The following is a 137,335-nucleotide window of genomic DNA, read 5'->3' as shown; positions in this document are numbered from 1 at the left end:
TCATTCCTTAAAGACAGGGTTTCAATTTCCACACATGATCTCTGCCAACAGGCACTGGGTTTTCAGTGTCCTTTTTGAAGGGTCATATAAAAATAAGGTAACACCCACAGTGCCACTACACCTTCTGGGGCTGGACTTGTTTCAGCAGCTTTGGTTGCACTGAATTTGGGGGAGCTGCATGGTACCAGGGGTTTATTGGGTTGCAGATATATAAATGCCCTAAACTTAAAAAAAAAAAAAAAGCTATAAAGCTAAGTCTTCATCTTGTGTTTGGAAAATTGGTTCAAGCTGGGTATGAGACATAAGCGTAGTCAGCTCTGGGAGAAGGTTGCTCTTAAGGAGAAGCAGGGACCTGTGGTTTAGCAGCAGGAAGTGCAAATGGGACTGGCTTGTGCTCTACCTGGCAGACCTGGATTGGCTTCAGGCAGCCAGTGCCTGGAAAAGCCTGGAGAATTGGGCCGTACTTGACCCTGATTCTCATCAGGCACAGATGAATCACAGGCACCTAAGAATCGGCACAGAACTTCCATGAGGCCTCAGTCAGCATTTTTTCACAAAATGAGCTGAGGCCATTCAAGGAGGCTAGAAAGAGGGAATTGAATCCAGAGAGGAAGAGTCTATAGTCATCAAGTTGTATCCATGCCAGCCTCCCTCCAGAGAGGTGGCAGCAGCGTGGCTCAATCTGATCCACCTCCATGGCACCCGCTGGGTAGGTGCTTCATAAAGCTTTACCAAGTTAGATGTGAACAAGGCCTACCACTTTGCCTTGGGCAGCTGCACCAAATTAGAGTTTCCAGATGTGACTCATTCCAACATCTGGAGTGGGTCATCCTTTACCCCTGTGGCTCTTTCCTGCAGCTCTCCTGATCTCAGCACAAGCAGGGGAGCAGCTGGAGAACACAGCTTTATGTAATTACCTCTGTTCAATATTTAGCAAGTTGCATTGTAACATTGTAACTTTGTTTCTCCTTGGATGGTGAGCTACCCCCAAGAAGGGGTCATATCAGATTGGGTCTCATTAAAATGTCTGATGAATGAGTTCTCTTCCTTGTGGAATTACTTTTTACAAGATATCAATCTGGTTCCTTGACTCTGTAGCAATTTTTGCTATTCTGATGGGAGAGCCAGACTTTCAGACCAGGAGACCTGCCCTGCCCAGCAGAGCCCTATTACCAGGTCTGCCCAGCCCCCTGGTAGAGCCGGCTCTTTCCCCTACCCTTTGTCACCAGAATGCAAGGATTTCCTCAGTTAGGAATTGTATAACTTTCTTTGGGACTGGATTGTAATTCATAAAACTTGGGAGCCACTGATGGCTAAATTCCATTATGTGGTCTGTGGAGAGCAGAAATGGGAGACAACTTCCTAGGTTCCCTGAAGCACTTCAATCCACCCGAGCTGGGATCCTGGTTCCTCATTCAGTGAGAGATCCTAGCATCCTTCCAATAACTTCCCCTTTCCGCTTAAGGTGGTTTGAGTTTCTGTTATTTGCAGTCAAAAGAATGAACTAATACACAGCCTCCGTCTGGGTTAATTTCCCATCTGCCTCCATGCCTAGATATGAGCTGTGAAGAAAAACACTGCATTGCTGCTGAGAGGGACCACGATACCTTTCCTGACCTTCATCCTCAGTAGAACCTTCAATATTATGTCTTATGGGCTGGGTGCAGTGGCTCATACCTGTAATCTCAGCACTTTGGGAGGCCAAGGCGGGAGGATTGTTTGAACTGGGAGTTTGAGACCAGCCCGGGCAACATAGCAAGACTTAAAAAGCAACAACAGTAATAATATTATGTCTTCCATATATATATATATATATATAAAGTTAGATATAAACTAATAGTTTATATACAAATGTATAAATATAAATATAAATAAATATATAAATACTCTGGTAGTCCAGAGCAGGACCACACTATAGGCAGTGTGCCCAGAGTAGCATTCCATATATTCTTTTTTTTTTTTTTGAGACGGAGTCTTGCTTTGTCACCCAGGCTGGAATGCAGTGGCGTGATCTCGGCTCACTGCAACCTCTGCCTCCTGGGTTCAAGTGATTCTCCTGCCTCAGCCTCCCTGGTAGCTGAGACTATAGGTGCCTGCCACCACACCTGGCTAATCGTTTGTATTTTTAGTAGAGACAGGATTTCACCATGTTAGCCAGGATGGTCTCGATCTCCTGACTTCATGATCCGCCTGCCTCGGCCTCCCAGTGCTGGGAATTCAGGCGTGAGCCACCGCTCCCTGCCCACTCCATATATTTTTAACCAGTAAATACCTCCTCTTTCACTAGGAAAATACAAGGGGTCAAATAGGAGCTTCTTTAACATTCCACTCCCTGCCATTACTCCAAATTGACCAGCGTGCCCACTCATATTTACTTCTGATCCATCTCGGCAAGTCCTGGACATACAATGTTCAGCAACACAGCTGGGCCTGGGTTTCATCCCCTTCTGCCCCTCAGGGACTTTGCTCTATTATTCCTACTTTCTAGTCTCCTAGTTTTATGGTTTCAGATTTCCTTTCTTATCCCAAAGACACTCCAGCCTATAAGCATGCTAAGATCTGCCTTTAAAACAATAAAAAAGAACTTTTCTCTCGATCCCTATTATTTTCAGCTAAATGCCTTGAAGCAGTAGCCTACATTCACTGAATCCACTTTTTTCTTTTCTTTCTTTTTTTGAGCCAGAGCCTCACACTGTCACCCAGGCTGGAGTGCAGTGGCACGATCTCTGCTCACTGCAGCCTCCTCCTCCTCCCAGGTTCAAGTGATTCTGTGCCTCAGCCTCCTCAGTAGCTGAGACTGCAGGTGTATGCTACCACACCCAGCTAATTTTTGTATTTTTGGTAGAGACGGGGTTTCACCATGTTGGCCAGGCTGGTCTCAAACTCCTGACCTCAAGTGATCTGCCCGCCTCAGCTTCCCAAACTGCTGGGATTACACGTGTGAGCCACTGCACCTGGCCTGAATCCACTTCTGTTTATTCTTTGGCCTACTGCAATGTTAATAGCCACTTGACTGAGCTTTTATGATGTTCCATGTACTGTGTTAAGCACTTTATATACATTCCAATCTAATGTTCACAAGAACTCTATAAAGTAGGTGTTAGCAGACACTCCTCCATGAGTCTCCTGATGTGACTCCAAACTGACCAGCGTGCCCACTCATATTTACTTCCAATCCATCTCGGCAAGTCCTGCCTTCACATCTTGCTGAGTTGGCAAAAATCGCAAGTCCCTGCCTTCAACAAATTCTCAGACTTGAGCCTATTCACAGACCTAGAGTCTCCTGAATGAAGGGTAGGCTGGGTTCCCTTGATGAAGGACTTGATGTCAGTTCTACACTGACAAAAACATGCTATAGACCTTCTAGCCTTTTCCAAGTATACTTGCAGCCATTTAGCAAGCACATTAGATTGGAATGTATATAAAGTGCTTAACTCAGTACATGGCACATCATGAAAGCTCAGTCAAGTGTCTATTAATACTGCAGTGGGCCAAAGAATAAACAAGTGGGTTCAGTGAATGTAGACTGCTGCTACTGTGAGCATCAGGGAAGGGGAAGTAACTAGAGTTTCCAGAGATTTGTTGACATTGGACCTAAACTAATTTTAATTCTAGGAGATACAAAATTTAGTTTACCAGGTGCAGTGGACTCATGGTAATGAGTCAGGTGTGTGTAGGAATGGGTTAACTCAGGAGGTGTAGGTTGTTCAAACCCTGCACATTCCAAAGAAAGCTCATCTTCAGAACTGGCATTTGGTCTGCTCCTGGGAAATAACTTCTGAGCCCGTGGAATATTTTATTTGATTAGTGTTTTTGTATGCCAGAGGTCTTGGGCCATGCCATCATGCTGTACCAGTCTGAACAAATAAGTTTATCCTAAGTGTGATTTATAGTGAACATTGTTTTTTGCTCTGGGGTCTGAGTAGCAGAGATCAGTAGTGTGGACACTCCAAGCCTATGTGACTGACCCCCATTAAAAACCCCACACATGGCCAGGCGCGGTGGCTCACATCTATAATCCCAGCACTTTGGGAGCGCAAGGTGGGTGGATCACCTGTGGTCAGGAGTTTGAGACCAGCCTGGCCAACGTGGTGAAACCCTGTCTCTACTAAAAATACAAAATTAGCCAGGTGGTGGTACACATCTGTAATCCCAGCTACTCGGGAGGCTGAGGCAGGAGAATCGCTTGAACCTGGGAGGCAGAGGTTGCAGTAAGCTGAGATTGCGCCATTGCTCTCCAGCCTGGGCAACAAAAGTAAGACTATCTAAACAAACAAACAAAAAACCAAAACAAACAAACAAAAAAACCTGCACCCTAATTCTTGGGTGAACTTCTCTGTTTGGGAACAATCAGCACCTGTTGTCAAAAATCACTGCAGGGAGAAAAAAGCATATCCCTGTGATACCCCACTGGGAGTAGACACCTGAAAGTTTGTGCCTGGTTGCATCTGGATTTTGTTCCATGTACCTTATCCCTTTGATGATTTTAATCTGTATCCTTTTGCTTTAATAAACCATAAATGTAAGTATAACCAATAAATAAAAATAAATAAGCAAAGCCCTTGCCACTCATTACCCAGCACATTTCTCAGGACAGTGTTTGCAGCAAGCAAACCTTGAGGGAGAGGTAATGTCTGCATCCAGGACAAAGAGCAGCTTCCTTACTGCTTACTATAAAACAGCAGATGGCTGGGCATGGTGGCTCACAACTGTAATCCCAGAACTTTGGGTGGCCAAGGCAGGAGGATTGCTTGAGGCCAGGAGTTTGAGACTACCCTGGCCAACATAGCAAGACCCCATCTTATTTATTTATTTATTTAGAGAAGGAGTCTCACTCTTGTCACCCAGGCTGGAGTGCAGTGGTATGATCTTGGCTCACTGCAACCTCCACCTCCTGGGTTCAAGCAACTTTCCTGCCTCAGCCTCCCAAGTAGCTGAGATTACACTCACCTGCCACCATGCCCAGCTAATTTTTGTAGAGACAGGGTTTCACCATGTTGGTCAGGCTGGTCTCGAACTCCTGACCTTAGGTGATCTGCCTGCCTTGGCCTCCCAAAGTGCTGGGATTACAGGTGTGAGCTACCGCTCCAGCCCAACCCCATCTTTAAAAAGGAAAAAAACAGCAGGAGCTTCTTTTTCCTCCCCTATGATGCAACTCACTGTGTGTCTAGCATCCATCTGGGCACATCCCACGTTGCCCCTGCAGGGGGCAGAAGGGAACCAATGCAGGCATGCTCATGCTGCTTGTTGTGCCCTGAACAGTAAGGTCTTTTGTCTCTGTTTTCTGACAGCATCCATGAAACAATAACAGATCCATTTATTAACCCATAAGTAGGGCAGCCTCAAATTCCAGATCTGACAGTAAGTATTGTTTTTCTTGACCAGATGAGGAAACAGAGGCACAGTGACATTAAATAGCTTGTCGACTGGGCACAGGGCTGCACAGCTATAATCCCAGCACTTTGGGAGGCCGAAGCGGGTGGATCACCTGAGGTCAGGAGTTCGAGACCGGTCTGACCAACATGGTGAAATCCCGTCTCTACTAAATGCAAAAAATTAGCCAGGCATGGTGGCACATGCCTGTAATCTCAACTACTTGGGAGGCTGAGGCAGGAGAATCACTTGAACCCGGGAGGCAGAGGTTGCAATGAGCCGAGATTGCGCCATTGCACTCCAGCCTGGGCAACAAGAGCGAAACTCCATCTCAAAAAATTAAAAAATAAATAAATAAATAACTTGTCCAGGATCACATATCTGGGTGACTGTAAAGTCAGCCGCTATGCAATGTATTATTCTAAGACTGTCCTTTAAGATAACTGATGACCTAGTTAACAAATCAGTGCTTCAGTTTTTATCTTACACCCCTTAGTTTTCCTACTTAAACTCTCTTGTAACTTAGCTTTCATGCCCCGCATTCTTCTAGTCTTCCTGGTGCCGCTTGTGGCTTCTGCTAGTGTGTACATGTGAGAATTCCTTCCTAGCAAGAAAGAGTCTTGCTCTGTGGCCCAGGCTGGAGTGCAGTTGTGCGATCATGGCTCACTGCAGTCTCTACTTTCCTGAGCTCAAGTGATCCTCTCACTTCAGCCTCCTGAGTAGATGGGACCACAGGCATGCGCCACCACACCCAACTAATTTTTTTGTATTCTTTGTAGAGATGAGGTTTCTCCATGTTGCCCAGGCTGGTCTCGAACTCCTGGGCTCAAGCAGTCCTCCTGCCTTGGCTTCCTAGAGTGCTGGGATTACAGATGTGGGCCACCTCGCCCGGCCTTATGTTTTTTCCAAATCCCAAAAATAATCAGTAAAGAAATTGGGAAAATGCAAAAAAGTGATAATTATTTGTTATTTGTTTGTTTGTGTGTTTATTCATTTATTTATTTTTGAGATAGAGTCTTACTCTGTTGCCCAGGCTGGAGTGCAACGACAAGATCTTGGCTCACTGCAACCTCTGTCTCCTGGGTTCAAGCAATTCTCCTGCCTCAGCCTCCCAAGTAGCTAGGATTACAGGCATGCACCACCACGCCCGGCTAATTTTTTTTAATTTTTTAATTTTTTATTTTTAGTAGAGATGGGGTTTTGCCACGTTGGCCAGGCTGGTCTTGAACTCCTGGTCCTGGTCTCAGGTGATTCACCTGCCTCAGCCCCCCAGAGTGCTGGGATTACAGGCGTGAGTCACTACACCCAGCTCATCTGTATATCTTCTTTGGAGAAATGTCTATATAAATCCTTTGCCTGCTTTTATCTTTTTTTTTTTTAATTCTTTTTTTGAGTGGTGTCTTGCTCTGTTGCCCAGGCTGGAATGCTGTGGTACCGTTTCGGCTCACTGCAACCTCCACCTCACAGGCTCAAGTGATTTTCTTGCCTCAGCCTCCTGAGTAGCTGGGATTACAGGTCTGTGCCACAATGCCGGCTAATTTTTGTATTTTTAGCAGAAATGGAGTCTCGCCATCTCTGTTGGCTAGGCTGGTCTCGAATTTCTGGCCTCAAGTGATCTGCCTGTCTTGGCCTCCCAAAGTGCTGGGATTACAGTGTGAGCCACCGCGCCCAGCCTCTTTGTCTGCTTTTAAATTGGGATTTTTATTTTTTAGTGGTTGTTGAGTTACTGGAGTTCTTTATAAATTCTGAATATTAATCCCTTATTAGACACATGATTTACAAATATTTTCTCCCATTCTGTGGGGTGTCTTTTCATTCCCAATAGTGATTTTGCTTTTTTTTTCTTTTGAGATGGAGTCACTCTGTTGCCCAGGCTGGAGTGCAATGGTGCAATCTTGGCTCACTACAACCTTCACTTCCCAGGTTCAAGCGATTCTCAGGCCTCAGCCTCCAGAGTAGCTGGGATTACAGGCATAAGCTACCATGCCCAGCTAATTTTTGTATTTTTAGTAGAGACGGGGTTTCACCATGTTGACCAGGCTGGTCTCAAACTCCTGACCTTAGGCGATCCGCCTGCCTCAGCCTCCCAAAGTGCTAGGAGTTACAGGCGTGAGCCACTGCGCCCAGCCACAATTCATTTTAAAAGTTTTGAAAGACACAGTAAAGTTGAAGGACTTTTACAAAGAATACCCATATACTCACCACCTAGATGCTACCACTAACATTTAGTGTATCTGCTTTATCATGTAACTATCAGTTTCTCTACCAGTACACTTTGTTTTTGGGTGCATGTAAAAAAATTGCTGTAATCAGTACACTTCACCCGTAAACATTTCAACATGCATATCATTAACTAGAGCTCCACATTTGTTTTACATATTTTTTGAGTTAAAAGTACATAAAATGCACAAACTTTAAGTGTATATTTGCTGAGTGTTGACAAAGACATATATATCTGTAACTGAAACCCCTATCCAAATACCTAACATTACCATCATCCTAGAAAGTTGTCTCATGTGGCTGGGTGCAGTGGCTCATGCCTGTAATCCCAGTAGTTTGGGAGGCCGAGGTGGGCGGATCACGAGGTCAGGAGTTCGAGACCATCCTGGCCAATATGGTGAAACCCCATCTCTACTAAAAATACAAAAATTAGCTGGGCATGGTGGCATGTGCCCGTAATCCCAGCTACTCGGGAGGCTCAGGCAGGAGAAGCGCTTGAACCAGGGAGTCAGAGATTGCAGTGAGCTGAGATTGTGCCGCTGTACTCCAGCCCGGCGACAGAGTGAGATTCTGTCTCAAAAAAAAAAAAAAAAAAAGAAAAGAAAGAAAGTTGCCTTATGCCCCTTCCTAGTCAATTCCCATTCCCACCCCACCAGAGACAACTACTATTCTAATTAGTGTTCCGTGTTATAAAACTTCATATAATTGGAATCATACAGTGTGTGTTTTTTTTTTTTTTTTTTGGTCTAAAGCTTCTTTTATTCAGCATAATGTCTCTGAGTCCTGCTTCTTTTTAGACTTTCTTGAGTTCAGAGCTGGGAGAGTGCTCCCACATCAACAGAGTAGTTGACAAACTCAGAAATGCTCCTCAACAATGTTACCTGTGTTCATTTGTTACTGTAAGAAATTACTAGAAACTGGTGGCTGAAAAAAACACAAATTTATCATCTTATAGTTCTTCAGGTCTAAAGTTTGAAAATAGGTCTTATGGGACAATCAAGGTGTTGGCAGGGCTGCATTCCTTCTTTAGAGGCTCTAGGGAGAATCTGTTTCTTGCCTTTTCCAGCTTCTAGAGGCTGCCTGCATTCCTTGGCTAGTGGCCCCTCTCCAGCAACTGCATCACTCCACCTCTGCTTTTGTTGTCACATCTCCTTCTCAGACTTTGACCCTCTTGCCTCCCTTTTATAAGGACCATTGTGATTACATTAGACTCAACAGGTTAGTGTTCCTAACTCAAAATCCTTAGTTTAATCACATCTGCGAAGTCCTATTTGCCAATATAAGGTAACACAGTCACAAGTTTTGCAGATTAGGATGTGAAATCTTTGGGGTCCATTATTCTTCTTAATTCATACATAATAACTATACACAAATATGGAGTATGCGGTGATGTTTCTATACATATAATGTGTAGTGATCAAATCAGGGCAATTAACATACCCATCATTTAAAACATTTATTATTTCTTTGTGTTAGGAACATTCAATATCTTCTCTTCTAGCTATTTGAAAATATACAGTATATTATTGTTATCTATAGTCATCCTACAGTGCTATAAAACACTGGAACTTATTCCTCCAATATAGCTAATAATTTAGTGTCCAGTGTCCATTAACAAATTTTTCCCTATCCCACCCTTGCCCCTACCCTTCCCTTTCTAGCCTCTAGTAACATCTATTCTGCTTTTTTTTTTTTTTTTTTTTTTTTGAGATGGAGTTTTGCTGTTTGGCCCTGGCTGGAGTGAAGTGGCACAATCTCGGCTGACTGCAATCTCTGACACCTGCGTTCAGGCAATTCCTGTGCCTCAGCCTGCCGAGTAGCTGGGATTACAGGCATGTGCCACCACGCCTGGCTAATTTTTGTATTTTTAATAGAGACAGGGTTTCACCATATCGGCCAGGCTGGTCTCGAACTCCTGACCTCAGGTGATCCACCCACCTCGGCCTCCCAAAGTGCTAGGATTACAGGCATTAGTCACCACACCCAGCCTCCACTAACTTTTATCTCCCCAGAACTTAACTACTGTTGACTGGAAGCCTTACCAATAACATAAATAGTCAATTAAAACATGTTTTGGGGTTGGGTGCCATGGTGCATGCCTGTAATCCCAGCTGAGACTGAGCCAGGAGGATTGCTTGAGCTTGGGAGGCGGAGGTTGCAGTGAGCCGAGATCTCCCCACTGCACTCCAGCCTGGGTGACAGAGCCAGACCTTTTCCTAAAAAAAAAAAAAAAAAAATCAGATAGCAAATATTTAAATATATATATACTCTTTTGGGCTCACGCCTGTAATCCCAGCACTTTGGGAGGCTGAGGCGAGAGGATTGCTTGAGCTCAGGAGTTCGAGACCAGCCTGGACAACAAGGTGAAACCCCGCTTCTACAAAAAATTAAAAAATTAGCCAAGCATTTTTTTAATTGCTTGTGGCATGTACCTGTATTCGCAGCTACCTGGGGGGCTAATGTAGGAGGATGGCTTGAGCTCAGGAGGCGGAGGTTGCCAGGATGGTAGCCACTGCACTCCAGCCTGGGCGACTGAGCCAGACCCTGTCTCAAAAAGAAAAAAACAAAAACATATTTTGTATGTCATATATATCATATACTGTACTCTCCCCCCGCCTTTTTTTTTTTAATTTAGAGATGGGTCTTGCTCTGTCACGAAGGTTGGAGTGCAGTGACGTGATCATAGCTCAACTGCAGCCTGAAACTCCTCAGCTCAAGGGATCTTCCTGCCCCAGCCTCCTGAGTAGCCGGGACTACAGGTGCATGCCACCACGCCTGGCTTATATAGTGTATTCTTATCATAAAGTAAGCTAGAGAAAAGAAAATGTTATTAAGAAAATCATAAGGAAGAGAAAATATATTTACTATTCATTAAGTGGAAGTGGATCATCATAAAACTCTTCATAATCATCATCTTCATGTTCAGCAGGCTGAGGAAGAGGAGGAAGAGTTAGTCTTGCTGTTTCAAGGGTGGCAGAGGCAGAAGAGGTGGAGAAGGGGGAAGGAGGAGCAGAAGAGGCAGGCACACTGGTGCAACTTTATGGAAATACATCATAATTTCTGGAAATACATCATAATTTCATAATACATCATAAGTACATCAAAAAATAATGACTTTTTTTGCTTTTTCATTTCTCTAGACACATTTCTATACAGTACCAATCCTTCTTCTACTGTTTGCTTTAGTTTCAGTGCCCATATCATAGACGGGTCTAAGTCATAAAAGAAGTCAAAAGCAGTCTTAAATGATGGAAACCCTCCTGCCAGATTGTCTAATGTCAATTTGTTTTCTGGCACTGCCCCTTTTCCATCTTCCTTATCATCTGGCACTGGTTCAGAAGCACTCATCTCTACCAAGTTGTATTCTAATTCCTCTGGTATGGTGTCTATTAGCTCTTCAATTTCTCCAAAATCCGTGTCTTGAAATCGTTCACCCCCTACCTTTTTTTTTTTTTTTTTTTTGCCATATTCACAGTCTCTTTCGTGATTTCCTTGATTGGCTCTTGTCATAATTTCCTATGAAGTAACGCCTAATATCTGGGCATAGTTTTCTCTAGTAGTCGCACTATTGGATACAGTTTTCTCCTGTAGGAATTTGTTTCAGGTTTGATGGCTTTCACAGCTTTTTCTATAACAAAGATGGTGTCTTCAATGGTGTAATCCTTCCAGACTTTCATGACGGGGTTCTCTTCCATAGGGTTGACCATCCTTTCTATAGAGTACCATGTGTAATGAGCCTTAAAGATCTTTATGACAACCTGATCTATAGGCTGAATTGGAAGTGTTGTGTTTGGGGGTAAGTAGGCCACTTCACCACCAAAGGTGTTGAACTCATGGGGTTCTGGGTGGCCAGGGGCATTGTCCAATATCAAAATAACTTTAAAAGGCAGTCCTGGCTGGGCGCGGTGGCTCACGCCTGTAATCCCAGCACTTTGGGAGGCCAAGGAGGGTGGATCACCTGAGGTCAGAAGTTCAAGACCAGCCTGGCCAACATGGTGAAACCCTGTCTCTACTAAAAGTACAAAAATTAGCTGGGCATGGTGGCATGCGCCTGTAATCCTAGCTACACAGGAGGCTGAGGCAGAAGAATTGCTTGAACCCAGGAGGTGGGGGTTGCAGTGAGCCGAGATCATGCCATTGCACTCTGGCCTCGCAACAAGAGCAAAACTCCGTCTCAAAAAAAAAAAAAGCTTCCAGATAGGTAAACATGTGGAGGTTCCTGGAGGGGTAGCATGCATACTCAGGGAGGGCATGGAATCTTTGCTCCCCTTCCCCCATATCTCACCCACTACATCTCTTCATCTGTATCCTTTGTAATGTCCTTATAATGAACCAGCAAATGAAACACAGAGTTTGATAAAATTTGTCCAAATTGGGCAGAGTCTAAGTGACGTGCCAGTGGCTTGTGCATCTCACCATCTGAGGGACCCCACCTGATAATGGTGTTGTGAGGAACACAGACTAGACTCTCTAGCTGCAGGCAGTGGATGCCCAGGAAGGAAGATCTGTGGCTGCGGACAGAAATCTAGTGGCTCTAACCTGTCAGTCATGGTCTGTATTTCCTTGTGCTTTAATTTCCCTTTAATAAAATGAGATGGTGGGCCAGGTACAGTGGTTCACACCTGTAATCCCAGCACTTTGGGAGGCCGAAGCGGGCGGATCACGAGGTCAGGAGTTGGAGACCAGCCTGGCCAATATGGTGAAACCTCGTCTCGAATAAAAATACAAAAATTAGCTAGGCATGGTGGTGTGTGCTTGTAGTCCCAGCTACTTGGGAGACTGAGGCAGGAGAATTGCTTGAACCCCCGGAGGCAGAGGTTGCAGTGAGCTGAGATTGCGCCACTGAACTCCAGCCTGGGCAACAGAGCAAGACTCCGTCTCAAATAAATAAATAAATAAATAAGGCCGAGTGCGGTAGCTCATGCCTGTAATCTCAGCACTTTGGGAGGCTGAGGCAGGTGTATCACGAGGTCAAGAGATCGAGACTATCGTGACCAACATGGTGAAACTCTGTCTCTACTAAAAGCACAAAAATTAGCTGGGCGTGGTGGTGCATGTCTCTAGTCCTAGCTACTCGGGAGGCTGAGGCAGGAGAATCACTTGAACCCGGGAGGTGGAGGTTGCAGTGAGCTGAGATTACACCACTGCACTCCAGCCTGGTGACAGAGTGATACTCCGTCTCAAAAATAAATAAATAAATAAACAAACAAAATAAATAAAAATAAAATAAGATGGTAAAAGGGGATGGAGAAAGGCAGGCCTTTACTGGCCAGGTACTTCCTGACTTCAGGGATAAAGCACAGATGTACCCCATCCAGAAAAACGTTATTGTTGTTCAGGCCTTTTTTGTTGTACACCCAGAAGACTGCAAGCTAGTATTTCTCTTTTCCCTTCAAGGCTCAAGGATAAGCACCTCTATAGATAAGGGAAGTACTGATCATAAACCTGACTGCATCTGCACAAAACAGTGGAGTTAGCTTATCCCTTCCTGTTGTAAGTCCTGGTGCTTGCTTCTCTTCCTTACTACTAAATGTCCTTTGTGCCTTTTTTTTTTTTTTAGATGGAGTTTCACTTTTGTTGCCCAGTCCCATGGCGCAATCTCGGCTCACCGCAGCCTCTGCCTCCTGGGTTCAAGCGATTCTCCTGCCTCACCCTCTCTAGTAGCTGGAATTACAGGGGATCTATGGAACCAATGAACCATACTGGAAAACCTCAGGAGATCCACCAGCCTTGGCCTCCCAAAGTGCTGGGATTACAGGCGTGAGCCACCGCGCCCAGCTACAGTGGTTTTATTTTTTTATTTTTATTTTTTGAGACAGAGTCTTGCTCTGTCGCCCAGGCTGGAGTGCAGTGGCGCGATCTTGGCTCACTGCAAGCTCCGCCTCCCGGGTTCACACCATTCTCCTGCCTCAGCCTCCTGAGTAGCTGGGACTACAGGCCGCTACAGTGGTTCTTGTACTGGATCAATTTATCTGGAAATGGTGGGCAACTGCAGCTGCAGACCTCAGTCTATGGTACATACCAAGCAATTCAACTTTTTCTTGAAATGTCATGACTTTGCTTCTTGGGAGCACTTCCCAGCATCACTAGTGGCACTTTGTATGGGTCCTATGGTGTTATTTAAGGTTTATGGTACTGTGCTAAACACAATGAAAAATGAGACCCAAGAGATTACTTTTTACTCTGATATGCAAATTACTGGGGTGTGAACTTTTTTTTTTTGAGACAGAGTCTCACTCTGTTACCCAGGCTGGAGTGCAGTGGCACGATCTTGGCTCACTGCAACCTCTGCCTCCCAGGCTCAAGCAATTCTCATGCCTGTAATCCCAGAATTTTGGGAAGCTGAGGCCAGTGGATCACAGGAGGCCAGGAGTTTGAGACCAGCCTGGGCAACATGTGAGACCCCGTCTCTACCAAAAATACAAAAAACTTAGCCAGGCATGGTGGCACCTGCCTGTAATCCCAGGTACTCCAGAGGCTGAGGCACGAGAATCCCCTGAACCCGGGAGGGGGAGGTTGCAGTGACCTGAGATTGCACTGCTGCACTCCAGTTTGGGTGACACAGGGAGATTTCATCTAAAAAAAAAAGAAAAAAAGAGAATATTATCAGCATCCTAGAAGCATCTATTATTGTACCTGGCTCTGATTTTTAATAGCATGGATTAAGTTTGCTGTTTTTTTTTGTTGTTGTTGTTGTTTTGTTTTGTTTTTGAGATGGAGTCTTGCTCAGGCTGGAGTGCAGTGGCGCGATCTCGGCTCACTGCAACCTCCACCTCCTGGGTTCGAGCAATTCTCTGCCTCAGCTGCCTGAGTAGCTGGGATTACAGGTGCCCGCCATCACACCCTGCTAATTTTTTGTATTTTTACTAGAGATGGGGTTTCACCATCTTGGCCAGGCTGGTCTTGAATCCCTGACTTCATGATCCACTCGCCTTGGCCTCCCAAAGTTCTGGGATTACAGGCATAAGCCACCGTGCCCGGCCATAGTTTGTCTGTTTTTATACATATGTTTTCTATTTTAGAGACAGGGTCTTGCTCTGTTGCTCAGGCTGGAGTGCAGTGGCATGATGATCATGGCTTACTGCACCCTTGACCTCTGGGTCTCAAGCAGTTCTCCCATCTCAGCCTCCTGAGTAGCTGGGACCACAAGTGCACACCACTATGCCTGGCTTATTAAAAAAAATTGTTTTTGTAGAGATGGTGTCTCACTATATTGCCCAGGCTGGTCTCAAATTCTTAAGCTCAAGTGATCATCCAGCCTCAGCCTCCCAAAGTGCTGATATTACAGGCCTCAGCCACCAGCCTAGCCTACTTGCAGTCTTTTAAAAAGAAAAACTATAGAAATGGAATCTTTTTTTTTGAGATGGAGTCTTGCTCTGTCACCCAGGCTAGAGTGCAGTGGTGTGATCTCGGCTCATTGCAACCTCCACCTCCTGGGTTCAAGTGATTCTCCTGTCTCAGCCTCCCGAGTAGCCGGGCCTATAGGCGCCTGCCACCTCGCCCAAATAATTTTTGTATTTTTCGATGGGGTTTTGCCATGTTGGCCAGGCTGGTTTCAAATTCCTGACCTCAGGTGATCTGCTGACCTCGGCCTCCCAAAGTACTGGGATTACAGGCATGAGCCACCGCATCCGGCCTAGTTTTTACCTATTATAAGAAGTGTTGAGAACATTTGAGTAAATGCCTTTGAGTAAACATACGTATGCATATCTGTTGGGTATACACCTACAAGTGGAATCACTGGGTCATAGGGTATGACATCTATTCAGCTTTAGTAGATACTGCCAGTTTTCAAAAGCGGCTGCACCAATTCACACTCCACCAGTAGTGTAAAAGAGGATAACACTTGAGAAACTTGCTTTTGACTATATATTCTTTTGAATTTGGTTATATATATTCAGCTAAGACAGCAGAAGAGGTGATTTATTATATGGTTGTTACACTTGGCCACCAGTGAACACAGAAATGGTCCAGAATATCACAGGTCCGGAGCAAAGGACCAACATGCAGTTTTGGTTATGAGCAAGGTGAGTTTCAGAGGTGGTCTTGGCGACCAGATGGAGATGAAGTTCTAGATGCATTGAAACAAGCTCTGGACAGTAGCATGCAGCCCAATAACTGTACCAGCATCCCCAGCCTCTGGATTCCACGTTTCTGCTCCTCTAGCCTCCATGGGTGCATAAGCTTGTGATTTACTTGGACCTCTGCCTCATCTTTCTTCTTTTGCGCTTCAGCCTGCGCATTCGCTTCCTCCACTCGGCTCTCATGGTGCAGAGGTTTCCAAGAAGATGGTGTGAAGGCTGAGATCATTTGGTTATATTATAAAATAGAATGCAAATTCACACGAGTTTTTATTTTTTATTCATTTATTTTTTTAGAGACGAGGTCTTGCTATGTTGTTCAGTCTGGTCTCGAACTCCTGGCCTCGTGATCCTCTCACCTTCGGCCTCCCAAAGTGCTGGGATTACAGGCCTGAGGCCTGAGACACTACACCCAACTGAATTCACATTTTTTTTTTTCCTGAGATGGAGTCTCACTCTGTCACTCAGTATGGAGTGCAGTGGCGCGACTATGGCTCACTGCAAGCTCCGTCTCCTGGGTTCAAGTGATTCTCATGCCTCAGCCCCCCAAGTAGCTGGAATTACAGGGGTGCACTACCACACCTGGCTAATTTTTCTGTTTTAGTAGAGATGGCGTTTCACCATGTTGCCTGGTTTCGAACTGCTGACTTTAAGTGATCCACACACCTCAGCCTCCCAAAGTGCTGGGATTACAGGCATGAGCCTCCACACTCGGCCGAATTCACATGAATTTTAAAGTGATGTCTTCGAAGTGGTTTCACTGTGGGGATGGGCAGCTTTTTGTTATACATCTAGAACATTCCTCTTCTGTTTCTATGAATACTTGGTTGGAAAGGGCTGAAAAACGGTCTTAAGAGATTATCTGATTCGTTTCCCAGTTTTATTACTCACGTATCAGCTGTAATTTGAACATAGGTTTTCTGATTGAGACAGGACTCAGATGGTATTAAACATTACTACAACACATCCAGGCGCGGTGGCTCACGCCTGTAATCCCAGCACTTTGGGAGGACGAGGCGGGTGGATCATGAGGTCAGGAGATCGAGACCATCCTGGCTAACACAGTGAAGCCCTGTCTCTACTAAAAATACAAAAAGTTAGCCGGGCGTGGTGGCGGGCGCCTGTAGTCCCAGCTACTCGGGAGGCTGAGGCAGCAGAATGGTGTGAACCTGGGAGGTGGAGCTTGCAGTGAGCCAAGATCACACCACTGCATTCCAGCCTGGGCGACAGAGCAAGACTCCATCTCAAAAAAAAAAAAAAAAAAAATTACCATAACACTATAAATTCATATCTATTATAATAGTACTTTGTGCAGGGCCCTACCCTAAGCCCTTAACCGAACCCGGAAGCGAGAAGATGACTTTTGTTTGTTTTTAGAGATGGGCGCCCAGCTCTGTCGCCAACCTGGAGTGCGGGGGCGCGATCTCGACTCACAGCAGCCTCCACCTCCCAAGTTCAGGCGATCTTCCTGCCTCAGCCCCCCCGAGGAGCTGGGACCACCGGCACGCTCCGTCGCGCCCGGCCAGGAGCTGACTTTGAATCCGGGCTCTGCGCCTGGCCTTCTGCATCTCTAAAAGGAAAGACATCTGTGACCTCGGGGCAAAGGTCAAATTAGATCCTGGGTAGGATCCTGTTCCCGCAGCCCCTCGGGCTGGCCCTGCCAGGAGTACTCGGAGCTCAGAGCTGGGATCCGCAGTCCCTCACCCACCCAGTGCAACGCCACCTAAGGCTTTGCGCTTCACCTTTATTCACCTCGAAGCCCTGGACATCCGCATCTGCCCTAAGGCTTCTCACCTCAGTAGCAGAAGGAAGTCGCGTCAGCTGGCCACAGCCTCTCTCCTAAGAGGCCGTCCGGGAAAAGCGAGTCAGGGTGGACCCTGAGGCCCCCTCAGCTCCGGCTATTTTCAGATCTGTCGCTCCTTCACCCTCAGCCTTTCAAACAGGCCGCTCCAGAAAGCCCAATCACAGCCTTCCTTCTTCTCCTGGCCTCCCGGCACTGTCCAATCAACGTACGCCATCTATCGGTTGGTGGTGTTGCGGGGCCTCCCTTCCCGCTGGTTTCCCTCGTGGTGTGTAAAGGCGAGAGGAAAGGCGAGGGGTGTTGAAGCCAGGAAGGTTCCATCTTGGTTAAGGGCAGGAGTCCCTTACGGATTTGTCTGAGGAAAGACAGGAAAGCGCCAGCATCTCCACCTTCCCCGGAAGCCTCCCTTTGCCAGGCAGAAAGGGTTTCCCATGGGGCCGCCCCTGGCGCCGCGCCCGGCCCACGTACCCGGGGAGGCCGGGCCCCGGAGGACGAGGGAAAGCAGGCCGGGCGCCGTGAGCTTCGCGGACGTGGCCGTGTACTTCTCTCCCGAGGAGTGGGGCTGCCTGCGGCCAGCGCAGAGGGCCCTGTACCGAGACGTGATGCGGGAGACCTTCGGCCACCTGGGCGCGCTGGGTGAGGCCGGGCGCTCCGGCCGGGATACCCAGTCCGTCGGTGGGAAGCGGTGATCGGTGTCCCCAGAGGCTAGTGGGCTGGAAGCGGGGCGCCGAGGGAGCAGCCTCATCATCCCCTCCCGTGCGCTCAGCCGAGCCCATTGTTTCTCCTTCGCAGGATTTTCAGGTCCCAAACCCGCTTTTATCTCGTGGGTGGAAGGAGAAGTGGAGGCGTGGAGCCCGGAGGCCCAGGATCCCGACGGTGAGAGCTCTGCAGCTTTCAGCAGGGGCCAAGGCCAGGAAACAGGTACTTCATTTGAAACCCCAGTAGGTTGCCGTGAAGAAGCCCCAACCCCCGCCGCCAACTCACATCCTCAGCGCAGGCTGCCCCCTCCAAAGTCCCATCCTGTCTCACTGCACCTTACCCCAGAAACGTCCTCATCTCACTGCAAAATGGCCCGATGGAACAGCGAAATTGGGATCTATGGAACCGATTAACCATACTGGAAAAACTCAGTTTAATGCAAAATAGAGCTTGAGCTTCCTAGGAGGTCAAGGGAAAGGGGAAACCTGTAATTTGATTTTTGTTGTGGGATAAAATGAAGACAGATGTTCCTCTTGGATATTAATGATGTGAACCAAGTGTAGTAAATAACACCATTAATTAGATTTTTAAATGAAGACGAACTGTTTTTCCTGCAGCCCTGATACCAGAATAAATGCTTGTTCCCAGAAGGTCTTCCTGTGGAACCTAGTGAGGCAGTCCAAATGTAGACTTATTTTTTGAGACAGAGTCTCACTCTGTTGCCCAGACTGGAGTACAGTGGCATGGTCTAGGCTCACTGCAACCTCCGCCTCCCGGGCTCAAGCAATTCTCCTGCCTCAGCCTCCTGAGTAGCTGGGATTACAGGTGTCCGCCATCATGCCCGGCTAATTTTTGTATTTTTAGTAGAGACGGGCTTTCACCATCTTGGCCAGGCTGGTCTTGAACTCCTGATCTCGTGATCCACCTGCCTCGGCCTCCCAAAGTGCTGGGATTACAGGTGTGAGCCACCGTGCCCCGCCAGCAAGTGTAGACTTTTTGGTGATGGTAAGAGCAGAGAGGAAAGGTGCCAAAAGAATTTGAGTTGGTACCAAAGGTCATTGAATGTCTGTTTTGTAAAGGGATCATAAACAGGTTCAGGATGGTAAGTGCCATGAGGACTGGGACCATCACTGTGTCCTCAAAGCCTGACACAGAGTTAAGTGTTCAATATTGTTCACTCCTCTTTTTTTATTTTTTTGAGACTGAGTCTTGCTGTGTCGCCCATGCTGGAGTGCAGTGGCACGATGTTGGCTCACAGCAACCTCCACCTCCCCAGTTCCAGGGATTCTCCTGCCTCAGCCTCCCAAGTAGCTGGGAATACAGGCGCCTGCCACCTCGCCTGGCTAATTTTTGTAATTTAGTACAGACGGGGTTTCCCCATGTTGGCCAGGCAGGTCTCGAACTCCTGACCTCAGGTGATCTGCCCACCCCAGCCTCCCAGAGTGGTGCTGGGATTACAGGCGTGGGCCACCACGCCCAGCATTTTTTTTTTTTTTTATTAGAGAGTTGCCCAGGCTGGAGTGCAGTGGCCCGATCACAGCTCACTGTCCCTTGAATTTCTGGCCTCAAGCGATCCTCCCACCTCAGCCTCCTGAAGTGCTTGGATTACAGGTGTGAGCCATGGCACCCGGCCTGACTCCTCTTTCATTATCTCCAGTGCTCAAGGCCTTCCTGTGTTAACCTGCAGCCCATGGCATTTGCTTTTACTCCAGGCTGGCTTTCAGGGCTTCATGAGGCCCTTATCATTAAGCCGTGCTCCCTGGGGGCCATATTCTGAACCATTCCTGCTGCCTTCCAAGGCAGGACATGGCCCCGGAATACGCTGGTTTTGATTTTATCATCTTCCCTGTCTCAGGATCCAGGGATGAGTTTCTGATTTTATCATCTTCCCTGTTTCAGGATCCAGGGATGGGAATGAGGAGAAGGAAAGGCTGAAGAAGTGTCCAAAACAAAAAGAGGTGGCGCATGAAGTGGCTGTCAAGGAGTGGTGGCCCAGCGCCGCCTGCCCAGAGCTCTGCAACCCTAGGCAGAGCCCCATGAATCCCTGGCTCAAGGACACTCTGACCCGAAGACCGCCCCACTCTTGCCCAGACTGTGGCCGCAACTTCAGCTACCCTTCCCTCCTGGCCAGCCACCAGCGGGTCCATTCCGGGGAGCGGCCCTTCTCCTGCGGCCAGTGTCAGGCGCGTTTCTCCCAGCGCAGGTACCTGCTCCAGCATCAGTTCATCCACACCGGCGAGAAGCCCTACCCCTGCCCCGACTGCGGGCGCCGCTTCCGCCAGAGGGGTTCCCTGGCTATCCACAGGCGGGCTCACACCGGGGAGAAGCCTTACGCGTGCTCAGACTGCAAGAGTCGCTTCACTTACCCCTACCTGCTGGCCATCCACCAGCGCAAGCACACGGGCGAGAAGCCCTACAGCTGCCCTGATTGCAGCCTCCGTTTCGCCTACACCTCCCTGCTGGCCATCCACAGGCGCACACACACCGGCGAGAAGCCCTACCCCTGTTCTGACTGCGGCCGCCGCTTCACCTACTCTTCCCTCCTCCTCAGTCACCGGCGCATTCACTCCGACAGCCGGCCCTTCCCCTGCGCGGAGTGTGGGAAAGGCTTCAAGCGCAAGACCGCCCTGGAAGCCCATCGGTGGATCCACCGCTCCTGCAGCGAGAGGCGCGCGTGGCAGCAGGCCGTGGTGGGGTGTTCAGAGCCCGTCCCTATTTTGGGAGGCAAGGATCCTCCAGTTCACTTCCGGCACTTTCCAGATATATTTCAAGAGTGTGGGTGATGGCGTTCACACAAACTGGTCAGCGTTCCCCTGGAGAGGAAGAGGCAAGGTTTGTGCATTTGGGGGATAAGGAAAGGAAGCGGGCGTTTGAGGAAAACAAAGTTCTGCCTTAGGAAAAAAGCAGAGGTAGGGGCACAGAGGGCTGTGGGGAGGAGGCAGGAATCTGAAAAGGTGCCTGGGGGTTGACCCCATTTTCTGAAGCTCCAGCACACAGGGCCCCGTGTTCCACGTCCCATCCTTCACTGAAAACCATTCACCTAACTGGCTTTTCCTTCATGATTGTTCTCTCCCTTGTAGCTCTCTACTTTTCTCTCTACCTGTATCTCTCCTACTCCTCTGAGATGGGGTCCCCTACATTTCAGTGCCTATTAAAGGAGCCTGCACCCACTCTGGACCCCCCAGAATAGAGGGGATACCTCAGGCCTGTCCCTCGGCGGGTGGCGGGGGGCAGCTCATCCCAGGATTCTTTTTTTTTTTTTCTGAGATGGAGTCATGCTCTGTCGCCGAGGCTGGAGTGCATTGGCATGATCTCGGCTCACTGCAACCTCTGCCTCCTGGGTTCAAGCAATTCTCTGCCTCAGCCTTCCGAGTAGGTGGGATTAAAGGCATGCGCCACCAGGCCCAGCTAATTTTTGTGCTGTTAGTAGAGAAGGGGTTCCACCATCTTGGCCAGGCTGGTCTTGAATTCCTGACCTCATGATCCACCCGCCTCGGCCTCCCAAAGTGCTGGGATTACAAGCGTGAGCCACCGACCCCTGCTGAGGATTCTGCCTTTTACCAATGCAGGTGAAACATCTGGCAAGGAGACACCTGGAGTGTAGGTGTTCCTTGGTCTTGAAGACCTAGAGGTGGCCGTAGAGAGGACAGTGGCCTCAGGTGGGGAACTCTCCCGCCCCACTCTCATTCTGCAAGTGCACAAACTATCAAACATAATGGACTCTGGAACTGGGCCAACTCTTCACTATATGCATTAGTGATTGCAGTGTTTTTTTCTTCTTCAGATATTTGCATGTTCCCTGGATTTTGTATTTTTTGATAAAGATATATTCTTGGGCCACAGTAACTGGAGATATAATGTAATGCTGGAGGATTCTTTTTTTTTTTTTTTTTTTTGAGACAGAGTCTCTGTCTGTCGCCCAGTCTGGAGGGCAGTAGCCCAAGCTACGCTCACCGCAAGCTCCACCTCCCAGGTTCACGTCATTCTCCTGCTTCAGCCTCCTGAGTAGCTGGAATTACAAGCACCCGCCACCACGCCCAACTAATTTTTTGTATTTTTAGTAGAGACAGGGGTTTCACCGTGTTAGCCAGGATGTTCTCGATCTCCTGACCTCGTGATCCTCCTGCCTCGGGCCTCCCAAAGTGCTGGGATTACAGGCGTGAGCCACCGCACCCGGCCTCTTTTTTTTTTGAGATGGAGTTTCACTCTTGTTGCCCAGGCTGGAGTGCAATGGCATGATCTTGGCTCACTGCAACCTCCGCCTCCCAGGTTCAAGCGATTCTCCTGCCCCAGCCTCTTGAGTAGCTGGGATTACAGGTACCCACCACCATGCCTGGCTAATTGTATTTTTACTAGAGACAGGTTTCACCATGTTGGCCAGGCTGGTCTCCAATTCCTGACCTCAGGTGATCCACCTGACTCGGCCTCCCAAAGTGCTGGGATTACATTTTTTTTTTTAAAGAAAGAATAAATTAATTGTGATTAAAGTTGAAATCAAGGCATAGTCTTTCCAGTCTAATTTTTACTGTAATGCTTGTATGTCAACAGTTAAGAAGGCCGGGCGCGTTGGCTCACGCCTGTAATCCTAGCAGTTTGGGAGGCTGAGGAGGGTGGATCACTTAAGGTCAAGAGTTCAAGACCAGCCTGGCCAATATGGTGAAACCCCATCTCTACTAAAAATACCAAAAAAAAAAAAAAAAAAAAAAAAAAAAACAACGGCCAGGCATGGTGGCTCATGCCTGTAATCCCAGCACTTTGGGAAGCCGAGGCGGGTGGATCACGAGGTCAGAAGATCGAGACCATCCTGGCTAACACGGTGAAACCCCGTCTGTACTAAAAATACAAAAAAATTAGCAGGGCATGGTGGCGGGCGCCTGTAGTCTCAGCTACTTGGGAGGCTGAGGCAGAAGAACGGTGTGAACCCAGGAGGCGGAGCTTGCAGTGAGCTGAGATGGTGCCACTGCACTCCAGCCTGGGCGACAGAGTGAGACTCTGTCTCAAAAAAAAAAAAAAAAAAAAAAAATTAGCCAGGCGTGGTGGCATGCACCTGTAATCCCAGCTTCTTGGGAGGCTGAGGCAGAAGAATGGCTTGAACCTAGGAGGTGGAGGTTGCAGTGAGCCAACATAGCGCCACTGCACTCCAGCCTAGGCAACAGAGCAAGACTCTATCTCAAAAAAAAATAAATAAATAAGGCCTGGTGTGCCACTGCGCTCCAGCCTGGGGAACAGAGTGAGACTCCAGTCTCAAAAAACAAAACAAAACAAAAAACAACAGTTAAGAGAGTTCTTTCTGGCCCATTTAGATCTGCTAGCCCTACTTTTGAAGAGGAAACTTTTGAAGGAATGAACAAAAGAGGTAGGTGGGACTAAGCATTTCTGCATTCCAGAACTGGTGGTCAGTGACTCAAATATCTCTTTGAAAAGACTGCTTCTTTGAATCCTTGGGTTCCAAGACAATTATTAATGGGAACTGGGGCCAGGCACAGTGGCTCACACCTGTGATCCCAGCACTTTGGGAGGCTGAGGCTGGTTAATCACTTGAGGTCAGGAGTTTGAGACCAGCTGGGCAATATAGTGAAACCCCATCTCTACCAAAAAATTAGCCAGGCGTGGTGGCACATGCCTGTAGTCCCAGCTACTCAGGAGGCTGAGGCAAGAGGATCACTTGAGCCTGGGAGACAGAGGTTGCAGTAAGCCGAGATCACTCCATTGCACTCCAGCCTGGGCTACAAAGCAGGACTCTGTCTCAAAACAAAAACAGAAACAAAAACTGGGAACTGGGTGTTATCTTTACTTCACCACATAGCCTCTCCTGAATTGGTAGACCTGGATTCCTAGCCTGGCTCAGTCCCCACTGGCTGTGTGGCCTTTAGCATCACCTAGATTCTACAAATAACATTTTTCTCTATTTGTTTTACACATGTCAATCTGCCTATCCATCCCTCTATCCATTCATTTATCCATTTTATTAATGTATTTCAAAGTAAGTTGCAGACATCATTACATTTCACTTCTAAACACTTCAGCATACAGCTGAGTTTTATGCAAGAAACTTCAGCTCTCAGCTGGGTACAGTGGCTCACACCTGTAATCCCAGCACTTTGGGAGGCTGAGGCAGGAGGATTGCATGAGCTTGGGAGTTTGAGACAAGCCTGGAAAACAGCAAGACCTCATTTCTACTAAAAATTTTAAAAATTAGCCGAGCATGGTGGGGGAGGCTGAAGAAGGAGGATAGCTTGAGCCCAGGAGTTTGAGGCTATAGTGAGCTATGATGGCGCCACTTCAGTCTGAGTAACAGAGCAAGACACTATTAAAAAAAAAAAAAAAAAAGAGCCAGGTGCGGTGGCTCACGCCTGTAATCCCAGCACTTTGGTAGGTCAAGGTAGGCAGATCACCTGAGGTCAGGAGTTCAAGACCAGCCTGACCAACACGGAAAAACCCTGTCTCTACTAAAAAAAAGAAATACAAAATTAGCCAGGCATGGTGGCACATGCCTGTAATCCCAGCTACTCAGGAGGCTGAGGCAGGAGAATCGTTTGACCCCAGGAGGTGGAGGTTGCAGTGAGGCAAGATCGTGCCATTACACTCCAGCCTGGGCAACAAGAGCGGAACTCTGTTTCAAAAAAGAAAGAAACTTCAGCTCCCACTTAAAGTTCAGTTGTACTCTGTTATTGACAAGTAAAGTCGATTGAAGCCCAGTCATCTCCTGTATGTTTTGTGACTTCTCATAATTATCTGATCAAGAGTCTTGAAGAAACATTTACAATTTGATGGCAATAAACTAATTTGAAAGCAAGAGCATTTTGTTGTTCTTGTTATTTCTTGAGACAGGGTCTCACTATAGCCTAGGCTGGAATGCAGTGGCACAGTCACGGCTCACTGCAGCCTCCACCTCCTGGGCTCAGGTGTTTCTCTTTCTCATCTCAGCTTCTTGAGTAACTGGGACTACAGGCACATGCCACTGTGCCTGGCTAATTTTTGTATTTTTTGTACAGATGGTGTTTTGCCCAGGCTGGTCTTGAACTCATGGGCTCAAGTGATCTGTCTATCTGAGCCTCCCAAAGTGGTAGGATTACAGGTGTTAGCCACTGTGCCCGGCCAATTTTTGTATTTTTATAATGAGTGGCAGGAAAAACAACTCATCAGCTACTTGGGATGGAACAGTTTTAGTCTTACTTCAAAGTTTGTTTCAGGCCTGGTGCTATGGCTCATACCTGTAATCCCAGCACTTTGGGAGGCTGAGGACGGTGGATCACTTGAAGCCAGGAGTTTGAGACCAGCCTGGCCAACATGGCAAAACCCCATCTCTACTAAAAATACAAAAATTATCAGGTTGTGGTGTTCTCAGCTACTTGGGAGGCTGAGGCACGAGAATTGCTTGAACTCGGGAGGCAGAGGTTGCAGTGAGCTGAGATTGTACCACTGCACTCCAGCCTTGGCCACAGAGTGAGACTATGTCTAAAAAAAAAAAAAAAAATGTCTGTAATCCCAGCACTTTGGGAGGCCAAGGCAGGCGGATCATGAGGTCAGGAGATCAAGAGCATCTTGGCCAACATGGTGAAACCCTGTCTGTGCTAAAAATACAAAAACTAGCTGGGTGTGGTGATGCATGCCTGTAATCTCAGCTACTCAGGAGGCTGAGGCAAGAGAATCGCTTGAACCAGGGAGTTGGAGGTTGCAGTGAGTCGAGATCGTGCTACTGCACTCCAGCCTGGCAACAGAGCGAGACTCCATCTTAAAAAAAAAAAAAAAAAAAAAGTTTCTTTCAATCTGTTTAGTTAATATTTTTATTGTTCAGCTTCATCTTCTTAAGTCTTCTGCATACTTAGTTCAAAAAGAAGTGATTTACAACATAGGATCTGAAGAAACAAAAGTATTTTTGGTTCAAGTTGCTACTGTGTTTAAAAGGAGAATCCAAATAGCCACTCATCTGTAGTCTTAGCTACTCAGGAGGTGGAAGTGGGAGTATAGATCACTTGAGCCCAAGAGTTTCAGGCTGCAGTGAGCTTTGATCTTGCCACTGCACCCCAACCTGGGTGACAGAGTGAGACTCTGTTTCAAAATGACAATAATAGGCTGGGCATGGTGGCCCACACCTGTAATCCTAGCACTTTGGGAGGCTGAGGTGGGAGGATCACTTGAGCCCAGGAGTTCCAGACCAGCCTGGGCATCATGGAGAGACCCCATCTCTACAAAAACGAAAATTAGCCAGGCATGGTGTTGCACACTTCTAGTTCCAACGACTTGAAGGCTGAGGTGGGAGGATCACCTGAACCCAGGGAGGTTGAGGCTGCAGAGAGCTGTGATCATACCACTGTACTCCAGCCTGTGTGACAGAGTGAGAACCTGTCTCAATAATAATGATAATTAATAATAATAATCAAAATAGGAGAATCAAAATAAAACATGCAAATGGTCAACAGGTACATGAAAAAATGCTCAACACCACTAATCATCAGGGAAATGCAAATCAGAACTACAATGAAGCCGGCCTGGTGGCTCACCCCTATAATCCCAGCAGTTTAGGAGGCTGAGGTGGGCGGATCACCTGAGGTCAGGAGTTTGAGACCAGCCTTCCCAACATAGCGAAACTCCATCTCTACTAAAAATACAAAAATTAGCTGGGCGGCCGGGCGCGGTGGCTCATGCCTGTAATCCCAGCACTTTGGGAGGCCGAGGTGGGTGGATCACGAGGTCAGGAGATCAAGATCATCCTGGCTAACACGGTGAAACCCCATCTCTACTAAAAATACAAAAAATTAGCTGGCGTGGTGGCAGGCGCCTGTAGTGCCAGCTACTCTGGAGGCTGAGGCGGGAGAATGGCGTGAACCCGGGAGGCGGAGCTTGCGGTGAGCCGAGATCGCGCCACTGCACTCCAGCCTGGGCAACAGAGTGAGACTCCGTCTCAACAGCAACAACAAAAAAAATTAGCTGGGCATGGTGATGCACGTATGTAATCCCAGCTACTCAGGAGGCTGAGGCAGGAGAATCGCTTGAACCCAGGAAGGGGAGGTTGCAGTGAGCTGAGGTTGCGCCAGTGCACTCTAGCCTAGGCTGCAGAGCGAGACTCTGACTCAAAAACAAAAAAGCACAAGAGATATTATCGTACCTTAGTTAGAATGGCTGTTATTAAGAAGACAAAACATGATGGGTATTGGCAAGGATGCTAAGAGAAGGCAACTCTTGACCGGGCGCAGTGGCTCACGCCTGTAATCCCAGCATTTTGGGAGGCTGAGGTGGGCAGATCACCTGAGGTCGGGAGTTCAAGACCAGCCTGACCAACATGGAGAAACCTCATCTCTACTAAAAATACAAAATTAGCCAGGAGTGGTGGCACGCGCCTGTAATCCCAGCTACTCGGGAGGCTGAGGCAGGAGAATTGCTTGAACCCTGGTGGCGGAGGTTGCGGTGAGCCAAGATTGCGCCATTGCACTCCAGCCTGGGCAACAAGAGTGAAACTCCTTCTCCGAAAAAAAAAGAGAAGGGAACTCCTACACACTGTTGGTGGGAACGTAAGTTAGTACAGCCACTATTGAAAACAGTATGGCGATGTCTCAATAAAACAAAAACAGAACTACCATGTGGGCTGGGCGTGGTGGCTCACACCTGTAATCCCAGCACTTTGGGAGGCCGAGGCTGGTTGATCACCAGAGGTCAGAAGTTCACAATAGCCTAGCCAACATGGTGAAACCCCTTCTCTACTAAAAATACAAAATTTAGCTGGGCGTGATGGAGAGTGCCTGTAATCCCAGCTACTTGTGAGGCTGAGGCAGGAAAATCACTTGAACCTGGGAGGCAGAGGCTGCAATGAGCCGAGACCACGGCATTACACTCCAACCTAGACAACAAAAGCAAAACTCCGTCTCAAAAAAAAAAAAAAAAGAACTACCATGTGATCCAGCAATCCCACTACCTGGAATTTATCCAAAGGAAAAGAAATCAGTATATAAAAAAGATAACCTGCATCTCTGTGTTTACTGTAGAGCCGTGTTTGCAATAGCAAAGATATGGAATCAACCTAAGTGTTGATCAGTGGACAAATGAATAAAGAAAATATGATATATATACACAGTGGACTTCAGCCATAAAAAATGAAATCATATTTACAGCATGGATGGAACTGGAGATCATTATGTTAAGTGAATAAGCCAGACACAGAAAGGCAAATATCACATGTCCTCACTTACATGTGGGAGCTAGAAAAGTTGATCTCACGGAGGTAGAGAGTAGAATGATACCAGAGATTGGAAGGGTGTATGTGGGTGGGAGAGGTGGATGAAGAGAAGTTGGGTAATGGGTACAAACATACACTTAGGAAGAAGGGATAACTTGTAATGTTCAATAGCAAAGTAGGGTGGCTGTAGTTAACAAAGTACTGTTCCATAGCTAGAAGAGAGGACTTGAAATTTTCCCAACACACAGAAATGTTAAATACTCAAAGTGATTGATACCTTAAATATCCTGACTTGATTATTGTACATTCTATGTATGAAGCAAAGCAAAATATCACATGAGCTCCATAAATATGTAAAAATTTTGTGTATCAATATATTTTTTGTTTTGTTTGCTTTTCTTTTTTTTTTTTTTTTTTTAGATGGAGTCTTGCTCTGTTGCCCAGGCTGGAGTGCAATCGTGTGATCTCGGCTCACTGCAACCTCCGCCTCCCGAGTTCAAGCCATTCTTGTGCCTCAGCCTCCTGAGTAGCTGGGACTACAGGCGTCCGACTCCATATCCAGCTAATTTTTGTATTTTTAGTACAGACGGGGTTTTGCCATGTTGGCCAGTCTGGTCTCGAACTCCTGACCTCAGGTGATCCTCCCGCCTTGGCCTCCCAAAGTGTTGGGATTACAGGCACGAGCCACTGTGCCCAGCCCAATTTTTTTTTCTTTTTGAGACAGGGTCTCACTCTGTCGCCCAGGTTGGAGTGCAGTGGCATGATCTTGCTCACTGCAACCTCTGCTTCCTGGGTTCAAGAAATTCTTGTGCCTCAGCCTCCTGAGTAGCTGGGACTACAGCTGTGCACTACCAGACCTGGCCAATTTTTGTATTTTTAGTAGAGATGGAGTTTCACCATGTTGCCCACGCTGGTTTCTAACTTCTGGCCTAAAGCAATCTGCCCACCTCAGCCTCCCAAAGTGCTGAGATTACAGGTGTGAGCAACTGGGCCAGGCCTAAATTAAATATTTTCAAAATTTAAAAAATACTCATTTCTAAGGATATATTTTTCCTTATATAATTTCTACAGTATTCACCACGTGGAGTGCAGTGAGGCAGTTCTAGAACTCAAGGTAATAATGTAAGCATATTAATAATATTTAATTATTAACAATTAATAAGTAATCAATTAATAATATATGCATATGAGATCAGCAGGAGTCACACTAAAAGCCAAAAAGTATTTCAGGTGAAAAACAGCAAGGGTAGGCCAGAAAATACAAAGAAATCTTAACTGAAAAGTCAGCAATAAAAAACACTATTGAATAAAAAGGAAGGCTCGATATACTAGGGCTGGCAGGGGAGCCAAGCAAGTAGATCCAGAGCCAGAATGACAGAAGGGACCTGGTAGGCCTTGCTTGTTATCTCCAGCAACCAGACCCACGCTTAGCAAACAGTATTCTGCATCCTGTGTGATTGCAGGTATATTCCAAATGTGGAGATGAAGGCAACTAATATTTACAGTCCAATGCCGCCAGCCATGACGATGACCCATCTTGGCCGAAAAATAAAGACCTTAAATCTAGGAAGCGGAGGATACAACCCAGGACAGCAGGAAGGGGAGACCCCGTATGAGAAGAACTGAGGCCCAACCCAGTTTAGAGAGGAGACTGAAGGCTAAAGGAGGAAGTTTCCCAGGAAAAAAAAATCAGGATTTAAAAGTTGATGCTATCTTTGGTAATTTGGAACAACGTAAATAAGTAGAAATGGCAGGGCCGGGCGCGGTGGCTCACGCCTGTAATCCCAGCATTTTGGGAGGCTGAGGCGGGAGGATCACCTGAGGTCGGGAGTTTGAGACCAGCCTGACTTAATGTGGAGAAACCCTGTCTCTACTAAAAATACAAAATTAGACGGGCATGGTGGCTCATGCCTGTAATCCCAGCTACTTGGGAGGCTGAGGCAGGAGAATCGCTTGAACCTGGGAGGAGAAGGTTGCAGTGAGCTGAGATAGCGCCATTGCACTCCAGCCTGGGCAACAAGAGTAAAACTCCTTCTCAAAGAAAAAGTAGAAATGGCCGGGAACCGTGGCGCATGCCTGTAATCACAGCACTTTGGGAGGCCGAGGCAGGAGAATTGCTTGAGGCCAGGAGTTCCAGACCAGCCTGGGCAACATAGCAAGACCCTGTCTCTGTTTTAAAATTTAAAAATTAGCCAAGCATGGAGTGTGCGCCTGTGGTCCAAGCTACTTGGGAGGCTGAAGCGAGAAGATCGCTTCAGCCCGGGAGGTCGAGTCTGCAGTGAGCTAGGATCGCACTGCTGGGCCACAGAGCAAGACCCTGTCTCAAAACAAATAAAAAATAAATTCGTGTATGTTAGCAACAATTACAATTTAATTTAAAACTTCCCCATTCCGATTCCATCCTCACCAAGCACGTTCCTTCGCCTGCAGCTTCCGTCTAGAGCCTGAGAGAGCCGAGCTGCGGATGCCAGGGACTGGGTGGACTCCGCAGCTAAGCTACTGTAAAACACGCACCTGCTTCTACCGCGGGTGTACACATGGTTTGCCAGGGTGTGCGCGTCTTCCCAAGGGGTCTGGGGACCAAATTCCAGCTCCCGCCATCGGGAGGCACGGTAAGAGACCGTAGGGGACACAATCCCGAGCACCGCAGATGCCGAGGTCCCCGCTGCACTCCGGTCTGTCAACAGAGGCTTCGGGACCGCGGGGTTCCTTCACATGCCCCGCCAGTCCCAGGCCAATCACCGCGCAGCTTCTTCCGGGATCGTCGCCAATCATCGGCCGTTGCGTATTGCGGGTACAGAGGGGTAAGTGAAGCTTCGGTCCCGTACATCTTTCTTGAAGGCAAGAAGCCTCTCCTCTACTTCCCAGACACCCCGCCTCTCCCACTAGAAAAAGCAGCCGAAGCGGCTTTAAGGGCAAGTGGGCCGATGAGGCCAGAGAAGTCAGAAAGGCTCCATATTTGATATGGTCAAAGAATGGCGCCCTTAAGAGCAGCCTGTGACAATTGAAGCTAGGTGGTCGCCATATTTTCTGAAGGCACCTTCCGGGTCCCTTAACCCGGGTGTCTATGTCCAAGCGGCCATGAAGTGAATAAACACTGAGGAATTATATTTGTCCCTATCAGAATCCTCGAATCCCTAGCAGCCAGTCCCTGCTACTTCGGTTACCTCGGCTGCGTTCGGACGCCACGGCTGGGCGGGGCCGCCCTTCCTGTGGACGACAGCTGAAGCCGGGAGCGGGGAGGCGGCGGCTCCAGGGACCTGGCGGCCGCCGATCGGGGCTGCGAGGCCCCATGGCGCCGCCCCCAGCCCCGCTCCTGGCGCCGAGGCCCGGGGAGACCCGGCCTGGTTGCAGGAAGCCCGGGGCTGTGAGCTTCGCGGACGTGGCCGTGTACTTCTCCCCGGAGGAGTGGGGCTGTCTGCGGCCCGCGCAGAGGGCTCTGTACCGGGACGTGATGCGGGAGACCTACGGCCACCTGGGCGCGCTCGGTGAGAGCCCCGGGTCCGAGCCCCCTCCTCCTTCACCGGGTTCACAGGGGAGATGATGTAGAAGGGCCGAGAGGACTGTGAGCCCTAATCCCGCACTCTTGCACCAACACCAGCAGCCACCTCCCGTTCCCAGGGCTTCAGGTACCCCCTCGGGAGTGTTTTCACCCGCATCCACTTCATTCAGGCAGCAGCACTGCAGCCCCGTCCAGGTTGAGTATAAGCTCCGAGGGGGTGCCCTCAGCCTGGAGGGGAATGCCATCTTCCCACGATGGCCTCTCAGGCCCACGCTGTGATCCCTGTTCTCTCCCAGGATTCCCAGGCCCCAAACCAGCCCTCATCTCTTGGATGGAACAGGAGAGTGAGGCTTGGAGCCCCGCCGCCCAGGATCCTGAGAAGAGGGAAAGACTGGGAGGAGCTCGGAGAGGTGAGGGATAGTCCCGGGTCCCCCGACTTGGTTTTCCAGGGCTTCCTGTCTAGCAGAGTTTCTTTTCAGGCCCCCACTTCCAGCATCCCTAAAGAAATTCAACTGTGTTGGGTACTAGAGGAGTAAAGAAGGCAGACCTGGTACAAAGTTTTCAGAACATAGGACAGCGGTCCTGTGAGGACTGGGAGTCCAGTCCAACATGCTTGGGCTTCCAGGTTTCTCTCATTTTCTCTCTCTCTCTCTTTTTTTTTTTTTTTTTTTTTTTTTGAGAGGGAGTCTCACTCTGTAGCCCAGGCTGGAGTGCAGTGGTGCGATCTCGGCTCACGGCAACCTCCGCCTCCTGGGTGCAAACGATTCTCCCACCTCAGCCTCCCGAGTACCTGGAATTACAAGCACAAGCCACCACGCGCGGCTAATTTTTGTATTTTTAGTAGAGACGGGGTTTCACCATGTTGGCCAGGTTGGTCCTGATCTCATGTGACCTGCCCACCTCGGCCTCCCAAAGTGCTGGGATTAAAGGCGTGAGCCACTGTGCCCAGCCAGCTCATTCTCCCTCTTTCAGGAATAACTAAAACTCCCCAAGAATGGAAGTACCTTTAGGTCTGCCTTTCACATTCCTCAAGTGAAGCAAAGTGGCACAAGAAAAAATGCCCAGTCATTGACAACTTGGCTTTTCTCCCTTCCCCCATCCCCCAGTGCAGTGACCTTGAGCAAATGTTTCCTCGTCTGTAAGAGTCTTACCTTACAAAATATGGAGAAACCACACTAATAATAGCCCCTGCTTGGCCGGGTGCGGTGGCTCATGCCTGTAATCCCAGCACTTTGGGAGGCTGAGGCGGGAGTTCAAGTGCAGTTCACCTGAGGTCAGGAGTTCAAGTGCAGCTTGGTCAACATGGCGAAACCCCGTCTTTACTAAAAATACAAAAATTAGCCGGGCGTGGTGGTGGGCTTCTGTAATCCCAGCTACTCGGGAGGCTGAGGCAGGAGAATCACTTGAACCTGGGAAGCGGAGGTTGCAGTGAGCTGAGATTATGCCACTGCACTCCAGCCTGGGTGACAGAGTGAGACTCCATCTCAAAAATCAATCAATCAATCAATCAATCAATCAATCAATAAAAGCCCCTGCTTCCTGAGCACTTCCTAAGTGCTTAACATGCATCTACTCAGCTAAACCAGCAAGGCTGTGAAGTCAAAAGCCATTATTATTCCCATTTGATGCATAAGGAACCAAGGCTCAGATAAGTCACTTTTAGGATATCTGAATCCTGTTTACCTTGTTCTAAAGCCTGTGTGTTAATCACTGGACAGAACTTCCCTCACTGCCTTAAGTGAAAAGCATTCTATAACCTGAGACAGTCTGTGCAAAAGTGTTTGTAAGTGTAACTTAATTCCGGTTTCCCAGGAGATGTCCCAAACAGGAAGGAAGAGGAACCCGAGGAAGTCCCAAGAGCCAAAGGGCCTAGAAAGGCTCCTGTGAAGGAGAGTCCTGAAGTGCTGGTGGAACGCAACCCTGACCCAGCTATTAGCGTGGCCCCGGCACGGGCACAGCCACCCAAAAATGCTGCCTGGGACCCGACCACAGGAGCACAGCCCCCGGCACCCATACCCAGCGTGGATGCTCAGGCCGGCCAGCGGCGCCACGTGTGCACGGACTGCGGCCGCCGCTTCACCTACCCCTCGCTGCTGGTCAGCCACAGGCGCATGCACTCGGGGGAGCGGCCCTTCCCCTGCCCCGAGTGTGGCATGCGCTTCAAGAGGAAGTTCGCAGTGGAAGCGCACCAGTGGATCCACCGCTCCTGCTCCGGGGGGCGGCGGGGCCGGAGGCCTGGGATCCGGGCTGTGCCTCGGGCCCCCGTTCGAGGTGACCGGGACCCGCCTGTGCTCTTCCGGCACTACCCAGACATCTTCGAGGAGTGCGGCTGAGCGGCACCGCAGGCTGGAGTTGAGCCTGACCTTGGCACGAAGGACTGACGGAGCCCTGACGTGGGCCACTGAGTCGGGGACTCCGGAACTGAAATTCATGCCCTGGGCTTTCCTCAAGGATCCCTCAAGTTTCCAACTTGTAAAAAGAAAAGTGCCTGTAAAGATTCGAATAGATTAGACTTGCCACCCCTCTCCCCAGTCTTTTGTTAAAAAAAAAAAAAAAAAAAAAAAGAAGAGAGTGAGATCCTGGACTCATTTCAAAGTGTTATCTGAAGATCAGGTGCAACAGAGACCTTTGTATCATCTCAGGAACTAGCCACTCCTTATCTATTTCAGATGCAGATGCTGAGGGGGACCAAGGCCTGGGGAGGGGACCTACGTGGAGGGCGTGGTCAAACCCTGCCTAATTGTCATCAGCAGGGGACCCAGACGCTGGAGTGGATGGGAGTAGAATAGATGCAGGTGGCAGAAATCCAGCCTCTGTTGGGAGGCCAAGGAGGGAGGATCGTCTGAGTCCAGGAGTTCAGACCAGCCTGAGCAACAGGCTATCTAGCGATATCTAGATATCTAGGATATCACTATCTAGAGATAGTGAAATCCTATCTCTACAAAAAAAAAAAAAAATGAACCAGGCATAGTGGCACATCGTGCCTGTGGTCCCTGCTACTTGGGAGGCTGAGGCAGGAGGACTGCTTGAGCCCAGGAGTTCAAGGCTACAGTGAGCTATGATTGTGCCACTGTACTACAGTCTGGGCAACAGAGCAAGACTTCATTTCTTTCTTTTTTTTTTTTTGAGACAGGGTCTCACTCTGTCACCAAGGGTGGAGTACAGTGGTGCCATCTCAGCTCACTGCAACCTCTGCCTCCCGGGTTCAAGCAGTTCTCCTGCCTCAGCCTCCTGAGTAGCTGGGATTACAGGTGCATGCCACCATGCCCAACTAATTTTTGTATTTTCAGTAGAGACAGGGTTTCACATGTTAGCCAGGCTGGTCTCAAACTCCTGACCTCAGGTGATCCACCCACCTTGGCCTTCCAAAGTGCTGGGGTTATAGGCATGTGCCACTGTGCCTGGCCAAGACTCCATTTCTTAAAAGAAAAAAAAAAAAAAAAGCTGGCGCAGTGGCTCATGCCTGTAATCCCAGCACTTTGGGAGGCCGAGGTGGGCAGATCACCTGAGGTCAGGAGTTTAAGACCAGCGGCCAACATGGTGAAACCCCGTCTCTACTAAAATACAAAAATTAGCTGGGCATGATGGTGGGTGCCTGTAATCCTAGCTACTCAGGAGGCTGAGATGGGAGAATTGCTTGAACCCAGGAGACGGTGGTTGCTGTGAGCCAAGATTGCGCCACTGCACTCCAGCCTGGGCGGCTGAGTAAGACTCCGTCTCAAAAAAACAAAACAAAATAAAAACTAGTCTCTGCAACTTACCCCAGGCACAGCTGGTAAGTCACGTGAACTTCCTGAGTCTCAGTGCCTCCTCTGTAAAATGAAGATGAATAATATCTACCTCAGGGTTACCGTGGAGACTGACATTTTAACAAGATGTATGACATAGTAATTGTGCAATATACATTTGTTGAAAGAGTGAATTACTGTGGATGGTCTACACTTTAGATAGTGTAAAGAAGCCTGCCAGGGAGCCAGGGCATGGATATCAATAACCATGTTTGCAGATAAGTAAACTGAGACTCAGAGAGATAACGTGATGCTCTCAAGTTTTCACACCCATATGGCAGCGTGGCTGGAAATGAACACAGAGCCCAGATGTCTCTACCACTTCCTCTGAGAAGTCAGATCTGGACAGAAAACACGGGCTGGGAACTCAGGATGCAGGTCCCAGCCCAGCCTGGTCGGGCAGTGTGAGCAGAAAACTGAGAGTCCCAGCAAGTGCCCCTTTTCTTGTCCTTTCCTTTTCTCTTTTCTTTTTTTGAGATAGAGTATCACTCTCTTACCCAGGCTGGAGTGCAGTGGTGTTAACATGGCTCTCTATAGCCTTGACCTCCTGGGCTCAAGCAATCCTCCCACCTTTGCCTCCTAAAGTGCTGGGATTACAGGTGTGAGGCACCTCGCCTGGCCAGTTTTTACTTAGAAGGCACAGTCATGCTGGGCGTGGTGGCTCACGCCTGTAATCCCAACACTTTGGGAGGCCGAGATGGAAGGATCTCTTGAGCTCAGGCGTTTGAGACCAGCCTGGGCAACATAGTGAGGCCCCCATCTCTACAAAAACAAAAATCAGCCAGGTGTGGTGGCACGTGCCTGTAGTCTCAGCCACTTGAGAGGCTATGGTGGGAGGATCACTTGAGCCAGGAAGACTGAGGCTGCAGTGACCCATGATTGCGCCACTGGACTCCAACTTGGGTGACAAAGTGAGACTCTGTCTCAAAAAGAAAAACAAAAAAGAAGGTACAATTAGCAGTCAGTGACTGTGTGTTGAGTGCCTTCTGTTGAAGGGACTGTGCTAGGTAATAAGGGAATTCCACGATGAGGAAAGCTGACCCTATTCATTCATTCATTCATTCATTCAGCAAACACCCTCTTGAAGCCTCTGTGGGTTTTTGTGCTGGGCTCCAGTGATACAGCTGAGTCAGGGCCCACGTTCGACGTGGGAAGAGAGTAATTGGCGCTATGACAGAGGAAGCCCAGAGACACCACCTCACCTAGGCTGGTTGGTGATATGCCGGGAAATGCTCCCGGAAGGAGATGGCTGTGCTTCCCATAGCCTATGAATTGGTGTTGGGGGAGATTTTCAGGCAGAGGAAACAGCAAAGGAGTCTTGCTTCATAGAAAGAATAAAAGACACTTTGGGAGGCTGAGGCGGGCGGATCACTTGAGGTCAGGAGTTCAAGACCAGCCCAGCCAACATGGTGAAACCCTGTCTCTACTAAAAATACAAAAATTAGTTGGGCATGGTGGTGGGCACCTGTAATCCCAGCTACTCGGGAGATTGAGGCAAGAGAATTGCTTGAACCCGGGAGGCAGAGGTTGCAGTGAGCCGAGATCGTGCCACTGCACTGCAGCCTGGGCGACAGAGTGAGACATTCTGTCTCAAAAACGAGAACAAAACAAAACAAAAAAACTAGATAAGGGGCCGGGCACGGTGGCTCACGCCTGTAATCCCAGCACTTTGGGAGGCCGAGACGGGCGGATCACGAGGTCAGGAGATCGAGACCATCCTGGCTAACACGGTGAAACCCCGTCTCTACTAAAAATACAAAAAAAAAAATTAGCCGGGCGTGGTGGTGGGCGCCTGTAGTCCCAGCTACTCGGGAGGCTGAGGCAGGAGAATGGCGTGAACCCGGGAGGCGGAGCTTGCAGTGAGCCGAGATTGCGCCACTGCACTCCAGCCTGGGCAACAGTGTGAGACTCCGTCTCAAAAAAAAAAAAAAAAAAAAAAAAAAACTAGATAAGGAAGAATGGGAGACAGATGCAGCCGAGAAGGGGGTCAAATCTGGGAGGGCCACAGATGCCACCAGAGGAGCTTGAGATCCATTCTGTAGCACTGAGGAGCCACAGAAAGTTCTTGAGCAAGTGCAGTGCTGTTTGCCAGGTGCTATCAGAAGATATCTTTGCAAAGCAGTGTGGGTGTGACCTGGTTGGGGGACAGAGCTAGACACTAGAGATCTGTTGGGCATTTTTTCCTAAGTGAGGGTCATTGAGAGCTGGGACCAAGGTGGTGACCTTGGAATTAGGAAGAAAGACACAAGAGGCTTCTGACAGAATCTGCAGCTCGGTGACTGCCAATATGAGCCAGTAAGACCCAGAGGTTCCAGTATGGAGAGCCGGAGCCAGGCGACCCGGTGCCCATCAAGGGGCGATCAGGAGTAGGAGGGTGTGAAGGCCAAGGGTGATCCGTTCTGGGGAGCAGTGAAGCCAAGGAGAAGGTGCAGCTGGAGAGAGAAGGCCCTGCCAGTGAGGGAGGAGCAGAACCAGGTGAAGTGTGTCAAGCATAGAGCTGCTCTGGGCAGACCCAGCGCTGGTGCTGGACACAGGGCAAGTGCTGTCTGCTATTTCTCTTTCTCATTGGCGCATTTAACAAATAGCTGCTAAGTGTTTACCATGCACTAGCTGTTATTCTCCATGCCAGAACATAGCAGGGGAAACAGACACAGGAACCCTCTTGGAGCTTCCTTTCTATGAGGGAGAGACAGGTGATAAACTAGAACACGAACGAAGCAAGGGACTGCGAATGCAAATACTAAGGATTATAAAGGAGCTTGAACAGTGATGTGCAGAAAGAGCCTGCTGGGGACGGACACTAAGGCTGCGCCATGTTGAGAAAGAGCCACAGGGAACAGGGTTAGGGGACGGGGAGTGGGGAAGGGCAGGGTTCAAAGGCTTGGGGCTGGGGTCGGGGAGAATAGGGGGTAGAGACGTTTCCAAAGAAAGGGAACAGCAAGTGGGATGCTCCAAGCTAGGGATGAGTTCCCACAAGGTGCACAAAGGACATCTGTAGCTGTGCTGAGGTACCAAGTGGAGAAGATTGACAGATGGGCTTAGGGAGGGGGAGGCGCTCCCACAAGGCTCTCGCTTCCCATGATGCTAAGTATCTTTTCTTCCTTCTCTTTCTAACCCCCGCCCCGACACCACGTCTTCTTTCTTTGTGACAGGGTCTAGCTCTCTCTCCTGGGCTGGAGTGCAATGGTGCAATCATGGTTCACTGCAGGCTTGATCTCCCAGGCTCAAGTCATCCTCCCACTCCAGCCTCCCAAGTAGCTGGGATCACAGGTGCACACCACCGCACTCAGCTAATTTTTTTTCCAGACAGGGACTCACTATGTTGCCCAGGTTGGTTTCAAACTCCTGGGCTCAAGATGTCCCCCTGCCTCGGCCTTGCAAAGTGCTGGGATTACAGGTGTGAGCCACCACACCCAGCTCCATGATTCTCAGTATGTTGGGACATCACTGGGTTGTCTTTGTTTTTGTTTTGTGGTAAATATACATAATACAAAATTTATCATTTAGACTATTTTTGAGTGTACAGCACAGTTCAGTGGCAAAATGTGTAATAGTACTGTTGTAGAACCATCACAGCCCTCCATCTCCAATTTTTTTTTTCTTTTTTGAGACAGAGGAGTCTCACTGTGTCATCTAGGCTGGAATGCAGTGTTGGGATCTCAGGTCACCACAGCCTCTGCCTCCTGGGTTCAAGCAATTCTCCTGCTTCAGCCTCCGGAGTAGCTGGGATTACAGGTGGGCGCCACTACGCCCAGCTAATTTTTGCATTTCTAGTAGAGACAGGGTTTCACTACGTTTGCCAGGCCGGTCTCGAACTCCTGACCTGGTGATCCACCTGCCTCGGCCTCCTAAAGTGCTGGGATTACAGGCATGAGGCACACCGTCTGGCCGGAAAGTTTTTTTTAATGTGAAAAAATATTTTTAGAGATGGGGTCTCATTGTCGCCCAGGCTGGAGTGCAGTGGCATGATCGTAGCTCACTGCAGCCTCAAACACCTGGGCTCAGGCAATCCTCCTGCCTCAGCCTCCCAAAGCACTGAGACTACAGACATGTGCTACCGTGCCCCCGGGGCAGACTACATTTCTTTATTGAAGGCTGCCCTGAACCTTAAATTTGCCAAAGAGGACCGTCAAGGGGAATGGAGAAGGCTGTTTTTTTTTCTCCATAGAGCTTCTCATGGGAGTACTGTTCTGCACAATACACTCTGAGAATGCTGAAGCCAGAGAGATGAGGGGACATAATTTTTTTTTTTTTTTCCAAGACAGAGTCTTGCTCTGTCGCCCATGCCGGAGTGCAGTGGTGTGATCTTGGCTCACTGCAACCTCCACCTCCTGGGTTTAAGCGATTCTCCTGCCTCAGCCTCCAGAGTAGCTGGGATTACAAACGCACACCACCACACCCAGCTAATTTTTGTATTTTTAGTAGAGACGAGGTCTCACCATGTTGGCCATGCTGGTCTTGAACTTCTGACCTCGTGATCCACCTGCCTCAGCCTCCCAAAGTGCTGGGATTACAGGCACGAGCCACAGCACCTGACCCAAGGAGGGGACATAATTAAGATCATGAAGCTGAGTCAGTGGCAGAAGTAGGCCTGGAACCCAAATCTCCTATTTCCCAGGCACTGCCCTTCCTGTTTTCACTACACTAGGCTACAGTGACAGATGGACAGCAAAGGCAAAAGGCTGGAGGCCCAGAGGCCAGCTAGGAGGCCCCCGGCCTAACTCAGCAAGGGCCTGAGCAAGAGGGGACAGCGGTGAGAGATGCTACAGGGGACCCTTTGTGAAGCGTTTGTCACCCATCCTGGGCAATTTCACACACTTCCTAGATATCTGAACAACCCCCCATTACATGACCCCTAAACAACCCTCTTACTTATTTTTAGTACTTATCATAGTCTGTGATTTATATTTTTCTTCTTTACATTTATTTATTTATTTATTTTGAGATGGAGTTTCGCTCTTATTTCCCAGGCTGGAGTGCAATGGCACGATCTCGGCTCACAGCAACCTCCGCCTCCCAGATTCAAGTGATTCTCCTGTCTCAGCCTCCTGGGTGGCTAGGATTACAAGTGCATGCCACCATGCCCCGCTAATTTTTGTATTTTTCGTAGAGATGGGGTTTCATCATATTCCTCAAGGTGGTCTCAAACTCCTGACCTCAGGTGATCCACCAGCCTCGGCCTCCCAAAGTGCTGGGATTACAGGCATGACCTACCGTGCCTGGCCTTATTTATTATTATTGTTTTTTGAGATGGAGTTTCTCTCTGTGGCCCAGGCTGGAGTGCAGTGTGCAATCTCTGGTCACTGCAACCTCTACCTTCAAGCGATTCTCCTGCCTCAGTGTTCTGAGTAGCTGGTGCTACAGGCACGTGCCACCATGCCCATCTAATTTTTGTATTTTTAGTAGAGACAGGGTTTCATCATGTTGGCCAGGCTGGTCTCGAACTCCTGACCTCAAGTTATCTGCCTGCCTCAGCCTCTCAAAGTATATATTTTTTCTCTTTACATTTATATGGCAGTGTAGTAACCTAGCCTAAAATCCCACCTCTCTCTAGTTGCTAAGGTTTTGCCTTCAATAATTTGAGGCATTCCAGCCTGGCTTCTGGGGTCAGTGAGCCAAGATCACGCCATTGCACTCCGGCCTGGGGCACAAGAGCAAAACTCCCTCTCAAGAGTAGAGAGTAGAGGCCGGGTGCAGTGGCTCACGCCTGTAATCCCAGCACTCTGGGAGACCCAGGCGGGTGGATCCCCTGAGGTCAGGAGTTCGAGACCAGCTTCGCCAACATGGTGAAACCCCCCCTCTCTACTAAAGATACAAAAAATAAGCCGGGCGTGGTGGCAGGCGCCTGTATTCCCAGCTACTCAGGAGGCTGAGGCAGGAGAATCGCTTGAACCCGGGAGGCAGAGGTTGCAGTGAGCCGAGATTGCACCATTGTATTCCAGCCTGGGCAACAAGGGCGAAACTCCGTCTCAAAAAAAAAAAAAAAAAAAGAGAGAGTGTGTAGAGTGGAATAGAATAGAATAGAAAAAAATTAAAAAAGAACTAAAATAAAATAAAATAAAGACTCGGTGCCGGGCACGGTGGCTCACGCCTGTAATCCCAGCACTTTGGGAAGCCAAGGCGGGGGGATCACGAGGTCAGGAGATCGCGACCATCCTGGCCAACATGGTGAAACCCCGTCTCTACTAAAAATACAAAAATTAGCTGGGCGTGGTGGTGCGTGCCCGTAATCCCAGCTACTCGGGAGGCTGAAGCAGGAGAATCGCTTGAACCAGGGAGGCAGAAGTTGCAGTGAACGGAGATCGCTGCACTCTAACCTGGCGACAAAGTGAGACTCTGTCCCCCCCAAAAAAAAGACTCGGTCACTGAGTGGGCCTCCTCGAAGGGCCTCCTCTAAGGGACCGGGAAGGGGACGTCAGGCCCTCGGTCGAGAATCTTGGACCGGTTTCCCCTTCCCTGCAGTCTTTGCTGCCACCTGCCTGAACCCAGGTCAAAGCGGCCGCACCCATCTTAACTACGGGCAAGAGGCGCTGCCAAGGCCGCCTGGGAGGAACAGCAAGAGAAGACTTTTCCAGCAGGAACAAACCAGGTCAGCAACACCGGATCGATATTCAAGCTGTTCAATGCCTTTCTCTAAAATGAAGAGAAGCTGGACTGTCGCCAGCCATCTTTTCTTCTTCTTCTTTTTTTTTTTTTGAGACAAGAGTCTCACTCTGTCACCCAGGCTGGAGTGCAGTGGCACGACTTCAGCTCACTTCAACCTCTGGCTCCCGGGTTCAAGCGCGTCTCCTGCCTCAGCCTCCCAAGTAGCTGGAATTACAGGCGTGTGCCACCAAGCCCGGCTAGTTTTTGTATTTTTAGTAGAGGCGGGGTTTCACCATGTTGGTCAGGCTGGTCTTGAATTCCTCACCTCAAGTGATCCACCCGCCTCGGCCTCCCAAAGTGCTGGGATTACAGGCGTGAGCCACCGCACCCAGCCGCCAGCCACCTTTTCTAAGAGCGCTTTCATTTTTCTGGACTCCGGAACCACAGAGTTGCTCGCCGTCCTCTCTAGGCCCCACCCGAAGCTACTACCGGTCGTCGAGGCGTCCGTGGAACCTCCTGCACCCTACTCCCAGGGCAAATCCCCAGCGTCCCTCCAGGACCCGCGGAGCCACTGGCCACGCTCATGGCTCCAAGCCAATTAACCCGGGAAGGCGGAAGGGGAGGAGACTGGGAAAGAGTCTGCGGACCTAGAGCTCCGCGGAAACGGCCGACTGCCGCTTCCTGGCGCAGTGGGGGTGTCTGCGGTATGGGGATGTTCGCGTCCTGATCCAGGACGCGATGCCGCGACCTGCGGCCACCTAGACGCGCTCAGCGGCGCCCGCCCCACTCGGATCCCCGAAAAGGGAAAGAAGTGACTCTCCTCACTTATGCGGCAGGTTGACCCGTTTCCTGAGATTCCGACCAGATCACCCTCCCTGAAGTTCCCTCCAGGCTCCTCCACAGGGGCTCCCCCGGACCTCCTGTAAAACGTTCACAGCCTGGTATACTGATATATTCTGAGTTAAAAACAGAGAAATTGTAGTTTCAGAAGGAGCAATCCGACCTGTTTCTTCTGCATGGAGCATGCCAGAAACCTTACTCTGGGGGAGTATCCTTCTGTACCAGGGCAAGAAAACAGCCCTGAGAAGCCACAAGGGACCAGAATAAACATACGTAACAAAGTAATCTGTATCTTGCACCTGTCTGACAACCCCCCCCCATACATATTCTAGTTACTCACTGCCCTAACCAAATTTTCTTTGTCCTGTCATTTCTTTTATTCTTTTTTATTATTTTTATTTTTATTTATTTATTTTTTTTGAGACCGAGTCTTGCTCTGTTGCTCAGGCTGGAGTGCAGTGGCGTGATCTCGGCTCACTACAACCGATGCCTCCCGGGTTCAAGCTATTCTCCTGCCTCAGCCTCCCAAGTAGTTGGGATTACAGGCACGTGCCACCATGCCTGGCTCATTTTTGTATTTCAGTAGAGATGGGGTTTCACCATGTTGGCCAGGATGGTCTCGACCTCTTGACCTCGTGATCCGCCTACCTCGGCCTCCCAAAGTGCTGGGATTACAGGCATGAGCCACCGGGCCGGCCCTCTGTTTTTTTTTAAAAAACGAAGTCTCTCTCCCGCCCAGGCTGGAGTGTAGTGGTGCAATCTCGGCTCACTGCCACCTCTGCCTCCCAGGTTCAAGTGAGTCTCCTGCCTCAGCCTCCTGAGTAGCTGAGATTACAGGAACTCACCACCACCCCCAGCTAACTTTTTTAAAAAATTTTTAGTAAGGACGGGGTTTCCTGACCTCAAGTGATCTGCCCACCTCGGCCTCCCACAGTGCTGGGATTACAGGTGTGAGCCACCGCATCTGCCCACTGAAATTTTATTGTTCTTTGTCTAAAAAATATAAAAGCGCCTGGCTTTGGGCACTTTTTCTGACTTCCCTCTCTTGCGAAGATCCCCATGTAAATGTAAAACTAATACAATTGGTATAATTTTCTCGTTTGTCCACTGTCAATTCATTTGTTCTTATTTTACTTTAGTTTTTATTTATTTTTTATTTTTGAAGATAGGGTTAACTAACTTGCCCAGGCTGATCTCATATTCTTGGGCTCAAGGGATCCTCCTGCCTTTGCCTCCCAGTAGTTAGCATTACAGGCGATTCTCAATCTGGGCCTAGATTCAACTAAAGAGCCCACTAAGAGCTAAAAGGCGGTTGGTGGCAACTCTGACTCCCATACACAGTAAGGGAGGAGACCACCCCTCATATTGTCTGATGCCCAATTTCTGCCTCCAAAGAAAGAAGAAGTAAAAACTCAAAGGCAGAAATGGAATCCACAGGCAGACAGCCTGGCGCCACACCCTGGGCCTGGTAAAGATCGACCCCTGACCTAATCAGTTGTTATCTATAGATTACAGACATTGTATAGAAAAGCACTGTGAAAATCCCTGTCCTGTTCTGTTCTGTTCTAATTACCAGTGTATGCAGCTCCCAGTCACGTACCCCCTGCTTGCTCAATGGATCACGACCCTCTCACGGGGACCCCCTTAGAGTTGTGAGCCCTTAAAAGGGACAGGGATTGTTCACTCAGGGAGCTTGGTTTTTGAGACGTGAGTCTTGCCAATGCTCCCGGCCAAATAAAGCCCTTCCTTCTTTAACTTGATGTCTGAGGGGTTTTGTCTGCGGCTCGTCCTGCTACATTTCTTGGTTCCCTGACCCCCCTTCGAGTTGTGAGCCCTTAAAAGGAACAGGAATTGCTCACTCGGGGAGTCGGTTTTTGAGATGTGAGTCTTGCTGATGTTCCCGGCCGAATAAAGCCCTTCCTTCTTTAACTCGGTGTCTGAGGGGTTTTGTCTGCGGCTCGTCCTGCTACAACAGGACATGTATGAAGTCACGTGGAGCACAGACTAGGCCATCAGAAAGTGAGAGGGAGGTCTGGGGGAGAGTTGGTGACATTTACTGAGATGAAGACCCTAGGGGAAGCAGATTGGGGCAAGAAAGGGATGAGTTGGGTTTGAGCAGAGGAGCCTTGGGCCATCCGTCCAGGGGCAGGATGTGAGGGGAGCTGAGTGCCCGGCTGTAGCTAGAGGGAGACTGGCAATTGGGAGACGTCCTGTGCAGCACATGGGAGAGGCTCCTAGAAGAGAGGACCCTCTGACTTTCTCAACCTTACCCTACTCTCCCCACTGCCTCCACCATCCAGAAACTTCCAGAATTTCAGGCTCCAACAAGCCTATGATGGAGGAGGTTCTCCTGTATCCACTCCTTTTTCTTTCTTTCTTTCTTTTTTATTTGTGAGACGGAGTTTCACTCTGTCGCCCAGGCTGGAGTGCGGTGGGGCGATCTCGGCTCACTGCAAACTCCGCCTCCCGCGTTCAAGCGATACACCTGCCTCAGCCTCCCCAGTAGCTGGGATTACAGGTACATGCTACCACACCTGGCTGGGTTTTTTTTTTGTTTGTTTTTAGTGGAGACGGGGGTTTCACCATGTTGGTGAGGCTGGTCTCGAACTTCTGACCTCAGTTGTTCCGCCGGCCTCGGCCTCTCAAACTGCTGATTACAAGCGTGAGCCATTGCGCCACGCCCACTCCATTGGTTTTTTACACTCAACATTGGGAAGAGACTGCTGTTGCCCTGTTTCTGAGATAACAAGGACAAAACGAGAGAGTGATGAGCTGGAGCTCGATTATAAAACGGTTCAGAGACGAAAACTAACGCCTGAGTTCAGTAAGGCCGAGAGGCCAGCTCACTCCCGCCAGGCGCTCTTTTGTTCGTGCAAACCGGGGCGGGGCTCTCTGCTGCACCGCCTCTCCCGGCCGGGGCGGAGCTCTCTGCTGCACCGCCTTGCCGGGCCGGGGACTAAACATGCGCAGCTAGTTTTCAAGGCCGGCCTCTGTATTAGTCACCACGGCCATTTTGGATGAGGGTACGGAGAGAACGCGGACTGGAGATACCGGGGGCGTTGTCTTGGGCACCATTGCGTAGGGGCAAAGGTCGAGTACCCGCGCCGCCGCCATTTTTTATGAGGGCATATTCCATTTCTGATTATACACTCGCTGCCATAGGCACCGTTAGTTTCCATGCCCTCTTGTGCGCCCTCGGGGGCCCTAGTGACCTCCCTCCTTCCCTTGGGCCCAGGCCGGGGAGGCTTTCTCGGGCGCAGGAGGTTCCGCAGGCCCAGGCCAGGCCAGGGGAGGCAGCCGATCCGTCGTCGGGGTTGACAGTCCCCATGGCGCCGCCTCTGGCCCCGCTCCCTCCCCGGGACCCAAACGGGGCCGGACCCGAGTGGGGGGAGCCGGGGGCTGTGAGCTTCGCGGACGTGGCCGTGTACTTCTGCCGGGAGGAGTGGGGCTGCTTGCGGCCCGCGCAGAGGGCCCTGTACCGGGACGTGATGCGGGAGACCTACGGCCACCTGAGCGCGCTCGGTGAGAGCCCCACCTGCTGGCCTGAGCCCTGCGCCCCCACAGGCCCTGCCGCGCCTCTGGGAGCTGCGCGTGAAGTTGGGGGCCCCGGGGTCGGGCAGGCGGCCTCCCCGCAGCGTGGGGTTTGCGTTCTTCTCCCCTAGGAATCGGAGGCAACAAGCCAGCTCTCATCTCCTGGGTGGAGGAGGAGGCCGAACTGTGGGATCCGGCTGCCCAGGATCCGGAGGTGGCGAAATGTCAGACAGAAGCGGACCCAGGTGGAGTATCGGGTGCTCAGTCCCATGGGGACTTCTCTGTTCCTGTCCCATCCCGGTACCCTCTGCCACCTCCAGCTACCTGCTTAGCAGTTTCCTCTCTGAACTGCCTTCTCAACTGTGGCCCGGAGGCTGAGCCCCTGCGTGGCTCCCGGATGCAGCCTAGAAAGGAGCTGTGATGGGGGCTCTGGCCTTGCCATACCCGCCTCTGAGTCCTCACCTCTGCGTGGTCACTACACTCTGGGGGCTTTTTTTGGTGTTTTTGTTTTAGAGACAGGGTCTCGCTTTGTTGCCTAGGCTGAGTGCAGTGGCGGCATCATAGCTCACTGTAGCCTGGAACTCCCGGGCTTAAGCAGTCCTCCCGCCTGGGCCTCCAGAGTAGCTAAGACTGTACAGATGCTCGCCACGAAGCCTGGGTAATTTTTTTTTTTTTAGACAGAGTTTTACTCCGTTGTCCATGCTGGAGTGCAGTGGCGCCATCTCAGTTCACTGCAACCTCCCACTCCCAGGTTCAAGTAATTCTCCTGCCTCAACCTCCCAAGTAGCTGGGATTACAGGCGCCTGCCACCACGCCTGCTTAATTTTTTTTTTTTTTTTGTGACAGAGTCTCGCTCTGTCGCGCAGGCTGGAGTGCAGTGGCGCCATCTCAGTTCACTGCAACCTCCCACTCCCAGGTTCAAGTAATTCTCCTGCCTCAACCTCCCAAGTAGCTGGGATTACAGGCGCCTGCCACCACGCCTGCTTAATTTTTTTCTTTTTTGAGACAGAGTCTCGCTCTGTCGCGCAGGCTGGAGTGCAGTGGCGCCATCTCGGCTCAGTGCAAGCTCCGCCTCCTTGGTTCACGCCATTCTTCCGCCTCACCCTCCCCAGTAGCTGGGACTTACAGGCGCCAGCCACCACGCCCGGCTAATTTTGTTTTTGTATTTTTAGTAGAGACGGGGTTTCACCATGTTAGCCAGGCTGGTCTCGATCTCCTGACTTTGTGATCCGCCCGCCTCGGCCTCCCAAAGTACTGGCATTACAGGCGTGAGCCACCGCGCCCAGCCAATTTTTTGTATTTTTAGTAGAGACAGGGTTTTACTATGTCGCCCAGGCTGGTCTTTAACTCCTGGGGCTAAGTGATCCGCCTGCCTCGGCCTTCCAAAGTGACCCACTGCGTCTGGCCTAATTGTTTTAAATTGTTTTAAGTTGTTATGGACTGTTCCCTCCCTCCCGGCTCTGTCTGGCTCTGCAGCCGAGGAACAGGTGTCACTCCTCCATCTCCCAGGAGCAGCCGGGGATCCAGCAGGCCTGTCCCTGTCCACGCGGGCTGTGGGATTCAATGACCAGGATGAGCCGAGCCTCAGTTCTCCCCTCTTTATCTCTCAGCAGATTCCAGAAACAAGGAAGAGGAAAGACAAAGGGAAGGGACGGGAGCCCTGGAGAAGCCCGACCCTATGGCCGCCGGGTCTCCTGGGCTGAAGGCTCCCCAAGCCCCCTCGGCCGGGCCCCCTTATGGTTGGAAGCAGCCGTCCAAGGCACCGCACCGGGGACGCCCCTCCCTCTGTGCCCACCCCCCTGTCCCCCGAGCAGACCAGCGTCACGGCTGCTACGTGTGCGGGAAGAGCTTCGCCTGGCGCTCCACACTGGTGGAGCACGTCTACAGCCACACTGGCGAGAAGCCCTTCCACTGCACTGACTGCGGCAAGGGCTTCGGCCACGCTTCCTCCCTGAGCAAACACCGGGCCATCCATCGTGGGGAGCGGCCCCACCGCTGTCCGGAGTGTGGCCGGGCCTTCACGCAGCGTTCGGCGCTGACTTCGCACCTGCGCGTCCACACCGGCGAGAAACCCTATGGCTGTGCCGACTGTGGCCGCCGCTTCAGCCAGAGCTCTGCCCTCTACCAGCACCGGCGCGTGCACAGCGGCGAGACCCCCTTCCCCTGCCCGGACTGCGGCCGCGCCTTCGCGTACCCCTCGGACCTGCGGCGCCACGTGCGCACCCACACCGGCGAGAAGCCCTACCCGTGCCCGGACTGCGGGCGCTGCTTCCGGCAGAGCTCGGAGATGGCAGCCCACAGGCGCACCCACAGCGGCGAGAAGCCCTACCCCTGCCCGCAGTGCGGCCGCCGCTTCGGCCAGAAGTCAGCCGTGGCCAAACACCAATGGGTTCATCGGCCCGGGGCCGGGGGCCACAGGGGCCGGGTCGCCGGGCGTCTGTCTGTGACCCTGACCCCTGGCCGCGGAGACCTGGACCCGCCCGTGGGCTTCCAGCTGTACCCGGAGATATTCCAGGAGTGTGGGTGACGGCCTTAAAAGTGACCATCTAGACATTACGGGAGGCCCGAGATGGGCTCAGGGGCCCGAACCTCTGCGGCGGCCTGCAGGGAGGTCCCAGAATCTACGGCAAGAACTGGCCCTGGGGTGCGGACAGTCTGATCTTGGGCCCTCAGCAGCCTCCTATGCCAGCACCTTGCTCCCCACTGCCCAGGGCTCTCCAAGGCCCCCTTTACTGAGGCAGGGCTGAGTTGAGAACTCGCAGACCTACATAAGGGGAACCAAAAGCTGTTTCTCAGCCCAGAGGTGCTAAGAGGACTGAGGTAGAGGAGAACCTTGTTTTACCCATTGTCTTTTTAAATTTTTTATCATTATTTTTTATTCTTGTGACCCTCCCAGAACACAATACTCATTGTCTTTTTATTTATTTATTTACTTTTGAGACAGCTTGCTGCCCTGTCACCCAGGCTGGAGTGCAGTGGTGTGAACAGGGCTAACTGCAGCCTCAACCTGCTGTGCTCAAGGAATCCTCTCCCCTCAGCCTTCCAAATATCTGAGACTACAGGCAGGCAACACTACGCCCAGCTAATTTTTAAATTTTACGTAGAGATGAGGTTCTTACTGTTGGCCAGGCTGGTCTCAAAATCCTTGGCTGAAGCGATCCTGTCGTCTCGGCTTCCGCAAGTGCTGGGATTACAGGCGTGAGCCACCACCATGCCTGGCTTCCATTGTCTTTTTTGTGTGTGTGTGATGGGGTTTTGCTCTTGTTGCCCAGGCTGGAGTGCAATAGCGCAATCTCAGCTCACTGCAACTTCTGCCTCCAGAGTTCAAGCAATTCTGCCTCAGCCGCCCAAGTAGCTGGGACTACAGGCACCCACCACCTCCATTGTCTTTTTACTGCCCAAGTTAAAATCCTGTGACTCTACTGGATCTGGCCTGCAGTTGCCATATTTATTCATCTGAGCCCAGGCAGTATTTTTAAGTGATATGAGTTAGTGAAGATTGAAAAGGATATTTTGCAACCAAATACAGGTTTTCTGGTGTCTTTTGAAAAATCCAAAGATTTGGCAACTCGACCTAGGCTCCCACAAAACCACAGTTGTTGGGAGCTGAGCCGGAGCCAGAACTCACCGTTCACTGTGGCCCGGCCACCCATCCCCACCACTCCCATTGGCTCCTGACCAAGCACCACGTGCCATTCATCATGGCTTGCTTTTAGTGTTTTTGGTGTTTATCTTAAAGTACAGCGAAGAAGAAAGGGAAGTATTTCTTAGACCCATGTCTCTGTCCAAACAGGCCTTTCCATCTGGCATTTCCCGCTCATTTATATGACTTGCTGAGTTCCTATGGTCATTTGAGTTTGCAAACAGTGCTCTGTAGCACTCAGGTTTTCTGGAGTTGGAGAGAAAGGATGGCAGGAGAGAAGTAAAAGTTGACTTTATTTTAGATCTTTGCTTGTATTGCATTTTATGGTTTACAAAGTACTGTCTCTTCCATTGACTCATTTCACCTTCATAAGTGCTGAGAGAAACCCCTTGGTTGAAGAGGACAGCCTGGTCAGGAAGAGGCAGTCAGGACTGCCTTTCATCCCAAACCAAGGGGTGTGTCCGCCATCAGCCAACAGGCAATTCCTGTTTTTGAATGGGAAGGTTTTGAGAGCTCCCTCCAGTCTTTAGGCCTCCCTGAGACAGCCACATGCCTCAGGCCTTCTTAGCCCTCCTAGACCCTGCCAGGAGGACCTCATCACAGTTTTGAACTGGAAGAGATCTTCACTTTCCTAGGCTTTTACAGTTGGAGACACTGAGGCCAAGGAGGGCTAAGCAGCCTGTCCAGGGTCACACAGAGACCCCAGGGTTCTTAGCTGACTGCTGACTTTACCCATCACTCCTGAGGCCTTCACTGGTATCTCAGCCAGGGTTCTGCAGGCATCTGCCCCTCCCTGTGATAACACCCAGCCCTGACCTGGACGGGGTCAGACTAGCCCAGCATCAGTGAAGCCCACGTACCAGATGAGTTCTGACAAAGTGGCCATGTGACAGACCAGGTCAACTCAGAATCCAGGCAACGAGAAGAGTCCCAAGGCACACAGACCTTGCATTTTTCCTCTGTACCATCATGGGCTGAGTGGGGTAGGCCAGAAACACCTGGTGTTAGATTTGTAGCCAGGGGCGACTACCCATCTGTATCCCCAAGCTCTGCACAGAATCCCCATCCCCATTATCCATCTACCACTAATTCCTTTGTGGGCAGAGTCTAGCCATGGGCAGCCCCTGCCCTGCTCCTGGTTAGAACAACATCTCCCTGAGGAGAGCAAGGGCCTGTGACCTCTGCTGGCCTATGCGGCCTCGCCTGTCATCCAGCTCAGCCCTGTGTCTGGCCTACCCAGGAAGGAAGAAACCAGATTTATCAACCTGGAAGGAGGTAGAAGTTTTGGAGAAAAGACACTTCCGGTGTCAAGTGAAGTAATGAACTGACTTTATTCCAACCTCATCTCCAATCCGACCCCACCAAAGTCTCTCTCTCCTTCAGCTTTTCTGGGGCGGGTTGACTCGTGTGCCACCTTATCACAGGGGCATATTGGGGTCAGAAGAGGAACCCTGGCAGTAGAAGATACCTTTGTACCAGGTTTTTTTTTTTAATTTTTTGTTTTTGAGATGGAGTCTCTCTCTGATGCCCAGGCTGGAGTGCAGTGGCACGATCTCGGCTCACTGCAACCTCTGCCTCCTGGGTTCAAGTGATTCTCCTGTCTTAGCCTCCCGAGTAGCTGGGGTTACAGGCGTGCGCCACCACACCTGACTAATTTTTGTATTTTTAGTAGAGACTGGGTTTCATCATGTTGGCCAGGCTGGTCTTGAACTCCTGACCCCAAGTGATCTGCCCGCCTTGACCTCCCAAAGTGCTAGGATTACAGGCATGAGCCACTGCACCCGGCTGTTTTTTGTATTTTTAGTAGAGATGGGGTTTCACCATGTTGGTCAGGCTGGTCTCCATTTCCTGACCTCACGTGATCCGCCCACCTCAACCTTCCAAAGTGCTGGCATTACAGGCATAAGCCACTGCGCCCGGCTTTTGTACCAGGTTTTAATTCCCAGTGTACAACCCAGTTCCCTCCCCTAACCCTCAGCACAGCCTCCGGGAGGCCCAGCTTCCAACACCAGTTCTCAGCCCAGACTGACAGCCAGATCTTGGCCCTCAGCTTGCCACTTAAAGGTGCTATGATTATTATCTAGAGATCTCTGAGTGCTTTGAAGTTTGTAAACCTTATTTAGGGCCTAGAAACCAGACCTGACTCCTCTGCTTCCTGCCCTCATGACCCAACTTTCCAGCATCTCATCAATTTTTTTTAGTGTCATGAAACCCTTCAGCCTCAGCCCCACCTCATTCTCAGCTCCTCATTTCTTTTTTTCTTTTTTTTTTTTGAGAAGGAGTTTCGCTCTTGTTGCCCAGGCTGGAGTGCAATGGCACGATCTTGGCTCACTGCATCCTCTGCCTGCTGGGTTCAAGCAATTCTCCTGCTTCAGCCTCCTGAGTAACTGGGATTACAGGCATGTGCCACCACGCCCGGCTAATTTTGTATTTTTTAGTAGAGACGGGATTTCTCCATGTTGGTCAGGCTGGTCTCGAACTCCCAACCTCAGGTGATCCGCCCTGAGCCTCAGCCTACCAAAGTGCTGGGATTACAGGCATTAGCCACTGCACCCAGCCAGCTCCTTGTTTCTTGGCACAGATATTTCTACCAGAGGTAGGGCTTCCTTTTCTCTCTGCTACCACAGGTCTTTGAGGGTCAGCCCCAGAAGCAATTGAAGCCAGGAAGGGGCTTTCCCAGGCTTCACTGTGCATTGAGGATATGCTTGTCTGCATCAACAGAATAAGCCACATCCAAGTGGCCAGCCAGAGTGAGAAATAAAGGCCATGGCCACATGCCCATCCCTCGTCTGTCCAGGCCATTTAAGGGTGGGAGACCGGGTGCAGTGGCTCATGCCTGTAATCCCAGCACTTTGGGAGGCCGAGGTGGGTGGATCACCTGAGGTCAGGAGTTCAAGACCAGCCTAGCCAACATGGTGAAATCCCGTCTCTATTGAAAATACAAAAATTAGCTGGGTGCGGTGGCGGGTGCCTATAATCCCAGCTACTCAGGAGGCTGAGGCATGAGAATTGCTTGAACCAGGGAGGTGGAGGTTGCAGTGAGCCAAGATTGAGCCATTGCACTCCAGCCTGGGTGACCAGAGTGAAACTCCGTCTTGGGCCAGGCACGTGGCTCACACCTGTAATTCCAGCACTTTGGGAGGCCAAGGCGGGCGGATCATGAGGTCAGGAGATCGAGACCATCCTGGCTAACATGGTGAAACCCCATTTCTACTAAAAATACAAAAAAATTAGCCGGGCGTGGTGGCAGGCACCTGTAGTCCCAGCTACTTGGGAGGCTGAGGCAGGAGAATGGCGTGAACCCAGGAAGCAGAGGTTGCAGTGAGCCGAGATTGCACCACTGCACTCCAGCCTGGATGACAGAGCAAGACTCTGTCTCAAAAAAAAAGAGTGAAACTCCATCTCAAAAAATAATAATAATAAAATAAGGCTAGGTGTTGATCTGAGCTTCAAGACCCCTAAAACTCCTTGGAATGTTTGTGTATGTGTGTATCTCTAGGAATAGGACATGCAAAGATGTATATGACCCAAAGAAGCTAATACTAGGCTAGTATTTTCAAATAAGGCCTCCCTGATGCAGAATCACTAGGTTATCTTTTATTATTGTTATCATTATTATTATTTTGAGACAGTCTGTCTGTGTCACCCAGGTTAGAATGCAGTGGTGTGATCTTAGCTCACTGCAGCCTTGAATTCCTGGGCTCAAGCCATCCTCCTGCCTCAGTCCTGCGTAGCTGGGACTACAAGTGTGCAACATTACACCTGGCTAATTAAAAAAAAATTTTTTTTAGAGAAAAGGTCTCACTATGTCACCCAGGCTGGTCTTTCTGTTGTTGTTATGGGTTTTTATTTTTGGAACTTGTCTCAGGAGCCCAGGCTGGTCTCAAATTCCTGACCTTGAGTGATCCTCCCATCTCAGCCTCCCAAAGTGCTGGGATTACAGGTGTGAACCACTGTGCCTGGCTGAGTGTCTTTTAAAAATGTAGGTTGCCAGGCGCAGTGGCTCATGCCTATAATCCCAGCACTTTGGGAGCCCAACGGGAGCAGATCACTTGAGCCCCAGAAGTTTAAGACCAGTCTGGGCAACATGGCGAAAACCCATCTTTACAACAATTAGCTAGGCGCGGTGGCTCACACATGTAATCTCAGCACATTGGGAGGCCGAGGTGGGTGGATCACGAGGTCAAGAGATCGAGACCAGCCTGGCCAACATAGTGAAACACCATTTCTACTAAAAACACAAAAATTAGCTGGGTGTGATTGCAGGCGCCTGTAGTCTCAGCTACTCGGGAGGCTGAGGCAGGAGAATCACTTGAACCCAGGAGGTGGAGGTTGCAGTGAGCCGAGATCACGCCACTGCACTCCAGCCTGGACGAGAGTGAGACTCCATCTCCAAAAAAAAAAAAAAAAAAAAAAGAGATAAAGGCATGCCAGGCAGTGACTCATGCCTGTAATCTCAGCACTTTGCTGAGTGACAGAAGAAGATTGACTGTCTCCAGAAAAAAACAGGCATGTTCAGAGAACAAAGATTCCATCCATTTAGCTGGAGCTAAGTGGGATCGTTTGCCTGCAGGGAAAGATGGGGGTTTCACTTTGAGAAGGTTGGTTTGCCATGGGCCTGGAAGGCCATGGGGGTACTGGCTATGAACACTTTTTTGAGACAGGGTCTCGCTCTGTCGCCCAGGCTGGAGTGTAGTGGCATGATCTGGGCTCACTGCAGCCTCAACCTCCTGGACTCAAGTGATCCTCCCACCTCAGCCTCCCAAGTACCTGGGACCACACGCACTTGCCACCATGCCCAGCTAATAGAGCCCATGCTTCTATCTTAATGAGCCTTTGTTCTAGCTATTCTGTTCTATATAGGCTACACTTGCAAATCAAATTCCTCTGTCAATGACCTTCAATGCTATCTCCAAGAAATTCCTCCAGGAGCCTGTCTGTCCCATGCTGGAAGGCTCAGAACTGCGCCTCTGTGTTTTTATCCTGGACAGAATCTGCCTAGAAGGTCTTCCCCAAACTCGTGTCAGCTGAATTCATACCTGGTATTTCTCTCCCCTAGCTTAGTGTAAACTTAGTGCAGGGACTTTATCTTGCCTCACCAATGTCTTCGCCACCCAAGAATAATGCTTGGCACACGAGAGGGGGCCAATATATTTTCATGAAATGAATGTAGACTTAGGATATGTGTCTATTTTTTGTATGTTTCCTGAGTGGTCAGTGTTCTTCCCCAGGATTCCCTGACTCCAAACCAGCCCTCCGTTAGGGACAAACTGCCCAAGAAACCTTCTTGGTGCTGTCCACCCATCCCCCAAGCCTCTTAACATTTCTAAGCCCTTACCTAGGCATCACGGTGAAGCCAGCAGACTTCACTTATCAGACCTTGCTGCAATAAGCAAACCCCAATTACAAACCACCCACACCGCACAGGGGGAGGTCGTGGGAAACATAAACAACCTTTATCTACACCATCCTGTAATAAACGTCACAAGGTAATATGTAGCAAAATTAACCAGCAAACAACCCCAGGATGCGGCCATACGAAAGAACTCCCCTCCCCAATATAAACTCCTCATTCTGTAAGCTTGGGACTGCTTCCTCTCTGACTGTTAAGGGAGCAGCCAGCAGGTTAATAAAAACTTGCCTGCCTAACTTTGGGTCTATTTTTGCTTTCTCTTGGCTGACCTTACATTCTGATGCCGAAACCCGGGAAGGGGATAGACTCTGGCCAGGACTCACTCTCTCTCTCTCTCTCTCTCTCTCTGTCTCCCTCCCTACTCCCTACCCTATCACCCCTCTTCTGGCCAATCTCCCCTTCCCTGAACCTGCCAAAGACCCAGAGAATCTCCTAGACTCTCCCATTGCTGGCGACTTCATCCACCACCTCCGCCAGGGTGAGTAAAAAGAGACTGTTGCCGTTCCCCGGAACCCTTGACCATCCATCTCTCCATTTCCAAAAGACCCAGTGCTGGGCCAAGGGCTTCCTCTGGCCTGTGAGCCTCTGGTTCCTCCATTTCAGGGACGCCTGACACGGCAGTTACCTCCTCTGTTCCGGACAAGTTCTGCAAGAAAAGGGACGCCCTCTCCCACCGTCCTTGTCACCAGCAGTCTCTTCTTCCTCTACTCCCACATTCTCCATTCTGCAATCTCAGTGCTCTCAGGCTCCATTCAGAGGTCCGTTCTTTTTTTTTTTTTTTTTTTTTGAGACAGAGTCTCGCTCTGTTGCCCATGCTGGAGTGCAGTGGTGTGATCTCGGCTCACTGCAAGCTCCGCTTCCTGGGTTCATGCCATTCTCCTGCCTCAGCCTCCCGAGTAGCTGGGACTACAGGTGCCCGCCACCACGCTTGGCTAATTTTTTGTATTTTTAGTAGAGACGGGGTTTCACCGTGTTAGCCAGGATGGTCTCGTTCTCCTGACCTCATGATCCGCCAGCCTCGGCCTCCCAAAGTGCTGAGATTACAGGCATGAGCCACCGCACCCAGCCCAGAGGTCCGTTCTAACAGGCTTATCTTTTACTGCAATATCACATGGCCTCAATACCAACTGGACAGTGGCTCCCAATGGCCCAAAAATAGCATTTTACAACTTTTGCCATCACAATGGGAAACGGTCTGAGATTCCTTATGTTCAGGTTTTCTTTAAGGGAGGAGACCACCCCTCATATTGTCTTATGCCCAATTTCTGCCTCCAAAGAAAGAAGAAGTAAAAGGCAGAAATGAAATCCACAAGCAGACAGCCCGGCGCCACACCCTGGGCCTGGTAGTTAAAGATCGACCCCTGACCTAATCTGTTATCTTATCTATAGATTACAGACATTGTATAGAAAAGCACTGTGAAAATCCCTGTCCTGTTCTGTTCCAATCTAATTACTGGTGCACGCAGCCCCCAGTCACGTACCCCCTGCTTGTTCAATCGATCACGACCCTCTCACGGGACCCTCTTAGAGTTGTGAGCCCTTAAAAGGGACAGGAATTGCTCACTTGGGGAGCTTGGTTGTTGGAGACATGAGTCTTGCTGAAGCTCCTGGCCGAATAAAGCCCTTCCTTCTTTAACTTGGTGTCTGAAGGGTTTTGTTTGCGGCTTGTCCTGCTACATCTTCACTCTCTGTAACTGCCCTTCCTTCTGTCAGTCTTGTTCTACTTTCCAAATCCTCCTCGTCCGCTCCAAACCTGACTTGCCTCCTATCCCCCTCCCCATAGCCCCAGCCGACGATTCCTCTTCCTTTGACCCCGCCAATTTTCCCCCTCCCCGACAGCATCATGATGCTCTACAGGAGCATCCTAATCCTCCACTGTATGTCCCCGTTCCGGCTCTACCCCTCTCACCCCGTCTCTCAAACCACCCCGCTTCTGACTCTGGGTCCTCTCCATCTCTGCCCCTCACCCGCTCTTGGGCCCAACATGTTCAGCAACCAGCTCCCTTACTTCCCCTTCAGGAAGTAGCAGGAGCTGAAAGTACTGTTAGAGTTCATGTTCCCTTCTCCCTCACTGATCTCTCTCTAATTAACAAAAGACTTGGTTCATTTCCAGAAGACCCTACCTCTTATATTAGGAAGTTTCAGTACCTTACCCAATCTTATGAACTAACCTAGCATAACCCCTACATTATCCTTTCTTCCACCCTCACCCCAGGAGACAGAGACCGTAACTGGACCCTAGCTCAGGCACTTGCTGATACCATTCATCACCAGGCTCCTGTCCAGCCTACTGGTGCAAAGGCAGTCTCCAACCAGGACCCCCCTAGGATTATCAAGACAGGGCCTCTGGACGCCACCATCGAGACCACATGATTGCATGTCTCCCTGCAGGACTCAAAAAGGATGCCTATAAAGCAGTAAACTATAAAAAACTTTCAGAAATCACCCAAGGTCCTAACGAAAACCCAGCGCTTTTTCTCTCTGATTTAACTGAAGCCATGAGAAAATATACCAACCCAGACCCAGCCAGCCCAAAAAGAACCACTATTTTAAACCTTCAGTTCATCTCCCAATATTTTAAACCTTCAGTTCATCTCCCAATCCACTCCCAATATTTGATGCAAGTTTCAGAAGCTTGACAACAGCCCTCAAACCCCACAATGAGACCTTCTTAATTTAGCTTTCAAAATCTTTAACAATCATAATGAGGAAAATAAAAGGCAAAAACAGGCAAAGTTTCAAATGCTTGCCTCTGCCATTAGAGGCCCTGCAGGCCCACGGGGCCGCAGCTCCACACAGAAGCCTCCTAACAATTCACCTCCACCTGGCACCTGTTCCAAGTATGGCAATAAAGGCCACTGGTCCAGACAATGCCCAAACCCAGAAAAGCCCACCAGGCTGTGCCCCCTCTATGGAGGACCCCACTGGAAGTCAGACTGTGAGTGGCCCCAGCAAGGACCAACCCCAACCCCTCCTGAGCCAGCCAAAACCTCCTACTCGGATTTCATTGGCCTTGCCACTGAAGACTTGACGGTGCCCTGGAATGAACGCCCCCAGCAACTACCATCTCTTCATTCAAGCCAAAAGTAACCCTAATGGTGGCAAGTAGGCCAGTATATATATATTTTTAATTAATACCGGGACAAACTACTCTGCTTTACCTAATTTTTCAGGACCCAACCAGTCCTCCCAGGTCTCTGTTGTAGGAATTGACGGACAAGTCGCCAAACCCCCAGCCACCCCTCCACTCTTCTGCTCCCTGCACGGCTTTTCCTTCACTCACTCTTCCTTAGTCCTGCCCTCATGTCCAACTCCACTCCTGGGCAGAGATATCCTTTTCAAACTCCACACTATTCTCCACCTCCATGGTAACCTACTTAGAAATTCAACTTTCCCCTGGGGCCTGGGCTATGACCCCAGCCCCAGCAGCATTAATAATCTACCCCCGCCCTCCTCCAAAAGAGAAATCCTTTTCTTCCTAGGGTTAGCAGGCTTCTTTAGAATATGGATTCCCAACTTTACCCTCCTAGCTCGCCCCCTCTGTAAAGTGGCCAAACGCCCTCTCAATGAACCCCTAAAACCCTCATATAACACACTCCCCAGCTTCCACAAACTCAAAACCGCTCTTGTCACTCCGCCAACTCTGTCCTTACCTAATATCTCCCAACCTTTCACTTTCTGTACTTCCAAAAACCGAGGAATAACCCTCAATGTCTTAGGACAACAGGAAAAAAATCCTCCTTCTTTTGCCCCTGTAACTTACCTCTCTAAACAACTAGATAACACAGTCCGGTGGCCAACCTGCCTTAAAGCACTAGCAGTGGTGGCCATTTTAGCTCTAAAAAGCAGGAAACTAACTTTCAGCCAGAATACCACCGTCCGCAGTCCTCACAATCTACAAGATCTCCTCTCCTCCTGAGCATTAGGCTCCCTTTCTCCTTCATGGATTCAATTACTCCATGCCCTCTTTTTTTTTTTTTTTTTTGAGATGGAGTTTCGCTCTTGCCTCAGTGTCTTGCGTAGCTGGGATTACAGGCGTGTGCCACCATGCCCAGCTAATTTTTGTATTTTTAGTAGAGACAGGGTTTCACTATGTTGGCCAGGCTGGTCCCAAACTCTAGACCTCAGGTGATCCACCCGCCTCAGCCTCCCAAAGTGCTAGGATTACAGGCGTCAACCACCGCGCCCAGCTTACTCCATGCCTTTTTTTATCGAAAATCCCAAATTCAGTCTTGTCAAAAGTGTTCCCCTCAACCCAGCATCCTTACTCCCTGTATCTTCTTCCCCTCCTACTCATTCTTGTACTAACATCCTAGATCACCTGCAGCCACACTTTCTAAACATTTCCTCCCAGCCTCTCACCAACCCCAATGACCAGCTATTTATAGATGGCTCCTCTTCCGTACCCACTGGCTCCCCCAAAATTGCTAGGTATGCGGTTGTTTCCCTTGACCGAGTAATTGAAGCTAAGCCCCTACCTCCAGGAACCTCCTCTGTCCCTCCTCTCCACAATATACAGTGCAATCCCTGCCTCAGCCTGTAACTGGACTTCCACCCAAGTAACCTGCCATCCCGAAATCCTCATTAACAGCCCCCTCGAACTCGACATGCAGGCATTAACAGAAATCTCCCCTCAGTTAGCTAACGAGTTGGGTCCAGCTGTTACAACCTTACATCCCTATTTATGCAACCTATCCCCCTACTGCAGCCATGATAAACCCATATTAGGAGCCATAACAACCCACAAAATCTTATCCTATCCAGCACCGCTGTGCATCCAACGACATCTACCCTCTGGCATTCCCCTCAGCCACCTGAATTCCAAACTGCAACTTTACCCTACAACTCAAACCTCCCACCAAACATACTACTCTCAAAGCCGCCAACAATAAAGACAGGCTTTGTTTCTCTAGCCTCCACCTCCTTAACAAAAATTAAGGGTACTGTAATGGCCAACACCTCCCCTGTTTATCCCTCTTCCCTTGACTCCCCTCTCCATGCACCATCCTTACCCTACACCCACCGCCCGGGACTGTCTCCTTATCCCAACATTCAACAACACTCCCACATGAATCTTAGTGGACACAAAACGCTTTCACTTACACTGGGAAAAAAAGAACCCAAAAGCCTCCCAGCCTAAACCAAAAATCCCTTTATAACCACTTACAGCAGCAGCCCTAGCCGGGACCCTAGGAGTATAAATGCATGAAAATAACAAAATGTATATCTTTTTAGCATACACAACCAGTTATGTCTACCAAACCAAGGCATACTTTTCCTATGCAGTACCTCAACTTATATTTGCCTCCCCTCTAACTGGACGGGCACCTGCACACTCTGGTTTTCCTCAGTCCAAAAATCAACATTGCCCCAGGAGACCAACCCCTACCAATCGCCGTTAATACCCCTATCTGACACCGCCGTGCTATACAACTCATACCTCTATTAGTAGACCTCGGAATAACTACAGGAGTTGGAACTGGGATTGCGGGATTAACCACCTCTGTTTCCTATTACCAATCCCTCTCCAAAGACCTCACAAATAGCTTGGAAAAAATAGCCAAATCCATTACAACTCTCCAATCACAAATAAATTATTTAGCAGCAATGGTTCTTCAAAACCACAGAGACTTAGACATACTCACAGCCGAAAAAGGAAGACTCTGCTTTTTTCTAGATGAAGTGTTGCTTTTATCTTAACCAATCTGGCTTAGTACAACATGCTGTAAAAAGACTAAAGGACCGAGCACAAAAAATTAAAGAAAACATCCCTTGATGGCCAGCATGGCCCTCCTGGTCTTTTTTTTTTTCTCCTTTATTATTATTATTATTATTATTATACTTTAAGTTTTAGGTACATGTGCACAATGTGCAGGTTAGTTACATATGTATACATGTGCCATGCTGGTGTGCTGCACCCATTAACTCGTCATTTAGCATTAGGTATATCTCCTAATGCTATCCCTCCCCCCTCCCCTCCTGGTCTTTTAATACCTAGTTTCCATAGTTAATGCCCCTCCTAGGCCCGGCCATAACCATTTTTCTTTTCCTAGCATTCGGCCCTTGTCTCCTACACCTTCTCACCCAGTTTTTACAGGACCGTATCAGAGCCTTCACCTATGCGACAATACAAGATATAATGCTGCTCCAGGAATACCAATGGCTCCAAAAACTGCAGTCCCTACCGTCCAGCCTTCCCCCACAACTGTTGCCCCTTCCCAGCAAGAAGCAGCCAGACAATGGCACCCCTCTTCTATTACCTATTAAAAGGCTGGAATGTTAGGGACAAACTGCCCAAGAAAGCTTCTTGGTGCTGCCCACCCTTCCCCCAAGCCTCTTTACATTTCTAAGCCCTTATCTAGATGCCGCGGTGAAGCCAGCAGACTTCACTTATCAGACCTTGCTGCAATAAGCAAACCCCAGTTACAAATCATCCACACCGCACAGGGGAAGTTGCGGGAAACATAAACAAACTTTACCTACACCCTCCTGTAATAAATGTCACAAGGTAATATACAGCAAAATTAACCAGCAAACAAACTCGGGATGCGGCCATACCAAAGAACTCCCTCAAACTCCCCTCCCCCATATAAACCCCTCATTCTGCAAGCTTGGGGCTGCTTCCTCTCTATTAGGGGAGCAGCTGGCAGGTTAATAAAAAGTTGCCTGCCTAACTTTAGGTCTATTTTTCCTTTCTCTCAGCTGACCTTACACCCTCATCTCCTGGGAGTAGGAGGAGGCCCAGCTGTGAGGTCAAAATGCCCAGGATCCCCAAGGAAGGAGGAAGCCTGAGAGAAAGGCAGAAAGGGGAGAAGAGGGGATGACGTCTCGGTCCCAGCTGGAAGAGGAATGTTTTGTTGAGGAAGGAACCCTATTTATATGTTCCTTGCTCCTGGTGTGACTCATTTTTGCTGACCTGAATTTATGACATTCCCTGGAGCCTGGGATCTTCACCTTCTCTTTCTCACTTTAAGGGAGGAGACCACCCCTCATATTGTCTTATGCCCAGTTTCTGCCTCCAAAGAAAGAAGAAGTAAAAACTAAAAGGCAGAAATGGAATCCACAGGCGGATAGCCCAGCTCCGCACCCTGGGCCTGGTAGTTGAAAATCAACCCCTGACCTAACTGCTTGTGTTATCTATAGATTGCCAGACATTGTATGGAAAAGCATTGTGAAAATCCCAGTCCTGTTCTGTTCCGTTCTGATTACCGGTGCATGCAGCCCCCAGTCACGTACCCACTGTTTGTTCAATCGATCACCACTCCCTTACGCAGATCCCCTTAGAGTTGTGAGCCCTTAAAAGGGACAGGAATTGCTCACTCCGGGAGCTCGGTTTTTAGAGACATGAGTTTGCCGATGTTGCCAGCTGAATAAAGCCCTTTCCTTTCACAACTTGGTGTCTGAGGGGTTCCTGTCTGCGGCTCGTCCTGCTACAATTTTTTTTTTTTGAGATGGAGTCTTGCTCTGTTGCCCAGGCTAGAGGGCAGTGGTGTGATGTCTGCTCACTGCAGCCTCCGCCTCCCAGGTTCAAGTGAGTCTCCTGCCTCAGCCTCCTGAGTAGCTGGGATTACAGGCACCTGCCACCACACCCAGCTAATTTTTAATTTTTTTTTAGTAGAGATGGGGTTTCACCATGTTGGCCAGGCTGGTAATGAACTCCTGACCTCAAGTGATCTGCCCCCCTCAGCCTCACAAAGTACTGGGGTTACAGGTGTGAGGCACTGCAACCTGACCGAGACTGGCTTCTTTTCTTTCTTTCTTTTTTTTTTGAGATTGCGTTTTGCTCTTGTTGCCCAGGCTAGAGTGCAATGGCGTGATCTCGGCTCACTGCAACCTCTGCCTCCTGGGTTCAAGTGATTCTCCTAACTCAGCCTCCTGAGTAGCTGGGATTACAGGCATGCGCCACCACGACTGGCTAATTTTGTATTTTTAGTAGGGATGGGGTTTCTCCATGTTGGTCAGGCTGGTCTCAAACTCCCGACCTCAGTTGATTGGCCCGCCTCAGCCTCCCAAAGTGCTGAGATTACAGGTGTGAGCCACTGTGCCCGGCCTTTATTTTATTTTTTTTTAAAGATAGAGTCTCACTCTGTCACCAAGGCTCGGGTGCAGTGGTGTGATCTCGGTTCACTGCAACCTCTGCCTCCCGGGTTTGCACCATTCTCCTGCTTCAGCATCTGGAGTAGCTGGGATTACAGGCATGCACCACCACACACAGCTAATTTTTGTATTTTTAGTAGAGATGGGGTTTCACCATGTTGGTCAGGCTGCTCTTGAACTCCTGATGTCAGGTGATCCACCCTCCTTGGCCTCCCAAAGTGCTGGGATTACAGGCATGAGGCACCGCGCCTGGCACTTAATTTGACTGGTGACATCCCGTGGGACTACAGTCAGGCTGCGCTATGAATCGGCCCATTCAGTGGCAGTGTGTGAATTCAAATTTAGGATGAAAAAAGTTCACCTTTCTGTCTCCAGGCCCCTAGGCCCTGAAACAGCTGTCTATGTGGTTGATGGTGGCTCCTCTGGTTGGCCTTGAGGTGTATGGGAATGTCAGTGCCTGGTGAGTTCCTCAGTTGGCCAGCACTGTCTGGGAGTGGGGGATGAGGGTGGCTCCCAGGAGTACCCATCTGAATGCTGCTGTTGTGAAGGTTGATTCTGTCACCTGAATATGAGTAGGCCTTGGGGAGTTGACAGGGCCAGAGGCAAGTTTTGAATCAGCAGTTTCCCAATGGCCACTCAGAAAAATGACACATTTGGAAGGGACCAGCAGGAGTCTATTTGGGAGCTGTCATAAGCCCTTGGCGTCAGAAACACTGACCTGGTCTCTGAGCCTTTGGCCAAGGCTCCCTGTAGCCAGACCTTCCCCAAACCTGCAGTCTCTGCCCGGCCTCAACATCTGGCACTCACTCAGCACCTCATTCCTGTCCCCAGTGCAGCCACCCTTCGCCAGTACCTTCAGCCAGGCCCCAGGTACTCCGGGGAGTGACCCTTTGCCCACAGCTGGTACAGCACCCACTTCTCCCACAGCGAGGCCCACCCCTGCTTCCTGTTGCCCAGCGGGCCTGTGTTCCTTCACCTGTCCCCACTGATGGCAATGCTTGAGCCAGGGGCCCTTCAGTGGATCCACTGGCCTGGTGACATGGACCTCAGAGGCTGACCTCTAGGACTGTGAACTCTGCCCCTGGTTCTTTCCCAGGAGGGTCCAGACCCCCAAGGGAGTTTCCACGCCTCCCAGAGCTCTTCCAGACTGTGGGTGATGGGCACCACACTGAGGGGTGGGCACTGCAAGAGACAAAATGTCATTGCTTTTAAGAGAAGTTTTCAGTTTTCTCTTGTGTCCTTCAGAGGCCTGATCGCTTGGGAGACCTAGGGCTGGGACCACACCCCCTGGGCAACAATGAATCCTTATGCCCCTCCCAAACTTTTTGCCTCCTCTCCCCAGGGTGAGAAAATAGCCCTTAGAGGCCACCAGGGACCAGAATAAACACACTTAACAAAGTAATCCATATCTTCCACCTGTTTGATGCCCTCCCACCCACATAGATCTCCTCTTGAAAATTTTACTGCCCTAGCCAGATTTTCTTCGTCCTGTCATTTCTTTTAAAATTTATTGTTCTTGGCCAGGTGCAGTGGCTCACGCCTGTAATCCCAGCACTTTGGGAGGCCAAGGTGGGTGGATCGCCTGAGGTCAGGAGTTCAAGACCAGCCTGACCAACATGGTGAAACCCGGTCTCTACTAAAAATACAAAATTAGCCGTGTGTGGTGGTGCATGCCTGTAGTCCCAACTACCCGGGGTGCTGAGGCAGGAGAATCACTTGAACCCAGGAGGCAGAGGTTGCAGTGAGTGGAGATTGTGCCATTGGACTCCGGCCTGGGCAATAAGAGCAAAACTCCATCTCAAAAAAAAAAAAAAAATTATAGTTATTTAAGAAATATAGGCCAGGCGCGGTGGCTCACACCTGTAATCCCAGCACTTTGGGAGGCAGAGATGAGTGGATCACGAGGTCAGGAGATTGAAACCATCCTGGCTAACACGGTGAAACCCTGTCTACTAAAAATACAAAAAAATTAGCCGGGCGTGGTGGTGGGCGCCTGTAGTCCCAGCTACTCGGGAGGCTGAGGCAGGAGAATGGCATGAACCCGGAAGGCGGAGCTTGCAGTGAGCTGAGATCACGCCACTGCACTCCAGCCTCAGCGACAAAGTGAGACTCCGTCTCAAAAAAAAAAAAAGAAAGAAATATAATGATCAATAGCTGCACCACTAGAAAGATGGCAGAGCAAGAGCAAAGAAAAATCCCTTTGGTTCCAGAAAATCTCCTGAAAAATAGGAAGGCTTATCAAGCCCTCAAAGCCACCCAGGCAAAGCAGGCATTTTTGGCAAAGAAAGAGCAGAGGAAAGGAAAAGGGCTCAGGTTTAAGCGACTGGAATCATTCCTACACGATTCCTGGCAGGAGAAACGTGACAAGGTGCATCTCAAGACAACTAGAAGTGAAACCTCACGCCTTGGAATTGCCAGATAAACATTCCTTGGCCTTTGTTGTACACATCAAAAGGATTGATGGCGTGAGTTTACTGGTGCAGAGAACCACTGCAAGACTTTGCCTAAAGAAAATTTTTAGTGGTGTCTTTGTAAAAAGTCACCCCCCAGAACCTAAAAATGCTGCGTATAGTGGAACCTTATGTGACCTGAGGATTTCCAAATCTGAAGTCTGTCCAGGAACTCATTTTGAAACATGGACAAGCCAAGGTCAAGAATAAGACCATCGGCCGGGCGCAGTGGCTCACGCCTGTAATCCCAGCACTTTGGGGGGCCGAGGACGGGTGGATCATGAGGTCAGGAGATCGAGACCATCCTGGCTAACACAGTGAAACCCCGTCTCTACTAAAAATACAAAAAATTAGCCGGGCGTGGTGCTGGGCGCCTGAGGCAGGAGAATGGCATGAACCTGGGAGGCGGAGCTTGCAGTGAGCCGAGATCACACCACTGCACGCTAGCTTGGGCGACAGAGCAAAACTCTGTCTCAAAAAAAAAAAAAAAGAAAAAGAAAAGAATAAGACCATCCTCTGACAAGACATGACAGACAATACAGTGATTGAGGAGGACCTGGGGAAGTTTGGCATCATTTGCTTGAAAGACCTCATTCATGAAATTGCCTTCCCAAGGAAGCATTTCCAGGAGATCTCATGGTTCTTGCGCCCTTTCCACCTCTCAGTGGCCTGTCATTCTACCAAAAATAGAGTGGGCTTCCTGAAGGAGATGGGCACACCTGGCTATCGGGGTTAACGCATCAATCAGCTCATCCGCCAGCTAAACTAGACCCAGGTGCCAAACTGCAGTAAATTTTTATCAATGAAGTGGAAGCATGTGTTTTTGTTGTTTTGGGAATTTTTATCAAGTATCTTCAGAGAAGATTATTTCCTGCTTTATCTTCAAAAACTGGAAAGGGTCAAAGAAAAGACAGTAGCTTGCTGGGCACGATGCCTCACGCCAGTAATCCCAACACTTTGGGAGGCTGAGGTGGGCGTATCACCTGAGGTCGGGAATTTGAGACCAGCCTGACCAACATGGAGAAACACCGTGTCTACTGAAAATACAAAAATTAGCTGGGCATGGTGGCGCATGCCTGTAATCCCAGCTACTCGGGAGGCTAAGGTAGGAGAATCACTCAAACCTGGGAGGCGGAGGTTGCGGTGAGCCAAGATCGCGCCATTACACTCCAGCCTGGGCAACAAGAGCGAAAGTCTGTCTCAAAAAAAGAAAAGAAAAGAAAAGACAGTAGCTTATATTCATGGCAAGCACCTCTCATCACAATCCAGTTCCAAGGAAAAATTCCAGCGTTTTCTACATTGGGTGCCACGTCATCTGAAATCAGCACATTCCATGGAGGAAGGAGGCCTGCTCTGTTGCATCTATCCTAGGGTTTAATGTTGGTAAATGAGTCACTCTAGCATTTGTACAAGGGTCCTTAAGACTCCTGCAGCAGTCGACCAAGCCCAAGGACATAATTGAATCTGGAGAGTCCTGGGGCCTTGTTTTGAAAAAGACTTGAAATACACATAGGAAGAAAGACATAAAAATAAATGTTTGCTTGTCTCTGCAAAAAAAAAAAAAAAAAAAAGAAATATAAAAGCACCTGGCTTCAGCCACTTTTTCTGACTGCTCTCTCTTGTGAAGATCCCTGAGTACATGTAAAACGGATACAATTTGTATTCTTTTCTCCTGTTAGTCTGTCTGCTGTCGATTCATTTTTTCTTATTTATTTTTGTGATAGAGTCTCCTAAATTGAGCAGGCTGATCTCATTCTCTCGGACTCAAGGGATCCTCTTGCCCCGACCTCCCAGGTGCCAGGATTACAGGCGATTCTCAATCTGGGCCTAGATTCAACTAAAGAACCCACTAAGAGCTAAAAGGCGCGTTGGAAGTGACTCTGACTTCAGTACACAGGACATACATGAAGTCACGTGGAGCACAGAGTAGGCCATCAGGAAGTGTGAGAAGGAGGTCTCAGGGGACAGCTGGCGACATTTACTGAGATAAAGACCCCAGGGGAAGCAGGTTGGGGTAAGAAAGGGATGAGCTGGGTTTGAGCCTAGGAGCCTTGGGCCATCCGCGCAGGGGCAGGACGTCAGGGAAGCCAAGAGCCTGGCTGCAGCTAGAGGGAGACAGGCTGTCGGGAGGCGTCCTGCACAGCACTTGGGAGAAGCTCCTAGAAGAGAGGGCCCTCTGACTTTCTCAACCTTACTCTACTCTCCCCGCTGCTTCCGCCATCTAGAAGCTCCCAGAATTTCAAGCTCCAACAAGCCTACAATAGAGGAGGTTCTCCTGTATCCACTCCTTGGCTTTTGTGAAAGGAAAATAAATCTTGGGACCCCCAAATCACTACACTAAAGGAAAAAGTCAAGCTGGGAACTGCTTAGGGCCAACCTGCCTCCCATTCTATTCAAAGTCACCCCTTTGCTGGCTGACATAGATGCATATCTGATTGCCTCCTTTGGAAACGCTAATCAGAATCTCAAAAGAATGCAGCCATTTGTGCCTCACCTTCTGTTTCTTGGAAGCCCCCTTCCTGCTTCACGTCTTCCTGCCTTTGCTTCAAGTTGCCCCGCCTTTCCAGGCAGAACCAATGTACTTCTCACATACATTTATTGATGTCTCATGTCTCCATAAAATGTATAAAACTAAGCTATGCCCCGACCACCTTGGGCACATGTCGTGAGGACTTCCTGAGGCTGTCACGCGCGCGTCCTCAACCTTGGCAAGTAATTGAGATCTGTCTCGGAATTTCTGGGTTCACACATTTTCCTCTCAACATTGAGAAGAGGCTGCTGTCGCCGTTTCTGAGGACAAAACGAGAGAGTGATGGGCTGAAGTCCGATTATAAAAAGGTCCAGAGACGAAAACTAACTTTTGAGTTCACCAGGGTTGCCTTCCGCAGGGCGCTGCTTTGTTCCGGCAAACCCGGGCGGAAGCTCTGAGCTGTGCCGCCTCACCTGGCGGGGCCGGAGCATGCGCGGCTGGTTTTCAAGGCCGGCACCTGTAGCCGCAACGGCCATTTTGGATTAGGGCACGGAGAGAGCGGGGCCTGGAGGGGGTGCGCGGGGAGGGGGAGGGCATCGTCGTGGGTACAATTGCGCAGGGGCAAAGGTCGAGAGGTCGCGCTGCCGCCGTTTTATTTGAAGACATCGTCCAGTTCTGACTATGGACTCGCAGCCATCGGCCCTTAGTTTCCATCCCCTCTAGTGGGCCCTCGGGGGCTCTACTGACCTCCCTCCTTCCCTTGGGACCGGGCCGGGGAAGCGTTCTCGGGCGCGGGAGGTTCCGCATGCCCAGGCCTGGCCAGGGGAGGTGACCGATCCGTCGTTGGGGCTGACACTCCCCATGGCGCCGCCTCTGGCCCCGCTCCCTCCCCGGGACCCAAACGGGGCGGGACCCGAGTGGAGAAAGCCCGGGGCCGTGAGCTTCGCCGACGTGGCCGTGTACTTCTCCCGGGAGGAGTGGGGCTGCCTGCGGCCCGCGCAGAGGGCCCTGTACTGGGACGTGATGCGGGAGATCTACGGCCACCTGGGCGCGCTCGGTGAGAACCCCACCTGCTCGCCTGGGCCCTGCGCCCCCACAGGCCCTGCCGTGCCTCTGGGATATGCGTGTGGAGTTGGGGGCCCCGGGGCCGGGCACGCGGCCTCCTCGCAGCGTGGGGTTTGCGTTCTTCTCCCCCAGGAGTCGGAGGCAGCAAGCCGGCGCTCATCTCCTGGGTGGAGGAGGAGGCCGAACTGTGGGATCCGGCTGCCCAGGATCCGGAGGTGGCGAAGTGTCCGACAGAAGCGGACCCAGGTGGAGTTCGGGTACTCAGTCCCATGGGGACTTCTCTGTTCCTGTCCCATCCCGGTACCCTCTGCCACCTCCAGCTACCTGTTTAGCAGTTTCCTCTCTGAACTGCCTTCTCAACTGCGGCCGGGAGGCTGAGCCCCTGCCTGGCTCCGGGATGCAGCCTAGAAAGGGGCTGTGATGGGGGCTCTGGCCCTTCCATACCCGCCCCTGAGTCCTCACCTCTGCGTGGTCACTACACTCTGGGGGCTTTTTTGTTTTGTTTTGTTTTAGAGACAGGGTCTCTGTTGCCCAGGCGGAGGTGCAGTGGCGCCATCATAGCTCACTGCAGTCTCGAACTCCCGGGCTCAAGCAATCGGCTCAACCAATCCTCCCGCTTGGGCCTCCAGAGTACCTAAGACTGTAAAGGCACTCGCCACCACGCCTGGCTGGTTTTTTTGTTTGTTTGTTTGTTTTGTTTTTTAATTTAAAAAATTGTAAAGAGGTAGAGGTTTTGGTGTGTTGCCCAAGCTGGTCTCGAACTCTAGCAACCCTCTATCTCAGCCTCCCAAAGCATTGGGATTACAGGCATGAGCCACTGCACCCGGCCTCTAGGTTCCGTAGACTCTACCTCCACATCATGACCCGCCCCAGTAGTTTTCCTGCACTATGATTCCTATGTTCCCCCATCCCGCCCTCCCATTTCCTTCCTTCAGTTCTTGCCTCAGCCTTTGCAAAGTATCCAGCCCTACTGAACTTGGCCATGCCCTCCTGGTTCTGCCTTTCTTGGTGCTGTTCCTTCTGCCTGGAATATCCCCAGGTGTCCACTCCTCCTTCCAGATCAGGCCCAGATGTTCACGTCATCTCTGCCCTTCCCCGCGGTGACATTTCCCCAGCCCCGAGGCGGAATGGACTGTTCCCTCCCTCCCGGCTCTGTCTGGCTCTGCAGCCGAGGAACAGGTGTCAGTCCTCCATCTCCCAGGAGCAGCCGGGGGTCCAACAGGCCTGTCCCTGTCCATGCGGGCTGTGGGATTCAATGACCAGGATGAGCCAAGCCTCAACTCTCCCCTCCTTATCTCTCAGCAGATTCCAGAAACAAGGAAGAGGAAAGACAAAGGGAAGGGACGGGAGCCCTGGAGAAGCCCGACCCTATGGCCGCCGGGTCTCCTGGGCTGAAGGCTCCCCAAGCCCCCTTTGCCGGGTTGGAGCAGCTGTCCAAGGCGCGGCGCCGGAGTCGCCCCCGCTTTTTTGCCCACCCCCCTGTCCCCCGAGCGGACCAGCGTCACGGCTGCTACGTGTGCGGGAAGAGCTTTGCCTGGCGCTCCACGCTGGTGGAGCACATCTACAGCCACAGGGGCGAGAAGCCCTTCCACTGCGCAGACTGCGGCAAGGGCTTCGGCCACGCTTCCTCCCTGAGCAAACACCGGGCCATCCATCGTGGGGAGCGGCCCCACCGCTGTCCCGAGTGTGGTCGGGCCTTCATGCGCCGCACGGCGCTGACTTCTCACCTGCGCGTTCACACTGGCGAGAAGCCCTACCGTTGCCCGCAGTGTGGCCGCTGCTTCAGCCTGAAGACCGGCATGGCCAAGCACCAATGGGTCCATCGGCCCGGGGGCGAGAGGCGTAGGGGCCGGCGCCCTGGGGGGCTGTCTGTGACCCTAACCCCTGGCCGCGGGGATCTGGACCCGCCTGTGGGCTTCCAGCTGTACCCCGAGATATTCCAGGAGTGTGGGTGACGGCCTCAAGTGACCATTTAGACATTGTGGGAGGCCCTAGATGGGCTCAGGGGCCCGAACCTCTGCAGCGGCCTGCAGGGAGGTCCCAGAATCCACCGCAAGAGCTGGCCTGGGGTGCGGACAGTCTGATCTTAGGCTCTCAGCAGCCTCTTCTGCCAGCACCTTGCTCCCCGCTGCCCTGGGCTCTCCAAGGACCCCTTTGCTGAGGCAGGGCTGAGGTGAGAACCCCCCAGACCTCCATACAGGGAAGCAAAAGCTGTTTCTCCTCCCAGAGATGCTAAGAGGATTGAGGTAGAGAAGAACCTTGTTTTCTCTGTTGTCTTTTTCTTTTTACTTTTTTGATTTTTTGAGACGGAGTTTTGCTCTTGTTGCCCAGGCTGGAGTGCAATGGTGCGATCTCGATTGACTGCAACCTCCGCCTCCTGGAGTCAAGTGATCCTGCCTCAGCCACCCGAGTAGCTGGAATTACAGGCACCCACGACCATGCCCGGCTAATTTTTGTATTTTTAGTAGAGATGGGGTTTCACCATGTTGGCTAGGCTGGTCTCGAACTCCTGCCCTCAGGTGATCCACCCACCTCTGCCTCCCAAAGTGCTGGGATTACAGGCGTGAGCCACCTCACCTGGCCTTTTCTTTTTTATTCTTTGACCTTCCCACAATACCCATTGTCTGTTTGTTTGTTTATTTATTTATTTACTTATTAAGACAGCATCTTGCTCCTCACCCAGGCTGGAATGCAGTGGTGTGAACTGGGCTCACTGCAGCCTAGACCTGCTGGGCTCAAGGAATCCTCCTGCCCCAGCCTCTCAGATGGCTGTGACTACAGGTGGGCAACACTATGCCTGGCTAATTTTTAAATTTTTTGCAGAGATGGGGTTCCCACTATGTTGATCAGGCTGATCTCAAACTCCTGGGTTCAAGCAATTCGCCCAACTTGGTCTCCCGAAGTGCTGGGATTACAGAGGAGCCACCGCACTGGCCTTCATTGTCTTTTTGCTGCACAACTTAAAAAACCAGTGACCCTGTATTGGATCTCGCCTGCAGTTGCTGTATTGATTTGAGCCCAGGCAGTGTTTTTAAGTGATAAGAATTAGTGATGAAGATTTAAAGGGATATTTTGCACCAAAATCCAGGTTTCTGGCATCTCTTGAAAAATCCAAAGGTTTCGCAAGTTCACCTAGGCTCTCAGAAAGTCGCAGTTGTTGGGAGTTGGGCCGGAGCCAGAACTCCCAACTTACTGTGGCCTGGCCACTCATCCCATCAGCTCCTGACCAAGCACGAGTAGCCATTCATCATGGCTTGCTTTTAGTGCTTTTGGTGTTTATCTTAAAGTACAGCAAAGAAGAAAGGGAAGTATTTCTTGAACCCATGTCTGTGTCCAAACAGTCCTTGCATCTTTCCTGTCTTTAGATGCGCGCCATCTTTGCTGTCTTTAAGTACGTGCCATCATGCGCAGAGGAGGATAGGCTAGGAACACCTGGTGTTAGATTTGTAGCCAGTGGCAACCATACCCATCTGTATCCCCAAGTTCTACACGGAATCCCTCCAGCAGTTCACGACTCCATTATCTATCTACCACTAATTCCTTTGTGGGCAGAGTCCAGCCATAGGCAGCTCCTGCCCTGCCTCTGGTCAGGACAACACCTGCACAAGGAGAGCAAGGGCCTGTGACCTCTGCTGGCCTGTGCGCCCTCGCCTGTCACCCAGCTCAGCCCTGTGTCTGGCCTACCCAGGGAGGAAGGAACCAGATTTATCAGCCTGAAAGGAGGTAGAAGTTTTGGAGAAAAGACACTGTGTTCGGGTGTCAAGTAATGAACTGACTTCATTCCAACCTCATCTCCAATCCGATCCCACCACGGTCTCTCCCTCAGCTTTTCTGGGGCGGGTTGACTCGTGTGTCACTTTATCACAGGGGCACATGGGGTGAGAAGAGGAATCTTGGCAGTAGGAGATACCTTTGTACCAGGTTTTAATTTCCAGTGTACATCCCAGTCCCCTCCCCTAATCCTCAACACAGCCTGGGGAAAGCCCAGCTTGCAACACCAGTTCTCAGCCCAGACTGACAGCCAGATCTTGGCCCTGAGTTTGCCAATTAAAGGTGCCATGATTATTACCTAGAGGTCCCTGAGAGCTTTGAAGTTTGTAAAGTTTACTTAGGGCCCAGAAACCAGGCTCCAACTCCTCTGCCTCCTGCCCTCATGACCCAACTTTCCAGCATTTCGTCCATTTTTTTTAGTGTCGTGAAACCCTTAAGCCTTAGCTCCACCGCATTCTCAGCTCCTCAGTTCGTCGCACAGATATTTCCACCTAGAGGTAGGGCCAGGCTGAGTATCTTTTAAAAATGTAGCTACTCTCGGCTGGGTGTGGTGGCTTACACCTGTAATCCCAGCACTTTGGGAGGCTGAGGCAGGCGGATCGCGAGGTCAGGAGACCGAGACCATCCTGGCTAACATGGTGAAACCCCGTCTCTACTAAAGATACATTTAAAAAAAATTAGCCTGGCATGGTGGCACGTGCCTATAGTCCTAGCTACTCAGGAGGGTGAGGCAGGAGAATCGCTTGAACTCAGGAGGCAGAGGTTGCATTGAGCAGAGATAGCGCCACTGCACTCCAGCCTGGGTGACAGAGCGAGACTCTGTCTCAAAAAAAGAAAAAAAGTAGCTACTCCCTGGGCCCAGTTCCTCATCTATTGAATCAGAATCTCCAGGGATAGAATTTTATGCCTGTGAAAGTTTGAGAGAACCACTGCTGGGAACAAAACATTATTTTCAAACTGCTCTTAGTTTTGTAAGAGTAGTGGTTGGTCCCAAGGCCTGTCCCCAATGTCAGGCATACACAAAGACCTCCATTTCTTTGTTCTTTCCAAAGGGCCCTGTGCCGTGGCTGCTGTCTTCCTGGGTACTTAGGATCATGTTCAATACACTGGGGCATCTCCTCTAGCATCGGATGGAAGGCCTTTAAGAGGGCTTGTCCTTTGCATGAGGGAAGGGAGCAGTGCATACGAAAGCTCCTCTCACTGAGAATGTCTGTGAAGGCTCTCTAGCCTGCAGCGTTGGCCACGTTGGCTGACCATAAGCCTTGGCTGCACACTGAATGGCTCTGCCCTAGTGCTGGGCATGCCAGGAGATAATGCTGTGAAGAAAGTGACCACCTGACTCAGGACATGCACAGGGCTCATCCTCATGCATGCAGAGGCAGGACAACGCCAGTAGACTCCCCAACTTTCTCCTGCCTTGGATTAGCTGGTGTTGGGTCAAGATGCAGCCCTTATCAGAGGCTTTCTTCGGCTTGGAGCCTCTCACTGCTGTGGCTGTGTGTCAGGTGGAGGCTGGCTTCCTTGTGAAGTCCCTGTGCATAGATGGCACCCTGGTCCTGGAGGAGGCTGGCTGGAAGTGAGCCACTCTTACTTCAGGTGCCAGTGAGGCTGAATTTGCACGTGGAAATGCGGGTGCCTGGGCAGCATGAAGTCTTGGCCCAGCTTCTGCTACACCTGGGACTTGTGGCTCATGATAAGAGTGCAGGCAGTGTATGATGTCAGAGCTGTGGCTGGAGGTCTCGCCACCCATTTTTAGGCTGTGGCTGCTCTCCTGTGTGAATTTTGGTGGATCAGCAAGTTGGATGTCAGAGAAAACTGTCTTGTGAAGGAGACTTGTTTCCTACCTGTGTGAGTGCTTTGGGGATGACCAGAGGGTACCCCATGTCCAGCTCTTCTCAAAACTGGTCCTCTTGTAGGCTGTTTGACTGTGGGCTCCAGTGCTGGACCATGTAAGCCATTCTTAACAAAGGTTTCAGGACAAACAGATATTGGGATGGGAGAGAGCTATGGAGCTGGAAGCTGTTCCTCTGGAGGGCAGAAAGTTTTCCCCACTTCATTCGTGGGATGAGCGCTTGTGATTTTATTTGTAAGCCTTTATTATTATTATTATTTGAGATGGAGTCTTGCTCTGTCACCCAGACTAGAGTGCAGTGGCGAGATCTTGGCTTACTGCAACCTCTGCCTCCCGGGTTCAAGCGATTCTCCTGCCTCAGCCTCCCAAGTAGCTGGGATTACAGGTGCCCGCCACCGCGCCTGGCTAATTTTTGTATTTTTTAGTAGAGATGGGGTTTCACCATCTTGGCCAGGCTGGTCTCGAACTCCTGACCTCGTGATCCACCTGCCTTGGCCTCCCAAAGTGCTGGGATTACAGACATGAGCCAGGGCGCCCCACCTGTAAGCCTTTATTTAGATAGTTTCTCTCCACTTTTTACCACTTGGCATTCTCCAAGTTCTTGTTCTCCTCTCTTTTCAGGAAGAAGAGGCCATCCTTCCTCCCAAACATTCTCTTCCCTTCATTTGTCTGGGTAGGCGACAAGAAAACACGATCCATGGCTCCTGCATCACACAGGGGCATTGGGCCCATTAACTGCCAAGAACGCTGCCAAACTTGTTTCAGCACGAAACGTAGAAAAAAAAGACAAGAACTGGATGATATTAAGTTGTCTGTCCAGGCTCACTTCCTCAATTCAAAGCTGCACCCGAGGCAGTGTTTCTCAGGTTCCCTTCCTCTGCAAGCCTCCATTCGAGTCAGACAAGACTGGAGAGTTGTTAGATGCCTCGAAGGCCAGATGGTTCTCTCAGTCCAATTCTCCTTTGTATCACCCTCACCTGGAAGGAATCCTGCCTCCCTGTGAGGAAATCTAACAACCAGGGACTAAGGCTGCCAGGGATTGAGTTAAACTCAGGCGCTGGGGAAGGCGGAGGGGAGACGCAAGGGGTGTGAGGCTGACGAGGAGGAAGGGTGTCTGTCCTCAGATCTTCTGGCTTTCATAAAACATAATGGAGGTTAAGTGGGGGCGGGAAAAGTTTCGAAGGCACAGGCCCGGCTGGAGGGGAGATGCCTGGCACCTCCCTCCCACTACCTCCTGAAGGCGCTTCTGGCGGACAGGGGAGGCGGACCCGACCGGAGCATCCCCGGCCAATCAGGAAGGCGCCTGGCGTTCCCTGGCGACCATTAACGCCCTGCCGTCCGCGGGGTTGGAGGAGGCGGGGCGGCTAGAGCACGAGCCCCATCGGCCAACCGCCGGGCTTCCTGGGGCGGAGAAGCGGTGCCTCTGGGAGCCGGGGCGGGGCTGTCTCCTTGGCAACTATCCTAGCCCTCGAGGAGGGAGGAGGGGGATCAGGGGAGCGGAGCTGGGTGGGGGCCGGAGGAACGGGAGCAGACGCGCGCAGGTGCCAGGGAGCGGAGTTCCTGGAGGGGGTCCCAGGCTCAAGGACCTCGGCGAGGCCAAGTGGAGTCCGTCCCGGTTCCCGAGGCGCTGCCGGAGCTGACCCGGAGGCCCGGCAGGGGAGGGAGCGAGACACCGCCCCCGCTGGCGCCGGGAAGCGTCGCTCTTTCTCGCTGACCTTGGTCTCGCTTGTCGCCTCGCCCTTGGCCACACGCACCGACGACGCGGGGCCCAGGAGATGGACAGACGGGCCTCTGGAGGGACGAAGACCTAGAACATAGGCACACACACTGCCCCGGTAGCCCCGCGGGCTCCGGGGCGTGCGGTCCTCGCCCACCCCGAGGCCGGGCCCCTCCAGCCCAGGGTTAATGCCAACGAGTTTCCACCTCCAGCGGCTCCTAGAGAGGCCGCGGCGCGAGCCGGCGGGGGGACCTGGCCGCGGACGGACACTTCCTGTGCGGGGGAAGGGGGCCGGGCGGCCGTTGGACAGTGCAGCCCAGCCCGGGGCCGGGGTCCAGAAGGTGGGGGCTCGGGCGGGAGCGGGGGCCAGGGGCTGCCGGGGTAGTCGCGAAGCCCCTCATCCCCGAGGCCGCGACGCGCGGGGTCCGGTGAGGGCCACGGGGAGGCCGAGACCTTGGGAGGGGGCGGGGCCGCGGGCAGGGGAGGGGCCCGGCGCGCTGGAGAGGCGCGGGGTCAAGACGTCCGGCCTCGGGGGCCCGGGCTGGGCCGCCGAGTCCCCTGGGCGGCGCTGAGCGGGCTGGCGGCGGGGGCCCGCGGCTCAGGGCAACCAAGGCCGGGTCGCAGGATCGGCCGCAATCGCCGCCGCCGCTGCACTGGGAGCCCGCGGGGATGGAGCGGGAGGCGTCGCCGTGGGGCCTCGAGCCCCAGGATGTGCAAAGTTGTGACGAAATGAGGAGCCCCGAAGGGTCCCTCAGAGGTGAGGAGGGAGCGCCCGTCCGAGGAGTGGACTTGCGCGCAGGAGAAGGGGCTGTGGCTCCAGGGAGGGAGCGAGGGCCCGGGGCTGGGACACCTGGGACTCGGAGGAGGGGCCGGCGGGGACTGGAGTGTCTTGGGTCAGCTGAGGGGGGCGTGGGAATTTCAGCACTTGTCTAGGGGCCAGCGACCCTGCATGTGAGGTGGGAGGTGTGTGGTTGCTAATGGACCAAATGACCTTCCAGGTCTCACACGGTCTGGATTCTCTCATCCTGCAGGCAACATGAGTGAGAATGAGGAAGAGGAAATTTCTCAGCAAGAAGGCACTGGGGACTATGAAGTCGAAGAGATACCATTTGGGCTTGAACCCCAGAGCCCTGGGTTTGAGCTACAAAGCCCAGAGTTTGAACCCCAAAGCCCCAGATTTGAGCCTGAAAGCCCGGGGTTTGAGTCCCGAAGCCCTGGGCTTGTGCCCCCAAGCCCTGAGTTTGCACCCAGAAGCCCTGAATCAGATTCTCAGAGCCCTGAGTTTGAAACCCAGAGCCCTAGGTATGAACCCCAAAGCCCTGGCTATGAACCTCGGAGCCCTGGGTATGAACCCCGGAGCCCCGGGTATGAACCCCGGAGCCCCGGCTATGAATCTGAGAGCTCTAGGTATGAATCCCAGAACCCTGAGCTCAAAACTCAAAGCCCAGAATTCGAAGCTCAAAGTTCTAAATTCCAGGAAGGTGCGGAGATGCTTCTGAACCCCGAGGAAAAGAGTCCCTTGAATATCTCCGTAGGAGTTCACCCCCTGGACTCCTTCACTCAGGGGTTTGGGGAGCAGCCCACAGAGGACCTGCCCATAGGGCCACCTTTTGAGATGCCCACAGGGGCCCTGCTGTCTACACCGCAGTTTGAGATGCTTCAGAATCCCCTGGGTCTCACAGGAGCCCTTCGAGGTCCAGGCCGGCGGGGTGGCCGGGCCAGGGGTGGGCAGGGCCCTCGGCCTAACATCTGCGGCATCTGCGGGAAGAGCTTCGGGCGGGGCTCCACCCTGATCCAGCACCAGCGCATCCACACCGGTGAGAAGCCCTACAAATGTGAGGTCTGCAGCAAGGCCTTCTCCCAGAGCTCTGACCTCATCAAACACCAGCGCACCCACACTGGCGAGCGGCCCTACAAATGTCCCCGTTGCGGCAAGGCCTTCGCCGACAGCTCTTACCTGCTTCGCCACCAGCGCACTCACTCTGGCCAGAAGCCCTACAAGTGCCCACATTGTGGCAAGGCCTTCGGCGACAGCTCCTACCTCCTGCGACACCAGCGCACCCACAGCCACGAGCGGCCCTACAGCTGCACCGAGTGCGGCAAGTGCTATAGCCAGAACTCGTCCCTGCGCAGCCATCAGAGGGTGCACACCGGTCAGAGGCCCTTCAGCTGTGGCATCTGCGGCAAGAGCTTCTCCCAGCGGTCGGCCCTTATCCCCCATGCCCGCAGCCACGCCCGGGAGAAGCCCTTCAAGTGCCCTGAGTGCGGCAAGCGCTTTGGCCAGAGCTCGGTGCTGGCCATCCACGCCCGCACCCACCTGCCAGGCCGCACCTACAGCTGCCCCGACTGCGGCAAGACCTTCAATCGCTCTTCCACTCTCATCCAGCACCAGCGCTCCCACACGGGCGAGCGGCCCTACAGGTGCGCCGTGTGCGGCAAGGGCTTCTGCCGCTCCTCCACGCTTCTGCAGCATCACCGGGTCCACAGCGGCGAGCGGCCTTACAAGTGCGATGACTGCGGAAAGGCCTTCTCCCAAAGCTCCGACCTCATCCGCCACCAGCGGACCCACGCGGCGGGCCGGCGCTGACCTGGGGCCCCAGCAGGGGTGGGAGGTGTGGGCAGAAGATAAGCGGCCAGGGAGCTAGAGGAACCTTTAGGGAGGATAGTGGAGAAGCCGCAGGAGAATGGAGGAGCTGAGGATGCTGGAAGAAGAGGACCAGGGTGGAGGAAGTGACGTGCCCTGGAGACTTGTGGGAAGTGGGTTGGAGGGAGGCCAGGCCGGCAGCGGGAGGCCCTGGGAGAAATGGAGAGAGGTCGGCAGAGGGCTGGCCTCAGCCCCGGCTCCTCGGTGGGTGCCTGGCTTGGCAACTGCTAGAGCAGGGAGGGGGGAGGGCAGGGGATTACCTAATTAGAGTGGGTTAGCTTAGATTTGTAGCTGCTGAAACCCTCGTTGAGTCAGGAGCGGGTAAAAGGTAGGTGGGGTGGGGAGTGGGGCCCCGGGGTGGGGCCTGGGCCTCTGCGTGCAAACCCCAGCCTCCCTCTTCTTCCTCAGGCTTTGGAGCCCCTGAGTTTGAGTTCAATAAAAACTTTATGTGGTAAACGAGACTTGTCCTTAAAATGTGTGCGTGGACAGCGCCCTGGGAAGTGGGAGACACCAGTAGTAGTCTAGGGCCTTATCCGGGAAGTGCTTTGCTGCTGCTGCTGTTAGAAAGCGGGTCTTGCTGTGTTGCAGCAGGCCACCGCGCCTGGCTGGAAGTGCTATTTGTTTCTTTTTTTTTTTTTGAAACGGAGTCTTACTTTGTCACCCAGGCTGGAGTGAGGTAGTGTGGTCTCAACTCACCGCAACCTCTGCCTCCTGGGTTCAAGTGATTCTCCTGCATCAGCCTCCCAAGTAGCTGGGATTACAGGTGTCCGCCACCACACCCGGCTAATTTTTTTTGTATTTTTAGTAGAGACGGGGTTTTCACCATGTTGGCCAGGCTGGTCTCAAACTCCTGACCTCACGTGATCTGCCCGCCTCAGCCTCCCAGAGTGCTGGGTTTACAGGTGTGAGCCACTGCGCCTGGCCTTTTTTTTTTTTTTTAATTTTGGAGGCAGTATTTTGCTCTGTGGCCCAGGCTGGATTGCAGTGATGCGACCATCACTCACTGCCGCCTTGACCTCCTGTGCTCACGTGATCCTTCTGTCTCAGCCTCATGAGTAGCTGGGACTACAGGTACATGCAACCAGGCTCAAATAAGTTTTTATATTTTAATTTTTTGTAGAGACAGGGTTTTGCTATGTTGCCCAGGTTGGTCTCAAACTCCTGGCTTCAAAGGATCCTCCTGCCTTGGGTTCCCAAAGTGCTGAGTTGTGAGCCACAGAGCCCAGCCAGAAATGTTCACTTAATTGAGTAGGGCTGCAATATTGCATCAGCACAAAAACACCACAAAATTGGACAGAATTTCACATTTATTGGATAAATACATGCAGGCACTGTGCTTGGCATTGGGGCTCCAAGTTAGCAGACGTGGTTCCCACCTTGAGCTCAGTTTTTCTGTGGGGGCCACTGCACAGGCATGATGGGTCCTGGGAGAGGGTGTGAAGCTAGGGCAGGGGCAGAGCCTGGGAAGACAGCCTCCAAGGATGGGGACGTCATGGGCCCATGCCCGCTTTTTATTTTTATTTTTTCCTTGAGATGGAGTCTCGCTCTGTTGCCCAGGCTGGAGTGCAATGGCGCAATCTTGGCTCACTGCAACCTCCACCTCCCAGGTTCAAGCAATTCTCCTACTGCAGCCTCCTGAGTAGCTGGGACTACAGGTGTGTGCCACCACACCTGGATTTTGTATTTTTAGTAGAGATGGGGTTTCGCCAGGCTGGCCTCTAACTCCTGACCTCAGGTGATCCACCCTCCTTGGCCTCCCAAAGTGCTGGGATTTACAGGCGTGAACCACCGCGCCCAGCCCATCCCCTCTTTTTCTGTATCTTCCCACAGGCTCTGTCATTAATTCAATGAAATTATGTCAAGTACCTACTAGATGTCCCACGCCCTGACATATCACGAGGCATCATCCCAAGGTGAACAAGACAAGTATGGCCTTTACCCTCAGAGTTCACTGAGAGATAGCTGCTAAGTACATCAATCATTAAACAGGGAAAATACATCCAGGCTGCCGGATGAAGAAACATGATGTGTGCTTTGAGGGAGTAGTGCAGGCTGGTGGAAGTGTGAAAGACGTGGGGACCCAACCAAGTCTGACATGTGAGCTGGGATCTGCTGGCCAAGGAAAGAGGGGTGGCGAGATGGAAGGTTCAGGCAGAGGGAGCCGTCTGGGTGAACGCAGGAAGACAGGAAGGAGCCTGGCCTGGGAGAAAGGCTGGTGTCACCAGAGCTTCGACATGGAGGCAGCACGGCTCTAGAAGAGGCTGGGGAAGGCCACAAGGGTCTCATTTTGCAGGGTGCTGGAAGGCATGCCAAGGAATTTGGTCTTTGGCCAAGAGCAAGGCGTGTGCCACAGTCATGTAGTGACACAGGTCACATTTGCTTTCTGCCGGCAGAAGAGACTGGACTCCAGTGCAGGGGAGTGTGCAAGGACAGGTTCTGGGGAGTGGAGGCATCTGTGGACATCCCAGGGCAGGGGTGAGGGCCAGAACATCCCTAGGTCCTGAGACTACAGTTTCTCCACATTTAGATCAGACATTCTCTTCCAAGGAAGGAAACCAAGAGAGGCTGGTGGACCGTCTGGTAATGACAAGCCCTCACTTTTGCAGCCCTCTTGGCTGGTCCCTCAGCAGGTCTTCCCTATGAGCCTGCAAAAGAGACAGGCAGGAATGAGCTCCATGTTCGAGATAGGGAAACTGAGGGCCAGGGAGGGGCAGTGACTCGCCCGAGGGCACACGGCGGAATGCAGGCAGAGGCAGAGTGGCCCTGGGCATCCTGAGTCCAGTTCTGGACACTCTGCACCTCACAGGCCTGGACTCAGTCCTTGCCACTGCCACTCTCAGAGTCCTCCTCATGGAGGGGCTTCAGGCAGCCCGGATCCCCAGCCTCTTCCCCAGATGCCAGCTGCTCAGAGTCTTCTGCAGGGATTCCATTCGGGATACCTCCGCCAGCCTCCATCTTCTCCTTCAGGTTCCGTTTGAAGAAACCAACCTGTACAAAAACAAAATTTGAATGAGCAAAGAAATTTGCCCAAGAAAATGTGAGAATACTTTTTTTTTTTTTTGAGATGGAGTCTCACTCTGTTGCCCAGGCTGGAGTGCAGTGGCGCGATCTCGGCTCACTGCAACCTCTGCCTCCCAGACTTAAGCAATTCTCCTGCCTCAGCCTCCTCAGTAGCTGGGATTACAGGCGTCTGCCACCACGCCTGGCTAATTTTTGTATGTTTAGTAGAGACAGGGTTTCACCATGTTGGCCAGGCTGGTCTCGAACTCCTGACCTCAAGTGATCTGCCCTCCTTGGCCTCCCAAAGTGCTGGGATTACAGGCATGAGTCCCCGAGCCCAGCGAGAATACTTTATTTTATTTTATTTATTTAATTTTATTTCTGAGATGGAGTTTTGCTCTTGTTGCCCAGGCTGGAGTGCAATGGCACCATCTTGGCTCACCGCAAGCTCCGCCTCCCAGGTTCAAGAAATTCTCCTGCCTCAGCCTCCCGAGCAGCTGGGATTACAGGCATGCGCCACCATGCCCAGCTAATTTTGTATTTTTAGTAGAGACAGGGTTTCTCCATGTTGGTCAGGCTGGTCTCAAACTCGCGACCTCAGGTGATCCGCCCGCCTTTGCCTCACAAAGTGCTTGGATTACAGGTGGGTGCCACCGTACCCGGCCTTCATCTGTAACTTCTACTCAGCCTTCAAATCCCACCTCAAATGCCACCTCTCCTGGGAGGCCTGCCAGGCCCTCACAGCCTAAGTGAGGCTCCTGGGTTCCAGGCCCCAGGCCACACAGGCACTTTGCAGCCCTCATTCTGCTTGCTTCTGCCTGTGTCCCCTCTTAGACTGTGAGCGCCACAATGGCAGGGAGCATGTTTGTGGCATGTGCCTCTGTGTCCCGTGCCTGGGACAGTGCCCAGCAGCCAGAAGGACCTCCATATTTGGCATACTTCCTTTTCCTCTCCCAGGAGGCCTCGTCCTGGCTCTGCCAGGGATGGGCTGAATGACCGTGGAAAAGTCTCTGTTGCTGTTTGTGTGTGTGTGAGACAGGGTCTCGCTCTGTCACCCAGGCTGGAGCGCAGTGGCATCGTCATGGCTCACTGCAGCCTTGACCTCCTGAGCTCCAGGGATCCTCCCACCTCAACCTCCCGAGTAGCTGGGACTACAGTTGGGTAGCATCGCGTCCCCCTAATTTTTAAAATTTTTTTGTAGAGGCGGATGCTTTCCATGTTGCCCAGGCGGGTCTTGAACTCCCAGGCTCACGTGATCCACCTGTCTCAGCCTCGAAAGTGCTGGGATTACAGGTATGAGCTACTGCACCTGGCCCTCACTTGTTCTTTGGACCTCAATAGCCTTCTCTGTTGAAGGAGAGAGTAGGCTGAGGCCCCCTGGCTCTAATGCCCTCTGGCTTGGTATTCTCCTCCCTGGCTCCCACCAGATCCCCTTCCCCAGCCTGGCTGTCTCAGCAATGCCTGTGACCCCCGGAGGCACCCACCTTGTACAGCACTATGAAAATGAGCAGCAGCAGCAGCAGCCCCCCGATGCCGCTCAGCACGTAGAGGTAGAGCATCTGCTTCTCATACACCACGTCAACCTTCATGATGACCTGGGGGCGCAGGGGGAGGGGAGTGCTGGAAAATGCCTTTTCCACCCCTGAAAGTCCCTGTGAACCTGGTTCCATTCCCCGTCTCCTCCTATCCAGACTGCATCACCCGCCTGGAGTCTCCAGCTGCAGACCCTCTCCCTTTAACACGTCACCTATTGCAGTCGCTGCCGTGACTTGGCCAACACACACCTTAGGCAGCCCTAGGTCTTCAATGGCTTCTCTGGAATCGCACACAGCTCAGCATTCAAAGCCGTCCAGAATCCGGCTTCTGCTTACCTGTTAGATGCATCTTCCCTCCTCCCCTCTGCCTGCTAGCCACACTGAACTTCCTGCTCTTCAAACCTGCCCTGCCCATGCTCACCACAGAGACCCCTGGCCTTGCTGCTGCCTCTGCTTAGAGCGCTTTTTCTTCACTGTCTGACTCTTGGCTTGGTAACTCCTTTGCTAAGTTGCCATCAGATTGATTTCTTTTTTTTTTTTTGAGATAGGGTCTCACTCTGTTGCCCAGGCTGGAGTGCAGTGGCATAATCATAGCTCACTGCAGCCTTGAACTCCTGTGGTCAAACGATCCTCCCATCTCAGCCTCCCGAGGCACTGAGTACAGGCGTGAACCACCACGCCTGCCTCTGACAGATCCTTTTGAGATGAAGTCTCATTCTGTCACCCAGGCTGGAGTGCAATGGTGGGATCTCAGCTCACTGCAACCTCTTCCTCCCAGGTTCAAGTGATTCTCTCACCTCAGCCTCCCGAACAGCTGGGATTACAGGCGCCCACCATCATGCCTGGCTAATTTTTGTATTTTTGTAGAGATGGGGTCTCACCATGTTGGCCAGGCTGGTCTTGAACTCCTGACTTCATGTGATCTGCCTACCTTGACCTCCCAAAGTGCTAGGATTACAGGTGTGAGCTACTGCGCCCGGCCTTGATTGAACTTTACTTGACACATAAGTCTACTACATCTCAGGCAACTTTGGGGTTGTGTGCCCACCAAGGGGAGAAGAAGCTTCTCCCAGGCTGATGGCTCTGGCAGTGGGGAAGTTCTGACTTGCACAGAGCCCAGGAGCTCTTCCATATCTAGGTCTGCCCCGGGGCTCCTGGGCTCCCCCTGTTGCCTGTTCCTGGGGCTTCCAAGGAGGTGGAGATACCTGGGCCAGGGAGGCGTTGCTGCCATAGAGGTGGAAATGCTTGCTGCTGTTGAAGGAGATGGAGAGGGAGCTGCAGAGGCTGAACATGGAAGAGGCCTGCGGGAGTGGGGAAAGGTGTCAGAACCCAGGAGAACGAGGACAGAACCCACTGGCTTCTGCCCCCACTGCAACACAGTGGGGAGGGGCAGAGAAGGAGTTCCAGCGGGGTGCACCCATCTCTACACAACTCTCTATTGTGGCATTCTTTTCTTTCTATTTTTTTTTTCTGAGATGGAGTCTTGCTCTGTCACCCAGGCTGGAGTGCAGTGGTGCCATCTTGGCTCACTGCAACCTCTGCCTCCCAGGTGTAAGGGATTCTCATGCCTCAGTCTCTCAAGTAGCTGGGATTACAGGCATGTGCCACCACGCCCGGCTAAAGTTTTGTATTTTTAGTACAGACAGGGTTTCACCATGTTGGCCAGGCTGGTCTAGAACTCCCGACCTCAAGTGATCCACCCACCTAAGCCTCCCGAAGTGCTAGGATTATAGGCGTGAGCCCCACCCCAGCCTCTACTGTGGCACCCTAATATGTCGCTCCCCGTTGTTGTCAGGAAAGCTTTTCTATAAAGAACACAAAGGAACTATCCATAGGCCCATGGAAACAGCATTGCAAATTTCACAGAAATCACGGTTCTCTTTCACCTGTGACTGTGTAAATGGGATTTTTCATCAAGATGGAAAAGAAAAATGGAGGCAGACTGTCTGGTGGGAGCCCACCCACAACGGCCCCAGGTATTTGGGCCCCCACAGCGGCTCCACATCTCTTAGGAGCAGGGACTACCTCGATCTCTCCCACCAGCTCCAGAGTCCCGATCACTTGGACGAGGATCTCCTGCCTGAAGACAACAGGGCAGCGGAACAGGGCTCCGGGGAGACAAGGCTGACGAGGATGAGGAAAGAGGGGTCAGGGCGGCCTCATTCCGACCCGTGTACCGCCCAGCCCCACCGTCTCTCAGCTCACACGCCCATACCTCAGCTGCATCCGGCAGCCTCTTCAGCTCCTCATAGTGGCAGGGCACAGGAGGCTCCTAGGAACAAGCGGCAGGTCTTCAGTTAGAGCCTCCCCAACCCAGATAAGACACTGGCATCCCAGCTTTCCCCTGCCCTGGCCCTGGCCCTGGGTGAGTTCAGACATCTCTGAGTCCAGCAGGATCTGAATTCGTCCATCCTTACTCCCCACACACCCAGCCTTGCCCCCTTGATTTTTTTTTCTTTGTTAGAGACAGGGTCTTGTTCTGTCGCTGAGGCTGGAGTGCAGAGGTGCGATCATAGCTCACTGCAGCCTCAAACTCCTGGGCTCAAGTGATCCTCCCGCCTCTGCCTCCTGAGTAGCTGAGACCACGGGCACGGGCCACCATGCATGCCTGGCTAATTTTAAAATTTGTTCATAGAGACTGGGGTCGTGCTGTGTTGCCCAGGCTGATCTCAAAATCCTGGCCTCAATGGATTCTCCCACTTCAGCCTCCCAAAGTGCTGGGATTTGGGAGGCAGAGCCACCACACCTGGCCAAGCCCTGCCCTCTGTACCCTCAAATGTACTCACCCTCAAGACCTGGGGAGGGCAGCCCCTCCCTCTACAGGCAGCACTTACCATCTGCACGCTCCACTGGTGTGTGATGGGCCCCTCGCTGGGAGGCTGTGGCACCCCAACCACAGCCTCCAGGGTGGGTATGTTGTGGTCGTGGATGGAAGGCTGGATCCTCACCTGGCACAGAGGACAAGGGATGCAGAGCCCTGAATGCCAGCCACCCCAGCTGCCACCCAGACCCTGTGTGCCCTTGCATGCCTCTTCCAGTCCTCACTGGCTGAGTCCCCAGGGCCCTTGTCGGTTAGGCAGTGTCCAGTGATTGGGCATGGCCAACTTCCGTCCTCAGGGCCTTGCAGTGTGGCTTCCATGCTCTTCCAGCTTTCTCCACCCAGCACGCTCTCACACACCCTGCAAGGGCCTGCTCTAGTATTATCTCTGAAGGCTTCACTGACTCCCCAAGGACAGGGCAGCTCCCCCTCCTGGGCTCCCACAGTGTGCTCTCCGTCCCCAGCAGGACGGTGAAGGATCTGCTTGGATGTCTGCATCTCCACTAGACCATGAACTCCCTGAGGACAGGAGCCATTCTTACTCCACCTCCAATCCCCTACTGCTTGATGCAGTGCCTAGTGTGGTGGCTCACACCTGGAATCCCAGCACTTTGGGAGGCTGAGGTGGGCGGATCACTTGAGGTCAGGAGTTTGAGACCAGCCTGACCAAGATGGTGAAACCCCGTCTCTACTAAAAATACAAAAATTAGCCAGGCATGGTAGCGCAATCCTATAGTGCTGGGTACTCCAGAGGCTGAGGCAGGAGAATTACTTAAACCCAGGAGGCGAAGGTTGCAGTGAGCCGAGATCATGCCACTGCACTCCAACCTGGGCGACAGAGTGAGACTCCGTCTTGGAAAAAAAAAAAAAAATTCTGAGCACCTTTTATTAAAAAAAGAGCTACCTGTGTTAAGGCTGGGAGACTCAGATATGTGTAAGAAAGTGACACAGAAGTGGCACTAACAATGTCTCAGGAAGCAGGGAAATGTATCAAATTAGAAGGATTCTATCATTTATTCATTCAACAAACATTTGTGGACGCTTGAAATACCAGTTAAATTAAAAAGGCCAAATGTCAGGGGCAGTATTTGAATTTGACTGTGAAAGATGGACAGGATTTTTTTTTTTTTTAGACAGAATATCACTCTGTTACCCAGGTTGGAGTGCGGTGGCACGATCACAGCTCACTGCAACCTCCACCTCCCAGGTTCAAGCGATTCTCCTGCCTCAGCCTCCCCAGTAGGTGGGACTACACGCACACACCACCACACCTAGTTAATTTTTGTATTTTTAGTAGAGACGGGGTTTCATCATGTTGGCCAGGCTGGTCTTGAACTCCTGACCTCAGGTGATCCGCCCACCTGGGCCTCCCAAAGTGGTGGGGTTACAGGTGTGAACCACCGCACCCGACCAGATGGACAGGATTTTAACAGATGAAGGTGGGAGAGGGCATCCAGGAAGAGACATGCAGGGAGCCAGGATGGCGCCAGGTGAGAGGGATGTGGCTGGAAGGAGGGTGCCTGGGAAGGAGAACAGGAGCTGAGGCTGGAAAGGAAGCCCAAGATCACACTATGGGGCCTGGAAGGCTTGAGAGTGAGGAGTTGGAGCAGCATCAGGGAGGCAGTGGGAAGTCACAGAAGGTGGCAGAGGAAGAGAGTGGCTCCAGGGAGGTCCATCCCCTGCAGGCATGAGTTGGAAAGAGGCTGGGAGAGGCGGGTCATGGCCCATGTTAGGAGCCTCTCTCAATGGTCCAGTTGCAAGAAGGTGAGGAACTGGGTCTGGGCAGTAGCAGAAAAAGGACACAGACAACCAGACTCCGGGAGGCAGTGGGACAAGGCAGGAGGAAGGAGAAATTCACCCAGACATTTAAGTTTTCCTTGAGGAAGAGATGATGCTTTCAAAAGATTTCACGCAAGCCAGAGGAGATGCTGGTTGGGGAAGACAGCAAATTTGGTTTAGAATATGTTGAGACCAGGCCGGGCACAGTGGCTCACGCCTGTAATCCCAGCACTTTGGGAGGCCGAGGTGGGCGGATCACCTGAGGTCAGGAGTTTGAGACCAGCCTGGCCAACATGGTGAAACCCTGCCTCTACTAAAAACACAAACATTAGCCGGGCGTGGTGGCGGGCGCCTGTAATCCCAGCTACTCAGAAGGCTGAGGCAGGAGAATCGCTTGAATCCAGGAGGCGGAGGTTGCAGTGAGCTGAGATTACGCCACTGCACTCCAACCTGGGTGACAGAGCAAGACTCTACCTCAAAAAAAAAAAAGAAAAAGAAAAAGAAAAGGTAAAAATAAAGCACCAGGCACAGAACCTGGGTTTGGTGACTGGGGCAGGATGCCAGCACCCAGCTAAATACCTAAAATACCTAACTTAGAATAGGCCAGGTGCGGTGGCTCATGCCTGTAGTCCCAGTACTTTGGGAGGCCGAGGTGGGTGGATCACTTGAAGTCAGGAGTTCCAGACCAGCCTGGCCTACAGAGCGAAACTCCATCTCTACAAAAAATACAAAAATTAGCTGGGCACAGGGCCGGGTGTGGTGGCTCACGCCTGTAATCCCAGCACTTTGGGATGCCAAGGGGGGAAGATCACGAGGTCAGGAGTTCAAGACCAGCCTGGCCAACATGGTGAAACCCCATCTCTACTAAAAATACAAAAATTAGCCGGGCATGGTGGCATGTGCCTGTAATCCCAGCTACTTGGGAGGCTGAGGCAGGAGAATTGCTTGAACTCAGGAGGCGGAGGTTGCAGTGAGCTGAGACCGTGCCACTGCACTCCAGCTTGGGCGACAGAGTGGGACTCTATCTCAAAAAAAAAAAAAAAATTAGCTGGGCATGGTGGTGGATGCCTGTAATCTCAGCTACTTGGGAGGCTGAGACAGGAGAATTGCTTGAACTTGGGAGGCAGAGTTTGCAGTGAGCCAAGATTGCACCACTGCACTCAAGCCTGGGTAACAGAGCAAAGAATGGTAGCTCATTCAATGTCATTATGAAAAAATAGGTTCTCTCTCAGCATCCTCCTTGCTCTCAAGTCCTGTGATTCTTGAAATAATGTATCCAGTGGCAGAAAGGAGTTAGCATATGCTGCTGCTGGAAGCCTGTAAGTGGAAGCTGTGACGCTCTAGAGAAAGGATTATTGAACAGTTGGATGGCTAGGATGAGGACTGTGTCTACTTGGTACCTGCATCCTCAGTCCCCAGGATAAGGAATGAATGTGTGACCTATAAGGACCTTCCACATTGGGGTTCATACCTGGTAGATGTGCTTGACTTGGTGGATCTTGGGGCCTTTGGGGGTGAAACTGACATAGAGTGTGGAGTTTTCCTGGCTGCAGAGAGAGAAGGGCAGCGATGGAAGAACGAAGTGACAGCAACTCGGCCTCCAGGAAGCTTCTCAGCTCCCAGCCACTGCGTTAGGAACTGCACAGATACCATCTCATTCAATCCCTACCACAACCTGCTCTTTTCCAGAACTAAGGCTCCTGGACACGGCCAGCCTCTTGTCCAAAGCCCCACAGTGGAGAGACAGGACTGGAGCCCAGGGAGGCATGTCCAGTGGAGGCTATGTCCTCCCCACTGGGTGCCACCTCACCAGTGTCTCCACTGTCCTCTGGGCCCTGCTCATCTAGATAATCGTATCTGCTGCTGATGCCCCTCACACCCATCCTTCCAACATACACTGCTGGGTGACCTTCCCAACATCACTCTCTAGTCCTGCCACTCACCTGCTCAGCATCGGCCAACGGCCCCCTACTGCGAGGGAGGGTCAGGTCCAAAGCCTCCCATGTCCAGGCTGTCTCCCCACTGCTCCCCTGCACACACCTGCCCTTGACTAATCCTGCCCAATCCCTGTCCCCCAGGTCTGCCCCACTGCTTCCTCCCTCCTTGCCTTTGTCTGGGCCATGGTCTCTGATGAGGACACCTAGGTTCCTTTTTAGCTCTTCCCCTAATGGCCTCATCCTCCAGACCCCAGTCCAAGCTGCACTTTCTCCATGAGCCCTTCCATTTCTCCCCCAACCCACACTCATCTTTCCTGGCTCTAATTTCATGTCAGTATCATACTGTGTGGCATTAATGTTCAAAAGCACTGGAGGCCAGGCGCGGTGGCTCACACCTGTAATCTCAGCACTTTGAGAGGCTGAGGCAGGCAGATCACCTGAGATCAGGAGTTCGAGACCAGCCTGGCCAACATGGTGAAACCCCGTCTCTACTAAAAATACAAAAATTAGCTGGGCATGGTGGCAGGCATGTAGTCCCAGCTACTTGGGAGGCTGAGGCAGGAGAATTGCTTGAACCCAGGAGGAGGAGGTTGCAGTGAGCCGAGATTGTGCAACTGCACTCCAGCCTGGGCAACAGAGTGAGACTCTGTCTCTTAAAAAATAAAAAAAATTTAAAAAGCACTACAGACATGAGCTCAGACACTGTCCCCGTCCTTCTCTGTCCTTTTGTAACCGAGCCAACTGGAAAAAGCCACTCGACTTTGAGTTTCCTTTTTTTTTTTCCAGACAGGGTCTCACTCTGTCACTCAGGCTGGAGTACAGTGGCGTGATCTCGGCTCACTGCAACCTCCTCCACCCGGGTTCAAGCAATTCTCCTGCCTCAGCCTCCTGAGTAGCTGGGATTATAGGTGCCTGCTACAATGCCGAGCTAATTTTTGTATTTTTAGTAGAGACAAGGTTTCACTATGTTGGCCAGGCTGGTCTTGAACTACTGACCTCAAGTGATCCACCCACCTTGGCCTCCCAAAGTACTAGGATTACAGGTGTGAGCCACCGCACCTGGCCAAGTTTCCTTTTCTATAAGCGAGAAGACCTGTAACAGGTTTTTTTTAAATAGCAAAAAACTGACATAACTCCCTCCATTTTTGTTGAAGAGGCCTTTACCCATTCCTGCCCATAGGCTAGGATAATTTTAGAGCACTGAGATAACATGCAAAAACAGCAATCATGTAGTTTTTAAAACTAAGTCTGGCATTAAAGGGGACGTATGTAAACAACTAAGTATGTTTTGTTATAGATTTATAGAAGCACTGTGACCTGACCAAGGACCAAGAAGTTCCCAACCTCCTTGTATCCTCTCTGGTGCCCGGATGTCTGTGCTAAGTTACCTCTTGATCTCAACCCCTTTCTCTTCCCCCTACCCTTAACATTAAAGATGGTCCTTTAGAACACTAGTTCACTATCTTCTCAATTGCCTGGCTTTCCAGATAAACCTGCCTTTCCTCCCACCAACTCTTGCCTCTTAAGTCTGGCTTTCAAGTAACAAGCAGCCAGACCAGAGTTCAGTTACAAACCCAACTAGCGATCCCCATGGTTCCTTCCTGCTACTGCGTTCTGAGAGTCACTGACTCTGTGTGTGCATGAGTTTGGGCTCTCCCACTTGACTGTAAGCTCCCTGAGGGCAAGGGGTATTGTGTTAACTTTTCTCCTATCTCTCCTGGCATTATCGGCCCCCAGGAGGGGAGAGAATCTAGGGTGACTGAAACAGTCAGAAGCTTGGCTGGGCCTTTGGAGTCAGACAGGCTGAAGCTCAGACCCTGGCTTTAGTACTTCCAGCTATTGGACCTTGGGTAAGTGCTGGCCCTCTCTGAGCCTCAGCTTGTTCATTGGTAAAATGGAGAGTGGCACAGCTGCCTCACAGAGGTGCTGAGGGCTCCAGGCAATGTCAGCAACTGCGCAGTGCAGCTGGCCCTCAGTCTGATATAAAATCAGTGTTCAGTGAGCTTTTTCTTCCATCAGTAAATGCTGATCCTTCCCTGAGCTCTTCCAGGGCCCTCACATTTTGGAATGTTGAAAACTTTTGGGGTTGTGGCTGGAATCAGTTCTAATTACCCCAGGGGGCTCTAAGAAAGGAAGGAGGTTCAGAAGGAGAGCCCCAGGGGCAAAGTCGGGGCCCTGGGTTGGGAGGCTGCGCTGGGAGGAGAGGGTTGGCTGTCTGCTGGGAAGAACTTACTCCTGGATGAGGACGTTGATGGGGTACAGGATGGGGATGATGGTAGTGGCCGAGTTGTCCTCCAGGAGGCCTGAGTCCTCATTGTTACTGCATTGGGGCAAGGAAGAGGCCAGTGTTAGGAGAAGGGCTTGGCCAGGTCTGAGACCATGGCAGGGATGTGGGCGGGGCCTGCTCACCAGGTCACATTGGCTTGCAACTCAACTGAGTCCCCCCAGGAGCTGTTTACCAGCGTATTAAACATCATCTGCAGAGCAACCTGGCAGGAAAGGAGAGGGCAATGGAAATGGAAGGGGCATGAGGAGCAGCCTCACGGCCCCCACATCCAATCACCATCATCTCAGGGACCCCTTATCAAGTGCTCACTGCACTCCAAGCACTGAGCTAGGATTCTACCCATTGCAAAGATGAGGCAACCAAGGCTCCAGACGGTTAAGTCATGTCTATAAGGTCACAAAATGAATAACCCAATCCCAGCTTTGCCTGATTCCAAAGTCCAGGCTCTCAAACACGACACAAAACAGATTCACATACATTTCTTTTAGGTAGGGGCAAGGTACACCCTTCTCGAAAATCACCTGCTCCCTCCTCCGGAGCCAAGAGCTCCCTGCCCTCCACCAGCTCAGGGCCCCTAGGCTGCTTGGTCCCTGGAGACTTGAAGCACTCACCGAGTGGCCTGCTTTGAAGATGGGAGAGCTCACATTGCAAGATAATGCCCTGGACAGAAGCTTGGACTCTTCAGGAAGCTCCTCACAGCTCACAGGTATCTGGCTATGGGGCTGGGAGTGAAAGGAGGAAACAAGTTTGTTAATGAGCAAGGCCAAGTTTCCCCCACAGGCTACCAGCCCTCCTGGCCTACCTCCCCCAGGGGTTCTGTCCCTGTCATGGAACCTTCTCAGCGGGAAAGGGCCCAAGAATCAGGGCTGCAGACAGAGGCTTAATACAAAATAGTCACTGGAAGGCCGGGTAAGGTAGCTCACACCTGAAATCCCAGCACTCTGGGAGGCTGAGGTGGGAGGGTTACTTAAGGCCAGGAGTTTGAGATCAGTCTGGGCAACAGTGAGACCTCATCTCTACCAAAAAAAAAAATTTTTTTTTTTAAATATAGGATCTTACTCTGTTGCCCAGGCTAGAGTGCAATGGTGTGATCTTGGCTCACTGCAACCTCTGACTCCCAGGCTCAAGCAATTCTCCTGCCTCAGCCTCCCGAGTAGCTGGGACTACAGGGATGTGCCACCATGTCCAGCTAATTTTTGTATTTTTAGTAGAGATGGAGTCTGTGTATGTCACTCAGGCTGCTCTTGAACTCCTGGGCTCAAGAGATCTGCCTGCCTCGGCCTACCAATGTGCTGGGATTACAAGTGTAAGCCTCTGTACCTGGCCTACAAAAAATTTTTAAAAATGAGCTGAGTATAGTGGGGCGTGCCTGTCGTCCCAGCTATTAGGCAGGAGAATCACTTGAGCCCAGGAGTTTGAGGCTGCAGTGGGTCCTGCTTACACCGCTACACTTTAGCCTGGGCAACAGAGTGAGACCTTATCTCAAAAATAAAAGTTGGGTGTAGTGGGGTAATTGCAACACTATTTATAATACTGAAAAACTGGAAGTGCTCAAACAGGTCAAATAGATAACAACGGCTCAGTAAACTGTGGTACAATCAAAGAAGAGACTATTGTAAAGTTTTTAAAATGCCACTACCTCTATACATTCAGTAACCATTTAAAAAATGAGCCTGATCCTGAGCTAAGCATTATTAAACCATTCATCTTCATCCCAATTTTGTAAAGAACAGATTTCAGTCTCAGACCGGGAAGGAAACAGATAAGGAAATAGAGGTTCAGGGAGGCTAAGGGACTTTCCCAAGGTGTCATAACTGGGTAGCAGTAGGGATCTGTAAGAACTTGAACACAGAACTGTTTGACTCCAGTTATTTTCTCTCTCTCTCTTTTTTTTTTTTTTTTTTTTTTTTTTTTTGAGATGGAGTCTTGCTGTTGTCACCCAGGCTAGAGTGCGGTAGAGTGATCTTGATCTTGGCTCACTGAACCTCCACCTCCTGGGTTCAAGTGATTCTCCTGCCTCAGCCTCCCAAGCAGCTGGGATTACAGGCACATGCTACCACACCCAGCTAATTTTTGTATTTTTAGTAGAGATGGGGTTTCACCATGTTGCCCCATCTGGTTGTCTGGTTTTGAACTCATGACCTCAGATGATCTGCCCACCTCAGCCTCCCAAAGTACTGGGATTACAGGCGTGAGCCACCACACCCAGCCCAGTTTTTTTTTTGTTGTTTTTTGTTTTTTTCCTGAGACAAGGTCTCGCTCTGTCGCCCAAGCTGGAGGGCAATGTTGTAATCATAGCTCACTGCAGCCTCAAACTCCTGGACTCCAGTGATCCACCCACCTCAGCCTCCTGAGTAGCAGGACTACAGGCACACCCCACCACATCGGGCTAATTATTTAATTTTGTGTAGAGACAGAGTCTTGCTCTGTTGCCCAGGCTAGAGTGCATTGGCATGATCATAGCTCACAGCGGCCTCAAACTCTTGGGCTTAAGCACTTCACCTCAGTCCCCGAGGTAGCTGGAATTGCAGGTGCGCACCACCACATCCAGCAAAGAAGCATTTAATATTGCTGTATAAGAATAATTCGGTTGGGTGCAGTGGCTCACGCCTGAAATCCCTGCACTTTGGGAGGCCGAGGTGGGCAGATCACCTGAGGTCAGGAGTTCAAGACCAGCCTGGCCAACATGGTGAAACCCCATCTCTACTAAAAATATAAAAATTAGCTGGGCATGGTGGCAGGCGCCTGTAATCCCAGCTACTCGGGAGGCTGAGGCAGGAGAATCACTTGAACATGGGAGGCAGAGGTTGCAGTGAGCTGAGATTGCGCCTTTGCACTTTAGCCTGGGGGACAAAAGCAAGACTTAATCTCAAAAAAAACAAATAGGCCGGGCGCGGTGGCTCACGCCTGTAATCCCAGCACTTTGGGAGGCCGAGGCAGGTGGATCACGAGGTCAGGAGATCGAGACCATCCTGGCTAACACAGTTAAACCCCATCTCTACTAAAAATACAAAAAATGAGCCGGGTGCGGTGGTGGGCGCTTGTAGTCTCAGCCACTCGGGAGGCTGAGGTAGGAGAATGGCGTGAACCTGGGAGGTGGAGTTTGCAGTGAGCTGAGATCATGCCACTGCACTCCAGCCTGGGCGACAGAGCGAGACTCCATCTCAGAAAAATAAATAAATAATTTTTTTTAAAAATTAAAAAAAAAAAGAATAATTCAAATGTTAATCGACAGATAAATAGGTAAAATATGGTCTATGCATAAAATGGAATATTATTCAACCTTAAAAAGGAAGGAAATTTGGCCGGGCATGCTGGTTCACACCTGTAATCCTAGCACTTTGGGAGGCTGAGGTAGGCAGATTGCTTGAGCTCAGGAGTTTGACACTAGCCTGGGGAACATAGTGAGACCCTCTCTCTATTTAATTTTTTTTTTTTTTTTTTTTTTTTGAGATGGAGTCTTGCTCTATCACCCAGGCTGGAGTGCAGTGGCACAATCTTGGCTCACAGTAGCCTCTGCCTTACAGATTCAAACGATTCTCCTGCCTCAGCCTCCTTAGTAGCTGGGATTACAGGCACACACCACCACACCTGGCTAATTTTTGTTTTTTTTGTTTTTTTTTTTTTTGAGACGGAGTCTCGCTGTCGCCCAGGTTGGAGTGCAGTGGCATGATCTCGGCTCACTGCAGGCTCCGCCCCCCAGGGTTCACGCCATTCTCCTGCCTCAGCCTCCCGAGTAGCTGGGACTACAGGCGCCCGCCACCTCGCCCGGCTAATTTTTTGTATTTTTAGTAGAGATGGGGTTTCACTGTGTTAGCCAGGATGGTCTCGATCTCCTGACCTCATGATCCGCCCGCCTCGGCCTCCCAAAGTGCTGGGATTACAGGCTGATCCGCCCGCCTCGGCCTCCCAAAGTGCTGGGATTACAGGCGTGAGCCACCGCACCCAGCCTGAGAGGGTAAACCTTGTACCTCAGATCATACAGCTCAAGGCTGGGAACCCAGATATGACCCTAAGACCCCTGTCCACCCGCGGCTGCCCATGTGTTCAGGCTGTCCTGGCTGCCTGGGTCTCAAAGAAGGGGGCAGTGTCTGCGGAAGGGATGCCCGCAGGCAGGCGCTGTCCTCTCACCCACCTTCAGCATCTCCACCTTGCGGAAGGAGAGTCCCCGGGGGAAGTGCAGATGCAGCTGCACCCAGTAAGCATCTTCTTCCAAGTTACTCAGGCTCAGCTCCACAGAGAGGCTGGCAAAAGCAGTTAGACGCAGGGCTCTGGATCTGTGGGGGATGATCAGGGAAAGATGGAGGAGGGAAGATCAGGGTGGGGAATATCAGAACTGAGAGATCTGGTGGGCCAGAAAGAAGTAAATCAAAACCAATCATCTTTTATGCTCAGTATTTTTTTTTTTTTTTTTTTTGAGACGGAGTCTCACTCTGTTTCCCAGGCTGGAGTGCAGTGGCACGATCTCCGCTCACTGCAAGCTCTGCCTCCCGGGTTCACGCCATTCTCCTGCCTTAGCATCCCGAGTAGCTGGGACTACAGGCGCTCACCACCATGCCCGGCTAATTTTTTTTTTTTTTGTATTTTTAGTACAGACGGGGTTTCACTGTGTTAGCCAGGATGGTCTCAATCTCCTGACCTCGTGATCCGCCCGCCTCGGCCTCCCCAAAGTGCTGGGATTACAGGCCACCGCCCCCGGCTTTTTTTTTTTTTTTTTTTTTGAGACAGAATCTCACTCTGTAGCCCAGGCTGGAGTGCAATGGCACAGTCTCGGCTTACTGAAACCTCCACCTCCAGAGTTCAAGCAATTCTCCTGCCTCAGCCTCCCAAGTAGCTGGGATTACAGGCATGCGCCACCATGCCTGACTAAGTTTTGTATTTTCTGTAGAGACGGGGTTTCACCATGTTGGCCAGGCTGGTCTCAAACTCCTGACCTCAGGTGATTTACCCGCCTTGGCCTCCCAAAGTGCTGGGATTATAGGCGTGAGCCGCCGCGCCGGGCCATGCTCAGACTTTCAGTTTTACAATTCTTGCAATCTCATTTACTGCTGACTGACAGGAGTTCCATGAGGGATTTGCTTTTTATTTTATTTGCTTTTTATTTTTTAGAGATAGGGTCTTGCTCTGTCACCCAGGCTGGAGTGCAGTGGTGCTTACTGCAGCGTCAAACTCCTAGGCTCAAGCGATCCTCTGCCTCAATCTCCCAAGTAGTTGGGAATACAGGCATGAGCCACCATGCCCAGCTAATTTTTAAATTGTTTTTTAGTGACAGGGTCTTGCTATGTTTCCCAGGCTGGTCTTGAACTCTTGGCCTTAACTTATCTTCCCCCTTTGGTTGGCCTCCTGAAGTGCTGGGATTACAGGCATGAGCCCCTGAGTTCAGCCTCGAATTTCTCAGAAAAGGAAACTAAGGCCCAACAGAGGGAAGTGGTGTCTCCAAATGACATATCTGGTGAATGGAGTGGGGGGATCTTAAAACAGAGTGGATGGGAGGCTGGAGGGTGGGAGGCCTTACTGACCTTGCAGGAGAGAAGGACACTCTCAGGTTTGCCTCACACTTCTTGTCCTCCCCACAGTTCTTCTCAAAAGGGATCTGAAACGCCAAGAAGAAAGGAGTAAGAGGCTCAGATCAGGAGGGACTTGGCCCCAGGCCTCTCTGCCTGCCCCTTCTCCCCTCTTACCTCCCAGGTTTCCGAGTGCAGGGAGGGTCTCAGGATGGGTGGTATGTCCTTGCCCTGCTGAGCGAGGGGTAGTGGGTAGGATGGAGAGAGGAGAGATTAGCTGAGGCAGCAGACCTCATGAAGGAGAGCTGGAGGGGCAGGGGCTTAGCTCAACTGGGCTGGCTGTGGTTGGCCCTGTCCAGGAGCCAGCTGCCTTTCCAGGGCTGCCCCACTCTGCTGCCTCAGCCTACTGCCATTCGTGCAGTCTTACTCTGCTGGCAGCTCTTTTTTTTTTTTTTTTTAAGACTGTCTTACTCTGTTGCCCAGGCTGGAGTGCAGTGGCACAATCTCTGCTCACTGCAACCTCTGCTTCCTGGCTTCAAGCGATTCTTATGCCTCAGCCTCCTGAGTAGCTGGGATTACAGGCATCTACCACCATGCCTGGCTAATTTTTTAAAAATATTTTTAGTAGAGATGGGTTTTCGCCATGTTGGCACGCTGGTCTCGAACTCCTGGTCTCAAGCAATCCACCTCGCTCAGCCTTCCAAAGTGCTGGGATTACAGGTGTGAGCCACCACACCTGGCCAGCTCTTTTTTTTTTTTTTCTTCTTTAGAGAAGATCTCGCATTGTTGCCTAGGCTGGAGTGCAGTGGTGCAATCATAGCTCAAGAGCTCACTGCAGCCTCAACCCTCTAGGCTCAAGTGATCCTCCCTGCTCAGCCTCCCAAGTAGCTGGGACTACAGGGGCACACCATCACACCGATTAATTTTTTATGTTTTGTAGAAAGGGAGTCCCACTATGTTGCCCAGGCTGGTCTCAAACTCCTGGCCTCAAGTGCACCATCACACCCGACTAATCTTTGTATTTTTAGTAGAGATGGGGTTTCACCATGTTGGCCAGGCTGGTCTCGAACCCCTGACCTCAAGTTATTCACCCACTTCAGCCTCCCAAAGTCCTGGGATTACAGGAGTGAGCTGCCCGGCCATGGGTGGCTCTTCTTGCCAAATGGATTTCTCTGATAAACTCCCCACCATCCCTAGCCATCTCTTCTTACCGCCCTTTGTTCCCTCGGTGTTCCTTCCTCCTCCCAAAGAGAGAAATTCAGGGAAACATTGATGGGGGAGATGAGGTCTTGAACACATACCTGAGGGTGATAAGAATACAGCCTATGTCATGAATCTAACCTTTACCGCACTTCCGATTAGATGTATATCTTGTCAGCATTTTACAAGTGATGAAATTCTGGTAGCTCTTTATCTAAGACCCTACCAGTATTGAAAATCCATTGACTACATAGCAGGTGTGTATAGCACACCCAGGGGGCTTCTCAGCACAGTTATCATCCCTGAGCCCCAGTTCCCCAGCAGACATCACTAATCAATCCCAGCACTTTTTCCCCACTGTGTCCTAACTGAAGGCCCTGAATTTTGACCTAGGCAGCCATTATCAAAGTTTGCATAAGAAAATTTCAGAATAACTAGAATATCGTAGTTCTAGAATTTTGTTCCTTGAGAATAGGGCTGGGCCTTAGTCATTTGTTATTACCAGTGCCTGACACTGGCATTTTGTAGGTACTCAAATTGTTTTTCACCTGAAGGTTCTACTAACCCTAAGAGGTAGATATTATTACCCCAACATTTAAAATAAGGAAAATGAGCTCTCCCTTCCTTCCTTTTCTTATTTCTCTTTTCCTTCCTTCCCTCCTTCTTTCTTTCTTCTTTTCTTTTTTCTTTGTTCTTTTCCCTCCCACCCTCCCCCCCTTCCTCCCTCCCTCCCTCCCTGCCTCCCTCCCTCCCTTCCTTCCTTCCTCCCTTGTCCTTCTTTCCTTCCCTCCTTTCTTTCTCTTTCTCTTTCATCCTCCCTCCCTCCGCCCCCTCTAGAAAAGAAAAAAAAAGAAAATGAAAACTAAAAATGTGGCACAATTGTCCTAAGAACTTGGAGTGACAGTCAAGATTTGAACCCAAATCTGTCCAAATCCAAAGTCCAGGATCTTTCCGCCATGTCACACTGCTTCCTTTTCTGGCAAATTTATGTTTAAAATATCTAAATCTTACAAGAGGTGGAATGGGAGTAGGCAGAGGGGCACTGAGTAGAGGTTTGAATGAAATAGAGGTTGAGTTGATAATTGTTGAAACTGGGTGATGAGGACCTGGGGACTCATTAAACTATTTTTTTCTAGTTTTGTATGATTCACATTCCCATAATAAAAAGTTTAAAACAGGCTGGTCGCAGTGGCTTACACCTGTAATCCTAGCACTTTGGGAGGCCGAGGTGGGTGGATCACCTGAGATCAGGAGTTTGAGACCAGCCTGGCCAACATGGTGAAACCCTGTCTCTATTAAAAATACAAAAATTAGCCGGGCATGGTGGTGCGCGCCTGTAATCCCAGCTACTTGGTAGGATGCGGTAGGAGAATTACTTGAACCCAGGAGGCAGAAGCTGCAGTGAGCCCAGATCATAACAATGCATTCTAGCCTGGGCAACACAGTGAGACTCCATCTCAAAAAAAAAAAAAAGTTTAAAACAAACTTCAAATTCTTAGGTCCCAATCCTATACTGTCTTATATGAATTTTTTTTTTTTTGAGACGGAGTTTCACTGTCGTTGCCCAGGCTGGAATGCAATGGCACGATCTCAGCTCACTGCAACCTCCGCCTCCTGGGTTCAAATGATTCTCCTGCCTCAGCCTCCTAAGTAGCTGGGATTACAGGCGCCTGCCACCACACCTGGCTAATTTTTTGCATTTTTAGTAGAGATGGGTTTTCACCATGTTGACCAGGCTGGTCTTGAACTCCTGACCTCAAGTGATCCGCCCACCTCTGTCTCCCAAAGTGCTGGGATTACTGGCATGAGCCACCACGCCTGGCTTTTTACGAAATATTTAAGAGAACATAACAATTTGATATTGATCCCTTTTTTTTTTTTGAGACGGAGTCTCGCTCTGTCGCCCAGGCTGGAGTGCAGTGGCGTGATCTCGGCTCACTGCAAGCTCCACCTCCCAGGTTCACGCCATTCTCCTGCCTCAGCCTCCCAAGTAGCTGGGACTACAGGCGCCCGCCACCACGCCCAGCTAATTTTTTGTATTTTTAGTAGAGACGGGGTTTCACCGTGTTAGCCAGGATGGTCTCAAATCTCCTCACCTCGTGATCCGCCCACCTCGGCCTCCCAAAGTGCTGGGATAGAGGCGTGAGCCACCTCACCCAGCCATATTAATCCCATTTTTATACAGGATTGCTTATAAGCAACTGAATCTGGGTATTTCAACAGTTGTTTAAACTTTATTTTTTTGGAGACAGAGTCTCATTCTGTTGCCCAGGCTGGAATGCAGTGGCACAATCACAGCTCACTGCAACCTCCACCTCCTGGGTTCAAGCAATCCTCCTGCTTCAGCCTCCCAGGTAGCTGGGACTACAGGTGCACTCCACCAAGCCCGGCTAATTTTTTTGTATTTTTTTTAGAGAAGGGGTCTCGCCATGTTGCCCAGGCTGGTGTTGAACTCCTAAGCTCAAGTGATCCACCTACCTCAGCCTCTCAAACTGCTGGCATGAGCCACCGTGCCTGGCCTGTTTAACCTTTTTTAAAAACTTTTTTTTTTTTCCCACGTACCATACATGAGACTTAATTTAAAAACTTAAAAAAATACCCTAAGTTTTTCTGGGGTGCATGATATGTACCTGGCAAATAACGACATACCATGATGATTGAATATTCTGTAAAAATTAAATATTTTAATATTTCTTTTTTTTTTGAGATGGAGTTTCACTCTTGTTGCTCAGGCTGGAGTGCAATGGCACGATCTCGGCTCACTGCAACCTCCACCTCCTGGGTTCAGGTGATTTTCCTGCCTCAGCCTCCCAAATAGCTGGAATTACAGGCATGGGCCACCAGGCCCAGCTAATTTTGTACTTTTTTTAATAGAGATGGGGTTTCTCCATGTTGGCCAGGCTGGTCTTGAACTGACAATCTCAGGTGATCTGCCCACCTCGGCATCCCAAAGTGCTGGGATTACAGGTATGAACCACCGTGACCAGCCAAATATATTAATATTTCATAATTAAAAATTATGAAAGCTGTGTAGCAGCATTAATATATAATGTATGAAAAGAGTAGGAAAAAATAGTAACTACATTGCCATTGTAATCATGTTAAAAATGCCCATAAATATATTAAAAAGTAGAAGCTGCTGGGCACGGTGGCTCGCACCTGTAATCCCAGCACTTTTGGAGGCCAAGGTAAGAGGATTACTTGACGCCAGGGGTTTTAGACCAGCCTGGGCAACACAGCAAGACCCTGTCTCTACAAAAACTATTTTTTTTTTTTTTGAGATGGAGTTTCACTCTTGTTGCCCTGGCTGGAGTGCAATGGAGCGATCTTGGCTCACTGCAACCTCTGCCTCCTGGGTTCAAGCAATTCTCCTGCTTCAGCCTCCCAAGTAGCTGGGATTACAGGCATGTGCCAACACACGCAGCTAATTTTGTATTTTTAGTAGAGATGGGGGTTTCACCATGTTGGCCAGGCTGGTCCCGAACTCCTGACCTCAGGTGATCCGCCCACCTCGGCCTCCCAAAGTGCTGAGCCACTGTGCTTGGCCTACAAAAACATTTTTAAAAATTATCCAGATGTGGTGGTGCATGCCTGTAGTCCTAGCTACTCGGGAGGCTGAGGTGGGAGGATCATTTGAGCCCAGAAGTTGGAGGCTACAGTGAGCCATGGTTGCATCACTCCACTCCAGCCTGGACGATAGAGCAAGGCCCTGTCTCTAAAAAAATTTTTTTAATAAAAAATTTTAAAAATTAAAAAACTAGAAGCAGCCAGGCACAGTGGTGTGCACTTGTAGTCCCTGCTACTCAGGAAGCTGAGGCAAGAGAACCTCTTGAGGCCAGAAGTTAGAGTTCAGCCTGGGCAACACAGTAAGACCCCTATCTCTAAAAATACAAAATATGGCCGGGCGCAGTGGCTCACGCCTGTAATCCCAGCACTTTGGGAGGCCGAGGTAGGAGGATCACCTGAGGTCAGGAGTTCGAGACCAGCCTGGCCAACACGGTGAAACCCCAACTCTACTAAAAATACAAAAATTAGCTGGGCATGGTGGCACGCACCTGTAATCCCAGCTACTCGAGAGGCTGAGGCAGGAGAATCGCTTGAACCCAGGAGGTGGAGGCTGTAGTGAGCCGAGATCATGCCACTGTACTCCAGCCTGGGCGACAGAGCGAGACTCTGTCTCAAATAAATAAATAAATAAATAAATAATATAAAATAGGCCAGGAGCGATGGCTCATGCCTGTAATCCCAGCACTTTGGGAGGCCAATGCAGGCAGATCACCTGAGGTCAGGAGTTTGAGACCAGCCTGACTAACATGGTGAAACCCTGTCTCTACTAAAAATACAAAAATTAGCTGGGCGTAGTGGCAGGTGCCTGTAATCCCAGGTACTTGGGAGACTGAGGCAGGAGAATTGCTTGAACCCAGGAGGCAGAGGTGGCTATGAGCCGAGATTGTGCTGCAGTGAGTGAGACTGTGCCACTGCACTACAGCCTGGGTGACAGAGCGAGACTCTGTGTCAAAATATATATATATATATATATATATATATATAATTTTTAAAAAACACTAGAAGAAAATATGCTAAGGGTGTTATTACTACCATTGCACAGGAGAGGAAGTGACAACACAGAGGGATGGAAGGGACGTATCACCCACTGGACAGTGACGGAGCTGAGACTGCCCCTGCAGGTAGCTCATCCCAGAGCATTGGCGCTGGCTCCCTTACCGGGAAATGAAATGAGAAGTCAGTGCAGGACATGCTGGTGGTGACAGCTATGTTCCTTCTGAGTTCATGTCTCCCTCCTGGGAACAACCCCCGTCTTCTGGTCCGGTGGCCATCCAGCTGCAGAGTGTAAGTGAGATTGGCAACCAGGCGGCCTGGGCAGGGCGGAAAAGGCAAGAGTTGAATGGTGGGGGATCCCAGGCCATAAGCCTGGATTTGGGGCGGCAGCTGCCCTGGGAGCAGGAGGAGAGCTCTGACCTTGGAACTGGGGGATGAGAGACTTGATCTGGAAACAGATTGTGATATTAACTCCTTCTTTCATCTTGTTACTGGTTGAATAGGAGCACTCCACTTCATGCACTGGGATCTCGGCTGGGGAGAAGGACATCAGGGTGACCACATCCACCACAGGCCGGGAGCTGCAGGGCAGAAGGCAACCAACTCTCTCCCTCCAACCCAACTGCACGTCCCCCCTCAGATGTGGGGCTCCCGCCAGCAAAGCCAGAGAACTCTCCTTTCCTAAAGCAGACCTCAACATGTCACTGTCTCCTCTTAAGGAAAATAATAATGATACTTTTTATTTATTTATTTTGAGACAGGGTCTCGCCCTGTTGCCCAGGCTGGAGTGCAGTGGCATGATCACAGCTCACTACAGCCTCAGCCTCCCAGGCTCTAGTTATCCTCCCACCTCAGCCTCCCAAGGATCTGGGACCACAGGCGTGTGCCACTACACCTGGCTAACTTTAAATAAATTTTTGTAGAGAAGGGATCTTCCTATGTTGGCCAGGGTGATCTTGAACTCCTGAGCTCAAGCAATCCTCCCGGCTTGGGCTCCCAAAGTGCTGGGATTATAGGTGTGAGCCACCATGCCTGGCCAATAATGATGATAACTAATTAGGGCTCCCAGTTCATTCTAGCAGCCTCTGACCCATTTTCCATGAAAAAAAGAAAGCTCTTAGGAAGAGAAATCATACTGAGTTACTTTCATGCTTATGTTTAAGCCTTCAATGATGCTTGCATGAATTTTATTATGCTTCATAATAAAGTTGCAGCTTTTGTTGTTGTTAGACAGAGCCTCACTTTGTTGCTCAGCCTGGAGTGCAGTGGTGCAGTCATAGCTCACTGCATCCTCACACTCCTGGCCTCCAGCGATCCTCTTGTCTCAGACTCCTGCGTAGCTGGGATTACGGCAGTGATCCCCAGCGCCTGGCTCCTATTTTTTTTTTTTTTTTTTTTGAGATCCGCCTCTTGGGCTCAAGCAATTCTCCTGCCTCAGCCTCCCAAGTAGCTGGGATTACAGGCGCATGCCACCATGCCCAGCTAATTTTTGTATTTTTAGTAGAGATGGGGTTTCACCATGTTGGCCAGGCTGGTCTCGAACTCCTGACCTCAAATGATCCACCCGCCTCGGCCTCCCAAAGTGCTGGATTACAGGCATGAGTCATTGCGCCCGGCCTATTTATTATTTTTTTGTGATAGGATCTCACTCTGTCGCTCAGGCTGTAGTGCAGTGGCATGATCACAGCTCACTGCGACCTCGACCTCCCAGGCTCAAGTCATCCTCCTGCTTCAGCCTCCCAAGTAGCTAGGCCTATAGTCACACACCACCATACCTGGCCAATTAAAAGACAAAGAAAAGGGCTGGGCACGGTGGCTCACTCTGTAATCCTAGCACTTTGGGAGGCCGAGACAGGCGGATCCCTTGAGGTCAGGAGTTCAAAACCACCTGGCCAACATGGCCAAACCCCGTCTCTACTAAAAATACAAAAAAATTAGCAGGGCACGGTGGTGCATGCCTGTGATCCCAGCTGCTCGGGAGGCTGAGGCAGCAGAATCGCTTGAACCCAGGAGGTGGAGGTTGCAGTGAGCCAAGATCACACCACTGCACTCTGGCCTGGGCAACAGTGCAAGACTCTCTCTCAAAAGAAAAAGAAAAAGTACAGATGGTGTCCCACTGTGTTGCCCAGGCTGATCTCAAACTCTTGAGCTCAAGTAATCCTCCTGCCACAGCCTCTCAAGGTGCTGGGATTACCCACATGAGCCACCACACCCTGTTAATCTTTTTTTTTTTTGAGGCGGAGTCTTGCTCTGTCGCCCAGGCTGGAGTGCAGTGGCACGATCTTGGCTCACTGCAAGCTCCACCTCCCAGGTTCACGCCATTCTCCTGCCTCAGCCTCCCGAGCAGCTGCGACTACAGGCGCCCGCCATCATGCCCGGCTAATTTTTTGTATTGTTAGTAGAGATGGGGTTTCACCGTGTTAGCCAGGATGGTCTCCATCTCCTGACCTCGTGATCCGCCTGCCTCGGACTTCCGAAGTGCCAGGATTAGAGGCGTGAGCCACCGTGCCGGGCTGCCACACCCTGCTAATTTTTAATTATATGTTTTCCAATATATAAGCTCTCTCTGGGATTACAGGTGTGAGCCACTGTGCCTGGCCTGGAAGACCATATATTAAAAAAATAAAAATTAGGCCATGCATAGTGGCTTCTGCCTGTAACTCCAGCACTCTGGGAGGCTGAGGAGAAAGCATAGTTTGAGACCAGGAGTTTGAGACCAGCTGGGGCAACATAGCAAGTCCCCATTGCTACCAAAAAAAAAAAAAAAAAAAAAAAAATTAGCAAGGTGTGGTGGTGAGCACCTGTAGTCCCAGCTACCCGGGAGGCTGAGGTGGAAGGATCACTTAAGCCCAGCAGTTCGAGGCTGCAGTGAGTTATGATCATGCCACTGCACTCCAGCCTGAGCAACAAAGAGAGACCCTGTCTCTAAAAAAAACAAAATAAATAAATAAAATAAAATATAAACAAAACGGGATAAGAGCTGGGGTCATCAGGTGTGACCTGAGAGCCCCATCTCACCTCAGCAGGATCATCTGGCTCTCAGCCCCCACAGCCATGTCTGCCAAGCCGTCCCCTTCAAGGTCCTTCACCCCATGGATGGAGCGTCCAAACCACCGAATTCCTGAGAGCACCTGGGTCCCTTCTATCCGCTGAGAGCAAGAAAGAAATTACCACTAAGCTGAGGAGAGGTAGGTTAGAGGGAGGGAAGGATCGGGCTGGGGAGTGGGGTCTGGGCTTGGGGGCTTAGGGCACCTGAGAATGGAGTGTGATTGGCAGGCAGCATACATCACCTGACTTGGCTGGGGGCTAAGCCCCCCGTGCCTCCCATTGAAGATGTACACAGCCCCCTGCTCCTCCAGAGGGGCCCCCACAGCCACATCCACCAGCCCATCGCCGTTGATGTCTGTCAGAGCAGTGATGGCTTCTCCAAACCGCCCGAGTGGGTAGCCGGGGTCCCCCTGCAGCTCTGAGACTTCTTCAAATCCCAACTAGGAAGTAGCAAGAGACAGGTCACACCCAAGTCACTCAGCAAGCTGTCACAGAACAACTGAGTGAAGAATGCTAAAGAAACGTAAAATGGGGTCCCTCACAGAATTGGAATGGTGCTGTTAGACTAACCAGGGTTCAAGCACCAGCCCAGCCTCTTACTGTCCTCTTACCGTGACCCTGTGGTTTCAGACATCCCCCTACTGAGCCTTGGGGTTTCCATTTATATATATATACATTTTTTTGATAATTTTTTTTTTTTGAGATGGAGTCTTGCTCTGTCGCACAGGCTGGAGTGCAGTGGCGCAATCGCAGCTCACTACAGCCTCGAACTCCTGGGCTCAAGCAATCCTCCCACCTCAGCCTCCCAAGTAGCTGGGACTACAGGCATGTACCACCACATCTGGCTAACTTTAAAATTATAATTTATTTATTTTTATTTTTGTAGAAACAGGGTCTTGTCATGTTGCCCAGGCTGGTCTTGAACTCCTGGCTTCAAGCAATCATCTTGCCTCAGCCTCTCAAAGTTCTGGGATTACAGGCATGAGCCACCGTATCCCAGGGATTCCCATTTATAAAATAAAGCTTGTAGTATCTCGGCAGGTGGTCATGAGGAAAGGGAGGTCGTATCTATAAAAAGTTTGGCGCTGCCTACCAGGTGCAGCAGCTCACGCCTGTAATCCCAGCACTTTGGGAGGCCGAGGCAGGTGGATCACCTGAGGTCAGGAGTTCGACACCAGCCTGGCCAACATGGTGAAACACTGTCTGTACTAAAAATACAAAAATTAGCTGGGCATGGTGGCACACGCCTGTAATCCCAGCTACTCGGGAGGCTGAGGCAGGAGAATCCCTTGAATCTAGGAGGTGGAGGTTGCAGTGAGCCAAGATCGCGCCACTGCACTCTAGCCTGGGCCATAAGAGCGAGACTCTGTCACAAAAGAAAAAGGAAATATTGGCACTGGACCCTGCATACAGTCTTTCCCCAGTGAGGATTTGCTATTGCCTCTCTGTCGTTCTAAAAGTTTGATCGCCACATGACCAGACAGAGAAAGCCTTCAGAATAACTAGGAGCTGTGAATCTCTGCTGCTCTCCCTCCTCCCTCTCAGCTCCAGATCCTGGCCCCACCTGTCTTCTCTGGTAGATAAACACTCGGCCTCCTCTCTGCTCCCCATAGAACAGTGGGGCACCAGTCAGCAGCAGCTCTGTCTCCCCATCTTGGTCCACGTCGACGCCACACAGCTCCCCACCGAAATAAGAGCCAATCTGTGGGGAGAGGCAGGTGTTTGGGGAAGCGCCTGTGGGAACAGCAGGGGTTGGCAAGGAGATACCTGTACCGCGTTCATCTTATGCCACTCCCTCAAATGCAGGTTCCAATCCTGGATCCACCCCTAGTCTATGTGCATTAAGACAAGATGGGCTCTTTGAGGTTCAGTTTCTTAAACTAGAGAGGGAGATGACAGGGCTTACCTCTGTGTGTCATGAGGGACAAATGTGATCATGTTTAGCACAGGGCCTGCCACATGGTAAGTGGATGAGCATTCAAAGGACAGAAGGGAGTGTGATGTGTGTCCCTCCAGTCCCTGGTCTGCAGATGCCCTCGGACTGTGCGCACCTGGGTCCCATGGATTGTCTGGACCTGGCTCCAGTGTCCTCCACCCTGTGGCTCTTGGAACAGCAGCACTCGGCCCACGTGCTGGTATCGAGGGGCTCCCGAGGCCAGCAACGAAGTCTTTTCCCGGGAGGGCAGCCAGGTCACAGTGTAACCTGAGGAAAGTGTGCGGGGCATGGAGTTAGGAACAGAGGATGCTGGAAGAACACCCAGCAGGAGAGGGGCAGGGGCCCCAGGAATTGGGTTAGTAGCAGAGATGCATAGAAACAGCTGAAGACCTTCTCCTGAGAAAAGCATCCATGTGCTCCCAGCCAAACAAATCCTGCCATCTTGGGGATGGCATGTCTTCAACTTGGGTGACATGCACACCCAGGGAAAAGCAGCTATGCACAACAAGTGAAGCGTGGAGCCTCTTCTGGGCCTCAGTTTACCTGAGGATTAGTAAGGAAGACTCCATTCTTTTTTCTTTTTTAGAGACAGAGTCTCGCTCTCTTGCCCAGGCTGGAATGCAATGGCATGATCTCAACTCACTGCAACCTCCGCCTCCCGGGTTCAAGCAATTCTCCTGCCTCAACCTCCCAAGTAGCTGGGATTACAGGAGCCCAGCCACCACACCCAGATAATTTTTTTGTATTTTTAGTAGAAACAGGGTTTTGCCATGTTGGCCAGGGTGGTCTCAAACTCCTGGCCTCAGGTGATCCACCCACCTCAGCCTCCCAAAGTGCTGGGGTTACAGGTGTAAGCCACTGTGCCTGGCCTCTTTTTTCTTAAATAATAAAATAAAATGGGAGTCCGGGTGCGGTGGCTCATGCCTGTAATCCCAGCACTTTGGGAGGCCGAGGTGGGTGGATCACAAGGTCAGGAGATTGAGACCATCCTGGCTAACACGGTGAAACCCCGTCTCTACTAAAAATACAAAAAATTAGCTGGACGTGGTGGTAGGCGCCTGTAGTCCCAGCTACTTGGGAGGCTGAGGCAGGAGAATGGCGTGAACCTGGGAGGCGGAGCTTGAAGTGAGCGAGATTGCGCCACTGCACTCCAGCCCGGGCAGCAGAGCAAGACTCCGTCTCAAAATAAATAAATAAATAAATAAAATAAATTAAAAAAAAAATAAAATGGTATATATTAGAAGAATGCAAAGTTGGCATGGATATTAAAAATGAAGCATGTCTGGGCCAGGTGCAGTGGCTCACGCCTGTAATCCTAACATTTTGGGAAGCCGAGGTAGGAGGATCGCTTGAGGCCAGAAGTTTGAGACCAGCCTGGGCAACATAGTGAGAGCCCATCTCTACAAAAAATTACAAAAACTAGCCAGGTGTGGTGATGCACACCTGTGGTCCCAGGTACTAGAGAGGCTGAGAGGCAAAAGGATTGCTTGAGCCCAGGAGTTCAAGGATGCCATGAACTACAATGGTGCCATTACACTCTAGCCTGGGTGACAGAGTGAGACCCTGTCTCTAACAAAATAAAATAAAGCAGGGAACTTGAAAAATTTTCATGCTTAAAGATATCATGTTGCTGGGTGCGGTGGCTCACGCCTGTAATCCCAGCACTTTGGGATGCCGAGGCGGGCGGATCACGAGGTCAGGAGATCGAGACCACGGTGAAACCCTGTCTCTACTAAAAATACAAAAAATTAGCCGGGTGCGGTGGTGGGCACCTGTAGTCCCAGCTACTCGGGAGGCTGAGGCAGGAGAATGGCGTGAACCCAGGAGGCGGAGATTGCAGTGAGCTGAGATTGCGCCACTGCACTCCAGCCTGGGTGACAGAGCAAGACTGTCTCAAAAAAAAAATAAGATATGTTGGCTGGGAGCGGTGGCACATGCCTGTAATCCCAGCACTTTGGGAGCCCGAGGCGGGTGGATCACCTGATGTCAGGAGTTTGAGACCAGCCTGGTCAACATGGTGAAATCCCATCACTACTAAAAATGCAAAAAATTAGCTGGGCATGGTGGCATGCGCCTGTAGTTCCGGCTACTCAGGAGGCTGAGGCAAGAGAATCAGTTGAACCTGGGAGGTGGAGGTTGCAGTGAGCTGAGATCACACCACTTCACTCCAGCCTAGGCAACAGAGAGACTCAGTCTCAAAAAAAAAAAAAGAAAAAAAAAGATATCATGTCAGTGTCAGGCTGTCTTCATCTTCAACTTCCTGTAATGAGGTTCTCTCCTCTAAGATACCAGGACAACCTCTATTGAATGTTCAAGGAAACGCTGCAGGAAATTGGACCCAAGATTGGGCTAGAGCCAGGAGCCACCAGCAGGAATCCTCTGGGATGAGTCACTGACCCCATCTGATGGTCTCTGTGCAGAGCAGTTGAAAGTGAGTGAAGAAAACAGAGCTGTCCAAGGCCCTACAGCACATGGAAGGAAGAGTGAAGAGACGGAACCACTTCCCTATTGTTGTATGGAGTCTGGAAGCACAAGGGTTAAGAACTTCAAATTCTTGAACTCCATGAGACAAGGTTTAAATCCTAGTGCTACTGTTTCCTAGCTGTGTAGTCGTAAGTAAATTGCTTCATGCCTCTGCGCCTCAGTTTTCTCATCTACAAAAAGGGAAGAGGCTGGACATTGTGGCTCATGGCTGTAACCTCAGCACTTTGGGAGGCTGAGGAAGGAGGATTGCTCAAAGCCAGGAGGTCAAGGCAGCAGCGAGCCAAGATGGCACCACTGCACTCCAGCCCAGGTGACAAAGCGAGACCTTATGTCTAAAGAAAAAAAAAGGAACAGTACCAATCTCATGGGGTGTGTTTTGAGAGTTAAATAAGACATGTATATAAAATGCTTAGTGCTATGCTAGTGATAGCTAAACTAAATAAAGATCTGAAGGATAGTAGTATAGTAGACACTCAGGATTCTGTTTATTTACCTATCCACATATATGTATATATTTATGTGTGTGTAGAGTGGGGTAGGTGTCTAACTAGAGATTAAACATTTTTTCTTTTTTTTTTTTTTTTTTTTTGAGACAGAGTTTTGCTCTGTCACCCAGGCTGGACTGCAGTGGCACAATCTCGACTCACTGCAACCTCTGCCTCCAGAGTTCAAGAGATTCTCCTGCCTCAGCCTCCCGAGTAGCTGGGATTACAGGTGCACGCCACCATGCCTGGCTAATTTTTTGCATTTTTACTAGAGATGGACTTTCACCATGTTGGCCAGGCTGGTTTCGAACTCCTGACCTCAAATGATCTGCCAGCCTCAGCCTCCCAAAGTGCTGGGATTACAGTGTGAGCCACCACGCCCAGCTAGAGATTAAATTTTAGAGTTATTTCTTCTTTTTTTTTTCTTCACTGCAGCCTTAACCTCCCAGGCTCAAGTGATCCTCCCATCTCAGGCTCCCAAGTAGCTGGGACCACAGGCATGCACAACCATGCCCAACTAATTTTTTTTTTTTTTTTTTTTTTGAGACAAAGTCTCTCTCTGTCGCCCAGGCTGGAGTGCAGTAGTGCAATCTCGGCTCACTGTAACTTCTGCCTCCCAGGTTCAAGTGATTTCCCTGCCTCAGCCTCCCAAGTAGCTGGGACTACAGGTGTGCGTCACCACGTCCAGCTAATTTTTTTGTGTTTTTAGTAGAGACGGGGTTTCACCATGTTGGCCAGGCTGGTCTTGAACTCTTGACCTCAGGTGATCTTGGACAATTCAAGAGGAGGAAGCCTCAAAAAGGAGTGGCCAGTCCTCTTACTAATAAGGCAGGTTGTTTTAAAATGTGCCTGGGATTTAATATATACATGTGATTGATGATATAGAGAGTCACTGTCATTGAATGAAGTTTGCTAGCCACATTGCCAAGAAGGAGTAGGCACTGGATGCCACGCAGGGCCAGACAGGGAAACACCAGATTAGTGGAGAGGCAGGAGGAGCCAGGGAAGAGCATGGCCCAGAGCTCTTCTTGTGGTTTCCACAAGGAAGGGTGGCGAGGTAGGTTGGCAAGTTCAAGCAAGTTTAGGATTGCACAGTTTGAATAATTTTGGCTGGCTCTGGGCTATAGCGGTGGCCTCTGGTTGACTGATGCCTGGCCCTGAGCTGATTTAGGGCAGAGGAACTTTTGGCTTGTTGTGTAAGGATTAGACAAAGGAGGTGGCTGGGGATATGGGCTCAGAATTGGCTGGTTTGCATATAAAAGGCCTTTTTTTTTTTTTTTTTTTTCTGAGATGGAGTCTCGCTCTGTCATCTAGGCTGGAGTGCAGCGGCATGATCCTCAGCTCACTGCAACCTCTGCCTCCTGGGTTCAAGCGATTCTCCTGCCTCAGCCCACTGAGTAGCTGGAATTAAAGGCACCTGCCATCATGCCCGACTAATTTTTGTATTTTTAGTAGAGATGGGGTTTTGCCATGTTGGCCAGGCTGGTCTCGAACTGCTGACCTCAGGTGATTCACCCGCCTCGGCCTCCCGAAGTGCTGGGATTACAGGTGTGAGCCACTGTGCTCGGCCCTGTTTGTTGAGACAGAGTCTTGCTCTTTTGCCCAGACTGGTGTGCAGCAGCGTGATTTCTGCTCACTGCAACCTCCTCCTCTCAGGTTCAAACGATTCTCCAGCCTCAGCCTCCAGAAGAGCTGGGACTACAGGCATGCACCACCATGCCTGGCTAACTTTTGTATTTTTAGTAGAGACAGGGTTTCACCATGTTGGCCATGCTGGTCTTGAACTCTTGACTCAGGTGATCCGCCTGCCTCAGCCTCCCAAAGTGCTGGGATTACAGGCATGAGCCACCAGGACCAGCTACAAGGCATATTCACAGGCAAGTTGTTTACTATCTCTAGGAAGTGGCCAACCCTGGGAGGGGTCGTCTCTTCAGGATTAGCACGGCCCCAAGGTGTCAAAGCATCAGAAAATACAGACAATAAATTATGAATGTCACAGCCATATTTAAACTCTGACTTTGTTCATGCTGGTTGCTTAACTGTTTTCATTATTGTTTTGGAAGCCAGGCTGAGTGACCATCTGACCTCTACAACCAGAAGAACCCCGCAGAAAAGAGAAGTACTCACCCAAATAGCCTGCTCTCACTTCTGGTGTCAATGGTTCATTCCCAATAAATGTGTCATCCTGCAGGTCTGCCTTCAGGTCGAGAAAGCCCCCAGCCCAGTCCTTGGCTCCTACTGCCCCCACGACTGCATGGCCCTGCCCAGGGAAGGAGATAAGCGGATCAGCTACCCACCGACCCACCCCCCGGAGCCAAGTGCACTCCCTGCAGCCCATTGCTCCAGCCCAGCACGCACCCTGCTGAGGTCAGCACTGATGCCGCTGGAGGACAGCTCCATGTTGAAGGAAGTCAGGTCCTGTTTGCTTGTGCCTGGGGAACAAAGCAGAGAACAGGTGAGACCCAACAGCTGTAAACGCAGTGAAAAAAATTCATGGCAGGACGGGGAAGAAGTGAGGTATTTACTTCTGGGTAAGGTAGAAGGCATGCATGTGAGGGTCAGGCAGACCCAGGAAGTGGCTTAATGCGGAGTTGGCTTTTACCCCGGGAGTCCCAGATTTGTTTGTTTTTTGTTTTTGAGACAAGGTCTTGCTCTGTTGCCCAGGTTGGAGTGCAGTGGCGCAATCACAGCTCACTGCAGCCTCAACCTCCCAAGCTCAAGCAATCCTCCCGGCTTAGCCTCCTGGATAGCTGGGACTACAGGCACACACCATCATGCCTGGCTAATTTTTTTTTTTTTTTTTTTTTGAGATGGAGTCTCTCTCTGTCACCAAGGCTGGAGTGCAGTAGTGCAATCTCAGCTCACCACAGCCTCTGCCTCCTGAGTTCAAGCGATTCTCCTGCCTCAGCCTCCCAAGTAGCTGGGATTATAGGTGCACCACCATGCCTAGCTAATTTTTGTATTTTTAGTGGAGATGGAGTTTCACCATGTTGGCCAGGCTGGTCTCGAACTCAGGTGACGCACCCGCCTCGGCCTCCCAATGTGTTGGGACAATGACAGGTGTGAGCCACTGTGCCCAGCCTCCAGATTTGAATATCCAATTACTCATCTCCGTGTGTCCAAGACTCAGCTCTTGGTTTCTGCTCTGACTCAGGCTTCTCACTTCAATGAATGGGACCCCCACTCACCTAATGAACCATGCTAAGAAACCAAATCCACCTGGAGTCTTCTCTTTCCTCCATCTCATCTCCAACACATCACCAAATCATGATACTCCTGCCTTTGAAATACACTCTTTCTTTTTTTTTGAGACAGGGTCTTGCTGTGTTGCCCAGGCTGGAGTGCAGTGGTGTGATCATAGCTCACTACAGTCTCAAACTCCTAGGCTCAAGAGATCCTCCTGCCTCAGCATCCCAAGTAGCTGGGACTACTGGTATGCACCACCGTGCCTGGCTTATATAGCTTCTCCTTGAGAACTCTTCACTGGCTGTGCGTGGTGACTCACGCCTGTAATCCCAGCACTTTGGGAGGCCAAGGCGGGCAGATTACCTGAGGTCAGGAGTTCGAGACCAGCCTGGCCAGCATGGTGAAACCCTATCTCTACTAAAAATACAAAAATTAGCCAGGCGTGGTGGGACATGCCTGTAATCCCAGCTACTTGGAAGGCCGAGGCAGGAGAATTGCTCGAGCCTGGGAGGCTCAAAAACAACTGGAGGTTGCAGTGAGCCAAGATCGCACCACTGCTCTCCAGCCTGGCTGACAGAGTGAAACTCTGTCTTGAAAAAAAAAAAGGCCAGGCGCAGTGGCTCACATCTGTAATCCTAGCACTTTGGGAGGCCGAGGTGGGTGGATTACCTGAGGTTAGGTGTTCGAGACCAGCCTGGCCAATATGGTGAAACCCCGTCTCTACTAAAAATACAAAAAATTTATCTGGGTGTGATGGCAGGCGCCTGTACTCCTGGCTACTTGGGAGGCTGAGGCAGGAGAATCGCTTGAACCGAGGAGGCTGAGGTTGCAGTGAGCCAAGATCACACCACTGCACTCCAGCCTGGTGACAGAGCAAGACTGTCTCCAAAAAAAAAAAAAAAACACAACCTCTTCATGGGCTGGGAGCAGTGGCTCACTCCGGTAATCCCAACACTTTGTGAGGCTGAGGCAGAAGACTTGCTTGAGGCTAGGAGTTAAAGACCAGCCTGGGCAATATAGTAGAAACTCTGTCTCGGCCAGGTGTAGTAGCTCATGCCTGTAATCCCAGCACAATGTGAGGCTGAAGCAGGAGGATTGCTTGAGCCCAGGAGTTCAAGACCTGCTTAGGAAATATAGTATAAACTCTTGTCTCTACAAAAAATTTAAAAATTAGCCAGATGTGGTGGTGTGTATCTGTAGTCCCAGCTACTCAGGAGGTCGAGGTGGGAGGACTTCTTGAGCCCAGGAGTTTGAGGCTGCAGTGAGCCGTGATCACGCCACTGCACTCCAGTCTGGGCAACAGAGTGAGTCCCTGTCTCAAGACAACGACAACAAAAAACTCCTTCATGATTTCTCATCGATCTTCACACTGAAATCCAAACTCTTTCTGAGGGACTGGAGGACCCTTACCTCCCTGCCAACCTTCTCTCTCCCTTCCTCACTGTGCTCCGGTCACACTGAACTTTTTCCATTTTCCTGGCATGCCGAGCCCTTTCCCCGCCCCTGGCCTTGCACCTGTGCTTCTCTCTACCCTCATTCCACCTTTCTCACATTGCTGTTTGAATCTCATCTTTCATATCTCAGCTTAAAAGCCAGTTGAGAGTGAGTTTTTTTTTTAAACTTTTTTTAAAAATTCACTTTTCATTTTTATTAATTATTTAGACACGGGTTCTTGCTATGCTGCCCAGGCTGGACCATTGCTGCTGCTTTTTTTTGAGACAGTTTTGCTCTTGTCGCCCAGGCTGGAGTGCAGTGTCACAATCTCAGCTCACTGCGACCTCTGCCTCCTGGGTTCAAGTGATTCTCCTACCTTAGCCTCCCAAGTAGCTGGGTGACCTCAAGTGATCCACCTGCCTCAGCCTCCCAGAGTGTTGGGATGACGGGCGTGAGCCATCATGCTCAGCCCATTGCTTCTTTAACTGAACTGAACACCAAGGCTGTGTCCTAGCAAAGGAGACTTTCCTGTAGGAATCACATATCTTTCAGTCAAGTAAGCTTCCTGGGGAAATGCCCTCCATAACCAGTCCTCCATCCAGTGACCACAATATAAATCTTCTCTTATTCTAGTCCAGGAAAGAAGACTTGTGGGTTCTTCACACTGGCCCCTGCCAGCCTGCCCTTCTGAAGTAATGTGGAGCCTTGGATAAGTGACAGCAAGACAGTTGAGAAAGAAGGGGGAGGAATTACATTCACTCTGCAGGGCTCAGATCACACCAGCAAGACATAGGTCAGTCCTGGATCAACCTGAGCTCCAAGAGAAGATGGAATTTCAGAAAGAAATATCAGAGAGGGCCGGGTGCAGTGGCTCACGCCTGTAATCCTAGCACTTTAGGAGGCCGAGGTGGGCAGATTGCTTGGGGCCAGGAATTCGAGACCAGCCCGGGCAACATAGCGAGACCCCTGCCTCTACAAAAAATACAGAAAAAAAAAAGATAGCCAGGTGTGGTATCATACACCTGTAGTCCCAGCTATGTGGGAGGATCACCTGAGCCTGGAAGGTCAAGGCTGCAGTGAGCTGTGATCATGCCACTGTACCCCAGCCTGGGTGACAGAGTGAGACCCTGTGAAAGAAAAGCAAAAAAGAAAAGAGGCTGGGCGCGGTGGCTCACGCCTGTAATCCCAGCACTTTGGGAGTCCAAGGCGGGCGGATCACGAAGTCAGATGGAGATCATCCTGGCTAACACGGTGAAACCCCATCTCTACTAAAAATACAAAAAATTAGCCGGGCATGGTGGCTGGCGCCTGTAGTCCCAGCTGCTCGGGAGGCTGAGGCAGGAGAATGGCGTGAGCCTGGGAAGTGGAGCTTGCAGTGAGCAGAGATCGCGCCACTGCACTCCAGCCTGGGCAACAGAGCGAGACTCTGTCTCAAAAAAAAAAAAAAAGAAAAAAAGAAAGAGAAGAGAAAAGAAGAGAAGAAGGTAGAGGAAGTGGGGAGGAGAGGAGAGGAGAGGGGAGGGGAGGAGAGGGAAAGGGAAGGAAGGAAGGAGAGAAAGAAGGAAGAGAAAGAAAGATCACAGGGCTGCTCTCAGATGACCCTCTCCTAAATTCCTTCTAAAGGTCTGTTTTATTTAGGCAAGCCCTTGGCACAAGATCAGATATTCAGTAAGTGCTTATTATTCTTTGTGTTTCTAATATGATGTCCCAGGGGAGGTTTTTTTTTTTTTTTTTTTTTTTTTTGAGACTGAGTCTTGCTGTGTTGCCCAGGCTGGAGTGCAATGGCACATCTCAGCTCACTGCAACCTCCGCCTCCTGGGTTCAAGCGATTCTTCTGCCTCAGCCCCCTGAGTAGCTGGGATTACAGGCATGCGCCACCAAGCCCAGCTAATTTTTGTATTTTTAGTAGAGACGGGGTTTCGCCATGTTGGCCAGGCTGGTCTCGAACTCCTGACCTCAGGTGATCTGCCCACCTCGGCCTCCCAAAGTGCTGGGATTACAGGTGTGAGCCACCGCGCTTGGCCATTTTTGTTTTTTGTTTTTTATTTTTTGAAATGGAGTCTTCCTCTGCCACCCAGGCTGGAGTGCAGTGGTGCGATCTTGGCTCACTAAGGCCTCTGCCTCCTGAGTTCAAGCGATTCTTGCGCCTCAGCCTCCTGAGTAGCGAGATTACAGGCACCCACCACCACACCTGGCTATTTTTTGTATTTTTAGTATAGATGGGGTTTTGCCATGTTGCCCAGGCTGGTCTCAAACTCCTGAGCTCAATTGATCCACCTGCCTCGGCCTCCCAAAGTGCTGGGATTACAGGTGTGAGCCACCGAGCCCCGCCTGATGTCCCAGGGGAATTTCTTTATGCAGACTCCCGAGCCCTCTCCCAGGGCCTGCCACTCACCCTCAATGACATAGATCTTCTTCTGCAGCTCAGTGAATAGATCTTTCAGCTTCTCAAATGTGTCCAGAATCTTCACAAACTCGCTCGCGGGTTTCGATGCAAATTTGTGGAGGGTCTCCTGACTCTCCTTGGTCTGAAAATGCTTTCCAATCTGTGAGGGAATGGAGAGTGAGGAGCTGAAATCCCCCAAACCTCAGTCCAGTTTGCTATTATTTTCACAAGAGTCTGGCCCCAGGGAGAAAGGGGCCTGGGGTTCAGAAAGAGGAGAGGGAAGATGAGATGCAGGAAGCAGCCGGAGCCCTACCCCGATGATGTAGCGGATGATGTCTTTGGCCGCATCGATGTTGCCACTGTCAGTGGCCTCCCCATCCGTGATGATGATAAGCACTTTGGTGGCATCCGGCCGGGCCCCCAGCTCCTCCCGGAACACCTCTGTCCTGTGTCCAGGAAAGCAGGAGATGAGAGACTCCCCCAAACTAGGGCCTGAGGTCTCCTTCCCCACCTGCTCATCAAGTCACCGCCATGCTGGTTACGCAAAAGCCCTTCCTGGATCTCCCAGGCCGGGATTCCAAGCCTACAGCAGTCACCTCTAAGCCTCTTTGCTGCCACCCCTTTCCTTCTGGACCAGTGGTCCTCACACTGCATCCTGGGCAGTCCAGAGGGTGTCCCAGAGCCCATGGACAGGAGGAGGAGGTTTTGTGAGGAATGACTCTGGGCTTCCTACCCTCCATTGCAACCACATGGCCACCACTCTTTAATCAGCTACAGATGTTGATCCAAGTGAGATTTCAATGTGGAAGAGAGGGTCCTACAGCTGAAGAAAACTGGGGAGTCACTCTTCCAGAGCAAGCTCTTTCAGCACCTCCTCTGCCTTCCCATAGTCCCCAGGCTGCCTCAGGATCTCTACTATAGCAGTGAACCTAGTGAATTACCATGACTCGTTTCTCTGTCAATTTTCCCCCTAAACCATGAGTTCCTCAAGGAAAGGACCATGTTGGATTTGTTGCTGTATCTCTGACTCCCAGCACAAAGGAGGCGGTTGTGCATGTGAGATGAAGGAGGGAGAACTAGTGTTACAGCTCTTTTAGAATTTGTCTAGCAGGCTTTCTGTTTTTTGCTAAAATCCTCCACCCTCAAAAAAATTAAAAAAAAAAAATAAAGAAGGGAGAACTGAACACCAGATGGGCCAAGGCTAAAAATTTCTGCCCTGGGAGTTCCAGACCATCCTGGGCAACATAGCAAGACTCCAACTCTACAAAGATGAAAACAATTAGCCAGGCATGGTGGTGTGTGATTGTAGTTCCAACTACTCAGGAGGCTGAGACAGGAGGATCGCTTGAGCCCAGGAGTTTGAGGCTGCAGTGAGCTAGGGTCACGTCACTGCACTCCAGCCTGAGCAACAGAGTGAGACCTTGACTCTAAAAAAAAAGAAAACGAAAATTCCTGCCTTGCCCACAGCCTTCCTCTGAGCAAGTTGGGTTGGCCATAGCTCTTGCTGGAACAGCAGCAAGGTGTGAACCATCTTACCCATGAACACCTGCTATCAAGACATCTGGTTCTATCTTGGATGCAAAATGCTTCTCCAATCTCCATCCACACAGACATGGGCCTATTGCGGGTCCTGTTCGTGGATTTCCACCCTGGTTTAAACAACCATTGTCTCTCATCTGGATTTTTCAGTAGCCTTCTAACTGGCCCTATCACTTCCACCCGCCCTTGCCCCTCTACAGTCTAATATCAACCCTGCAGCCAGAGGGATCTTTTAAAAAACATAGATCATCACTCCTCTACTCAAAACCTCTAATGACTTCTCATCTTACTCAGAGGAAAGCCAAAGTCCTCACTATGGCCTCCAAGTCACTAACCCATCCAGACCCTCATGATCTCTTTGACCTCATCACCTACTATTTTCCCCTCTCACTTATTTCTCTCCAGCCACATTGGTGTCCTGGCTCTTCTTTTTTAATTTATTTTTAATTTTTTAGAGATAAGATCTTGCTCTGTTGTCCGGGCTGGAGTGCAATGGTGTGATCATAGCTCACTGCAGCTTCAAACTCCTGGCTCATAGGCCAGGTGTGGTGACTCACACCTGTAATCCCAGCACTTTGGGAGGGTGAGGCAGGTGGATCACCTGAGGTCAGGAGTTTGAGACCAGCCTGGCCAACATGGTGAAAGCCCATCTCTACTAAAAATACAAAAAAATTAGCCAGGTGTGGTGGCACAGGTCTGTAATCCCAGCTACTTGGGAGGCAGAGGCAGGAGAATGGCTTGAACCTGGGAGGTGGAGGTTGTGGTGAGCCAAGATCATGCCATTGCACTACAGCCTGGGCAACAAGAGCGAAACTCCATCTCAAAAAACAAACAAAAAAAACCCCAAAAACCAAACAAACAAACAAAAACTTCTGGGCTCAAGAGATCCTCCTGCCTCAGCTTCCCAAAGCACTGGGATTACAGATTGTGCACCTGGCTTAGACTTTCTCTTGGATTTAATTAGTACAGAGTAGATTTCTGTTACGTACAACCAAAAGAATCTGCAGTAAAATTGTTCCACTTCAATTCAGACAATAAACTGCCCCTTGCTGTACCTACCTACTGAGTTCCCATGCCCTGCAGCTGGAAGTGGATAGATCACCCAGAACAAATCACTGGACACACGCTGTCCTGCAAAAGGGAACTCACGCGACATAATTGATGGCACCAAAGGTGTTGGTCAACAGCAACATGTGCTTTACATGCTTCAGCAGAGCATCAGGGTCCTTCCGTTTAACATAATCTGAGAAATCAAATTCTGTTTTGTAGCTTGTGGAAAACTGAACAGCAGCAAACTAGAAAAGGAAGGAAGAAGTGACATTCAATTATATATCCATTTCCATTTGTCTGTTCCAAACTCTACTTCTTTTTTTTTTTTTTTTAGATGGAGTTTCGCTCTTGTTGCCCAGGCTGGAGTGCAGTGGCACAATCTTGGCTCACTGCAACCTCTGCCTCCTGGGTTCCAGCGATTTTCATGCCTCCTCCCAAGTAGCTGCAATTACAGGCACGTGCCACCACACCCGAATATTTGTGTGTGTGTGTGTGTGTGTGTGTGTATTTTTAGTAGAGACGGTGTTTCACCATATTGGCCAGGCTGGTCTCGAACTCCTGACCTCAGGTGATCCACCTGCCTCGGCCTCCCAAAGTGCTGGGATTACAGGCATGAGCTACCGTGCCCAGCCCCAAACTCTACTTCTTCTTTTTCAAGACAGGGTCTTGTTCTGTCTCCCAGGCTAGAGTGCAGGGGCACAATCATAGCTCACTGCAGCCTCAGCCTCCCAGGCTCGAGCCATCCTCCCTCGTCAGCCTCCAAAGTAGCTGGGACTACAGGCACGTGCCACCACACTTGGCTAGCTTTTATTTTTTGTAGAAATGGGGTCTTGCTATGTTGCCCAGGCTGGTCTTGAACTCCTGGCTTCAAGTGATCCTCCCGGCTAAGCCTCCCAATGTGCTGGGATTACAGGTGTGAGCCACTGTGCCTGGCTCAATCTCTTCTTTTGCAGGACCTCGGCAACCCAACTCCACATCCTTGCCTCAGATAATTCTTTTGAAAATAAGGCAATATACAGATAAGCACAGAAATAAAATGAAATAAACCTTGCTCCCTCATGTAACACTGTGTGTTGAGCTCCTGTTTTCTGGGTCCACCTATATCACTGATAGGGATGAGTTCCAGCAGCCATATTTCTGCTGAGTGACCCTGCTTAACTAGATACAGTTGGCTGGGCCAGGGATCAACACCTGACTGAAGCTACGCCAGCCAGAACCTCTTCTCTGAGAACTGGAAATTTGCAAAGGGAGGCGTTGGTTGAGGGGAGGGTAAAAAACCCTCTTGGAACTTTAACACATGAACTTAGGAGCTTTCCATAGGTGTTTGTGGTCTAAAGGCGCTAAGGGAGCCAGTCTACGGAGACTGAGAAAAGAGAAGAAGGAAGCAAAGACGCAAAAAGAAACAGAAATGAGAACTAGCTGGGCACAGTGGCTCATGCCTGTAATCCCAGCACTTTGGGAGGCCAAGGCAGGAGGATCTCTTGAGAGATCCAGGAGTTTGAGACCAGTCTGGGCAACACAATGATAAACTATCTCTACAGAAAATTTAAAAATTAGCCATGCACAGTGGTGCACATGGGTAGTCCCAGCTAGTTGGGAGGATCATTTGAGCTCAGGAATTTGAGGCTACAGTGAGCTATGATCATGCCACTATGATTCCAGCCTTGGGGACACAGTGAGACCCTGTCTCAAAAAGAAAAAATGGCCGTGCACGGTGGCTCACGCCTGTAACCCCAGCACTTCGGGAGGTCAAGGTGGGCGGATCACAAGGTCAGGAGTTCGAAACCAGCCTGGCCAACATGGTGAAACCCCATCTCTACTAAAAATACAAAAATCAGCTGGGTGTAGTGGCAGGTGCCTGTAATACCAGCTACTTGGGAGGCTGAGGCAGGAGACTCGCTTGAACCTGGGAGGCAGTGAGTCGAGATCGTGCCATTGCACTTCAGCCTGGGCAACAAGAGCAAAACTCCATCTCAAAAAAAAAAAAGGAAATGAGAACTAGAGAGACTCCTAGAAGCTTTCTACTCCCTGGTTCTTGTCCCTTCCAGAGGCCCGGTTATAGCCATGCCCATAGGCTCTGAGGATTCCACATACTAAAATTTCCTTTCATGGTTTAAGGCAGTTCAGGTAGGCATCTATTGCCTGCAACCAAGAATCCTAAGTAACATTTTTACCTGGTACGAAGTGTTGCTGAGTTTCTTCATCACATCTTTCATGAAGTCCAGAATTTTCTGAAATTCATCTGGCTGCAAGCTCATCGAACCGTCAAACAGAAATACCAGGTCTACGTTGCCCTTGATACATTCTGCAGAAGCCAGACGCAAGGGACCCAGTGAAGCATCTCTGGTGTTTGACCTGCCCATGCTGGTTCTCTCTAGGCACAGCCATTTGGAGGTATTTTTACCCACTGAGTCCCCAGTTCCTTACCCTGAAAACCAGGGCGCCCCTGCAGCATGGGACCCTGAAGATTCTGGCGGAAGAGGTAACACAGGCCACTCAGATAGGTGTTCTGGTCACACGTTCGAGAGAGCCCAGGGTCACAGGCCTAAAGGAAGCAAAGGCCAAAGATTTGGGTCTCCTATTTGCTATGTGTCTTTTGGGCAACATCAACCTAAACTAAGAACGTTCAGAGTCCTTGTCCCCTTTCTCACTTCCTCTATCCAACTGGTTACCAAGGCAAGGAATGTCCGCCTCCACCGTCTCTAGTGTCCATCCCTCCCATCCTACCAATGCTGTATGCCAATGGATGCTCACCGCCTGTAGGACTGGTGGTGAGTCTGGACTCTTTATCTGGGCTTACATTGGGCACGACCCCACATTTCCAGGCCCATCTTCTCCTAGTCCCAATCTCTCTTTCTGTGTTCCAGCCAAATCAAATTATCAAGATTCCCAGAATATACAGTGCCTCTTTCTTTTTTTTTTTTTTTTTTTGAGATGGAGTCTCGCTCTATCGCCTAGGCTGGACTGCATGGCGCGATCTCGGCTCACTGCAAGCTTCGCCTCCCGGGTTCACGCCATTCTCCTGCCTCAGCCTTCTGAGTAGCTGAGACTATAGGCACCCGCCACCACACCTGGCTAATTTTTTGTATTTTTAGCAGAGACGGGGTTTCACCGTGTTGGCCAGGATGGTCTTGATCTGCCAACCTCGTGATCCGCCTGCCTCGGCCTCCCAAAGTGCTGGGATTACAGAAGTGAGCCACCGTGCCTGTCCATGCCTCTTTCTTTCTTTTTCCCTTCCTCTCCCCTCCCCTCCGCCCCCCTTTCTTTCTTTTTCTTTCTTACTTTTTTTTTGACGGAGTCTCGCTTTGTCACCCAGTCTGGAGTGCAGTGGTGCGATCTTGGCTCACTGCAACCTCTGCTTCCTGGGTTCAAGTGATTCTCCTGCCTCAGCCTCCTGAGTAGCTGGGACTACAGGTGCCCACCACCACACCCAGTTAATTTTTGTATTTTTAGTAGAGACGGGGTTTCACCATATTGGCCAGGATGGTCTCAAACTCCTGACCTTGTGTCTGCCCACCTCGGCCTCCCAAAGTGCTGGGATTACAGGAGTGAGCCACTGTACCCAGCCTTTTCTTTCTTTCTTTCCTTCCTTCCTTCTCCTTCCTTCCTTCGTCTTTCTTTTTCTTCTTTCTTCCTTCCTTCCTCTCTCTCTCCCCTCCTCTCCCCTTCCTTTCTTGCTTCCTTCCCTCCCTCCCTCTCTCCTTTCTTTCTTTCCTTTCTTTGCTTTCTTGCTTTCTTTCCTTGCTTTCTTTCTTTTCGGGTCTCACTCCCATCACCCAGGCTGGAGTGCTGTGGGACAATCATGGCTCACTGCAGCCTCAGCTTCCTGGGCTCAGGTGATTCTCCTACCTCAGCCTCCCAAATAGCTGGGAATACAGGCACACGCCACCACGCCTGGCTATTTTTTTTCTGTAAAGATGGCATTTTGCCATGTTGCCCAGGCCAGTCTTAAACTCCTAGGCTTAAGAGATCCACCTGTCTCGGCCTCCCAAAGTCATTTCTTTCATTTATGACCCTTTCCTGCCAGACTGCAATTTCTTCAAAGTCTGGGCTCATATCATGGTCATCTTTTTGCTTTGTTTTGTTTTTGTTCTTTTTAGACACAGGTCTCACTCTGTTTCCCTGGCTAGTGTGTAGTGGTGTAATCAAGCTCACTGCAGCCTTGAACTCCTGGCCTCAATTGATCCTCCCAAGTAGCTGGGACTACACGCATGTGCCACCATGCCCAGTTAATGAAAAAAACATTTTTTTGGTGGGGACAGGGTTGACCAGGCTGGTCTTGAACTCCTGGCCTCAAGCAATCCTCCAGCTTTGGCTTCCCAAAGTGTTGGGATTACAGATGTGAGCCACCAGCCCGGCCTCATCAGCTTTGTATCTCACTCCCCTTCCCCTGTCAGAACCTCGCCCAATGCCTGGCATATAATAGTAGCTAAATAAACAAGCTCTACTTAAATACTGGATGAGTATTTCACTCAGTCTTCTATCTCTCACACAGAAGGATGCTGGCTGGGATAAGTTGGAAAGAGCAATGAACTTGGGATCAAATGAGAATTTTATTCAAATCCTGACTCTACCACTTTGCAACCATGTGACCTTGGTCAAGTCTCTTAACCCTTTGGTCCTGTTTCCTTGTGTGTGAAATGTGTACACTGATCCCTATCTCACCTGAGTGTCTTGAGGAGTTAAAAGAAATAAGGTGACCAGGTGTGGTGGCTCATGCCTGTAATCCCAGCATTTTGGGAGGCCAAGGCGGCCAGATCACCTGAGGTCAGGAGTTCGAGACCAGCCTGACCAACATGGCGAAACCCCATCTCTACTAAAAATACAAAAATTAGCCAAGGCACGGTGGCACACGCCTGTAATCCCAGCTACTCTGGAGGCTGAGGCAGGAGAATCGTTTGAACTTGGGAGGCGGAGGTTGCAGTGAACTGAGATCATGCCACTGCACTCCAGCCTGGGTGACAAGAGCGAAACTCTGTCTCAAAAAAAAAAACAAAAAAACAGTGTTTCCTAAACTTTAGGCATTTGTGTAATACTTCACAATATCTGCCATATGAGCATACTATTATTTTCTTAATATTTTCCTTTAAATTTTTGTTTAACTTCAGCCTCTTCCTAAGCAATATGATGTAAGAAATTATAAATTTGATGTGCTTGTCATATATTTTTTTCTAATAAGCCATTAAATTTATAACCATGAAAACATTAAAAGCTTGTATACCACTAAAAATCATATTGCATATCAATGATCACAGATATTTCATATTTGGAAGAAAAATGAGGTAAGTTCTTGAAAATAACTGGCTCTGCTGGGTGTGGTGGCTCACACCTGTAATCCCAGCACTTTGGAAGCTGAGGCAGGAAGATTCTTTTTTTTTTTTTTTTTGAAATGGAATTTCGCTCTGTCGCCCAGGCTGGAGTGCAGTGGCACGATCTCGGCTCACTGCAAGCTCCGCCTCCCGGGTTCACACCATTCTCCTGCCTCAGCCTCCCAAGTAGCTGGGACTACAGGCACCCGCGACCACGCCCGGCTGATTTTTTGTGTTTTTAGTAGAGACGGGGTTTCATCGTGTTAGCCAGGATGGTCTCGATCTCCTGACCTCGTGATCCGCCCGCCTCGGCCTCCCAAGTGCTGGGATTAGAGGCAGGAGGATTCTTGAGCTCAAGACCAGTCTGGGCAACATGGTGACACTCTCTGTCTACAAAAAATATAAAAATTAGCTGGGTATGGTAGCATGCTCCTATAGTCCCAGCTAATTGGGAGGCTGAGGTGGGAGGATGACTTGAGGTTGAGGCTACAATGAGCTGTGATCATGCCACTGCACTCCAGCCTGGGCAATAGAATAATAGAATGAGACTTTGTCTCAAAAAAAAAAAAAAAAAAAAAAGCTGGCTCATCATTGGTTCTCAGTAAACACTAATTGACTCTGATGCCTTTGACCGTCTGTGGGAACTTTTATCCATATTCTTCTTCTTTTCTTCTCTCATTACTTGAATTGAGCTTCACAGGCTCTGATAACACCACTGCACAAAATTCTTACCAAAATGCTTCCATCTGTGGGGTCTGTTGCCAAGGTCATTCCCAAGTACTTGGAGGTATAGTTGGAATCTGTAGGCACCAGAAGGTTGGTCTGGAGGAGCTCAGGCAATCTAGGTGGGCTGGGGCCAGCCTCAGTTTCCCCAAGATCCCATTCCTCCCAGCTCACCCCCCAGTTACTCACCTCTCAGGCTGAGTGGCAGGCAGTGTCCTGTGCCAGACTGGCACTGATAGAGGCTTCCTGTGCTGTTCCCCTCCCCTGGAGCTCCCACGATGACCCTGGTGAGAAATCTCACCTGTGAGAGGGAGTGGCCCAGATCTGTACCCACCTACTCCTGCCTGCTAAGGAGGTTCAGATCTCCTGCCTCATTTCTCCAAGCACTGCAGCCATTCACCTTCAAGAAGGTGCCTCTGGCCAGGTGGGGTGGCTCATGCCTGTAACTTTCGCATGAGGCCAAAGTACTTTGGGAGGCCGATGTTGGTGGATCACCTGAGGTCAGGAACTTGAGACTAGCCTGGCCAATATGGTGAAACCCCGTCTCTACTAAAAATACAAAAATTAGCCCGGCGTGGTGGTGCATGCCTGTAATCCCATCTGTTTGGGAGGCCGAGGCAGGAGAATGGCTTGAACCCGGGAGGCACAGATTGCAGAGAGCTGAGATCTAACCGTTGCACTACAGCCTGGGCGACAAGAGCGAAAACTCCGTCTCAAAAAAAAAAAAAAAAAAAAGAAGGAGCCTCCCTCCTCACCTCTTCCCTACAGAATCGCAGAGAAATAATTCCAAATGCTAAAATCCTAGAAAATTAAGTTTCCTTTGCATTTATAGTCTCTGAGGTCCAGAGAATGATCCGCCAGAATGTCTCATGACAACTACATTCATTCAGTCCTTGATTCAAAAGCCATTCATGGCTTACCTACTGTGTGTTGGGCGGTGGTGTATCTAAGAAGGGTTAGGAAGAGAGAACAGACTCCTGGCTTCCAGGCGCTCGCAGGGGAGTAAGGGAGTGTCAGGAACCTACTGGGCAATGCGAAGTGTTTTGGGGCTGGGATCCTTCTCTGTTCTGCACTTCCATGGCCTCCCTGATCGCTATATCCCGCTTTTTGATCCCTCACTCCTGTCTCTGAGGATTCCCACCGCAGGTTCCAGACGGGAACCCCTGGAGAGCTGCCCCGTGCCACCGACTGGCCCAGGCGAGGGTCGGGGAGGCGGCCACCGCCTCGGGGGCTGCCCCAGGGCGGGCATCAGGAGGAGGACTTGTGGGGCACAGCTCACCCATTTCCGACCTGCAGGACGCGGTATCCAAAGTGCCTCCCGGCGCGCGGTGGGGAGAAGCTCCGCGCGCCCCGCACGTCCAGGTTGTAGCTTGAGGCCGGCGCTGAGGAAGGCAAGGGTAGTCAGTTGCGACCGAGGGACCCCCGCCCCTGCACGTGCCCGGCAGGTGGCCGATCCCAGGCCCACCCGGCTGTCGCTCCCCAGGCCGCCCGCACCCTGCGCTTCCCCTCCAGGGCGTTGACTTCTGGGAATATGGAAGGAGCGACTCCCGGCCCCCCTAGAGCTCTGAAAGCTCTTCCCAGGGCCTGAGGACACAACTTCCCGTTTGGCCTCTCTGCAAAAAAGGAAGGATGAGAAGTTAGAGGCTCCAGAGAGAGGAGCAGACCCAAGGGGCCCCAAGGCAGAGGGTGACCAAGTTCCCAGGCAGAGGCCAAGATGGGGATGCCCCCGAGCCGGGTGCGCCTCTGCCACCCACTTCTCTTGCGGTCATGGGGCCCAGGCGCCTCCTCACACAGTCTCAGATTGTAGCTCCCCTGATCCCTGGGGGGCTGCCTCCCCACCCCAAGGGGCTAGTCTTTCGGAGCATCTGTAGATCCCAGCCCCCTTCCCCCTCAGTCGGCCTGCCCAGGCGCCCTGGCACACCCAGCTGTCCTTTTCGCCCTGCTTTCTCTCCCGGCATGGAGTTTAGTTCAGAGCATCCTAGAATGTCATGGAGGCCGGGCCTTCATTTGTTTAGATGAAGCGTGTGGGGCTGGAAAGGGGAAAGGACTTGCCTAAAATGAGCAGAGGTGGCCCCAGAACCCAGCACCCTTCTCCCAGCTCTAGCTACTCATTAACTATCTGCCTTTTGTTTGTTTGTTGTTTAAGAGACAGGGTCTTGCTCTGTCACCCAGGCTGGAGTGCATTGGCACGAGCTTGGCTCACTGCAACCTCTGCCTCCTGGAATCAAATGATTCTCATGCCTCAGCCTCCCGAGTAGCTGGGATTACAGGCCTGTGCCACCACGCCCAGCTAATTTTATTGTATATTTAGTAGAGACGAGGTTTTGCCATGTTGGCCAGTCTGTCTTAAATTCCTGACCTCAAGTAATCTGCCCACTTTAGCCTCCTAAAGTGCTGGGATTACAGGCGTGAGCCACCGCACCTGGCCCCATCTGCCTTTTTAAAGAACCCACTGCCCCTTCTTATGCTCCCTTCTCTGTCTTTGCCTCTACCCCTTGCTTATTTGTTTCTTTTATTTCCCCACTCCCCCCTTTCTCCTTCCAAGATCCCTGGGCCCCACATCCCCAAGGCCAATCCCACTTTTAGGGGGCAGCTCCTTGTTTACTCCAGCTCCACCAAGCCCTGCGGTTTCTCTGGTCACAGACACATGTCCCTTCCCCTGCCTCCTCCCTTGCCTACCAAAGAAAAAGAACCCAGACAGCAGCGCCATGGCCATCACGGTGATGCAGGAATCCTTCATCCTTCCAGCACTCGAGGGACCTGTGGCCCCAGGGGCAGCGTCAGGAGGCCCGTGGGATTTGCTGGCAACCTAGACAGGGTGAAAGAGGAAAATGATCATGCCCTTCGGCCTCTTACAGTGGTACTTTCTCACAGAGGCACCAGGCTGGTGACACTGGCAGGCGGGGAGGGAGGCGTGCCTGCAGGAGTTGTGAAACCACAGGGGTTCAGGGAGGAAGTGTAAGCAAGTTAGAGACATTTCCTGTGCCTGCTTGCATTTTCACATCATCCAAAAGCTGACAGCATGGCAGGGAGATGACTGTCTCCACTGCTGTCATGGTTTCTCACTAACATCCCAACTAAGGGCTCTGTAAAGCTCAGCAGAGGACTGGTCCAATAAATAGTGGCAAAATTACAATGGAATGCTATGCAGCAGTGAGAAAGAATGAGGGAAGGAAAAATAAAATAGGGGGAGAAAGTGATAGCTTTCTCTTGACCTTGAAAGATGTACATGAACTACTATTAAAGAAAAGACCAGATTACAGAACAGTGTATTTAACCCATTTTGGTTCTAAAATGTAAAATCTAAAGAATTGGAGGCTGGGTGCAGTGGCTCACTGGCTGTAATTCCAGCCCTTTAGGGCTTCAGGAGGCGGAGGTAAGAGCATCTCTTGAAGCCAGGAATCAATACCAGCCTGGGCGACAAAGTGAAACTTTGCCTTTAAAAAAAAAAATTGGAGAAAATATTTGCAAATCATATCTCTAATAAGGGATTTGTTTCCAGAATATATTTTTTAAAACTCTTATAATTCAACAATAAAAAGACAAATAACCAGTTTTTTTTGTTTTGTTTTAAATTTTTTGAGACAAGGTTTTGCTCTGTCACCCAAGCGAGAGTGCAGTGGCGCGATCACAGCTCAGTGCAACCTTGAACTCCCAGAATCAAGCGATCCTCCCACCTCTGCTCCTAAGTAGCTGAAACCACAGGTGCATGCCACCATGCCTGGCTAATTTTTCTTTTTTGAGATGGTTTTTCACTATGTTGCCCAGGCTGATCTTGAACACCTACGCTCAAGTAATCCTCCTGCCTCGGCCTCCCAAAGTGCTGGGATTACAGGTGTGAGCCACTGTGCCCAGTTTATTTTTATTTATTTATTTTAGGCTAGTCAAGTGAAGCAGAGGGAGTGGAGAAGGAACAAAGATATTGGTAACTGGTTGTGCTCAATTAGTTTTAAACGGCCTGGTGTGGTGGCTCACGCCTCTAATCCCAGCCCTGTGGGAAGCCGAGGCGGGTGGATCACCTGAGGTCAGGAGTTCGAGACCAGCCTGGCCAACATGGTGAAACCCCCATCCCTACCAAAAATACAAAAATTAGCCAGGCGTGGTGGCACATGCCTGTAATCCCAGCTACTTGAGAGGCTGAGGCAGAAGAATTGCTTGAACCCAGGAGATGGAGGTTGTAGTGAGCCAAGATCTCACCATTGCATTCCAGCCTGGGCAACAGAGTGAGACTCTGTCTCAAAAAAAAATTAGTTTTAAACACCACTGCACTCAGACCAACCTACCTAAGTTTCTAAATGAGCAAACAGGTTGAGTAGACATTTCTCCAGTGACATATAAATGGCCAACATGCACATGAAATGATACTTAACATTATTAGTCATTAGAGAAATGCAAATCAAAACCACAGTGAGATACCCTTTACACCTACTTTGATGGTTAGCGTTTAAAGCAAAGGAAATAAGAGTTAGTGAAGATGTGAAGAAATTGGAAGCCTGGTACACATTGCTGGCAGAAATGTAAAATGGTGTGACTGCTGGGCAAAACACTTTGATGGTTCTTTTTTTTTTTTGAGAGAGGGTCTCACTCTTGCCTAGGCTGGAATGGTGTGATCTCGGCCCACTGCAGCCTCAACCTCATGGGCTCGAGTCATTCTCCCACCTCAGCCTCCTGAGTAGCTGGAACTACAGGTGCAGGCCACCATACCTGACTACTTTTTTATTTTTTGTAGACATGGGGGTCTCTCTACCTTGCCCAGGCTGGTCTTGAATTTCTGAGCTCAAATGATTTGCCCGCCTCAGCCTCCCAAAGTGTTGGGAGTGCAAACGTGAGCCACCGCACCTAGCCCAACAGTTCTTTAAAACAGTTAAATATAGGCCAGGTGTGGTGGCTCATCCCTGTAATCCCTGCACTTTGGGAGGCTGAGGTGAGAATTCCTGAGGTCAGGAGTTCGAGACCAGCCTGGGCAACATGGCAAAACCCCATCTCTACTAAAAGTACAAAAATTATATGGGTGTGGTGGTGCGTCCTGTAGTCCCAGCTACTCGAGAGGCTGAGGCAGGAGAATTGCTTGAACCTGGGAGGCAGAGGTTGCAGTAAACTGAGATCACACCACTGTACTCCAGCCTGGGCAACAGAGTGAGACTCCGTCTCAGGAAACAAAAACAAAACGTTAAACATAGAGTTACTATATGACCCAGAAGTTCTCCTCCTAGGTATATACCCAAAAGAATTGAAATCATATGTTCATACAAAAACTTATACATGTATGCTCATAGCAGTATGAATAATGACTCATACTAGCCCCAAAGTGGAAATAGCCTACATGTCTATCAGCTGACAAATGGATTAAAAAAAATAGGGTATAGCCATGCAATGTAATATTATTTGCCTGTAAAAAAGAATCAGGCTGGTGATTCACGCCTGTAGTCCCAGCACTTTGGGAGGCCAAGGCAGGCAAATCAGCTGAAGTCAGGAGTTCGAGACCAGCCTGGCCAACATGGTGAAACCCTGTCTCTACTAAAAATACAAAAACTAGCCGGGTATGGTGGCGCACACCTGTAATTCCAGCTACTCAGGAGGCTGAGGCCGGAAAATCTCTTGAACCCGGGAGACAGAGGTTGCAGTGAGCAGAGATCGTGCCACTGCACTCCTGCCTGGGTGATGGAGTGAGACTCCATCTCAAAAAAAAAAAAAAAATAGAGTACTGGTAAATGCTACAATATGAGTAAGCCTTGAAAATATGCTTAGTGAAAGAAGCCAGCAAAAAAAAAAAAGTCACGTATGGTCTGACTCCGTTAAGTGAAATATCCAGAACGCAAATCTAGAGAGACAGAAAGCAGGTTGGTGCTTGCAGGGGAAATGGAGGCTAGGGAGCGAGTACTAATGGGCATAGGGTTTCATTTTAGGTGATGAAATGTTCTGGAAATAGACTGTGGTTATGATTGCACAATTTTGTGAATCTATTTAAAAATCACTGAATTCTATACTTTTTTTTTTTAATTTTTGAGACAAGATCTTTTTCTGTCACCCAGGCTGGAGTGCAGTGGTGCAATCATGGCTCACTGCAGCCTTGACTTCCCTGGCTCAAGCAATCCTCCCACCTCAGTCTCCCAAGTAGCTGGAACTACAGGTGTGTGCCACCATGCCCAGCTAATTTTTGTATTTTTTGTAGAGACAGGGTTTCACTATGCTGTCTAGGCAGGTCTCAAACTCCTGGGCTCAACTGATCCTCTCTCCTTAGCCTCCCAAAGTGCTGGGATTACAGCCCTGTGCCTGGTGAATTGTATACCTTAGAATGGTGAGTTTTATGGTATGTGAATTGTATCTCAATAAAAAGTAAACATGAAATTATATATGTATGTTTAACAAATATATATTTGTTAAATTGGAAAGGATATACAACCATACTTTAAACAGTGGTTAGTTCTGTAAAATGAGGTTTATACATTTCTATATGGTCTGCATTTTTTTTTTTACAATGAGGATGTATAACTTTACCATTTAAAAAAATTAGGCATGGTGGTTCACACCTGTAATCCCAGCACTTTGGGAGGCCGAGGCGGGCAGAACCCCTGAGGTCAGGAGTTCAAGACCAGTCTGGCCAACATGGTGAAACTCCACCTCTACTAAAAATACAAAAATTAGCTGGGCATGGTGGTGCACGCCTGTAATCCCAGCTACTTGGGAGGCTGAGACAGGAGAATAGCTTGAACCCAGGAGGCAGAGGTTGCAGTGAGACGAGATCGCGCCATTGCACTCCAGCCTAGGCAACAGAGCAAGACTCCATCTCAAAAAAAATAAAAATAAAAATAGGCTGGGCACCACGGCTCATGCCTGTAATCCCAGCACTTGGGAGGCTGTGGTGGGTGGATCACCTGAGATTGGGAGTTCAAGACCAGCCTGACCAACATGGAGAAACCCCATCTCTACTAAAAATACAAAATTAGTCGGGCGTGGTGGCACATGCCTGTAATCCCAGCTACTCGGGAGGCTGAGGCAAGAGAATTGCTTGAACCCAGGAGGTGGAGGTTATGGGGAGCCGAGATCACACCATTGCACTCCAGTCTGGGCAACAGGAGCAAAACTGTCTCAAAATAAAAAAAAAAATTAAACTACCATTAAAAAACAAAAAATACTGGCCATGCATGGTCGCTTACACTTGTAATCCCAGCCCTTTGGGAGGTCAAAGTGGGCGGATTGCTTGAGCTCAGGAGTTTGAGACCAGCCTGGGCAACTTAGCAAGACCCTTGTATCCACTAAAAATAAAAACAAAAAATTAGCCAAGTGTGCTGGTGCACGCCCGTAGTCCTAGCTACTCGGGAAACTGAGGTAGGACGATCACTTGAGTCCAGGAGGTAGAGGCTGCAGTGAGCTGTGATCAGGCCACTGCCCTGCAGCCTGGGTGACAGAGTGATACCCTATCTTTATACACAAACAAACAAACAAACAAACCAAAACATAAAAATATTTAAAGCAGAGTGAAGGAACTGTATTCGTTTACAAGAAATTGGGAAGGATTTTCAGATTCTCCCTGTGCTGTGAAGAAATCCCGTTCAACCTGGAAAGATGTCACTGCCCTGAGGAAGCCTTTTTCAGACGGATTATCTATCATCTGTACTGCCAGGCGGCTGGAACAGGACAAGCTGGCTTGTGGTAACTAGAAGGTATTAGATAGTCTTTTGAAAATTCAGTTAAGATCAGATAATTCAGGCTGATTTCTTTGATTCTCTGTAGAGCAGTTCCAACCAAATTCTTTTGTTTTGCTCTGAAATTACAAAAAGAGTATAAATTTTTAAATTCAAACACTATGGAATGTGTAAGGAAGGATAAGCATTGTTTTTTTTTTTTGAGACGGAGTCTTGCTCTGTCGCCCAGGCTGGAGTGCAGTGGTGTGATCTCAGCTCACTGCAAGCTCCGCCTCCCGGGTTCACACCATTCTCCTGCCTCAGCCTCCCGAGTAGCTGGGACTACAGGCGCCTGCCACCATGCCCAGCTAATTTTTTTGTATTTTTAGTAGAGACGGGGTTTCACCGTGTTAGCCAGGATGGTCTCGATCTCCTGACCCTGTGATCTGCCCACCTTGGCCTCCCCAAATGCTGGAATTACAGGCGTGAGCCACCACGCCCGGCCCCAAGCATTGTTTTAATGTCCACCACCCATCCCTAAATCCCAGGAGGAATCATTGTTAACAATTGAAGCCATATATTTTTCATGAATAAAAAAAACTTGGGCCAGGCACTGTGGTTCACGCCTGTAATCCCAACACTTTTGGAGGCGGAGGTGGGCGGCTCACCTGAGGTCAGGAGTTCGAGACCAGCCTGGCCAACACGGTGAAACCCTGTCTCTACTAAAAATACAAAAATTAGCCAGGCATTGTGGCACGTGCCTATAATCCCAGCTACTCAGGAGGCTGAGGCAGGAGAATCACATGAACCTGGGAGGCACAGATTTCAGTGAGCCAAGATCAAGCCACTGCACTCTAGCTTGAACAACAGCAGGAGATTCTGTCTAAAAAAAAAAGAAAGAAAGAAAAGAAAAAAATTTAGTTCTATTAGTTAACCATACAAGTTTGACCTGCTTGGAAAAACTGTAATTATCTCACCACAGAACATCTAACTGAGAATTAATGGCTAAGTCAGCCATCTCCTGTGTGAAGGTTTTCCCTCAGGCCATCTTCAAAATTTAGACTTGAATTAGGGTTTAAGTTTCAGCAGGCAAGCTTATATGTATTTATCATATTATGTTTTCAGATTTAAAATAAATAAGGCTGGGCATGGTGACTCATGCCTGTAATCCCAACACATTGGGAGGTAGATCACTTGAGGTCAGGTGTTCGAGACCAGCCTGGACAACATGGTAAAACCCTGTCTCTACTAAAAATACAAAAATTAGCTGGGCATGGTGGCACACACTTGTAATCCCAGCTACTCGGGAGGCTGAGGCACAAGAATCGCTTGAACCTGGGAGGCGGAGATTATAGTGAGCCAAGATCGCGTCACTGCACTCCAGCCTGGATAACAGAGTGGGACTCCGTCCCAAGAAAGAAAAAAAGAAAGAAAGAAAGAGAGAGAGAGAAAGAAAGAAAAGAAAGAAAGATGGAAAGACAGAGAGAGACAGAGAAAGGAAGAAAGAAAGAAAAAGAGAAAAGAAAGAAAGAAAGATGAAAGGAAGGAAGGAAGGAAAAGAAAGAAAGACAAAGTAGAATGGCAGTTGCTAGGGGCTGGGAGGATCAGGAAACAGTGGGTGGGGTGGGGGTGAGGAAAGGCAGATCATGTCACTTTCTTGTTCAGAACCCTCCAGTGTAGCCAGGGGCAGTGGCTCACACCTGTAACCCCAGCACTTTGGGAGGCCGAGGTGGGAGGAGCACCTCAGGCCAGGAATTTGAGACCAGCCTGGGCAACATAGTGAGATCTCCATCT

At 50.4% G+C, this 137,335-nt stretch overlaps 7 protein-coding genes, 1 non-coding gene and 1 pseudogene across 19 annotated transcripts in view; 8 read left to right on the top strand and 1 right to left on the bottom strand.

Annotated features, from left to right (window-relative positions):
* ZNF689 (zinc finger protein 689) overlaps window positions 1–1,038 on the top strand; it is an 8,027-nt gene extending 6,989 nt beyond the window's left edge. Inside the window, exon 3 of the mRNA XM_054454220.2 lies at window positions 1–1,038. This exon is cut by the window's left edge and continues 1,841 nt beyond it. The gene's annotated coding sequence lies outside the window, so the exon portion shown is untranslated.
* A 16,711-nt stretch (window positions 1,039–17,749) lies between these two features.
* ZNF785 (zinc finger protein 785) lies at window positions 17,750–22,890 on the top strand. 2 transcript variants are annotated; one of them, XM_054454226.2, is made up of 3 exons: window positions 17,750–18,111; window positions 18,268–18,396; window positions 20,074–22,890. In XM_054454226.2, exons 1-3 carry the CDS (start codon window positions 17,907–17,909, stop codon window positions 20,955–20,957), a joined length of 1,218 nt encoding a protein of 405 aa, XP_054310201.1. In that variant the 5' UTR covers window positions 17,750–17,906; the 3' UTR covers window positions 20,958–22,890. The 2 variants fall into 2 exon arrangements, with proteins under 2 accessions (XP_054310201.1, XP_054310200.1); XM_054454225.2 differs by having other exon boundaries at window positions 17,777–18,150.
* Window positions 22,891–30,998: 8,108 nt separating this feature from the next.
* ZNF688 (zinc finger protein 688) lies at window positions 30,999–34,423 on the top strand. 3 transcript variants are annotated; one of them, XM_054454229.2, is made up of 3 exons: window positions 30,999–31,152; window positions 32,147–32,260; window positions 33,663–34,423. In XM_054454229.2, exons 1-3 carry the CDS (start codon window positions 30,999–31,001, stop codon window positions 34,181–34,183), a joined length of 789 nt encoding a protein of 262 aa, XP_054310204.2. In that variant the 3' UTR covers window positions 34,184–34,423. The 3 variants fall into 3 exon arrangements, with proteins under 3 accessions (XP_054310204.2, XP_054310202.2, XP_054310203.1); XM_054454227.2 differs by lacking the exon at window positions 30,999–31,152 and adding an exon at window positions 31,569–31,836; XM_054454228.2 differs by lacking the exons at window positions 30,999–31,152; window positions 32,147–32,260 and adding an exon at window positions 31,583–31,836.
* An 11,650-nt stretch (window positions 34,424–46,073) lies between these two features.
* Window positions 46,074–50,537, top strand: ZNF764 (zinc finger protein 764). 2 transcript variants are annotated; one of them, XM_054454547.2, is made up of 3 exons: window positions 46,074–46,585; window positions 46,726–46,839; window positions 48,208–50,537. In XM_054454547.2, the coding sequence occupies exons 1-3, from the start codon at window positions 46,081–46,083 to the stop codon at window positions 49,119–49,121; spliced, it is 1,533 nt and encodes a 510-aa protein (XP_054310522.2). In that variant the 5' UTR covers window positions 46,074–46,080; the 3' UTR covers window positions 49,122–50,537. The 2 variants fall into 2 exon arrangements, with proteins under 2 accessions (XP_054310522.2, XP_054310521.2); XM_054454546.2 differs by having other exon boundaries at window positions 46,076–46,585; window positions 48,205–50,537.
* Window positions 50,538–65,890: 15,353 nt separating this feature from the next.
* On the top strand, window positions 65,891–66,966 carry LOC129015317 (ribosomal protein uL30-like; annotated as a pseudogene).
* Window positions 66,967–67,901: 935 nt separating this feature from the next.
* On the top strand, window positions 67,902–76,775 carry ZNF747 (zinc finger protein 747). Of its 3 annotated transcripts, XR_010124384.1 has the most exons (4): window positions 67,902–69,724; window positions 69,865–69,978; window positions 71,038–71,905; window positions 75,977–76,775. XR_010124384.1 is itself a non-coding variant. In XM_054453058.2 (3 exons), exons 1-3 carry the CDS (start codon window positions 69,529–69,531, stop codon window positions 71,685–71,687), a joined length of 960 nt encoding a protein of 319 aa, XP_054309033.1. In that variant the 5' UTR covers window positions 67,902–69,528; the 3' UTR covers window positions 71,688–73,056. The 3 variants fall into 3 exon arrangements, 2 of the variants coding, with proteins under 2 accessions (XP_054309033.1, XP_054309031.1); XM_054453058.2 differs by lacking the exon at window positions 75,977–76,775 and having other exon boundaries at window positions 71,038–73,056; XM_054453056.2 differs by lacking the exon at window positions 75,977–76,775 and having other exon boundaries at window positions 71,035–73,056.
* Window positions 76,776–76,883: 108 nt separating this feature from the next.
* On the top strand, window positions 76,884–80,172 carry ZNF768 (zinc finger protein 768). 2 transcript variants are annotated; one of them, XM_054453055.2, is made up of 2 exons: window positions 76,884–77,413; window positions 78,104–80,172. In XM_054453055.2, the coding sequence occupies exon 2, from the start codon at window positions 78,109–78,111 to the stop codon at window positions 79,657–79,659; it is 1,551 nt and encodes a 516-aa protein (XP_054309030.1). In that variant the 5' UTR covers window positions 76,884–77,413; window positions 78,104–78,108; the 3' UTR covers window positions 79,660–80,172. The 2 variants fall into 2 exon arrangements, with proteins under 2 accessions (XP_054309030.1, XP_054309029.1); XM_054453054.2 differs by lacking the exon at window positions 76,884–77,413 and adding an exon at window positions 77,450–77,829.
* An 834-nt stretch (window positions 80,173–81,006) lies between these two features.
* On the bottom strand, window positions 81,007–130,842 carry ITGAL (integrin subunit alpha L). 5 transcript variants are annotated; one of them, XM_054453052.2, is made up of 32 exons: window positions 130,596–130,651; window positions 129,411–129,529; window positions 129,196–129,298; window positions 128,106–128,217; window positions 127,926–127,993; window positions 124,312–124,429; window positions 124,059–124,189; window positions 121,984–122,129; window positions 119,609–119,741; window positions 119,305–119,455; window positions 114,648–114,721; window positions 114,417–114,549; window positions 109,436–109,587; window positions 108,949–109,086; window positions 107,627–107,824; window positions 107,355–107,485; window positions 104,757–104,917; window positions 104,502–104,653; window positions 99,788–99,877; window positions 98,754–98,810; window positions 98,592–98,665; window positions 97,208–97,349; window positions 93,684–93,794; window positions 93,195–93,274; window positions 93,019–93,105; window positions 90,320–90,395; window positions 87,086–87,199; window positions 86,467–86,523; window positions 86,277–86,375; window positions 85,457–85,552; window positions 84,201–84,311; window positions 81,007–82,704 (listed from the first exon to the last, which is right to left on the bottom strand). In XM_054453052.2, exons 5-32 carry the CDS (start codon window positions 127,962–127,964, stop codon window positions 82,531–82,533), a joined length of 3,225 nt encoding a protein of 1,074 aa, XP_054309027.1. In that variant the 5' UTR covers window positions 127,965–127,993; window positions 128,106–128,217; window positions 129,196–129,298; window positions 129,411–129,529; window positions 130,596–130,651; the 3' UTR covers window positions 81,007–82,530. The 5 variants fall into 5 exon arrangements, with proteins under 5 accessions (XP_054309027.1, XP_054309028.1, XP_054309026.1 ...); XM_054453053.2 differs by lacking the exon at window positions 129,411–129,529 and having other exon boundaries at window positions 98,754–98,807; window positions 128,106–128,200; window positions 130,596–130,842; XM_054453051.1 differs by lacking the exon at window positions 129,411–129,529 and having other exon boundaries at window positions 128,106–128,200; window positions 130,596–130,823.
* On the top strand, window positions 120,373–120,433 carry LOC129016383 (U7 small nuclear RNA). The gene has a single exon (XR_008494789.1). It is a non-coding gene; the product is annotated as a U7 small nuclear RNA (small nuclear RNA).
* Window positions 130,843–137,335: the final 6,493 nt, after the last annotated feature.

The sequence above is a fragment of the Pongo pygmaeus genome, chromosome 18, assembly GCF_028885625.2.
Source record: "Pongo pygmaeus isolate AG05252 chromosome 18, NHGRI_mPonPyg2-v2.0_pri, whole genome shotgun sequence".
In the NCBI taxonomy this organism is placed as follows: domain Eukaryota; kingdom Metazoa; phylum Chordata; class Mammalia; order Primates; family Hominidae; genus Pongo; species Pongo pygmaeus.
The sequence above is the reverse complement of the archived record's forward strand: the minus strand, read 5'-3'. Positions and strand labels throughout refer to the sequence as shown.

Excerpts from the sequence above, each read along its gene's own strand:
- ZNF785 (XM_054454225.2), top strand. The coding sequence starts at position 17,907 with ATGGGGCCGCCCCTGGCGCCGCGCCCGGCCCACGTACCCGGGGAGGCC. Across the intron at positions 18,151-18,267 it reads CCGGGATACCCAGTCCGTCG|GATTTTCAGGTCCCAAACCC; the intron begins GTGGGAAGCGGT and ends TCTCCTTCGCAG. Across the intron at positions 18,397-20,073 it reads GGGCCAAGGCCAGGAAACAG|GATCCAGGGATGGGAATGAG; the intron begins GTACTTCATTTG and ends TCCCTGTTTCAG.
- ZNF688 (XM_054454227.2), top strand. The coding sequence starts at position 31,641 with ATGGCGCCGCCCCCAGCCCCGCTCCTGGCGCCGAGGCCCGGGGAGACC. Across the intron at positions 31,837-32,146 it reads CGGCCACCTGGGCGCGCTCG|GATTCCCAGGCCCCAAACCA; the intron begins GTGAGAGCCCCG and ends GTTCTCTCCCAG. Across the intron at positions 32,261-33,662 it reads ACTGGGAGGAGCTCGGAGAG|GAGATGTCCCAAACAGGAAG; the intron begins GTGAGGGATAGT and ends CCGGTTTCCCAG.
- ZNF764 (XM_054454546.2), top strand. The coding sequence starts at position 46,081 with ATGAGGGTACGGAGAGAACGCGGACTGGAGATACCGGGGGCGTTGTCT. Across the intron at positions 46,586-46,725 it reads CGGCCACCTGAGCGCGCTCG|GAATCGGAGGCAACAAGCCA; the intron begins GTGAGAGCCCCA and ends CTTCTCCCCTAG. Across the intron at positions 46,840-48,204 it reads TCAGACAGAAGCGGACCCAG|CAGATTCCAGAAACAAGGAA; the intron begins GTGGAGTATCGG and ends TTTATCTCTCAG.
- ZNF747 (XM_054453056.2), top strand. The coding sequence starts at position 69,529 with ATGGCGCCGCCTCTGGCCCCGCTCCCTCCCCGGGACCCAAACGGGGCG. Across the intron at positions 69,725-69,864 it reads CGGCCACCTGGGCGCGCTCG|GAGTCGGAGGCAGCAAGCCG; the intron begins GTGAGAACCCCA and ends CTTCTCCCCCAG. Across the intron at positions 69,979-71,034 it reads TCCGACAGAAGCGGACCCAG|CAGATTCCAGAAACAAGGAA; the intron begins GTGGAGTTCGGG and ends CTTATCTCTCAG.
- ZNF768 (XM_054453054.2), top strand. The coding sequence starts at position 77,742 with ATGGAGCGGGAGGCGTCGCCGTGGGGCCTCGAGCCCCAGGATGTGCAA. Across the intron at positions 77,830-78,103 it reads CCCCGAAGGGTCCCTCAGAG|GCAACATGAGTGAGAATGAG; the intron begins GTGAGGAGGGAG and ends CTCATCCTGCAG.
- ITGAL (XM_054453049.1), bottom strand. The coding sequence starts at position 130,656 with ATGAAGGATTCCTGCATCACCGTGATGGCCATGGCGCTGCTGTCTGGG. Across the intron at positions 97,350-98,591 it reads GTGTCCTTCTCTCCTGCAAG|ATCCAGAGCCCTGCGTCTAA; the intron begins GTCAGTAAGGCC and ends CATCCCCCACAG. Across the intron at positions 93,275-93,683 it reads TCTTCAAAGCAGGCCACTCG|GTTGCTCTGCAGATGATGTT; the intron begins GTGAGTGCTTCA and ends CTTTCCTGCCAG.